The sequence below is a fragment of the Bufo gargarizans genome, chromosome 1, assembly GCF_014858855.1.
Source record: "Bufo gargarizans isolate SCDJY-AF-19 chromosome 1, ASM1485885v1, whole genome shotgun sequence".
NCBI classification, from domain to species: Eukaryota; Metazoa; Chordata; class Amphibia; order Anura; family Bufonidae; genus Bufo; species Bufo gargarizans.
In genome coordinates this window covers 388,505,491-388,627,386 of record NC_058080.1, presented here as the reverse complement: position 1 = coordinate 388,627,386, position 121,896 = coordinate 388,505,491, and the positions used below count along the sequence as shown (strand labels likewise).

Genomic DNA, 121,896 nt, shown 5'->3' with positions numbered 1-121,896 from the left:
TACACTGCAATACTTCTGTGGACCTGCAGTGTCATTCTATTACCATCTCCCTGTGCGTATTTTAACCTGCCCACTAAAATGGCAGGCCTGAGGCCTTCATAAGAATCCCAACGGCCATGACAACTGCTTGACATCCCACAATTAACTGGGTCAGATGAGTTAAAAGTCCAGGATCACAGTTATTTCTCATTCCTGACGCTGGCACTTGGTGTGCATGGAGTGTGTATGAAGCAGACGTGCCGTACACTCCCCGCATGAATATCTTTCTGATACAGTAGAGTTATCTCATGAAATGATACGTGTGTTCTTTTAGCGATTCACTGAAGAGTAAATGACAGACATACAATCATGACAGCATACATTTTTAGATAAAAAATAATTTTATTCTGACTTTATAAATCTAAAATACATCTATGTCATTGTACAATGTACATTTCCCAAGTGCATTATGGGATTAACATGAAACCATCCTTCCTCAAGAGAAGAAAAATTATAACTTTTCCAATAAAAAGTATATTATCTGTTCATTATTAATCTGCAAAATTATATTAACGGTCCATTACAAGGTAAAGCACTTAGGGCAGAAGTCACTAAACATTTGTATGCCAATAGACCCTTTTCCGGTGCTGGCAAACACACTGCAGTGGTCCCTCAAGATACAATGGGCTCCGGGTACAATACCTACAATGGTGTTTCCTGAACCATCATATGTTGAAACTAGTCAATATACATTGTCTCAGACTCAGTTCTAACCAATCAACATGGCCATTTCTCTGGTGAAACACCTGTACTATTTGTCCAGTAGCTCCTCTCTACATGTCCTGTACTGCCCTCTATCTGTACCAGGATGAGCTGCTCCTTTGGATGTCAGGTGAGGGCGGCTCAGGATCCTGAAAAAGCTCCTGTCCTCCTCATCAAAAGTAATTTACAGCTCCCAGCAACTATTCCGTACGTTCATATATACTTGCTTTATCTGTGTTAAATCTTTATTTTCTCTTATCTTGGTCTGACATTTTGGGGCTTTGGAACCAATTCCATTTTTTCCCTAGAGTTACAAACTCAAGTTACAATGGTTTTAACTTATAATGGTCATCCTGCAACCAATTAATATTGTAACTTGAGGGACCAGTGTATTGTCTATTTGCATGAATGCCCATTCAAGTATATTGGTGTTTTATTCTTTCAGATCCTCACTGTATTAGCATTTGCTGTAAATGGCAAATAAACAGTAATAGAACAGTGAAAACTGATTGAGCTGAAGAGCCACTGTTAACTGCCTGCATAAAAGAGTCATTCCCATATCTTCTGGGTTGTGGTTCCAGTGTTATATATCCATTAATAATTTGGATGTGTGGGGGAGGGTCAGTGACACTGTAATAAAACAAGAAAATATAGTCAATTATGGAAAGGAAGACAAAAACGTTGCGAATTTAAAGAACAATACCATCACTCCAGCTTCTACATTTCCACAAATGACCCAGCACCACCACTTTCTGCCAAATTGGTAATCACAGTTGTGACTATGAACTGCGGTCGTTGTCATTGCTTTTAACAATTATGACAACACAGACACTGGTAACTTTACAGTGTAGCCCCCTTGACTGAAATTACAGCTGGCATTGGAGGTACAAATATTGAGGTCCCCTGACGCCACTTCCTTGCCTCACTTGTACTTCTCCCTCAGACCTACCATACCCTGGTATCAAGTTAATAAACTATGGCCAATCATCATGGAAGACATTTCCACCTACAATTGAACCTTTCTGTATTGGTAGAGTGTAGGTTGGTTTGGCAGTGAGACATACTGTAGGTTAAATATCAGGCAAATAATAGTTGCAATTGTCATTGTTCACCATTATAGTTTGTCTCCTTCTGAAAACAATGGCCCAGATTTAGAGTTAAGGCCCCCATAAACATTAGTGTACCCAACAATTCTCCCAGGAGATAAGCTGCCACCAGAAGTATCTGACGGTGACTTTCTTCGCTGAGCAAACCATGTATTTGTATGAGGGAGTTGTGAGGGAGTCAGGAGACATAGCTCTTGGCAGAAGGAATGGTTTGGCCAACAGTTGTTGAATATGTGTGGGGATCTTTAGACAAAGTAGACACTTAGACGGGCAATCTATAAATGTGTCACCATTATCACAGTGGCCCAGGCTGTATGATAAATCTGGCACATCTATAGGCTGCTCCCCTTTTAGATGTCTTAGGGCAGTGTTCCTCAACTCCAGTCCTCAGGGCCCACCTATCGCTCATGATTTCAGAATATCCCACAGAATGAATACCTGTGGTAAGTTGATGCATTGACATTAATTATATCACCTGCTCAATGTTAAGGAAATCCTGAAAAGATGTCCAGCAGGTGGGCCGTGAGCACTGGAGTTGAGGAACACTGTCTTAGGGTGAATTCACGTGTGGCAGAAAAGTTTTTTTACACAAACTTCTGCAATCTGGAAAATCAGTTCCATTAAGGAGGCTTGCAGAAATCCATGTGCTTGCTGCCAAAACAACCCCATTTAAATGAATCAAAGTGATTTTCAGTCACAGAAATTTCCGGGGGAAAAAATCTGCTACGTGACCCCATAACCCTTCTCCTCCAAGCCACAAACCTGCTCAAATGTGGGGAAAAATACACAATTTGACTTTTTGCAACAAATATGCCACAATTTTAGACAAAATCAAGCACAGCGAAGTATCTACCATTGCAAGCATGGTTTCCAAGAGTATTTTTGTGTTAAATAGGACAGCTGCAATTAGAAGCAGGTTTATTACGTTCACAAACACGCACACCAGGCACACAGTAAGAGATTTAGGCCTCATGCACACGACCGTTGTGTGCATCCGTGGCCGTTGTGCCGTTTTCCGTTTTTTTTCACGGACCCATTGACTTTCAATGGGTCCGTGGAAAAATCGGAAAATGCACCGTTTGGCAGCCGCATCCGTGAGCCGTGTTTCCTGGCCGTGAAAAAAATATGACCTGTCCTATTTTTTTCACGGCCAACGGTTCACGGGCCCATTCAAGTCAATGGGTCCGTGAAAGAACACGGATGCACACAAGATTGGCATCCGTGTCCGTGATCCGTGGCCGTAGGTTTTAGTTTCATACAGACGGATCCGAAGATCCGTCTGCATAAAAGCTTGTTCTGATCTAAGTTTTCACTTCGTGAAAACTCATTTCCGACAGTATATTCTAACACAGAAGCGTTCCCATGGTGATGGGGACGCTTCTAGTTAGAATACACTGCAAACTTTGTACAAGACTGCCCCCTGCTGCCTGGCAGCACCCGATCTCTTACAGGGGGATATGATAGCACAATTAACCCCTTCATATCCCCCTGTAAGAGATCAGGGCTGCCAGGCAGCAGGGGGCAGACCCCCCCCCCCCTCCCCAGTTTGAATATCATTGTGCGGCCCCCCCCCTCCCCTGTTGTTAACTCGTTGGTGGCCAGTGTGCGCACCCCCCTCCCTCCCTCCCTCTATTGTTTTAATACATTGGGGCCAGTGTGCGCGCCCCCCCCCAACCCCCCCTCCCTCCCTCTATTGTTTTAATACATTGGGGCCAGTGTGCGCGCGCCCCCCCAACCCCCCCTCCCTCCCTCTATTGTTTTAATACATTGGGGCCAGTGTGCGCACCCCCCCAACCCCCCCCCCCCTCCCTCCCTCTATTGTAATCATCATCGGTGGCAGCGGAGTAGAAGATTTTCATACTTACCTGCTTCTTGCTGCTGCGATGTCTGCGTCCGGCCGGGAGCTCCTCCTACTGGTAAGTGACAGGTCTGTGCGGCGCATTGCTGTCACTTACCAGTAGGAGGAGCTCCCGGCCGGACGCAGACATCGCAGCAGCAAGAAGCAGGTAAGTATGAAAATCTTCTACTCCGCTGCCACCGATGATGATTACAATAGAGGGAGGGGGGGGGGGGGGGTTGGGGGGGTGCGCACACTGGCCCCAATGTATTAAAACAATAGAGAGAGGGAGGGAGGGGGGGTTGGGGGGGCGCGCGCACACTGGCCCCAATGTATTAAAACAATAGAGGGAGGGAGGGGGGGGGGGTTGTGGGGGCGCGCACACTGGCCCCAATGTATTAAAATAATAGAGGGGGGGTTGGGGGGCGCGCGCACACTGGCCCCAATGTATTAAAACAATAGAGGGAGGGAGGGGGGTGCGCACACTGGCCACCAACGAGTTAACAACAGGGGAGGGGGGGCCCACTGGCCACCAATGAGTTAAAAACAGGGGGGGGGGGTCTGCCCCCTGCTGCCTGGCAGCACCTGCCAGGCAGCAGGGGGCAGTCATGTACACAGTTTTTTTGTATATTCTAACCTGAAGCGTCTCCATCACCATGGGAACGCCTCTGTGTTAGAATATACTGTCGGAAATGAGTTTCACGATGTAGCTCATATCCGACAGTATATTCTAACATAGAGGCGTTCCCATGGTGATGGGGACGCTACAAGTTAAAATATACCATCGGATTGGAGAAAACTCCAATCCGATGGTATAACAGAACTCCAGACTTTACATTGAAAGTCAATGGGGACGGATCCGTTTGAAATGGCACCATATTGTGTCAACATCAAACGGATCCGTCCCCATTGACTTGCATTGTAATTCAGGACGGATCCGTTTGGCTCCGCACGGCCAGGCGGACACCAAAATGACTTTTTTTTCATGTCCGTGGATCCTCCAAAAATCAAGGAAGACCCACGGACGGAAAAACGGTCACGGATCACGGACCCACGGACCCCGTTTTTGCGGGCCGTGAAAAAAAACTGTCGTGTGCATGAGGCCTTAGCCTGTTAGTGGGTGAGGCATTTCACATCTCAGTGCTAAAGATCTTTTGTTTGCTTTGTGTTTCTCCACTGAAGTCAATATAAGGCCTCATGCACACGACCGTTGTGTGCATCCGTGGCCGTTGTGCCGTTTTCCGTTTTTTTTCACGGACCCATTGACTTTCAATGGGTCCGTGGAAAAATCGGAAAATGCACCGTTTGGCAGCCGCATCCGTGAGCCGTGTTTCCTGGCCGTGAAAAAAATATGACCTGTCCTATTTTTTTCACGGCCAACGGTTCACGGGCCCATTCAAGTCAATGGGTCCGTGAAAGAACACGGATGCACACAAGATTGGCATCCGTGTCCGTGATCCGTGGCCGTAGGTTTTAGTTTCATACAGACGGATCCGAAGATCCGTCTGCATAAAAGCTTTTTCTGATCTAAGTTTTCACTTCGTGAAAACTCATTTCCGACAGTATATTCTAACACAGAAGCGTTCCCATGGTGATGGGGACGCTTCTAGTTAGAATACACTGCAAACTTTGTACAAGACTCCCCCCTGCTGCCTGGCAGCACCCGATCTCTTACAGGGGGATATGATAGTACAATTAACCCCATCATATCCCCCTGTAAGAGATCAGGGCTGCCAGGCAGCAGGGGGCAGACCCCCCCCCCCCTCCCCAGTTTGAATATCATTGTGCGGCCCCCCCCCCCTCCCCTGTTGTTAACTCGTTGGTGGCCAGTGTGCGCACCCCCCTCCCTCCCTCCCTCTATTGTTTTAATACATTGGGGCCAGTGTGCGCGCCCCCCCCCCAACCCCCCCTCCCTCCCTCTATTGTTTTAATACATTGGGGCCAGTGTGCGCGCGCCCCCCCAACCCCCCCTCCCTCCCTCTATTGTTTTAATACATTGGGGCCAGTGTGCGCGCGCCCCCCCAACCCCCCCTCCCTCCCTCTATTGTTTTAATACATTGGGGCCAGTGTGCGCGCGCCCCCCCAACCCCCCCTCCCTCCCTCTATTGTTTTAATACATTGGGGCCAGTGTGCGCACCCCCCCAACCCCCCCCCCCCTCCCTCCCTCTATTGTAATCATCATCGGTGGCAGCGGAGTAGAAGATTTTCATACTTACCTGCTTCTTGCTGCTGCGATGTCTGCGTCCGGCCGGGAGCTCCTCCTACTGGTAAGTGACAGGTCTGTGCGGCGCATTGCTGTCACTTACCAGTAGGAGGAGCTCCCGGCCGGACGCAGACATCGCAGCAGCAAGAAGCAGGTAAGTATGAAAATCTTCTACTCCGCTGCCACCGATGATGATTACAATAGAGGGAGGGAGGGGGGGGGGGGGGTTGGGGGGGTGCGCACACTGGCCCCAATGTATTAAAACAATAGAGAGAGGGAGGGAGGGGGGGTTGGGGGGGCGCGCGCACACTGGCCCCAATGTATTAAAACAATAGAGGGAGGGAGGGGGGGGGGGTTGGGGGGGCGCGCGCACACTGGCCCCAATGTATTAAAATAATAGAGGGGGGGTTGGGGGGCGCGCGCACACTGGCCCCAATGTATTAAAATAATAGAGGGGGGGTTGGGGGGCGCGCGCACACTGGCCCCAATGTATTAAAACAATAGAGGGAGGGAGGGGGGTGCGCACACTGGCCACCAACGAGTTAACAACAGGGGGGGGGGTCTGCCCCCTGCTGCCTGGCAGCACCTGCCAGGCAGCAGGGGGCAGTCATGTACACAGTTTTTTTGTATATTCTAACCTGAAGCGTCTCCATCACCATGGGAACGCCTCTGTGTTAGAATATACTGTCGGAAATGAGTTTCACGATGTAGCTCATATCCGACAGTATATTCTAACATAGAGGCGTTCCCATGGTGATGGGGACGCTACAAGTTAAAATATACCATCGGATTGGAGAAAACTCCAATCCGATGGTATAACAGAACTCCAGACTTTACATTGAAAGTCAATGGGGACGGATCCGTTTGAAATGGCACCATATTGTGTCAACATCAAACGGATCCGTCCCCATTGACTTGCATTGTAATTCAGGACGGATCCGTTTGGCTCCGCACGGCCAGGCGGACACCAAAATGACTTTTTTTTCATGTCCGTGGATCCTCCAAAAATCAAGGAAGACCCACGGACGAAAAAACGGTCACGGATCACGGACCCACGGACCCCGTTTTTGCGGGCCGTGAAAAAAAACTGTCGTGTGCATGAGGCCTAATTCTCACATGAAGATGCCATGAAACTAGCAAACTGTGAGATGTCTGCCACAAAGGTCTGTCCCTCACATGGATATCCTGATGGTCAAGAGGAACTAGAGCAAGGGGGACTCCTGTCAAAATGTTCTTCTATGTCATAGATACATGTGGAAAGATGACACTTGATAGGGAAAGTTGTTTTTTTTTTTATCACACAATGGGGAAGATTTACCAAAACTGGTGTAAAGGAAAACTGTCTTAGGCTACTTTCCCACTAGTGTTTTAATTTTACGGTATTGAGATCCGTCATAGGGGCTCAATACCGGAAAAAACGCTTTAGTTTTGTCCCCATTCATTGTCAATGGGGACAAAACTGAACTGAATAAAACGGAATGCTCCAAAATGCATTCCGTTTAGTTGCGTTCCCATACCGGAGAGCAAACCGCAACATGTTGTAGTTTGCTTTCCGTCCTGGGATGTGGAGCAAGATGGGTCTTGCATGTCCCCCAATGCAAGTCAATGGGGACGGATCCGTTTTCTCTGCCACAATAGAAAACGGATCCGTCCTCCACTGACTTACAATGAGCTTGTGACACATCCGTCTTAGCAATGTTAAAGATAATACAACCGGATCCGTTCATAATGGATGCAGATGGTTGTGTTATCAGTAACAGAAGCGTTTTTGCTGAGCCCTCCCGGATCCAGTAAAAATGCTGGTGTGAAAGTAGCCTTAGTTGGCCATAGCAACCAATCAGATTCCACCTTTCATTTTCCAAAGGAGCTTCGAAAAATGAAAGGTGTAATCTGATTGGTTGCTATGGGTGACTATGCCAGTTCTACTTTACACCAGTTTTGATAAATCCCCCCCAGTATTTAAGGAGTTTGAGAGTTCCATATTATATATTATACAATTATATATCAGCTGTGGTCTGAGACGGGAAGCAACTAGTTGAGGATAGGTAGGGCACTCCCCAGCTGCAGGTAGGATTCAGCATAGGAGGGGGCACCTCTGTCAATGTAAGAAATACGGTAAAAAAAACATTGAAACAAAAAAACATGTAAAACACCATTAAAATGTAACACACTGGCATTTTTTCAAGCAAGGCAAAAAACATTACTAATGGATATCTATGGGACAAAAACCTGAGAAAATGCCAGACCCAGAGCATGCTGCAAATTAAAACGAAAACACCACTGACCCACAATATGTACGTCGAGTGTGATAAAACACCACTATATAAAAACACTTTTGTGTGCTGCATTTACTGTTTCTCATATACTGCCATGTAAATTCTGGAGCTGGCACGTACTGAAAAAAATATATAAACTAAAAGAACACCAGCAACAACACACCAAAACCTACAAAACCCCTCAAATTGCCAACACAAAAAAAACAACTATGTGTGTCCCCAGACTAAAGCTGACAGAGGTACTGTAAGAAATCAGCTGATGTGACTGCCGTCTACCACGCTTACTGATTCCTAAGGGTGTCTCCACACGCTGCAGAAAATTCCGCGAATGAAAATCAGTTCCATTCGCTTGAAGAAATCCATGTGCTTTCAGCCCTATTCAAATGAATGAACTTATATTCAGTCGCGGAATTTTCTGCAACAACATCCGCCGCATGTGAAGGCACCCTGAGAGTGCTGACACTAGTCAGACATTGTGCTCTAGGCCGGGTGGCTGCCATATCAACTCATTTATCGCATGGCAGAAGTGCTCTGTTAGTTTAGGCAGTGACATTATGACTGTACTGGTGTCTCTGCCGGTCTGTCTGATCGGAATCTATTATGTGTGAACCTCAATTTTGTATATTTGTATTAAAGAAAATGTTTGCTACTTATGTTTGCTACCTATGCGATGCTACCTTCTTTCCTAAGTAATGTCCAAATGACATCATGTCCTCTTGCAGAGGCCACAGAGAACTACCTACAGGGGAGCTCTACCCATAAAGCCAGAGTAGTTATGGTAGATGGTAACTACAGGATAAGGCTACTTTCACACTAGCGTTCGGGTTTCCGTTCGTGAGCTCCGTTTGAAGGAGCTCACGAGCGGACCCGAACGCAGCCGTCCAGCCCTGATGCAGTCTGAATGGAGGCGGATCCGCTCAGACTGCATCAGTCTGGCGGCGTTCAGCCTCCGCTCCGCTCGCCTCCGCACGGACAGGCGGACAGCTGAACGCTGCTTGCAGCGTTCGGGTGTCCGCCTGGCCGTTCGGAGGCGTGCGGATCCGTGCGGATCCGTCCAGACTTTCAATGTAAGTCAATGGGGACGGATCCGTTTGAAGATGCCACAATGTGGCTCAATCTTCAAGCGGATCCGTCCCCCATTGACTTTACATTGAAAGTCTGGACGGATCCGTCCCAGGCTATTTTCACACTTAGCTTTTTTTTGCTAATATAATGCAGACGGATCCGTTCTGAACGGAGCCTCCGTCTGCATTATTATGAGCGGATCCGTTCAGAACGGATCCGCCCGAACGCTAGTGTGAAAGTAGCCATAGTTGTGAGGACATGTGGAAGGAATATATAGGAGTTAAAAAATCTATTTGAGCTCACCTTCATAAATTTGTTAGAGAAACTGGCCTTCAAATGGACGACCAATAGGCAGTACTTCTGCCAAACAATAATACAAACCTTTATCACCTCCACAAACCAAAGGCAAAAATAAACCAGAAATGTACATTGTGGCAAAAATGTAAAGATCATCAATGTGTAGAAAGAGTACACAAAATGGCACAGGGCTGCTGTCTGCAGTCTTTATACGTGTCAGAGTCTTAGTAATATTAGGTTTGCCTTCTTCATTTGTCATTAACATCGAGCTCATACAGTTCAATAAAAAGTCATTTATTAAGCTGATAAATGGTCAGTCACGTTGGTTAGACTCTAGATTAATAAATAACCTACTCTGTAAGTATACCTGCCATTAGCATGATCCAATTGCTCAAGGCTATGTCTAACCTCAGAAATTCAACACAACTCATTTCAGTAGTCTGATAAATATCAAGAATGAGAGTGAGACTATGCTGTTCTCTTTGTACTAAATACTGGAGCTTTTATAAAAAAATGAATGGCTTTATAAAAAAAATGAATAAAAGAGTCATACTCATCTGACTGATTCCCTTGCCCTCCAGTTCCACCACTTTCCAAGTCTCTTCATGTCTCTACTTCCTGGTTCCTCTCAATAAGGAAATGTAACTGCTCAGCCTATCACAAGCAGCATCAGTGATCAACCTCAGTCAAAGGTTGGCTCACATTACCATGTCAAGAAGCACCAGAAAGTAGAGACAGGTGGGGAATCGGTGAGATAAATAAGGCATCCTGAATGACATGCCAAGAGGGTCCAATATTGCTTATTTTATTAATTTTTTTAAGCCATCCTGATTGACATGCCATAGAGGGTCCCACATCTGTACAAACGCTTCTGAAATCTTGCTCACACACTGTTGACTTCCACTTCCCAGGCATGTGAAGTGACCTACTAAGCCGTAGTGATGGAGCATCCCACCGAGCTGCCAGGCACAGGAATTAACACTGCAGGTGCAGGATTTTAGTAGCATTTCTGCTGACATGGGACCCTCTTTAGCATGTAACACACACTACATTAGGTGTACTTACAGCCCAGACAGCATGACTATTCAAAAGAATGGCTCATCCAGATGACTACTTGTGGCTAATTACTATAGTGCACACACCAGTTTAAAAGAGAGTTTTTTGCACTGTACTTTTTAAGTGATATAGAATCATTCATAGATTGAAAACTCTTGCAAGCAGGGCCCTCAGTCCTCTAGTTTTAATTGTTGACGTCTTCGTTGCTATGTTATTTATGACTGTTTGTAACTTGAACCCCCTGATGGTAAAGCACTGATTGACTATCAAAGCTTATTAGAGCACTAAACACAGAACCACAAAAAAAAAAACAACTAACATAATCTTGTTTTGCCTGATATCACAATTGCAGACTATAAAAAATAACAGGAGACATAGCATTCTAGAGAGTCAGTTTTGAGACTAGGCTAGGTAGGGCTAGGAGAAGGAAGCATATGTGTGTAGCTGACAGGGTAGCTCATCCTGGATCTGGTACCACTCGGGATGGATCCAGAACATCTCCAAAAAGTAGGCCAAATGCAAGAGAGATGTAGAGACCTAAGGGATAAATACGATAAAAAAGAGGTGAATAGGGTGGCTCACTTGTCCACTACCAGGATGCAGGTGCTCTAATCAATATGGTTCACCCACACATAAAAATAGAAATTATTCAGTAGATGATTGGCACTCTTTGTGGACTCACACTGAAACGTATATTCTCAAATAAAATAATCACTTTATTGGTGAAGCTATAATATTTAAAAATCTAATAAAAAGAGGTATTGATGAGGATATAAAAAATTGAGAACCACGATATAAATATCAGTAGATAACCCTATCAGTAGATAACAATATATGATAGTGAAAGAGCTATTAATATTGGACACTTGATAAAAATAAAAACCACAATTAGTAGATAGCAAAAATGTTAGTAGATAGTAATATTGTATATACATACACACAATTGTAAAAGTTTGCACTAAAAGAGTTTGCGCTAAAAAAAGAAGTATATAGCAGTGCATGTGTATCGGTATAAACAATTAATTGCAAGTATATAACTCACACTATATCAATTCATGCAACACTGCTACCACAATACCTGGTGGTCTATTTCTTTAACAGTGGCCATTTTTTGTGTCCTTTTGGTGGCGCTGATTTTTGAATATGTATAACAGTAAAGGTATCCAATGTGAATTATTCACAGTAGGTTGGTAAACATCCAAGATCCTTCTTACTTTCAGTTTGTTATCAGCCTAGGTACCTTTAAAAACACGCTGCATACGGCAGTCTCCCATTTATATTCACGTGGGATGCCACGTCCGGCATGCAACTGAGATCTCTCAGCAACTAACTGTGAGTCAGTACGAATATGGGGAGAATATAAAGGGGAGACTGCCGTATCATATGTATGAATGCAGCGTGTTTTTAACCACTTCAGCCCCGCTAGGTGAAACCCCCTTCATGACCAGAGCACTTTTTACACTTCGGCACTACACTACTTTCACCGTTTATCGCTCGGTCATGCAACTTACCATACAAATGAAATTTACCTCCTTTTCTTCTCACTAATAGAGCTTTCATTTGGTGGTATTTCATTGCTGCTGGCATTTTTACTTTTTTTGTTATTAATCAAAATGTAACGATTTTTTTGCAAAAAAATGACATTTTTCACTTTCAGCTGTAAAATTTTGCAAATAAAATGACATCCATATATAAATTTTTCGCCAAATTTATTGTTCTACATGTCTTTGATAAAAAAAAAATGTTTGGGCAAAAAAAAAAATGGTTTGGGTAAAAGTTATAGCATTTACAAACTATGGTACAAAAATGTGAATTTCCGCTTTTTGAAACAGCTCTGACTTTCTGAGCACCTGTCATGATTCCTGAGGTTCTACAATGCCCAGACAGTAGAAAACCCCCACAAATGACCCCATTTCGGAAAGCAGACACCCTAAGGTATTCACTGATGGGCATAGTGAGTTCATAGAACTTTTTATTTTTTTGTCACAAGTTAGCGGAAAATGATGATGATTTTTTATTTTTTATTTTTTCTTACAAAGTCTCATATTCCACTAACTTGCAACAAAAAATAAAAAATTCTAGGAACTCGCCATGCCCCTCACAGAATACCTTGGGGTGTCTTCTTTCCAAAATGGGGTCACTTGTGGGGTAGTTATACTGCCCTGGCAATTTAGGGGCCCAAATGTGTGAGAAGAACTTTGCAATCAAAATGTGTAAAAAATGACCGGTGAAATCCAAAAGGTGCACTTTGGAATATGTGCCCCTTTGCCCACCTTGGCTGCAAAAAAGTGTCACACATGTGGTATCGCCGTACTCAGGAGAAGTTGGGGAATGTGTTTTGGGGGGTCATTTTACATATACCCATGCTGGGTGAGAAAAATATCTTGGTCAAATGCCAACTTTGTATAAAAAAATGGGAAAAGTTGTCTTTTGCCAAGATATTTCTCTCACCCAGCATCGGTATATGTAAAATGACACCCCAAAACACATTCCCCAACTTCTCCTGAGTACGGCGATACCAGATGTGTCCACTTTTTTGCTGCCAAGGTGGGCAAAGGGGCACATATTCCAAAGTGCACCTTTCAGATTTTGCAGGCCATTTTTTACACATTTTGATTGCAAGGTACTTCTCACACATTTGGGCCCCTAAATTGCCAGGGCAGTATAACTACGCCACAAGTGACCCCATTTTGGAAAGAAGAGAATTTTTTATTTTTTGTCACAAGTTAGCGGAAAATGCTGATTTTTTTTTTTCTCTTTTTTCCTTACAAAGTCTCATATTCCACTAACTTGCGACAAAAAATAAAAAATTCTAGGAACTCGCCATGCCCCTCACGGAATACCTTGGGGTGTCTTCTTTCCAAAATGGGGTCACTTGTGGGGTAGTTATACTGCCCTGGCAATTTAGGGGCCCATATGTGTGAGAAGTACTTTGCAATCAAAATCTGTAAAAAATGACCGGTGAAATCCGAAAGGTGCACTTTGGAATGTGTGCCCCTTTGCCCACCTTGGCATCAAAAAAGTGTCACACATCTGGTATCGCCGTACTCAGGAGAAGTTGGGGAATGTGTTTTGGGGTGTCATTTTACATATACCCATGCTGGGTGAGAGAAATATCTTGGCAAAAGACAACTTTTCCCATTTTTTTATACAAAGTTGGCATTTGACCAAGATATTTTTCTCACCCAGCATGGGTATATGTAAAATGACACCCCAAAACACATTCCCCAACTTCTCCTGAGTACGGCGATACCACATGTGTGACACTTTTTTGCAGCCTAGATGCGCAAAGGGGCCCAAATTCCTTTTAGGAGGGCATTTTTAGACATTTGGATCCCAGACTTCTTCTCACACTTTCGGGCCCCTAAAAAGCCAGGGCAGTATAAATACCCCACATGTGACCCCACTTTGGAAAGAAGACACCCCAAGGTATTCAATGAGGGGCATGGCGAGTTCCTAGAATTTTTTTTTTTTTGCATAAGTTAGCGGATATTGATTTTTTTTGGTTTTTTTCTCACAAAGTCTCACTTTCCGCTAACTTAGGACAAAAATTTCAATCTTTCATGGACTCAATATGCCCCTCACGGAATACCTTGGGGTGTCTTCTTTCCGAAATGGGGTCACATGTGGGGTATTTATACTGCCCTGGCTTTTTAGGGGCCCTAAAGCGTGAGAAGAAGTCTGGAATATAAATGTCTAAAAATGTTTACGCATTTGGATTCCGTGAGGGGTATGGTGCGTCCATGTGAGATTTTATTTTTTGACACAAGTTAGTGGAATATGAGACTTAGTAAGAAAAAACAAAAACAAAAACAAACAAAAAATTTCCGCTAACTTGTGCCAAAAAAAATGTCTGAATGGAGCCTTACCAGGGGGGGGGGGGGGGTGATCAATGACAGGGGGGTGATCAATGACAGGGGGGTGGTCACCCATATAGACTCCCTGATCACCCCCCTGTCATTGATCACCCCCCTGTAAGGCTCCATTCAGACGTCCGTATAATTTTTACGGATCCATGGATCGGATCCGCAAAACACATGCGGACGTCTGAATGGAGCCTTACAGGGGGGTTATCAATGACAGGGGGTGATCAGGGTGATCACCCCCCTGTCACTGATCACCCCCCCTGTAAGGCTCCATTCAGACATCCGCATGATTTTTACGGATCCATGGATACATGGATCGGATCCACAAAACACATGCGGACGTCTGAATGGAGCCTTACAGGGGGGTTATCAATGACAGGGGGTGATCAGGGTGATCACCCCCCTGTCACTGATCACCCCCCCTGTAAGGCTCCATTCAGACATCCGCATTATTTTTTACGGATCCATGGATACATGGATCGGATCCACAAAACACATGCGGACGTCTGAATGGAGCCTTACAGGGGGGTTATCAATGACAGGGGGTGATCAGGGAGTGTATATGAGTGATCACCCGCCTGTCATTGATCACCCCCTGTAAGGCTCCATTCAGACGTCCGCATGTGTTTTGCGGATCCGATCCATGTATCCATGGATCCGTAAAAATCATGCGGACGTCTGAATGGAGCCTTACAGGGGGGTGATCAATGACAGGGGGGTGATCAATGACAGGGGGTGATCAGGGAGTGTATATGGGTGATCACCCGCCTGTCATTGATCACCCCCTTGTAAGGCTCCATTCAGACGTCCGCATGATTTTTACGGATCTATGGATACATGGATCGGATCCACAAAACACATGCGGACGTCTGAATGGAGCCTTACAGGGGGGTTATCAATGACAGGGGGGTGATCAGGGAGTGTATATGGGTGATCACCCGCCTGTCATTGATCATCCCCTGTAAGGCTCCATTCAGACGTCCGCATGTGTTTTGCGGATCCGATCCATGTATCCATGGATCCGTAAAAATCATGCGGACGTCTGAATGGAGCCTTACAGGGGGGTGATCAATGACAGGGGGGTGATCAATGACAGGGGGTGATCAGGGAGTGATCAGGGAGTGTATATGGGTGATCACCCGCCTGTCATTGATCACCCCCCTGTAAGGCTCCATTCAGACGTCCGTATGCTTTTTGCGGATCCGATCCATGTATCCGTGGATCCGTAAAAATCATACGGACGTCTGAACGGAGCCTGACAGGGGGGTGATCAATGACAGGGCGGTGATCAATGACAGGGGGGTGATCAGGGAGTTTATATGGGGTGATCATGGGTGATCAGGGGTTTATAAGGGGTTAATAAGTGACGGGGAGGGGGTGTAGTGTAGTGTGGTGTTTGGTGCGACTGTACTGACCTACCTGAGTCCTCTCGTGGTCGATCCTAACAAAAGGGACCACCAGAGGACCAGGTAGGAGGTATATTAGACGCTGTTATGAAAACAGCGTCTAATATACCTGTTAGGGGTTAAAAAATTCGGATCTCCAGCCTGCCAGCGAGCGATCGCCGCTGGCAGGCTGGAGATCCACTCGCTTACCTTCCGTTCCTGTGAGCGCGCGCGCCTGTGTGCGCGCGTTCACAGGAAATCTCGCGTCTCGCGAGATGACGCGTATATGCGTCCAGGAGGAGTAAAGCAACCACCTCCCGGACGCATATATGCGTACAGCGGTCGGGAGGTGGTTAAAAGGTACCTAGGCTAATAACAAAGTAAGAAGGATCTTGGATATTTGCCAACCTACTGTGAATAATTCACCTGGATTCCTTTACTGTTATACATATTCAAAAATAAGCGCCACCAAAAGGACACAAAAAAACTGCCACTGTTAAAGAAATAGACCACCATAGGTATTGTGGTAGCAGTGTTGCATGAATTGATATAGTGTGAGTTATATACTTGCAATTAATTGTTTATACCGATACACATGCACTGTTATCTACTCTTTTAGTGCAAACTTTTACAATTGTGTATACTGTATGTATATACAATTTTACTATCTTCTGACATTTTTGCTATCTACTTATTGTGGTTTTTATTGAGTGACCAATATTAATATCTCTTTCACTATCATATATTGTTATCTACTGATAGGGTTATCTACCGATATTTATATCGTGGTTCTCAATTTTTTATATCCTCTTTTTTATTATATTTTTATATATTATAGCTTCACCAATAAAGTGACTATTTTATTTGAGAATATATACGATTCAGAAAGAGTGCCAATCATCTACTGAATAATTTCTAAGGGATAAATAGCCTCAAAAAGGACTTTATTTATTCTACGGCACCCTTGTTCAAGAGAAGCCTCTGGTGCCTGAGCACACCAAAGCACAGTTTGGCCCACTGTGTAAAATCTCCACATCCCAAGGTGGAAGTGTGGATTAGCAGCCGGTTCAAAGAATGATAACAATAAAAAAGAAATTTGGATCAGCTCACCTCCATGCAGGTATGGTGCATACGATCTGGGCTGCCAACCCGGAACAATGCAGGAAAAATGTGGATAGATCCGGCACCCAAATAAAAACTAATTTCTTTATTAACTCAGAACATAGTAGAAACATATTAAAACCACTGTTGCTTACACGTTTCTGGCATTGAGAAAGGGGCTTGTATGCCCAAAATGCGTAAGCGACAGTGGTTTTAATATGTTTCTACTATGTTCTGAGTTAATAAAGGAATTGATTTTTATTTGGATGCCGGATCTATCCACGTTTTTCCTGAAAAGTTTGCAGAAATGTTTGCCGGCCATTGAGGAAAATGTTATTAGATCTTACCTAGTGAAGTATTAAACCCCACATCTGGATGCTAAAGCACAGGTCTGTTAGAAAAGTGCAGAGTAAGGCTACTTTCACACTAGCGTTCGATCGGATCCGTTCTGAACGGATCCGATCATAATAATGCAGACGGAGGCTCCGTTCAGAACGGATCCGTCTGCATTATTTTTAGCATATAACAGCTAAGTGTGAAAATAGCCTCGTACGGATCCGTCCAGACTTTCAATGTAAAGTCAATGGGGGACGGATCCGCTTGAAGATTGAGCCATATTGTGGCATCTTCAAACGGATCCGTCCCCATTGACTTACATTGTAAGTCTGGACGGATCCGCACGGATCCGCACGCCTCCGCACGGCCAGGCGGACACCCGAACGCTGCAAGCAGCGTTCAGCTGTCCGCCTGTCCGTGCGGAGGCGAGCGGAGCGGAGGCTGAACGCCGCCAGACTGATGCAGTCTGAGCGGATCCGCTCCATTCAGACTGCATCAGGGCTGGACGGCTGCGTTCGGGTCCGCTCGTGAGCCCCTTCAAACGGAGCTCACGAGCGGACCGACGAACGCTAGTGTGAAAGTAGCCTAAGGAAGATTGCTTCAACTATTTTAGAGACACCTTTTGCTCTGTGAGAATTGTAACATCTGTGGAGACTGCATTCTGTGTAACATCAGCCAGCCAATTGCATGTAAGAACTGATGTGTTTGCATTAGAATTCTTCAGTAAAAAACTGTTCAGCTGCACTATATTTACACCTCCAGGCGTTATGCATTACGATAACTGGGACCCTGAGTTGCGTCTTAAAACCTTCACCATTAAGGGCACCTCATCCATCATCACACAGAAGGACCCCAGAACAGAAGTGTGCCTTGAAGGGAATAACAGGTGTGCCCTTCCCATCACTGCACACCGACCCATGGAGCCTCAGAACTGGGAGTACAAACTACCACTACACGCATCTGGTCACCCTCATTCACACATGCCCTGTGACTGCGCCCCCACACCCGGTCACTGCACTAGTTACCAACAGTGTAAACTATATGTAGCAGTCATAATACCAGCTGTAATACATAGTACCAGTAGTAACAAGTAGTGTTAACACAGCTAATTTGGCCTCGTTTACAGCTCTACATAAAAAAAGTCATTCAACTTTTGCCCTTAGACTTCATGTAATGCCAGATCAGCATGTTTATACATTGGTAAATCCCCAGTATCCTAGAATTCCTAGTTGTATTTCCTAGACAGGAGCCTGGAGAAGCTGATGAAAAATCCTTGTGACAAATCTATACCGTATCATAGCTAGACAAATGTGTCATTCAGGGTCCCTGGAAAGCTGGGTAACACATTATGTGGAGCTGTAATAGGTCCCACGAAATACTAACTGTGCCCAAATAAATCCGTACCCTTACTCCCAAATAGTGCCATAGCTAAGCAGATTGATAACCATGTGGACCTGTAGTAGAGACTGAAGAATACTAAATCTACCAAGACAAATCCCCCTCCTAACTTCTAAATAGTGCCACAGCTAGGCAGATTTGGCTTCGAAGATCCTGAGAAAGCTGTGTGTTAACCATGTGGACCTGTAGTAGAGACTGAATACTAAATCTACCAAGATAAATCCCCCTCCTAACTCCTGAATAGTGCCACAGCTAGGCAGATCTGTCTTTCAGGCTCCTGGGAAAACTGGGTTACCACCATGTGGAACTTTAATAGAGACTACAGAATGCTAAATCTACCATGATGTAATGATAACATTATATGGACAGTGTGTACAACTCTACATGACTGGTAATCCAATGAATATCGAATGTGCATAAACAGACAGTGAGAAACCCCTAGGCAAATGGCATTTAGGTAGCATTTTCTGTAGTGTCAGTGCCCTGATACTGTATAGTATACCTGCACACATTCAGCGAGGGTTTCTAAGAAGCTGCTCAAGTTTAGCAGTTTCCTCCTTTTTCACAGTACTCTGGGTGTCTATTGAAGTGATTGGGCATTAATCTTTTCCCTGAACTTCCGGTTTTGACTGTGAAGTCATCCTATTCCTAGTGTACAAAGCCGGTCACCAGCTGAAGTTGGAGGGGCAGGGTTGAAGGAGGCATTCCTGCTTAAAATCTGCTAAAACTACTTTCTGTAGCAGTTTGCAGATGTCCAGTTACAAAGAGCTATAGACAAACTGTACTCCACATATTATGCTCCCCCCCCCCCCTTGTTTTTTTAGGGTTTAGTGGTCCTTTAAATATCTGTGGACTGATGGACAACTTAAAATGTCTGGTGGATCCACAGGTGACTCACAGGTGATTTCTGAATGTCCTTACTGAGTCTGCAGCTGCATAGAGAATGTGACTCTGCAGGAGCGGGGAGTCGGTTGTCAGTAGTGACAGCCGAATTCTCCACATAGAAGGCGGTGACAATTTAAGTTGCAAGTTCAGGTACAGGCCAGCAATAAGCGGTGACACACTGATACACCTAGAATCTTCCCCAGTGGTCTGTAAGAGGGTGGGTTCACATGTACATTTTGCTTGGCATTTTTCTGCACTTTTGCATTTTTAGTAGCATTTCTTTTCATTATGTGGTGTTTTTGCCATTGTTTCAGGAATTTACACATCACCTTTTCTATAAGGAAATACCATGAAGAAAATGCTAGTGGGCAAACACAGTTTTTGCAGAACGCTAAAACAGTGATGCCTTTAGATGTATGTCTACTCACTGTAGTAGCCATACAAGTATATGCCGCTGATTGTATTTCCCATCCATGTCAATTTGAAATTAAAAGGTGTTCTTATTTACCTATCTTGAATGCGAACCCAGAGGTCACTAAAGTGACGGTGTTTTTCCTTCTTTGGCTTCTTCTTTTTGTACTTCCTGTCATCCTTGGCCATTCCATCTACATTATCAGACATGAGCAGCTTGGGTATCATCTCTTTCTCTTTGAGTGGGTTCATTTTAGGCCTCATAGATGCGCATGGGGATGATAACATTGAAGCTGGAGAAGGTGACAACTTTGAGGTAGGAAACTTTTTACTTTTGCCACTTTCAGAAAGAAACAAAACCAGATGCAGTCATTAGAAACATTTTTATGTGAAAAATAGATTTACTAAAACCAAGTCTAAAATATTAAATAAATTAGGTTAGAATAGGCTAGCTCTTAAGGCGCATTTTCACGTGCTGAGGAGCAGCCAATTTTTGGGAAGGAATCATTCCTTCCTGACCGTTGGCTGCTCGTTAAGTGGAGGTGAAGCTCTGTATTTACATGCAGCGATCACCTCCACAGTATGAGGACAAGGCCTCGCTATTGCAATTGCTCATCTACCTACAGCTGCACTGTTTCTGAGCAGCAGATTGCTGTTTAGACCGCACAATCTGCTGCCCAGAAACAATAATTAAGGTGCCTGGATGAACTACAGAATCACCCGATGAACAAGCATTTCGCTGATCCGTTGGATGATCGATGTCAGCTTTAGACGGGCAGATTGTTGTGAACGAGCATTCACAGGAATGTTCATTCCCAATAATCTGCCCAATTATTGCTCCATCTAAATCCACCTTTTGACTCTGCTCACATCTGCACTATGGCGCCCATCGAACTGTACAAGTTCCATTGTATGAGGGATTTGAAGGGCGCCTGATATAGCTCACTGGAGCTATTAATGCTGTTATAGGTGCTGGAACCTGTTCTGGCATCCAACCAGAAAACCAAAATTGCTGGATCCGGCATATGCTATATACCACAAGTGCCCAATGGATCCAATTGTCTATAATAAGGTCCGTCAGGTTTTTGGCCTGGATATCTGCATTCTGCTAGACATGATGCAGCATGCTATGGTATTTTGTCCTTTTTATTTAAATTTTTTGCAAGAATCTGAGATGGATGCTCCTACCAGAACCTACACCTCGTGTAGGGCAAATGCCAATACATTTACTTACAGGGTCTGCTACACAAATGTGTCATATGATCACTGCAACCATGGCTATCTATGCCAATTGGTGATTTAGTTAATGTAGAGCATAAACACAATGTAGCCTCATGATTGACTTACCTCATGATTGACTTTCCAGCAGGGGTGTGATGCACATCATAGCCGTATCGTTTTAAGACATCAATGACAGTATTGTTACCCATGAAATGACCTGCACAGAGATTAGAAGAATAGTGTGAATGATTACCATTTGCCACCAATACCCTGCTTGACTACAATAGAAAAAAGTTGGTTGATAGTCATCCAGTGTGGACATTCCCAGCAGGCTCCCACGCCTGTTATTTCTATCAACCAATTCACTTCCATAGTAATGAAGGAGGTTGGTTAGTTTTCATGCCTAGTGGCTCACATTTTCATATATAAGCTTTTATGGCATAGTGTGCTGGAGGTTGGACTGGACAGTCACACGTTTCCAAAATGTCTACACATGTTTTGCTTTCCTTTTCTCCTGTGTTATCTTTACATGTAAAAAAAAAAAAAAAAAAACTCAAGACCCACAGCGGGCAGATGGATTAGCTCAAGCTACTATGGAATGGCCATAAATGGTTTTGTTCTTATATCTGATATGCCCAGTGCTTTACTAATCCGAGCTAGTCCTCCCCATAGTTCCTTCTGTTTTGCGTTCACCTTAAATACAGGGCCACTATTGTCACTTTGCAACTTCAGGTTCTCAGGAGAGTTTTGAATTGAGTGAAAATAAAGGCAGTGATGTAATTCGGGAGGTGATGTAATTTCCTTTGCTCTGTATACACAAAGTTGAGATTCAACTGAGGCTAATGTTTTTGAAGCTATGGTTTTTAATTGTGTGTTGTCCCTCAAATCTGTATGCTATACCTGAAACAAACCTCCAAACTGTGCCAGATCCATCGGACAGTCCCGGATTTTGGGGTTTGTCCTGTGGTTCCAGGACAGTTGTGGCATTTCCTGATTTCAACTGTATCTGTGACCTGAGGATCTTAGCTCCCTACTCTACAATGCCCTAGCCCAGGCATCCTCAAACTGCGGCCCTCCAGCTGTTGTAAAACTACAACTCCCACAATGCCCTGCTGTAGGCTGATACCTGTAGGCTGTTCGGGCATGCTGGAAGTTGTAGTTTTGCAACAGCTGGAGGGCCGAAGTTTGAGGATGCCTGCCCTAGCCTGTACACTCCTCAGCAGCAGACACAATGTAGTGACATCATCACGCCTGCTGAGCTGAGCAGGAGACCTGGGGATCATATTTGGTATTTCCGTGAGCCAGAAAATGAAATGTATGTCAGCAGGAAGCTGGCGTAGATTTTAGATGTAATGTATAGCAGTTTTCTAGCACACATAGGGTTGTGGGTACGCGTAACTACTATAGCGGCCATGCTAGTGCTATGGGGCCCAGGGCAAGAGGGGGCCCAGTCTTAGTTGGGATTATCTCCGCTTTCACTGGAGGTAAAAACTTGGTCAGGACTCTACCCTCCAAAGGAACAACTTTTAGTAAGTGAGGCAGTGGAAAAATGGGCCATTGGTCATTGAAAATGGTTTGGGCAGAAACCCTTCTGTCCTGTGTGGGGGACCTGGTTTGATCCTTGTTATGGGGCCCAAGGCCCACTTTTTCTTTTTTTTATAGTGGTGATGTTGCCAAAGAAGGGTAAAAGTCACAAATCTGTGAATCCAAAATTCACCAATGTATTATACTGTATAGACCACACTGCTAGAGACTTTACTATTATTGTACTTATTAGCTAGCGCTCCACGCTCCTTGATGAATAGTGTCTGGAAGTGCAGGACTTACTAAAGGTGCCCCAAAGGAGCATTGCAGGGGAGATTTATCAAAACTAATGCAAAGGATAACTCACTTAGTTTCCCATAGCAACCAATCAGATTGATCCTTTCATTTTCCAACAGCGCTCTGAAATATAAAAGGTGGAATACGATTGATCCCTACGGGCAACTAAGACAGTCTTCCTTTGCACCAGTTTTGATATACCTCTCCCTATGTTTCTTCACTCTCAAATTTAGTTTGGAGCTTACCTTTGTGACTCCTATTGTAATGAATTGACCAGATTTTTTTTTTTTGTAAAGATAAACTAGAACTCCTAGAAACTACTGTATACCCTGGTAGATTTCTGTGCTATATTCATCTAGTAATGTCAGGCTACTTTCACATATGCGTTTTTGCCTGATCCTGCAGGGATTAGCAAAAACGTTTCTGTTTTTAATAACACAACCCGCTGCATCCATTATGAATGGATCCGGTTGTATTATCTTTAAAACAGCAATGACAGATCCGGCATTGAAACCATTGTAAGTCAATAGGCGCCGGATCCTTTTTTTATTGTGTCCGAGAAAACGGATCTGGCATGACACACAATGCAAATCAATGGTGCTGGATCCAGTTTTGGGCTGGATCACAATATCGGGGAAAAAAAACGAAGATGAGAAAGTAGCCTAAGTATAGGTGCACTTCAAAGGGAATGTGTCATCATCAACCCGATTCCAGTCTGTATACAATATTACGGCATAAGAATGCCGTAGAGGTGTGTCATTAATACAGGTAACCCCTTTCTGACAATAACTGATTGCCAGGGGTGAGAATGTAGGAAAGTAGGGTAAAGGCTGGTCCAGCCAACAGTCTACTGTGTATGGGTAGCTATCGTTGCTATCCTGGGGATAAACCCCTAGAGGTGTCTGGCAGCAGCTTTCTCCTCTTCCCTCCATTGAAAGCACATTGTATCAATTTTTTACATTTTCCATTTTTTACCCATAGTATGACATTTTTTCAAACATGTTTCCCCATTCACTGCAATGAGAAAACCAGACTTTGAGAAAACTCCAGGAGCATTTCCTTAAAAATATATGAAGTAAGTTTTTTTCCTCCACCTGTCACTTTAATTATCGAGCAGCTGTTGGAAACCTACTTGGATGCTGTACGAAATATCTATCTACTATCTATCTATATCTATCTATCTATCTATCTATCTATCTATCTATCTGTCTGTCTGTCTCTATCTATCTAATCTGTCTTCTATCTATTTACAGTTAACATGTGGTGTAAGTAAACCCTAGAAATGTAAAAATGTAAAGTACGATATTTTATCAGTTATGGTACAATGAAAGCACTGCCTGAGATTCAAAGTTTTTTCATTCTGCAATAAAAACCCTTACATATGACGGTATTGTAAGACGGCAGAGGCTTTGGGTGTGTAAACTATTGGATAATAGGATTATCCTTTGCAGATGGTTTTACAAGAAATAGAGTGTAACCTGATACAAATTCCATGGCATTAGACTCACTTAGTCAAACTCTCAGGTATGTTTAGGTGTATGAATGTTTCAAGCTGAAATCTAAAAAGTGATCCATGAATAAAAGCACCGCAGCCTTCTCTCAGCTTTTCCTAGGTCAGTGACGACATGTTCATTGATCACGTGGCCTAGGAGCAGCTCCCTATAGAATTTAGTGGGGCTGAGCACGATACCAAGCACAACCGCTATACAATCTAAGCACGGACAAGGTAGCAGTGCTCACAGGAGCGCCAGTGCCTTCTCAAACAGCTGATTGGCAGGTTCCCGGGTGTCAGACACCCACTGAACAGATACCTATTCCAGAGGATAGGTCATTAGTATTAAAATCTTGGAAAACCCTTTAAAATTGTAATTTATTCTGCAGTAGGACGGCAACCCCAAACATACAGCCAATGTCATACAGAACTATTTTCTGTGTAAAGAAGAACAAAGAGTCCTGGACAAAGCCCTGATCTAAAAATCATCAAATATATTTGGGATTACATGAAGAGACAGAAGAATTTGAGCAAGCCTACATCCATAGAAGATCTGTGGTTAGTTCTTGGAGAACTAACCACAGATCTTCTGTGGATGTCGGCTTGCATCAACAACTTTTCTTCTGAAGTCCTCACATCTGATGTCACCCCATTGATTGAAAACACATGACTTTAATTTTACCATCAATTTATCTGCTAATCCTAAAGGTTCACATACACTATTTCCACTCATAAACATGTGATATTTGATCATAGTCTTAGGTCAGATTTATGCAGAAATATAGACAATTCATATATATATATACACACAATTCTCAAGGGCTCGCAAACTTTTAAGCACTACTGTGCCCATTAGATGCACCTAGGTTATCTCGAGGAGGCTCAGAGCCCCAATCAGATCCCCAATGTTAATAAGACCCCCAATCAGACCTCAGCTCAGACCCCCAATGTTAATAAGACCCCAATCAGACCTCAGATCAGACCCCCAACGTGAAAAAACACAATTAGACCTCAGATCAGAGCTACAATGTAAATAAGAGCCCCTATTCAGACCTCAGATCAGAGACCCAATGTGAATGACCTCCATGCCCCCATGCTGCGCACTATGCTGTGACCTGATGCGTACAGAGTGAGATCACAGAGCGCCGATGTCCTCATGCTGTGTGCAGTCACAGCACTGCAAGCGGCCGAGGAACACCAGGAAGTGTTAAGTACAGAGCCATGGGAGCGCTGCATTCACCGCTTCCTCCTGTACTAATGAGCGCTTACATAATGGAAGAGCTCATTAGTATTCGCTCCCCAAAATATGGGGTGTGTATATACTGTATACATATATATATATTTATACACACGCAATATATCATGTACACATATACCACAAAGAATAGTTTTTTTTTTTTTTTACCGGATGCATGGAATAGCATAGTCTACTCTACTATTCCAGTGTTAAACAAAAAAGGCATAACAATGTATATTAGATGCCAAAGGAACACTCTTGGCATCTATCGACTGACTAGTACCTTATGGACATGTTTAGATGTTTAGTCTAGGTGCTAGGAGCTTTCACAGCACATATGCAAAGCAAACACTTTCAACACAGTGTGAATACACCCTTAGTTGTATTATACTTGACTTTGTCCGATAAAAGTAGTTTTCTGCATGGATCGTTGGCCATGTCTCTATTACTTTTGTACTGCATGATGTTAGTTTTTGAGCCCACAGGCTCATGAGGTCTAAACTGGTGCTATCCTTACCTGCACCAAAAGCAAAGAAAAAGCTCTTTTGCGGAAACTCTTCTAATAGATCTTTCACTCTCTTCCCCATACGTTCGTTTCTTTTGTAGATTAGCTCTTGCCGAAAATAGCTATCGATCTCTTGTGCAGTTGTTTGTTCATGTGGTGGGAGTGTGGCATTTATAAAATTTGGCACCTGAAATAGCAGAATTGCAATTCCCTGTTATATCCATTGGACAACAGATAGAAACAGAAATGAATCTCTCTTCCTGCTTTGTCATTGGATAATTCAGTATTTAATGTATAGTAGAAGAAAATCCTATATTTATCACTGCCAGGCTCCATAATGTGCATACGTACTTGTGAAGAATCATGGTTAAATATTATGGCGTTCAGGTCTCCACAGTTGTAATGTTTGATGAGGTCCTCGGTGGTGTATGGAGCTTGTAGACCTCCAGCACGAAGGCTCTCCTGCTGCAAGAGAGTTTGGTTTAAGGCAAATATAACCTACAAAATAAATGAAATGGAAAGTTAATATAATGGAAGATATTATGATCTTTGAAGTCAAGATGTATATAGGTCTTTATTCTATTGAGAAGAAATGTATCCTTATAAAGGTAAAACTTTATTATCTTCCATTATCAAGGACACATCAGAAAGTCGAAACCATAGCCTTGTTGGGATGATGAAGGAACATATTTATACTGGCACAAACTCACATGAATCTGCATATATTTGCAACTCTAATATTGGAATACAGGGGTTGTCTCACTTGAGCAAAGGGAATTTATCATGTAGAGAAAGTGAATATAAGGCACTTACTAATGTATTGTGATTGTCCATATTGCATCCTTTGCTGGCTTTATTAATTTTTCAATCACATTATACACTGCTCATTTCCAGGGGTTACGACCACCCTGTAATCCAGCAGTGGTGGTTGTGCTTGCACACTATGGGAAAAGGGTCAAACTGTCTGGTGGCTGGGACTGTGTGAGAGTGCATGGGCACACATGTGCGGCAACTCCCATCCCAGCCTCCTCGTACCAGTGCTGCAGTGGTAACCTTAACCCCTGGAAATGAATAGTGGATAAAGTGATCACAAATTCAATACATTAGTAAATGCCTTGTCTACATGATAAATGCCATTTGCTGAAGTGAGACAATCCCCTTTTAGTTTTCTCTACATTATCATCATTGATGTGTCATATATTTACATCAAGATGTGTTGTGTTATAAGATATTCTTTCTTTGTGCCTTGATGATGTCTCCTCCCTACTTTTCTTGTTCTCCCCTCCTTTATGCCTTTTTTTTATCCTGCATCCTTCTCCTGTTTTTACTCTTTTCTGTTTACCTCCCTCTCTCTCCTTAACCTGTTAGTGACCATAAACAACTTAAAATATACTCATCAATTAAAAATGGATCACAATCTGATCTCATAAATACTCAACTGAGAGTACGATCAAAAAACAACTAAAGTAATTCATAATCAATATCACAATTTATTTTAAATATACAGTACCACAAAAATTCATAAAACAACATCCAAGGAGAGAAAAGAGCAGGCTAGATGGAAAATCTAAGTGAACAAGCAATTTTTTTTCGTTGTATTTCAATAGCTATAAAACTTGCACTAGCAATGCTAGTGAGATAAGAGGCAGTTAACGTTAAGAGTGTGTTAACCATACTTGTCGCTATGCAATATTATAAATAAAATGAAATGAGAGGTATACTTTAAATCCTACAATAAGTAATTAGATTTTTTTTTTATTTAATTCCAATCCTTTCTATGCAATGTAAAATATTTTTTCACATGACTGTATTACATAATACATTGTCCTGTTCTGGGCCTATAATGCACATCCATGTTAAAGAAACACGTATCTTTACTACATATGTTGCTTCTAGTGGAGAGATTACACTGCTCACAGAGGCACCACACAGTGCCACATGGAGTACCTAAGATTCCTTTTTACACAGGCTGTGAATCGGGCTAATTATTGAGGATGAACATTTATTTGGATGCTCGTTCCCGATAACTGACCCATTTAAAGATGCCGGCGATCACCCGATAAATAAGCAAACGTTTGTTCGTTAAGTGACTGCATTTTTTCATGTTGGACCAGCACATTACCCTGTTTAAATAGGGAACATGCTGCCGACAATATACAAAGTGAATGGGGGGCAAACAATCATAATCACGATTGTTCTTCCTCCTTTCACTTTGCATCAGGGTGTGTCTAAGGCCATTTAAATTAGCATGAATTGACTTTTTCGTCATTAGTATATCATCTGTTGGTGCTTGCTAATATAACCCTAAGTGTACTGTAATACAAGGTCCATATGCATGGTTTTGCCATATTCACAAGCCCTTGCCCTGGCTATAATACTTTATATACTGATTTGTGGTGGTTTATGATTTGTGGATTATGTTGGATTACTTACTGTTTTTCTGTAGACTTTTTGTTTTTATAAAAACAGTTTTCACAAAAAATAGGACAACATAAAAATTGTATAAAATTTAGATGTATACCATTAGGGGGTCATGATACGGAATTTTCTGTTCTTCAATAAAATCAATAAGAAGGCAGACAAGTCAAAGTTTAACCAATATGTTATCAAATTTCTTCTGGTTGCAGAACTAAGCTGGGAGTGTGGTTTTCAGAGGCATAATCCGATAAACTGATTTGATTTGACAAGCAAAGTTAAGAATGGCAAACAGAGAACATAGGGCAATTGATTGAACAGATGTGAGTGCTTTTTGTTGTGAAGGCCTCAAAGCTGGCGGGGTGGCGATTGGCTAATTTAAGTTGCATAATACTATAAGCCTTTCATATGCAGATTGTCTCTTTGATCCCATGTGGATAAAAGTGCAAGGCAGGGGGTCTTTTGTCTTAAAAAAGAATCCAGTGTCTGATGGAGCCTTCTTCTTCTCCCACCCTCTTGAGCTAACTGTCTTTGCTGAGGGAACATGACAGCTGGAGAAATATAACCAGAGTGCCCAATATTGTTTGTATTGAGGTTTATATCTGTATGTTTTTACAAAGGTCATACTTTACATTCCTGAAGCAATGATTTAGACCTTGCTTCCCTAACACACTACTAAATATGATCCGCAGCATATGTGTGAATGAAATCTTAATTAATATTTCTATTATTTAGACCAGGGCCGGTGCTACCATAAGGCAGACCAAGCGGCTGCCTTAGGGCGCACCCTGGGGGAGGGCGGAAAAATGTGACATGGAGGGGGAGAAATGTGACATGGAGGGCTGATGTCACATAGGGGGGTGATTTGACATGGAGGGGGAGAAATGTGATATGGAGGGCTGATGTCACATAGGGGGGTGATTTGACATGGAGGGGGAGAAATGTGATATGGAGGGCTGATGTCACATAGGGGGGTGATTTGACATGGAGGGGGAGAAATGTGACATGGGGGGCTGATGTCACATAGGGGGGTGATTTGGAGGGCTGATGTCACATAGGGGGGTGATTTGACATGGAGGGGGAGAAATGTGATATGGAGGGCTGATGTCACATAGAGGGGTGATTTGGAGGGCTGATGTCACATAGGGGGGTGATTTGACATGGAGGGGGAGAAATGTGATATGGAGGGCTGATGTCACATAGGGGGGTGATTTGACATGGAGGGGGAGAAATGTGACATGGGGGGCTGATGGATGGGGGCTGATGTCTGACATGGGGGTCTGATCTGAGGTCTGATTAACATTGGGGGTCTGATTGGGGCTGTGAGCTGAGGTCTGATTAACATTGGGGGTCTGATTACTGTTCTGACCTGAGGTGTAATGGAAAATATTTTTTCTTATTATCCTCCTCTAAAACCTAGATGCGTCTTAGAGGGCGAAAAATACGGTCCTCAAACCAGCGATTGTCTGAAGCAGAGAAAAGATACCAGGACCACACAGAGGAGAAGCCGCTGCTGCAGACGGGACCAGGGCCAGGTGAGCTGCGAGGGGCGCCAAAATGTAGCTTTGCTTGTGTTGGCAAAAATCCTTGCACCGGCCCTGATTTAGACTAATATCTATGTTTGGAAGTAGAGAAATAGGACAATTGCTTCTACTGAGAACTTTATGGGAAGGAGGTAAATGGTGTATGGGCACCTATGTCACCTCTTATCTCACAGATTGATGAATGCTACAAAGGGTTATAATCAAATCTACGCCAGACGTTCCTAAATTACACCACTGTTGGATCTGCCACAAGCTGGACATACATGTTCAGAGATCAGTTCCTCCTCATCTGGCTAGTATTTCAATATTTCCTCCTTGAAATCCAACATGCCTGAACCTTCTTTCCCCTGATGGAAGCATTCGGGCTGCCCCAATACACAATCCTTTGCCAGTCTTGCAGATATTTATTTACTGTAGAGTGAATAGCCACCTTAAACTCAACTCTCCCCTGGCAATATTCATCTCAAGTAGACTAGCCACCTTAAAGGAGTCTTTACTCCCCCCCTGGCAAAAGATGTTGGGTGATGCTTAAACCTTTCTTGCCAACATTATATAAACCTTTGTAACGGGTGCAGGTTTACTAACAGAAAATCCAGACAGATTTCATGGTTTCCCCCACAACATAAACTGCATATATTACTTACGGTTTTTACTGCGGATTTGATGTGGAGTTGCCACAGATCTCACCCTTGCATTGCAAAGGGTGAAATCTGCACAAAGATCGCACAAACAATTGACATGCTGCAGATTTCTAAATCCACATGGCAGGTTAATCTCCGCACACGGATTTAAAAGGCTAAGTGTACACGAGATTTGTCTAATCTCACATACTTTGGTGGAACTGTACTATGCCATGGTTTTTCCACATCAGTAATGTAATCCACATTGCATACAGGTAGCGTGAAGGTGGCCACACACATACAGTAAGGGGAACACTAACTATCTTATGTGTGAGGGGGATGGGCTGATTAGGTCAGGGGAGAGAAAATAGGACATGTTACATTTCATCATGTCCAATCTTTTATTCTGCCCCAGTGGCGGTTTCTTACTCTCCTCTCCCCATTGCGAACTCTGCCAGGCGTGCATGTGGGGTTATCTGGAGAAATCACTGTCCAGCTACCTTAAGCAGCTGCCAGATTTGGCAGAGGCGGTTATATAGGAACTAATAATGGTGGCACTATCGGCTGACACATTTGTATGGGCAGTGTAAGTGGCAGGAACCTTTGTAGATACAGCAGCTATTAAAAGTAATAGTCATTGGTTTATATACACATTCAGTCCATTTTCGTGCGGTTTTCGTCTTGTCAATCTCTGGACTGCCTACGCCCTTGAATTAAGACAATGATGAAACATAACAAAAGAACATAGACATTTTTGTCCATAATGAATTTGCCCGGTGTGCCTAAAGTACCCAGGGCCTATACCATGCAAAAGGCTTGTTATAGGTTTAGTGTATTGGCTAGAAAATCAGTACTAACTCGGTATATTGGTTTCCGAATGAAATTCTGCATTTTATTTGTAGAATTTACATTGTGCTGCATTAAATCACATACCGTACATTGGCGCTATAAAGTGTTGTATAATCTATTATTTATTCAAGCTCTAAACAACTTGTAAACTAGCCTCTTTTCTCTATGCTAAATATGGTAATATTCAAACAGAAAGAGAAGAGTTTCCCATTTTATGAAGCTGTTGTCCCTAAAACCTCACTCATAAAGCTCCCGCTTTAATTTGTTTAGCATAATTTTATTGCTTTAATTAGTTTGCCTCTTCCAAGAGAAAACAGTACCAGCTTATTGTGTTAATTGGGCTGACATTTACTTATAATTTCATTTGTTTGCCAAATAATTAATAGTCTTAGAACTGCAGAGATGTGTCCAAGGAAATTCTGCAGGAACACAAAAATATAATTCTTTATATGCAATGGCAAAAAGCCAATACTGTGCAAGCTTGGACCACAGTGTAATATCTAGTAAAATATAACCCACGCCTTGGAATTTTTTATTCCATGTTACTGGTAATAGTGAGCCTTTACCGTATTTTCAAGCCCTGACACTTATAGACGTATGACTATATTGAGAAGTGATAGGAGGTATAAAGGTCATTTACTATGCTGAAATATACTCACGCCAGGTCTAAAATTGTGGGCAAGGCGTGGGTAGGGAAGGGGACCTTCATAATTTTCTACACCTGTTTTAGGCATAGAAAAAGGTCTAAATGTAAGACAGCTAGGAAACGGTCTTACATTTAGACTGGCGCTGGATGCGCCGAAGTTATGGAAAGGCCTGCGCCTCTTCATAACTTTGGCAAAGCCACCGCCAGCTTAGGGCTTTATTAAGATCGGCGTCTAAAACGCTGGTCTTAATAAATGTGTCCCAAAGTTTTTAGTAACAACTGGTCCTTGAAGCCTGAGAGAGTCCAAAAGGTCCTATGGTTAAATATGAATAGTCCAATACTATGAATAGTTTGCGACTTGGAACTCATAGATTGTAAGCTCTTGTGATCATGGTCCTTACTCCTCTTATTTTAATTGTTGACTTGATTGACTGTAGTTATGTAATGTATGATTTTGTTTATACATGAACCTTCTGATTGTAAAGTGCTGTGGAATATGTTGGCCTCATATAAATAACATTTTTTTTTATTATCTTTCTGGTTGAAGGATATCTAGTAAGACAAATACCCCGTCGTGGTCTGAACTCTTGGCTCAGTCATTGCATGACAGTCCACTTCCATGTAACAATCTAGCCAAATAAACCTAAGCAACCATGACAGTCAATGCCTAGTGAAATTACAGTAAAAGCTGCATGATCATTTAAAGGTCCCCATACAAATTAGAGTATTGTTGGCTATCAGGGCTTGACTGGGACTAAAAAGCAGCCCTGGCACACAAGTCCCACCAGCCTACATACAAATTCATGGAAAAATAGTAACATGCAATGCATGCTGTAGTGAATTTTCTTTTGCTTGGTCACAACCCAAACAGCTACCATAAATATGTAAAGTAAACCTTCATCTCAAAAAAGAAAAGAAAAGTGGAGCAGAGGAATACCTAATCATATGGTGTACACTAAATACATAGGTTTACTACAGTGCTAGAAGGAAGCATTGCATAGACCTACTCTCTCCTTAGATATGGTAACAGAACCAAGCATAATATATAGATATGGTATCAGAACTAAGCTTATTGCCTAGATACAACAGAACCAAGCTTACTCTATAAATATAGTGACAGACCCAAGCTCACTGCCTAGATACAACAACAGAACCAAGCTTACTCTATAAATATAGTGATAGACCCAAGCTCACTGCCTAGATACAACAACAGAACCAAGCTTACTCTATAAATATAGTGACAGACCCAAGCTCACTGCCTAGATACAACAACAGAACCAAGCTTACTCTATAAATATAGTGACAGACCCAAGCTCACTGCCTAGATACAACAACAGAACCAAGCTTACTCTATAAATATAGTGACAGACCCAAGCTCACTGCCTAGATACAACAACAGAACCAAGCTTACTCTATAAATATAGTGAGAGACCCAAGCTCACTGCCTAGATACAACAACAGAACCAAGCTTACACTATAAATATAGTGACAGACCCAAGCTCACTGCCTAGATACAACAACAGAACCAAGCTTAATATATAGATATGGTAACAGAACTAAGCTTATTGCCTAGATACAACAGAACCAAGCTTACTCTATAAATATAGTGACAGACCCAAGCTCACTGCCTAGATACAACAACAGAACCAAGCTTACTCTATAAATATAGTGACAGATCCAAGCTCACTGCCTAGATACAACAGAACCAAGCTTACTCTATAAATATAGTGACAGACCCAAGCTTATTGCCTAGATACAACAACAGAACCAAGCTTACTCTATAAATATAGTGACAGACCCAAGCTCACTGCCTAGATACAACAACAGAACCAAGCTTACTCTATAAATATAGTGAAAAGACCCAAGCTCACTGCCTAGATACAACAACAGAACCAAGCTTAATATATAGATATGGTAACAGAACTAAGCTTATTGCCTAGATACAACAGAACCAAGCTTACTCTATAAATATAGTGACAGACCCAAGCTCACTGCCTAGATACAACAACAGAACCAAGCTTACTCTATAAATATAGTGACAGACCCAAGCTCACTGCCTAGATACAACAACAGAACCAAGCTTACTCTATAAATATAGTTACAGACCCAAGCTCACTGCCTAGATACAAAAACAGAACCAAGCTTAATATATAGATATGGTAACAGAACTAAGTTTATTGCCTAGATACAACAGAACCAAGCTTACTCTATAAATATAGTGACAGACCCAAGCTCACTGCCTAGATACAACAACAGAACCAAGCTTACTCTATAAATATAGTGACAGACCCAAGCTCACTGCCTAGATACAACAACAGAACCAAGCTTACTGTATAAATATAGTGACAGACCCAAGCTCACTGCCTAGATACAACAACAGAACCAAGCTTACTCTATAAATATAGTGACAGACCCAAGCTCACTGCCTAGATACAACAACAGAACCAAGCTTACTCTATAAATATAGTGACAGACCCAAGCTCACTGCCTAGATACAACAACAGAACCAAGCTTACTGTATAAATATAGTGACAGACCCAAGCTCACTGCCTAGATACAACAACAGAACCAAGCTTACTCTATAAATATAGTGACAGACCCAAGCTCACTGCCTAGATACAGCATCAGGACCAATTGTACTACATAGATACAATAACAGAACAAAGCTCACTGCATAGATATAGTATTGAAACCAATTTTACTGTATCTTTACAGTAATGGAACAACGTTTACTACATAGATATGGTAATAGAATCAGGATTGCTAAATAGATGTGTTAATAGTACTCAGCTTATTATATACCAGAACCATGCTTACTACATAGAGACAGTAACAAAATCAAGCTTAATATATCAATATGGTAACAGAACCAAACTTCCTGCATATATACAGTAACCATGCATAGAAATGATAGAAGTGTCATGCATATAGCTATTACCAGTGCCTGCAAACTTCAGTGGCTTGTATGAGCTTTATGGTCTAATACAGGGGTGGCCAACCCATGGCTCGCGAGCTGCATGCGGCTCCTTGCTCCTTCATTTGCGGCTCGCAGGGGAACGGCCCGGCCAGCTCTTACTATCTAGGCTGCGCAGCCTAGTATCTCCTCTTATAAGAGAACATGGTGAGTGCCGCGCTCGGGGCTCGCTATGTTCTCTCCGGCAAAACAGTAAAGGACGGAGGGAGGGAATCCCTCCCGTCCCATGATGCGGCCGCCGCTGAGCCCAATGAAAAGAGCAGGCTCTGAAACTTCCCGCACCACTGCCAGCAATGAATGGACGGCTAATTAAAGCAGGAGGAGGGACAGGGGAGGGAATAAACTGCTGCACCGTCTGAGCTAGTGAGCTTGGCGAACAGCAGCAGCCTCCTCCTCCTCCTGAGTGTCCTGTCCTCAGCCCTGGAGTCAGTGTGTATAAGTGCACTGAGCAGCCAGCATAGCAGGTACCCCATCCCCACACAGTGCAAGAGTAGCCTGCCTCAAAATAGAGGCAGGCAAAAAACATATGTATCAGGCAGCCAGTAAGATTGGGGTTAATGTGACTCATTAACCCCAATCTTGCCACTGCCATGTTTTAAACATGATGGGGGCCATTTATTTTTAATGTCAGGCTGGGGACATGCTTTTGGACTGGACCCCATGTGCCTCACGTTAATAGTAAGTGATCCCCAAAGTATCATCTCACATAATTTGTTTGAAACCCCCTCTGGTGACAGATACAGCAACAACTCACTTACTGATGATTCTTACTGACACACATGTTAGGCTACTTTCACGCTTCCATTACTGATAATACAACCATCTGCATGTGTTTGAACGGATCCGGTTGTATTATCTTTACCATTGCCAAGACGGATCCATCATGAACTCCATTGAAAGTCAATGGGGGACGGATCCATTTTCTATTGTGGCAGATTGTGCCAGAGAAAACGGATCAGTCCCCATTGACTTGCATTGGGGGTCATGACGGATCCATCTTGGTCCGCATCCCAGGACGAAAAGAAAACCGCATCATGTCTGGGAAACCCACTGAACGGAACGGAATATATTTTGGAGCATTCCGTCCTGTTTAGTTTTGTCCCCATTGATTATGAATGGGGACAAAACTGTTTTTTTAATGGTATTGAGCCCCTATGACAGAACGCAATACTGAAAAACTTTCACGCTAGTGCCTCGAGTAGCAATGACTGAATACAAGCCAGCTTTGAAACACATTGTGAAAAACAAAGATTGTCAGAAGTCTCACTAAAGCTGTCTACACTACAGGTAGGAAAGGTGGTTTAAATACTCTTTTGAATGCTTGAAAACTCAATTGCAGTAATACTGTGTGCACGCATATTTGTGTAAATGTATAGCTTGTGGCTCCTGGCAGTCATACGTTTTTTTTTTTCTGGCTCTTTGTGTCTGTAAGGTTGGCCACCCCTGGTCTAATATCTTGTGTAGGTGCATGCAACTACAGTAGAGGCTGATATAATCTCTGGAGGGGAATGATATTATGCCTTTACAGAAGTCATATAATTCCCTAGTACAAAATCAGCCCACTATCCCACCTCTGGAACCTCGAAAACAGGCCCCTATCTTGTGGCAGCTTTGAATGAAGAGGTGGCCACACATGCACAGCTTTCTCAATTTAGTTATATGCGACTTCCAAAAATAGCCAAGAGGGCCTGGTTCTGGAATAGAAGCCATGTAGAAAAGACTGCACGGAAGTCTACGGGTTGTCGGATCAGATGGATCTTTCAAAAGATGGAATGATGAGTGTGAGCAATAGTGAGGAGAAAACTAACAGAGAAGTAATATTTTGCAGTGTCCATGTCACCTACACAGAACATCCTGCCACTAGCCATGACCAGTGTCAGGACGTGGAAGGAGGAGTTTGTAATGACTTATGAGTTCCACCACAGCTGGTAACTGGCATTAGAAATAAAAAATTTATTCATACCATTTAAAGGGCTTGGAATGTGCAGCCCACTGTTAGACCAGGCAGTGCAGCCCACCAGGAATCTGCCCAGTAGGGCAGATTTTTAGCCAGGACCAGTGGGTCGACCATACTGTTTTCAATAATTGCCTGCTTGTCAGAGATGATGAAAGCTAAATTTACATGGAGATGAGCGCTTATCCCCATACAGTTTCATTGCTTCTGGGCAGCAGATCTCTGTTTATACAGAAAGATCTGCTGCCCAGAAATAATTCTAGTGTCCACATCAACAAGCATAGAAAAGGTGACCTTAAGGCCCTTTTACATGGGTTGACACATGGTCATGCTGATTAGCGAGAATGAACGTTCATGCAAATGCTTATTCCTGATAAATGACCTGTAAAAGAATACAGCTGGCACAATCTTAGGGCAAAATCATGAGGCCATTGCCACTGGTGGCTGTGACTTGGCTGCATGCTGCCGGGCACATCGTCGGCCTGACTTATAATCGTCCTGACAGTCGTCCCGTGTAAGGGTACTTTGACACTTGCGTTGTAAATAAAGATCCAGCAGGCAGTTCCGTCGCTGGAACTGCCTGCCGGATCCAGAAATCCATATGCAAATGGATATAATTTGTAGACGGATCTGGATGCAGATCCGTCTGACAAATGCATTGAAATTCCGGATCCGTTTCTCTAGTGTCATCCGGAAAAACGGTTCCGGTATTTATTTTTTTCACATTTTTAAAGGTCTGCGGATCTGGTTTTCTGGAACACTTGGTACCCGATCCGGCATTAATACATTTCAATGGGAATTAATCATGCGGCATTCCGGCAAGTGTTCCGGAATTTTGGCCAGAGAAAATACTGCAGCATGCTGCGGTATTTTCCCCGGCCAAATACCGTAAAGGGACCTTGATGATATTGTGACATTGTTGTAATTTTGTAAAACGAATGGCATATCCAAACTTACTACATCATTTTTGAATCAATGAGTTATTATTGCAACCTGCTAGTTACTTCAGCTTTGCTTTCTTTAATTTGAAGCAACTTTCTTTGATTAACCCATTAGTGACCACCTAGACGCCTTTTTAAGACGGTCACTTATGAGTCTTAGGATAGGCCGCTGCCTCTTTGCAGTGGAGAGCAAGGGCTCGGCTGTCATATGATGGCCAGACTCCTGCTCTAAGAAGCACCATTCCATCCTTTAACCCCTTAGATCATGCAATGTTTAATAGCAACAGCGGCATGTTAGAGGTTTAGAGGGAAGGATCTCCCACTGTCTCCTAATGAGATCCCAGGGTGCTGATGTCTTGGCAGTGCATCTGGCTGTGCCTCTCTGGCTCTCTGCTAGTGACTGTCAAAAGATCACAGATAGTATCATACTGTGTACTGCAGTACAAGGTATTGGAGAAGTGATCAAAAGATTGCCTGGTAAAGTCCCCTTGTGGTTAAATATTAAAATATAAAAAGTTAAATATTAAATAAAAAAAATACTTCTAAGTAAAAAAAAATAAAAATTCCCACTGGAAAAAAAAGCTTTAAAGAAAAAAATTGCTGAAATTAAATTCCCTCCACATATTTGGTATACCCGAATCTGTAATGATCTGCACTACATACTCATTACGCACCCACCGTATGTTGAACAACTTAAAAAGAACTGCCAGAATTGCTGTTTTTTGCTTATCTGCCACCAAAATAAGGAATAAAAAGCGATCAATAATACAAATAAAAACTACAAGTTGTCCCTCAAAAATGAAGCCCTCACACAGCTCTGTAGAACAAAAAAAATTAAAAAGTTATGAATCTTGGGATGTGCCGATGCAAAAATATTTTCTTTTTTCTTGTGCAAAAGTAGCAAAATTAAAAAAAAAAATTTTTTATATTATTTGATATTTTTGTAATCATAAATGACCCAGAGAATAAAGTTTTCATGTTATTTAAAAATGAATGCTGCAAAATTATAACATAAAAACTCAGTGGTTGTATTGCTGTTTTTTTTCCCACCTCTCCCACCAATAACAGTAGATAAAAGTTTTTTATTAGGTTATGTGTACCCCACAATGGTGCCATTAAAAGCCACAAAAAAAGCCCTCATACGGCTACATACATGGAAAAAAAAAAAATATGTCATACGTAGTTCTTGGAATGCGAAGAAGAAAAAAAATTTATGCTTGGTCACTAAGGCACAACACAGGCTGGGGTTAAACATGATATATCATTAGCTATTTAGCACAAAGTGAAATCTTGCTGACAGAATTACATTTATCGATCATGTGAGGTCTGCTGAGAGGACAGTGACAAAACACTTACAAAAAATGACACATAATTATAGTTGTGAAAGTTACCAGCATGGAAAATCAATACTTGTTCATGGCATTTTGCTATCTGGATTATTACTGCTAACATGATACCTGAGTGGTCCTACGGCAGGTTCAGAGGCAACCAGTCATCAGCATATTTTCCACTGGCCCATATATATGTATATATGTACAATTAGGTCCATATATACAGACGTGGACAAAATTGTTGGTACCCTTTGGTCAATGAAAGAAAAAGTCACAATGGTCACAGAAATAACTTTAATCTGACAAAAGTAATAATAAATTAAAATTCTATAAATGTTAACCAATGAAAGTCAGACATTGTTTTTCAACCATGCTTCAACAGAATTATGTAAAAAAATAAACTCATGAAACAGGCATGGACAAAAATGATGGTACCCCTAACTTAATATTTTGTTGCGCAACCTTTTGAGGCAATCACTGCAATCAAACGCTTCCTGTAACTGTCAATGAGACATCTGCACCTCTCAGCAGGTATTTTGGCCCACTCCTCATGAGCAAACTGCTCCAGTTGTGTCCGGTTTGAAGGGTGCCTTTTCCAGACTGCATGTTTCAGCTCCTTCCAAAGATGCTCAATAGGATTGAGGTCAGGGCTCATAGAAGGCCACTTTAGAATAGTCCAATTTTTTCCTCTTAGCCATTCTTGGGTGTTTTTAGCGGTGTGTTTTGGGTCATTGTCCTGTTGCAAGACCCATGACCTGCGACTGAGACCAAGCTTTCTGACACTGGCTAGTACATTTCTCTCTAGAATTCCTTGATAGTCTTGAGATTTCATTGTACCCTGCACAGATTCAAGACACCCTGTGCCAGACGCAGCAAAGCAGCCCCAGAACATAACAGAGCCTCCTCCATGTTTCACAGTAGGGACAGTGTTCTTTTCTTGATATGCTTCATTTTTTCGTCTGTGAACATACAGCTGATGTGCCTTGGCAAAAACTTCGATTTTTGTCTCATCTGTCCACAGGACATTCTCCCAGAAGCTTTGTGGCTTGTCAACATGTAGTTTGGCATATTCCAGTCTTGCTTTTTTATGATTCGTTTTCAACAATGGTGTCCTCCTTGGTCGTCTCCCATGTAGTCCACTTTGGCTCAAACAACGACGGATGGTGCGATCTGACACTGATGTTCCTTGAGCATGAAGTTCACCTTGAATCTCTTTAGAAGTCTTTCTAGGCTCTTTTGTTACCATTCGGATTATCCGTCTCTTAGATTTGTCATCAATTTTCCTCCTGCGGCCACGTCCAGGGAGGTTGGCTACAGTCCCATGGATCTTAAACTTATGAATAATATGTGCAACTGTACTCACAGGAACATCTAGTTGCTTGGAGATGGTCTTATAGCCTTTACCTTTAACATGCTTGTCTATAATTTTCTTTCTGATCTCTTGAGACAGCTCTTTCCTTTGCTTCCTCTGGTCCATGTCGAGTGTGGTACACACCATATCACCAAACAACACAGTGATTACCTGGAGCCATATATATAGGCCCAATGGCTGATTACAAGGTTGTAGACACCTGTGATGCTAATTAGTGGACACACCTTGAATTAACATGTCCCTTTGGTCACATTATGTTCTGTGTTTTCTAGGGGTACCATCATTTTTGTCCATGCCTGTTTCATGAGTTTATTTTTTTACATAATTCTGTTGAAGCATGGTTGAAAAACAATGTCTGACTTTCATTGGTTAACATTTATAGAATTTTAATTTATTATTACTTTTGTCAGATTAAAGTTATTTCTGTGACCATTGTGACTTTTTCTTTCATTGACCAAAGGGTACCAACAATTTTGTCCACGTCTGTATTTGGACACTATCAATGTCCTTCGGCATACTTTTTTCTTTCCATCATTCTGGTAGAGGTTGACCTTGGTTTTATCTGTTCAAAGAATGCTCTTCCAGAAGTGTGCTGTTTTTTTTAAGATTTTTTTTAGCAAAGTGAAATCTAGCCTTCCTATTCTTGAGTGGCTTGCACCGTGCAGTGAACCCTCTGTATTTACTTTCATGCAGTCCTTTCAATATCCAAATCTACCATAAAGAAAGGACTGCATGAAAGTAAATACAGAGGGTTCACTGCACGGTGCAAGCCACTCATAAGCCTCAAGAATAGGAAGGCTAGATTTCACTTTGCTAAAAAAAAATCTTAAAAAAAACAGCACACTTCTTGAAGAGCATTCTTTGAACAGATAAAACCAAGGTCAACCTCTACCAGAATGATGGAAAGAAAAAAGGTATGGCGAAGGCATGGTACTGCTCCTGATCCAAAGCATACCACATCATCTGTAAAACATGCCGGAGGCAGTGTGATGGCTTGGGCATGCATGGCTGCCAGTGGCACTGGGTCCCTAGTGTTTATTGATGACGTGACACAGGACTGAAGCAATCAGATGAATTCAGGGGTTTTCAGAGACATACTGTGTGCTCAAATCCAGCCAAATGCAGCCAAATTGATTGGTTGTCGTTTCATAATACAGATGGACAATGACCCAAAACATAAAGCCAAAGTAACCCAGGAGCTTATTAAAGCAAAGGAGTGGAATATTCTTGAATGGCCAAGTCAGTCACCTGATCTGAACCCAATAGAGCATTTCACTTGTTAAAGACTAAACTTCAGACAGTAAGGCCCACAAACAAATAGCAACTGAAAACCACTGCAGTAAAGGCCTGGCAGAGCATTAAGGAGGAAGAAACGCAGCGTCTGGTGATGTCCATGAGTTCAGGCCTTCAGCTAGTCATTGCCAACAAAGGGTCTTCAACCAAGTATTAGAAATTAACATTTTATTTACAATAATGTAATTTGTCCAATTATGTTTGAGCCCCTGAAATGAACGGATTGAGTTTAAAAAATGCTTTAGTTCCTCACATTTTTATGCAATCATTGTTGCATGATTGTTGCATGATTGCAGCTGAAAGTCTGAACTTCAACTGCATCTGAATTGTTTTGTTCAAAATCCACTGTGGTAATGTACAGAACGAAAATGAGAAAAATTTTGTATCTGTCCAAATATATATGGACCTAACTGTATATTCTTATATACACACATACAGGTCCTTCTAAAAAAATTAGCATATTGTGATAAAGTTCATTATTTTCTGTAATGTACTGATAAACATTAGACTTTCATATATTTTAGATTCATTACACACAACTGAAGTAGTTCAAGCCTTTTATGATTTTGGCATACAGCTCATGAAAACCCCAAATTCCTATCTAAAAAAATTTGCATATCATGAAAAGGTTCTCTAAACGAGCTATTAACCTAATCATCTGAATCAACTAATTAACTCTAAACACCTGCAAAAGATTCCTGAGGCTTTTAAAAACTCCCAGCCTGGTTCATTACTCAAAACCGCAATCATGGGTAAGACTGCCGACCTGACTGCTGTCCAGAAGGCCATCATTGACACCCTCAAGCAAGAGGGTAAGACACAGAAAGAAATTTCTGAACGAATAGGCTGTTCCCAGAGTGCTGTATCAAGGCACCTCAGTGGGAAGTCTGTGGGAAGGAAAAAGTGTGGCAGAAAACACTGCACAACGAGAGGAGGTGACCGGACCCTGAGGAAGATTGTGGAGAAGGACCGATTCCAGACCTTGGGGGACCTGCGGAAGCAGTGGACTGAGTCTGGAGTAGAAACATCCAGAGCCACCGTGTACAGGCGTGTGCAGGAAATGGGCTACAGGTGCCGCATTCCCCAGAAACAGCGGCAGAAGCGCCTGACCTGAGCTACAGAGAAGCAGCACTGGACTGTTGCTCAGTGGTCCAAAGTACTTTTTTCGGATGAAAGCAAATTTTGCATGTCATTCGGAAATCAAGGTGCCAGAGTCTGGAGGAAGACTGGGGAGAGGGAAATGCCAAAATGCCTGAAGTCCAGTGTCAAGTACCCACAGTCAGTGATGGTCTGGGGTGCCATGTGGAAAAGGAGAGAGGAGGAGCGTAAACGGGCGGGCAGAGGCACACGGAGGGCGGGGTTATGAGCCATTGGGGAGGTCCGGTCTTGGGCTCGGAAGATTGAGACGCTGCCCTGGGCACTTGAGAGGGCGCATTTACAGAATCTACAAAGTTCATTTTTGGCTGAAACAAGACTCCGGTATATGCAACAAAGGTACCGTTTTAAACTTCCGGGTGGCACATATAACGCTATTGTATCTGTCTAATAGGCTCAAATGTGGTGACAGACTCCCTTTAATTTCTGAATGTATAGTAATTCCTAATACCAGGCTGGTAGTGTTATTTCATCTAGTCGCCCCTAGGTGGTGCTGGCATCATCTATATAAGTAGTTGGGGTATGCTAATAAAGAGAGTTGGAGTTGAAGTAGAGTTGAGAGAGAGAAGACAGGAAGTAATTTTATGGAGGAGCAGAACAGGCCCAGTCCACAATGTAGCTGCCTTTTCACCTTCTGGGCCCTGATAAAGTCTAGAGAGGACAAAGTATTTACAGCAGCACAGCATGGACAAGTAAGTCTATGTCTGAATATAGAGAAAGTCTAGTGGAGATTAGCCAATGTACTTCACAAGCACCAGTGACCGGGAGAGACTTAAAAGTACCTGGACACAACCGGATGATTAAAGGCGCCTATTTGTCCTTTACCACATGCCTCTATGGACATAGTGGACCTGAAAATCTTCAGGAGAGCATCCTGCATAAATAATGTAGCAGAGAGTTTGCCTGCCATGAGGGAGAACGCCCTTATTGGATTGCTCATCATAAGTAAGAAAACATTACATTCAGTAGCTGAGTGCTAGCAAGTGGACCTAGTGTAAAACTATATCAGTAACAATCTATTTCTAGCCTGTTGGAGCAACTGCCTTACAAAAACTCATTAACTGTCAACTGCCCTGCCATATTTGATATTTGAACTATTACCTTCTTCTGTACTAATGGACTGTACTGACTACCTGAAGACAAGTAATTTAGTAAAAGTTCTGTTGTTTACTACAATTGACTCCTCATCCTTTCTACCAACTTAAATTGCACCTAACGGTGCTGGCGTCACGAACACGGGGGCCCAGCCACCAAAGCATCTTAAGTATACCCATTACCATCAAGTGCACCTCAACTTCCATATGTCTGGTGTTCCCTGCAATAGAGAGTGCCCCGAAGGATTTGGTACTGCCTTCCTATCACTGCACGCCGGCCCAGGGAGGCTCTGCTAACCGTGAGTACCAAAAACTACTACTACCCCCATCGCCCCACTGTAGCCTCACCAGTCGCCCCTGCGGACCTGGTCGCTGCACCTGCCTCTCCATCTTCGGTTGGAGACAGGCTGCTATCAGTTTACATGCACTACCCTGACCTCAAAGTCACACTTCAATGGACAAAACCTCCTCCTGTGTGTGTGTGTAGGGATACTAAACAGTACTAGTGCACTGACTGTACAGAAAGAGCGATCCATCTTTCCTGGGACCTTGAATGACAAATCTGTCTAGCTATGCTGCAGTATAAAGTATTTGTCACTGGCATTATCACTCAGCCTTTCGACACCCCTGACTTCAAATTCAGCTGGGTATTCTACAAATGCTCCCTTCCACACTTTGAGATGGTTTGGCCAGCCATATCTTAAATCTGCACCCCTCAGTCCAGTAATTTGCAGAAATATTTAACAAGAACCTCAATGCATGCCTAAGGTTCTGCAGAGAGACTTTAGAGGGAAGGAGTATTATAACCTTCATCATTGCCGTTGTCCATATGCTACTATTGGGGAAGGGTTGCACTCTGTTATCTGCTTTGGAACTGTTCTGCACTTTAGTAAAAAAAAGAGACTTATTTAACCGCCTGGTTACTGACTCCATCATTTGCCAGCCATTGCACCTTTCCTGCCTTGCATCCATACCTACACCTACCACCAGGCAGGAGCCTCAACTCCAAGGAGTGCCCCAAGGGAAGGAAAGGTGCACCTGTCACTGCGTGGCCCCAGGGAGCGCCAGTGTGACCTGCAAGTACCAAACCTTCCTCCGAGCCATAACTACCACTCCTATCCTCTGTGCACTCCTCCCGTGCCACTGCAGATCCAACTCGATGTTCCCATTTTGGGGTGTGTCCCTGCACAGTCAGATGCTATACAAACAGTGCTGCAGGTGTCAGACTAAAATAGACGCCCCCCCCCCCAACTAGTAACACCCATCTGGACCTTTATTCCAGACTGCTAATAATGAATTCATAACTTCTAGCAGGAAAACTAAAGGAATGGCACAACATAGGAGCCATGAGAATAGATAATCCAGAATTTCTATTACAAGGGGAATACAAGTAGGAGGGGAGACGTCAGGATAGGATTAGGTGGGATGGGGGGGCAGTCCCTATACCACTGACCCCATAGCAGCCTCGTGGTCTACCTCCACTGGAAATACGCCATTGTTTGGTTATTAGACATACAGTGGCTTATATACATTCCCTATAAATGTACAGTGCCTATGGTAATTATTTGTAGCTAGTACAGTGTCTATGATAACGTTTATTATGCCTTTTAATGTATCAGTCACATGAGTGGAGCGGATCTTCATTTACATGAATTCTGCAACTAATCTGCCTCATGTGAACATATCCTTATTGGGTGTTACTAAACTGCATACCAACATTTTCCTTCAAGGCCTGAATGCTAACGATGGTACTTAATATCAGGACTTAATCAAGTGTAGCAAAGTATTACAATAGCACTCAGCCGCTACGACATGAGCAGTTCTACTGTTACTTTTTTTTTTTTAGGGACAAACATACAGATGTGTAAAGCAGTAAAAACTTCAAAAAGCAGCATATCAAGTCATCTGTAGGAGAAGAATCCCTTGAAGTAAACACACAGCAGAGACAGTTCTTCCTAAAACTATTTGTCCTCCATCATTGTTCTTATATCTGCGCAGCCAAACATTCTAAAAAGATTTCTGAAAACTTTGCGAATAATGAAATTCATTTTGCCTGTCACAGATGTCTCTGACACGTTGTCTTTCTGCTGGGAAAATGTACATTATTCTGTGATTGCTGGCCATTTTACCAGTGGCGTCATTGTAGTATACTACAGCATGAGCGAAAGCAGATGTAAATGTCATTTTTGACAAGTGCAATTTGGCATAAAGAAAGTCTACATGAAAGTGAAGTAGGAGGTAGGCTGAGAATTATTTCACACAATCACCTACGGAAGAACTGAGAATATGGTGACATTTCATCTGCTTCATCAATTTCACAACAGTTCTGTCGAGATTCCAAGGACATTTGAGGCCTATATTCCACCGGAGATACCAGGGGCGTAGCTAAAGGCTCATGAGCCCGGGTGCAAGAGTTCAGCTTGGGCCCCCCTTCTCTCAGTGCTTTGTGGCCAGGGTCAGGGAAGCACATAGCCTTCGTGCTGCCTGAGGCAAAAATTGAAACGGCACCCCCCCCCCATGGCAAATTCTTGACCTAACCCCTTTCCTCCAGCCAGAGGTGTAACTTGACCAGCATGCACTTTCTATAATACCACTGTCTTCACATGCGGCACAAGGGTCTTTGGGCTCCCTCAGGCTCCTGGGCCCGGTAGCGACTGCTACCTCTGCACGCCCCTGGGAGATACCTATAACTACACTGACATGGCATCACTCTTCTGCCTTTTTTTTTTTAGTTATCCTGTCTTACTATATCTTTGAATTCCCTTCCTATACATAAGGCACCCATATACCTTGAATAGCTGTTGGCCAAACACACACGGAGCACCACCTCCTCTTCATGCAGATGATTGGCTGGGGTGTCGGGTGTCGAACTCCTAGCCGATCAGATATTGATGTCCTATTCTGAGGATAGGTCATCAATATAAAAACCCTGGACAACCCCTTTAACTACTTTGGGAAATCCAAATGGAAATCCAACCTGCACAAACCTTCTTTTGGCAATCTTGGGTACTCCAGCTGTTCTGAAACTACAACTGAAACAATTTGCTGTCTGGAAATGGTGGCTTCAGTTGAGTGTTGATTCTTTTCTAATGTGCATGGATATCTTCATATGTATTGTCAAGGTGCACCTGACCCTATACACTGTACACAAGCAGGAGACACAGACAATTTCTATTGTGCTCTGTTATTATGTCTGCAGGTAAAGACAGTTCTCCATTCCTAATATAAATACTAAGAATATTGGTTAAAAAGAAGCTACACATAGAAGGACAAGGTTCTCTACGATGATGGGACATAGTTAAAACATTTAGAATCATTTTGTCTCCAGTTTTAAGATAATCTGTCACCTTTCTTGACATGTCTGTTTTAGCAACTACTTGCATTCCCCATGAAATAATAGTTCTGGGGCATCTACTCTTATTATGTCCCATTCCTTTATTATTCCTTCTAGAAGTTATAATGGAATTGCCAGCAGTCTGCTGTAAAGGTACCAGCTAGGGTGGTGTGTCATGGTCTTACCTTCTCACTGTTCTCCTTCGTTTGACATGTGCTGGCGGCCATCTTGGTTTCTGGGTTTCTTGTAGCCTCCCACCCTGTGGCTCCTCCTTCCCACTGGGAGGAGCTGGATGCCTAGCTCATATATATAGAAGGTCTGTGGCTTCAGTTCCTTGCTTGGTCCTCCTGTGTGCACATGCTTCAAAGACTGCTGCTGCTTCTGGTTCCTGATCCTGGCCTCGTCTGACTACCCCGTTGGTTCCCGATCCTGGCTTCGTCTGACTACCCCGTTGGTTCCTGATCCTGGCTACGTCTGACTACCCTCCTGGTTCCTGACCTCCGTCTACGCAAGACCCTGCTTCAGTTTAGCCATCCGTTTGGACTTTAGCTACGGCTTGATTTTCAATAAAGCCTTCTTATTCCACCTATCTCTGTTGTACGTCTGGTTCATGGTTCCATGACATTAGGACCAAGCCATGAATTCTGACGGTACAGGGCCATCCTCGCTACCTACGCTGGTTGCCAGACTTGATCAGCAGGATCACCTGTTGGGTCGGTTCGCTGTGGCGTTACAAACCCTGCTTGAACGCACGGCTCATTTAGCTTCCGTTGCCGATGGGTCGGTTGTCGCTCCTGGGCCCGCTCCTACTGCCGCTCCGGTTGTTGCGCCAGAGTCTACCCCGACACCTGTTGCTGCACCTGCGGTGTTTCGGGGTATGACCGGTTCTGCCCCCCTTCCACAGCGCTTTGGGGGAGAGCCAACTCAGTGCCGAGGTTTCCTTAACCAGGTGGCCATTTATTTCGAGTTGCTGCCACATGCCTTTCCTACTGAGAGATCAAAGGTGGGCTTCTTGATCTCGCTGCTCTCGGACAAGGCCTTGGCCTGGGCCAGCCCTTTATGGGAGAACAACAATCCGGTGGTTGCCGAGTTTTCCGGTTTTGTTGCTTCTCTTCGGAAGGTATTCGATGTGCCGGCTCGTGCTGCCTCTGCTGCGAAGCTCCTTATGTCCATCAGACAGGGTTCACGATCCGTAGCTGAATACGCCATTGAGTTTCGTACCCTGGCAGCAGAGGTGGGCTGGAATAATGAGGCTCTGGTCGCTGCTTTCTCTCATGGTCTCTCGGATGCCTTGAAGGATGAGATTGCAGCCAAGGACCTACCAGTGGAGCTCGAGTCCCTTATTTCTTTCCTGATTTTGATTGACACCAGACTCAGGGAGAGACCTTCCTTTAAGGAGAGCCTGCGGAGGCCTTCTAACAGATTGGCGCCTACGTTTGCTGTCCCACCCGTGCCTCCCTCTCCTCCCACGCCTCCTGGGGATGACTGGTCTGGGGGTCAACCCATGCAGCTGGGGGTTGCTCGCCTGTCCGAGGGGGAGAGGGTACTCCGGAGACGCGAGGGCCGATGCATGTACTGTGGTCTCGGTGGGCATTTTCGGTTGGCATGCCCGAACCGTCCGGGAAACGCTCGCACCTGAGATCCTGTCGGGGGCAGATCTTGGGTGGAGTCTCCTCGTCCCCGGTTTCCCGTGTTGACAAACCACTGATTACTGTTGTCCTCTCCTGGGTCGGGGGCTCGGTGACGACCCAGGCGTTGGTGGACTCTGGTGCTGGTGGCTTGTTCATTGATAGTGTGTTCGCCGCCGCCAATTCCATTCCTCTGCAGCCTCGAGGTTCCCCACTGGCTCTTGAGGCGATAGACGGCAGACCCCTTCTGCCGCCACACGTGACTCAGGAGACCCTTCCAGTGGGGATGGCCATTGGTGCCGTTCACAGAGAGTCGGTCTGTCTCCAGGTTATTTCGTCTCCACACTACTCGGTGGTCTTGGGGTACCCCTGGCTCCAGAAGCATAATCCGACTTTCGATTGGAGATCGGCCGAGATCCTCTCGTGGTCACCGCAGTGTGGGGCTAGTTGCATCCATGGGCCTGTCAAGTTGCTGTGTACTTCCTCGGACTCTCTGTTGCCTCCTGAATACGAGGAGTACCGGGATGTATTCGATAAGGTGCGTGCGGTTGCCCTACCTCCGCACCGCCCATACGATTGTGCCATAGAGTTACAATCTGGTGCCGTTCCTCCTCGTGGCAAAGTCTATCCACTGTCGGTAGCGGAGAATGAGGCCATGGAGGAGTACGTGAGGGAGGCGCTTTCACGCGGACACATTCGCAAATCCTCGTCCCCGGCAGGGGCTGGATTTTTCTTTGTGAAAAAGAAGGGCGGTGAGTTGAGGCCTTGCATCGACTACAGGGGTCTCAATCGCATCACGATCAAGAACGCTTACCCGATACCCTTGATTTCCGAGCTGTTCGATCGCCTCAAAGGGGCCACGGTCTTTACCAAACTCGACCTGAGGGCGGCATATAACCTGGTAAGGATCAAGGCGGGCGATGAGTGGAAGACCGCGTTTAACACCAGGACCGGTCATTATGAATCCTTGGTTATGCCCTTTGGGTTGTGCAATGCGCCCGCAGTCTTCCAGGAATTCATCAACGATGTTTTCCGTGACCTGTTGCAGCAGTGTGTGGTGGTCTATTTGGATGACATCTTGGTATATTCTGCATCCATGGAGGCCCACATTCTGGATGTCAGACGAGTGTTGCAACGCTTACGAGAGAACAAGCTGTTCGGTAAGCTTGAGAAATGCGAATTTCACCGATCCCAGGTAACCTTCTTAGGTTACATCATTTCCGCTGAGGGGTTCTCCATGGATCCTGAGAAGGTTTCGGCTGTCTTACAGTGGCCCCAGCCCAGTGGGCTTCGTGCCCTGCAGCGCTTTTTGGGCTTCGCCAATTATTATCGGAAGTTCATCAGGGACTTTTCCATGCTAGCCAAGCCTCTCACGGATCTGACCAGGAAGGGCAGTAATCCTCAGGTCTGGCCGCTCGAGGCCATCCGAGCTTTTGAGGCTCTAAAGTCCGCCTTTGTGTCGGCTCCGATTCTGTCGCATCCCAACCCTGGGTTGCCTTTTGTCCTCGAGGTGGACGCGTCTGAGACGGGAGTAGGCGCCCTCCTGTCTCAGCGTAGAACACCAGAGGGTCCTCTGCTTCCTTGTGGGTTTTACTCCCGGAAACTGTCTTCCGCGGAGTGCAACTATCAGATTGGTGACAGGGAGTTATTGGCCATCGTGCAGGCCCTTAAAGAATGGAGGCACTTGCTCGAGGGCTCGGTGGTTCCGGTTCTCATCCTGACGGACCACAAGAATCTGACCTACCTCTCTGAGGCCAAGAGATTGACACCACGTCAGGCCAGATGGGCTCTGTTCTTGTCACGTTTTAATTACGTGGTCTCCTACCTACCCGGCTCCAAGAACATCAGAGCGGATGCCTTATCACGGCAGTACTCCGAGCTGTCCGGGGAGGAGTCGATTCCGACTACGGTCATACCCCCGAATCAGATCCTGGCTGCTATTCGCACCAGCCTGACCTCTCCTCTGGGTGAGCAGATTTTGGCGGCTCAATCTGGTGCTCCCTCTGGGAGACCCAACGGCAGATGTTTTGTGCCTGAGGAGTTGCGCACTCGGTTGTTGCGAACCTACCATAACTCCAAGGCCGCGGGGCACCCTGGAAAGAATCAGCTGTCCTGGGCGGTTTCACGTCTGTTCTGGTGGCCTTCTCTACGTTCCGACATCGCCGCATATGTAGCGGCATGCTCCGTTTGTGCCCAGAGTAAGTCCCCTCGGCACCTTCCGTTGGGCCTTTTGCAACCCATAGCCACCGGGGAGCGTCCATGGTCACACCTGGGGATGGATTTCATTGTGGACCTTCCTGCATCCCGAGGCCATACGGTCATTCTCATGATTGTGGATCGGTTTTCCAAAATGTGCCACTGTGTTCCTCTCAAGAAGTTACCCTCTGCACAAGAGTTGGCCTCGATTTTTGCCAGGGAGGTCTTCCGGTTGCACGGTTTGCCCAAGGAGATTGTGTCGGATCGGGGGAGTCAGTTTGTGTCCAGGTTCTGGCGCGCCTTTTGCTCCCAGTTGGGGATTCATCTCTCTTTCTCCTCGGCCTACCACCCTCAGTCCAATGGGGCCGCAGAACGATCCAATCAGGCCTTGGAGCAATTCCTTCGTTGCTATGTCTCCGATCACCAAGACAATTGGGTTGACCTCCTGCCTTGGGCTGAGTTTGCCAGGAACACGGCGGTGAACTCTTCCTCTGGGACGTCTCCCTTCATGGCCAATTATGGGTTCCAACCTGCCGTGTTACCGGAGGTATTCTCTCCCCAGGATACTCCGGCTGTGGAGGATCACCTTTCCGTCCTACGTACTTCTTGGGTACAGATCCAGAGGTCCCTTGAGGTCTCTGCGCAACGCCAGAGACTCCAGGCTAATCGCAGACGAGCGCCCGCTCCTTCCTACCAGGTCGGAGACCGTGTATGGTTGTCCACCCGCAACCTCAACCTTCGAGTGCCCACTCCCAAGCTGGCGCCTCGCTTTGTTGGTCCCTTCCGAGTGCTTCACAGGGTAAACCCGGTAGCCTATGCCCTTGCGCTTCCTCCTGGCATGCGGATCTCCAACGTGTTTCATGTCTCCCTGTTGAAGCCATTGGTGTGTAATCGTTTCACTTCCTCGGTTCCTCGGCCCCGTCCGGTCCAAGTGGGCAATCGTGAGGAATATGAGGTGAGCAATATCCTGGACTCACGCCTGGTCCGCGGTCGGTTGCAGTTTTTGGTCCATTGGCGTGGTTATGGTCCAGAGGAGCGTTCCTGGGTTCCCTCCACAGATGTCCATGCTCCTGCGTTGCTCCGAGCCTTCCACGCACGCTTCCCTCTGAAACCGTTCCTTACTCCGCGGAGGAGGGGCCCTTGAGGGGGAGGTACTGTCATGGTCTTACCTTCTCACTGTTCTCCTTCGTTTGACATGTGCTGGCGGCCATCTTGGTTTCTGGGTTTCTTGTAGCCTTCCACCCTGCTGGCTCCTCCTTCCCACTGGGAGGAGCTGGATGCCTAGCTCATATATATAGAAGGTCTGTGGCTTCAGTTCCTTGCTTGGTCCTCCTGTGTGCACATGCTTCAAAGACTGCTGCTGCTTCTGGTTCCTGATCCTGGCCTCGTCTGACTACCCCGTTGGTTCCCGATCCTGGCTTCGTCTGACTACCCCGTTGGTTCCTGATCCTGGCTACGTCTGACTACCCTCCTGGTTCCTGACCTCCGTCTACGCAAGACCCTGCTTCAGTTTAGCCATCCGTTTGGACTTTAGCTACGGCTTGATTTTCAATAAAGCCTTCTTATTCCACCTATCTCTGTTGTACGTCTGGTTCATGGTTCCATGACATGGTGTCCATGAACAACCCCAACTAGTAATACCCAGTTTGACCTTTATTAACCACTTACATACAGTCATACGACTATATACGTTGGCAGTAGGGTCTTTAATGATGCTCATACCTGCTGGGTTTCTGCTGTTTTTAACAGCAGACACCCAAAGGCAATGTTTGTGATCGATGATAACGCAGACATTTAACCCCTCAGATATTGGGACCACAGTATCTGAGGCGGCTTTCCCTAGGAGAGCTGCACTCCCAGGGCCTGAACGGCTTCCTCGCACAGAGATCGGGGAAACCGCTCCTCCTCTGTTAAAGTCTCAGTCTGTTTGAAAACTATTACAACTGTAGTTCTTATGGAGGCAAAAAACAAGCCCTTATACGGCTCTGTGAATAGAAAAATAAAAAGGTTATGGCTCCAGAAAGGCAGGAAGTGAGAAATGAAAAAAAAGTGGTAACAAAATAGTTAAATGGATCCCAAGTATTCCTGGTATTTTAAGCCTAATAGACAACAAATTGACAAGATCATACAAAAATGCATGAAAATTGGGACACTTTTTAACTACAAGAAATTTGTTAGTAAACCAGAAAAATCACTCTTAATTTGTAAGAATATTAAAATCATGTTGCAATTAGTGATGAGCGGCAGGGGTCATATTCGAATTTGTGATATTTCGCCAATATTTTCTAGAATATTTATTGAATATTCACAAATTCGAATATTCGTTATATATTATACATTCTTCAATTTTTTTACTCGAAAATCGTCAAGTTAATGATCGCGCAATATGCGAATATTACGCAATTAATACAGGTGTGTTAAAAACGAATATAAAGCACAATAGAATATAGTGCTATAAATTCGTTTTTACAAATATTGGTCATTTTTTTCCATCTGAAGTCATGATTCATGGCTTCAGATGGAAAAAAATGACGACTATTCTAAAAAACTAATATATAGCACTATATTCAATATAGTGCTATATATTAGTTTTTTAGAATATTCGTCATTTTTTCCATCTGAAGTCATGATTCCTCTCTGCTTAAGTTGCTTGTTGGCCAATGACTCATTGGCCCACAAGCAAGAAGCAGGGAGGAATCATGTGTTCAGATGGAAAAAATGACGAATATTTGGTATAATTAATATATAGCACACTATATTCGAAATATTCGCAAATTCTCAAAGTGGCGATATTCGAGATAAAAATGAGCTTTTCTAATATTCGTGCTCAACACTAGTTGCAATATGGTCCACTTGATTTGAAATGCGTATGAGTGAGGATTATGCTCAGACTGGACCTTATTGTAACGTGATTTTAATATTCTTGCAAATTACTGATTTTTTGTGCTGAATTACTGAAAAATGCTAAATCTCCCATACAACTGACAGGTTCTGGGCACTTGTAAAGACGTACTTGGTGTGTACCAGAATCCGTACTTAGCATACGGTGAACTGTGCTATTCTTTCATACTGTCTTTACTGTTTTTTTAAGCAAGTTGAAAAAATGTAATCCAGTTACATATTCACCTCAGGACCAGGAGCAGTGTTTACCTGGCACGCCAGAATACCACATGATCTTCCAGTGGGGACAGGCTCTGATGCAATAGTGGGCCCCAAAGCTCCAGGTTGCCACCTTTGGAGATAATACCTTGCCACCAGGGTCTATTTATTTGATTCATATTTACTTTACTGATGAAATAAGGGTTGGGCTACACGCAGGGACAGACTGGGAACTTAACGTTGCCCTGAAAAAAACTAAACTAGAAGTGTCCCCATGTTGTAGGTGAATTCTAAGTGACATAAGGCAGGGCAACACAAGTAGACTGGGCCAGCAATACATTAGTCCAGCACAAAATACCACTCCAGCAGAACTAAATACCACAGTGCAGCACAAAATACTGCCACCTCCACCACAGTATTTAACTCGATAACCTTCCTGAGGAAAACTATACAGTTGCCGACTAGGTACATTTGTACCTGTTGCACCTAGATTTAATTTATACTGAGAGCTTCACATTGTTATGTACTCAGCTGGTAGCCATGAGGAGGGTGCAGGTGGACCCATGGGGCATCGACCCACCGGGAAATTTCCCTGTAGGGTTTATGGCCAGTCCGACCCTGCCCCCAAGAATAATTTCCTCTGATGGTCCCGAGGAACCCCAGAAACTGACCAGCGGTAAAATTGTCTGTCACAGGAAGTTTTGCCTATAAATTCTGTATGCACTACTTTTGTTTTTTATTTGTTGTGCGTTTCAATGTGCTTTAATGGTCAATGTGATCATTATATATATATGCATGAATACTAATAATAATACATTATATTCAAAAAATATATATCTTCAGTCAAGCATTGTAAATCTATTAATGGGGTTGTCCACTTTTTGGTTACTGTGGACCAATGTGTTTGTAAGATGTCTATATGGTACTTATATAACCTTTGTTAAAATTGTGTGCCATTTTCTATATTTCTTAAGGTATGCCCTCTTGTATGCCAAGTCTTTTGTGTTGTTTATACAGAGGTTTTGTCCATAAAATGGCTACTGATGGAGGGTCGTGTGACAAGGCAAATCACTTCCACTGCCAGCTGCTGGGAGTTTAGTGCAGGTGCAGTGTGTTTGAATAGCAGAGGAGGGATGCGTTCACTCTGAAGGAGGGATGCGTCCACTCTTTCAGCGGCCATCTTATGGACAGGACCTCTATGTAGACAGGACAGAAGATTTGCCTAATAAGAGAGCATGGCTTTTGAAATATAGCAAACAGCACATAATATCAGCAAAGACTATATTAGTAAGTGCCATATAGTCATCTTACATACACATTGGTCACAAGTAGCCAAAAAGTGGCCAACTCTAACAGTTTTAAAGTCCTCCAATACGTCGAACGCATATTTGCCTTTTACATTTTTGCTGCTGGTCCCTTTTCCTTGTACTCATTGTTGGATGCTCAGTCTGAAGGGGGCTGGGAGAGAGTTCAGAGTACAGCAGATGCCTTTTTTTGTTAAAGACAAAAGACCCACTGCCACCATCTCTACTTTTCAGAACTTTCATCCAACTTGGATCAAAGCCGCACTTTACATATGAAAGGGTTATAGTATTATGCAACTCAAATTAGCCAAACGCCACCCCTCATTGAAGTATACACAACTAAACTCTCACATCTGCTCACACTCTTGTCCCATATTCTGTTCCTTTGCTCTCACTCCCGAAAGGGTTGAAAGCCATTTAACAGCTTTAATTATAGTTTTGGAAACATGGTGAACCTCATGTAAATGGCTTAGAGCAGTCCTTTAGAGCTCCTGCATATTTATTCTGACAGTCTGGATGTCATAGTGGTGGTCATCTAATAGTAACATGTTTGATTTTCAGTTGCTACCTGAAACATCTACACCAATGTTGAACTTTTGCTAAAACAGCTATAAAAGTCAATAATCTGACATGCTAATACATTCAAGTCTCGCAAAAACACTTTCAAACTGAGGAATAACATGCACTTCCCTTGATTTAGGTCCTGTGATACTATTGAAACTGACAGCTGGACAAGCCCTCCTAGACCTGAGACCACCTAAAATGTTTCCCCTTTAATAAAGTGCAAAGCCAGCAATTATGAAGGCCTGCCATGGTTAAGGAATGGCTTTGTATGGAAATATTTCATGGTGGAGAAAGGAAGAAAATATTATTTTTTAAAAGCTAAGCATAGCTCATTTTGGCTGCAGAGACTGGCTCATAAATAACTGCAGAAAAAGGGAAAATAATAACATATCAATAAGGAGTATAGAAGTATAAGATTTACAGCTATGGTATCTTACAATGGGCAAACCTGCCTTTCTAATAACCATCATGCAAGAAATTGTGATATTACTTAAAATAATATGGACCATATTCTACTGGATTTCCATCTCCCATTTGTGGCGAGAAATACAGGCTCTAGTCATTGGAACTATCAGTGGGATAGATATCTGCAGCTCCGAGGAGCGACAGCTTATCTTCTGTACTTCATATTATACACTTATATTGCCATCACTGAACTAATAAAGGGAGCAGTATTATAGCAAAGGAAAAGTTATTACTGATGTTATTAATGTATAGGACACAGACATGCAGTGATGGTCAGTTCGCAGTGTTCGCCAGTGAACACATGCGGGCTGCTATCTTGACTCACCCATCCGGCGATACACAGGTAAGCCCTTACCTGAGTGTGCCGGGAGCCGGTCTGAAATCAAATGCGGTCACTGGGAGCAAGCAGTTCCGAGAACAGCCGCCGGGGCCTTCATTGGGCTGGTCTCGGAACTGCCTGCTCCTGGTGACCGCATTTGATTTCAGACCAGCTCCCGACACAGGCACAGGTAAGGGCTTACCTGTGCATCGCCGGACGCGTAAGTCAAGATGGCAGCCGGCATGTGTTCTCTGGCGAAAACTGCGAACTGACCATCACTGCAGACATGTACAATAAATTTTCTGCCAGGTTTCCGCAGAAGGTGTTAGAACTCACAATATGTAATGATCTCCATCTATAAGCAGACTTTTTCTTTGGTACCTTAAAGGGTTTTATTGGGATTATTATGGTTTCATGCTCATGTACTTACTTACTTCATGTATATCTTCCCCCTGTTTTTTTAAATTTTGACTCTCCTGACCCGTTTTTACCATGTAAACAAATCCCTCTGGTTTGTCTCCATCCTGTATATAGCACTTTCTGTTTCTCTATCCAACCACACCCATAGTGCAATTCTCCCTTCTCTGCAACACAGCTCCAGCACTGCCCCTAACAACTCCCAGCTAGTTTATAGCTCCTCCCACCCAGCTAGTTATATAGACACTCCCCTATCACTACTCCTAACACCCAGCTAGTTTATAGCTCCTCCCACCCAGCTACTTATATAGACACTTCCCTATCACTGCCCCTAACAATGCCTAGCTAGTTTATAGCTCCTCCCACTCAGCTAATTACATAAAAACTTCCCCATCACTGCCCCTAACAACACCCAACTAGTTTATAGCTCCTCCCACCCAGCTAGTTACATAGACACTCCCCTATCACTGCCCCTAACAGCACCAAGCTAGTTTATAGCTCCTCCCACCCAGCTAGTTACATAAACACGTCCCTATCACTGCCCCTAACAACAGCCAGCTATTTTATAGCTCCTTTCACCCAACTATTTACATAGCCACTCCCCTATCACTTCAATGAAAAAAGAGCAATACATGAGGATTCTCAATGACAACATCAGGCAGTCTGCAGAGAAACTTGGCCTTGGGCACCAGTGGATATTTCAGCATGACAATGACCCAAAACACACAGCAAAAGTGGTGAAGAAATGGTTAGCAGACAACAATCTGTGGAGGGAGCTAAAGATCAGGGTGATGGCAAGAAGACCCTCCAACCTGAAAGATTTGGAGCTCATTGCTGTAATAGCCAATAAAGGCTTTTCTATTGATTATTGAGAAGGGTATGAATAATTTTGGACTGGACACTTTTTGCTCAAATGTAAATAAAAGCTGAGAAAAGTTTTTTTCCACAATAATGTCTCTTGTACATCGTCTTATTATCTTTTGAGATACACCTATGTAATTTCCCGTCAAAAAATGACTTGCTGGTTAAATAAAAGTAACTTTAAGTCTAAATTTGCCAGGGGTATGAATAATTATGGGCAGCACTATATATATATATATATATATATATTTATAATTTCCAAAAAAATAAGGCAGCACTCCAAATCAAGGTGAAAGGTGATGACCCAAATGTATTCCCAGACAATGTTTCAGCCCACTCAATGAGGCCTTTGTCAAGCAAAGCAATAGTGTCACACATGAGTATATATACCCAAAATTGGTCACATGATACATAAGTGAATATTTGAGCACATGGTACATCCAAACAATTAGTCACATGATTACTACACAATCTAAAATTCCAAAAAGTGCTAAATAAATACATGATTGTCCATAAATACTAAAAAGGACCAATGAGATTTTGAACAATATTTAAAAAGGACACATCCTCAAAACATTGGGCTGTGTAAAGCTATAAAATAATGAAGTGCAAGTGCTTAGTGCTAGTGAAGGGTTAAAAAGATTAAGTCTAGTTAGTTAACACACAGATGACCTATATTTCCTAATTACATATCATAAAACCAGCATACTATTGGACCATGTGACCCCACCTCAGCCAATCCGCACAAGGGGCGCGTGTATATATATATATATATATATACAGACGTGGACAAAATTGTTGGTACCCTTTGGTCAATGAAAGAAAAAGTCACAATGGTCACAGAAATAACTTTAATCTGACAAAAGTAATAATAAATTAAAATTCTATAAATGTTAACCAATGAAAGTCAGACATTGTTTTTCAACCATGCTTCAACAGAATTATGTAAAAAAATAAACTCATGAAACAGGCATGGACAAAAATGATGGTACCCCTAACTTAATATTTTGTTGCGCAACCTTTTGAGGCAATCACTGCAATCAAACGCTTCCTGTAACTGTCAATGAGACATCTGCACCTCTCAGCAGGTATTTTGGCCCACTCCTCATGAGCAAACTGCTCCAGTTGTGTCCGGTTTGAAGGGTGCCTTTTCCAGACTGCATGTTTCAGCTCCTTCCAAAGATGCTCAATAGGATTGAGGTCAGGGCTCATAGAAGGCCACTTTAGAATAGTCCAATTTTTTCCTCTTAGCCATTCTTGGGTGTTTTTAGCGGTGTGTTTTGGGTCATTGTCCTGTTGCAAGACCCATGACCTGCGACTGAGACCAAGCTTTCTGACACTGGCTAGTACATTTCTCTCTAGAATTCCTTGATAGTCTTGAGATTTCATTGTACCCTGCACAGATTCAAGACACCCTGTGCCAGACGCAGCAAAGCAGCCCCAGAACATAACAGAGCCTCCTCCATGTTTCACAGTAGGGACAGTGTTCTTTTCTTGATATGCTTCATTTTTTCGTCTGTGAACATACAGCTGATGTGCCTTGGCAAAAACTTCGATTTTTGTCTCATCTGTCCACAGGACATTCTCCCAGAAGCTTTGTGGCTTGTCAACATGTAGTTTGGCATATTCCAGTCTTGCTTTTTTATGATTCGTTTTCAACAATGGTGTCCTCCTTGGTCGTCTCCCATGTAGTCCACTTTGGCTCAAACAACGACGGATGGTGCGATCTGACACTGATGTTCCTTGAGCATGAAGTTCACCTTGAATCTCTTTAGAAGTCTTTCTAGGCTCTTTTGTTACCATTCGGATTATCCGTCTCTTAGATTTGTCATCAATTTTCCTCCTGCGGCCACGTCCAGGGAGGTTGGCTACAGTCCCATGGATCTTAAACTTATGAATAATATGTGCAACTGTACTCACAGGAACATCTAGTTGCTTGGAGATGGTCTTATAGCCTTTACCTTTAACATGCTTGTCTATAATTTTCTTTCTGATCTCTTGAGACAGCTCTTTCCTTTGCTTCCTCTGGTCCATGTCGAGTGTGGTACACACCATATCACCAAACAACACAGTGATTACCTGGAGCCATATATATAGGCCCAATGGCTGATTACAAGGTTGTAGACACCTGTGATGCTAATTAGTGGACACACCTTGAATTAACATGTCCCTTTGGTCACATTATGTTCTGTGTTTTCTAGGGGTACCATCATTTTTGTCCATGCCTGTTTCATGAGTTTATTTTTTTACATAATTCTGTTGAAGCATGGTTGAAAAACAATGTCTGACTTTCATTGGTTAACATTTATAGAATTTTAATTTATTATTACTTTTGTCAGATTAAAGTTATTTCTGTGACCATTGTGACTTTTTCTTTCATTGACCAAAGGGTACCAACAATTTTGTCCACGTCTGTATATATATATATATAGTCAAGTCAATAAATTTTGGGACATCCACACAATTCTAACATTTTTGGCTCTATACACCATCATAATGGATTTGAAATGAAACAAACAAGATGTGCTTTAACTGCAGACTGTCAGCTTTAATTTGATGGTATTTACATCCAAATCAGGTGAACGGTGTAGGATTTACAACAGTTTGCATATGTGCCTCCCACTTGTTAAGGGTCCAAAAGTAATGGGGCAGAATAATAATCATAAATCAAACTTTCACTTTTTAATACTTGGTTGCAAATCCTTTGCAGTCAAATACAGCCTGATGTCTGGAAAGCATAGACATCACCAGATGCTGGGTTTCATCCCTGGTGATGCTCTGCCAGGCATCTACTGCAACTGTCTTCAGTTCCTGCTTGTTCTTGGGGCATTTTCCTTTCAGTTTTGTCTTCAGCAAGTGAAATACATGCTCAATCGGATTCAGGTCCGGTGATTGACTTGGCTATTGCATAACATTCCACTTCTTTCCCTTAAAAAACTCTTTGGCTGCTTTTTGCAGTATGCTTTGGGTCATTATCCATCTGCACTGTGAAGCGCCGTCCAATGAGTTTTGAAGCATTTGGCTGAATATGAGCAGATAATATTGCCCGAAACACTTCTGAATTCATCCTGCTGTTTTTGTCAGCAGTCACATCATCAATAAATACAAGAGAACCAGTTCCATTGGCAGCCATACATGCCCACGCCATGAGACTACCACCACCATGCTTCACTGATGAGGTGGTATGCTTAGTATCATGAGCAGTTCATGTCCTTCTCCATACTCTTCTCTTCCCATCACTCTTGTACAAGTTGATCTTGGTCTCATCTGTCCATAGGATGTTGTTCCAGAACTGTGAAGGCTATTTTAGATGTCGTTTGGCAAACTCTAATCTGGCCTTCCTGTTTTTGAGGCTCACCAATGGTTTACATCTTGTGGTGAAGCCTCTGTATTCACTCTGGTGAAATCTTCTTTTGATTGTTGACTTTGACACACATACACCTACGTCCTGGAGAGTGTTCTTGATCTGGCCAACTGTTGTGAAGGGTGTTTTCTTCACCAGGGAAAGAATTCTTCGGTCATCCACCACAGTGGTTTTCTGTGGTCTTCCGGGTCTGTTGGTGTTGCTAAGCTCACTGGTGCGTTCCTTCTTTTTAAGAATGTTCCAAACAGTTGTTTTGGCCAGGCCTAATGTTTTTGCTATCTCTGATGGGTTTGTTTTGCTTTTTTAAGCCTAATGATGGCTTGCTTCACTGATAGTGACAGCTCTTTGGATCTCATCTTGAGAGTTGACAGCAACAGATTCCAAATTCAAATAGCACACTTGAAATTAACTCTGGACCTTTTATCTGCTCATTGTAATTGGGATAATGAGGGAATAACACACACCTGGCCATAGAACAGCTCAGAAGCCAATTGTCCCATTACTTTTAGACCCTTAACAAGTGGGAGGCACATATGCAAACTGTTGTAATTCCTACACCGTTCACCTGATTTGGATGTAAATACCCTCAAATTAAAGCTCACAGTCTGCAGTTAAAGCACATCTTGTTTGTTTCATGTCAAATCCATTGTGGTGATGTATAGAGCCACAAATGTTAGAATAGCTATTTGTTTGTGGCGAAACAAATGCCAGAGCAAAATTTGTGGTGGAGTCCTTAGGGTGAATTCATGCTGCACTATTCAAAAGGAATAGGAAATATAAAGGAAGAACTTATACTTCTGCTGCCTGCTGGATCTAATTCTCGCTTTGGCTTAAAAAACTGCCTCAATCATTGTTTAGCTCAGCTTTTGTAAACTTAATAATAAAATAGAATAATAAAAAAAAAAACGCATCAAAAATTGCAGTGGCTTTTTTCCATTAAACATTGGATCTGACTCTGATTTACTAATCCTATCAAAAATGTAGCTAGTGTAAACCAGACAGTCTAAAGTTACACCAGATTTATCACAGGGGCTGGATGATAAATGTGGTGCAGGGATAGACACTTTTTCTAACTTTATTTAATGTGTTGGTTGGCTTAGGCCTTGTTCACATTTTAGTTTTTCATGGACATGTGCTGTCTGCATTTTTGGCTTATTCACTTCAAAATTTTACAAATTTTTTGCCAGAATCCAGGCATAGCCACAATAGTATATGTGGGCCACTGTGTGCTAAATCATCTTAAGGGTTCTTACACACAAGAATTTGGCACTGGCACTAAAACAACGGCAAAAAAACTGAAGGTGTTTTTTTTTTTTGGTCCACCTGCGTTTTTTTGTGTGTTTTTTTCTGTAATCTTTTGCATCTTACCACTAGCGTTTTCTTCATTAGGTTTTTTCCCTATAGCAAAAAATGCTAGGAAGCTGAATGTAAAATGTAGCATTTTTTTTTAAAGGAGCAAGAAAAATAAACTATCTAATGAACAAAAACATCAGAAGCAAAAAACACTTGTGTGGCCTGGCTTTCCCATTTCCCATAGACAGTTAGCTAACATCTGGAGCTAATGTTTTTACCACGAAAAAATGATGCAAAAAACGCTGGTGAAAAAAAAGTCCAAAGCACAAAAGTGCAGAAAAAAACTGATAACAAAACACAAACAAAAAAATCTACATGTGTATGCACTATAAAGCTCTGTTCACAAGGCAAAGACAAAAGCCGTCATGTATTTCATGGCAGAAACCAGGGGCGTAGCTATAGGGGGTGCAGAGGTAGCAGTCGCTACCGGGCCCAGGAGCCTAAGGGGGCCCAAAGACCCTTGTGGTGCATAAGAAGACACCGGTATTATATAGAGAAAATGCATGCTGGTCAAGTTACACTTCTGGCTGGAGGGAAGGGGTTAGGGCAAGAATTTGGCATGGGGGGGAGGTGCTGTTTCAATTTTTGCCTTAGGCAGCACGAAGGCTATGTGGTTCCCTTCCCCTGGCCACAAAGCACTGAGGGAAGGGGGGCCAAGCTGAAATCTTGCACCAGGGCTCATGAGCCTTTAGCTATGTCCCTGGGGGAAACCCATCCTGTTTCTACTATGGCTGTGTGGCCCCATTGAATAGAGTGACACCCGCCACAATTGCCAGCAGAATCCAACAGGATACTGCGCCATGAAAAGACATTTCCTTCCTTGGTGCAACTGCAGTGTGGCCTCCTATTGAGAAGAAAGGGAGGAGGGTTCTCTTTTCTCTTGGAGTCTGCGCCAAACTCTGCTGACAAAAGACTCTATATTAACAGGGCCTTATCTACAGCTTGGTAATCAGTATGAAGGCAAGTAGATAGCTAATACGCTGGTAAGTGAAATTAAAAGAATTCTGTCTTCCATACTTATTTGAATGGCATTATTCACTCAGCAGTTTTTTTGATGGCCAGTGGATGACGGACATGAAAAAATATTTTGTCAGTTTTCACTGACCGACTGTCCCTTTTTCTAACGTTAAAAACAAACCTTTTTGCCAGTTTTAATGTTAGTTTTTTTCACTTTAGGGTGAATGTAGCTTATTGGGTTACCTCCCAAAGCTACCAGGAATCATAGCAGCACCAGACAACAGCAGTTTAAGTAAATAAATGACAAATGCCTTTAGAAAATTGTTAGGATCTTTTTTCCTGGAGTCTAATGTTATCATATATCAGACAAGAAAAAATGAGTGTAACCTCTAAGGCGCACATTACCAACAAGCACAAGCAGGCTCGAGACAACATTCCTCGGGAGCAGTGAACATGAAGAGATATTGGTCACAATCTTTGAAAAAGCCAATAATGCATAAACAATGAAAGCAAATAAAAGCTGAACATATCTATGTATGATATTGGGGCCCATTCATCACCATGTCATATTCATCCTGGGTGAGATAAAAATCACTTGTTGTGTTCTAGTTTATTGTACTCGGATTAACCAGCCACAGTGGATGGCGTAACAGGAAGCCAAGTTCTTCTCCAGTAAAAAAACTTCAATCAGGAGAGATATATATACAAGGGAGAGCGCGGTGCACAAATACTGCTTTATATATCAGTAGCTGTTGGACAATTATCACCACTAGAACATAGGCCCTATGCATGTTCACCTGTGAAAGTTACATTCAAGCCTTTTACTATATTGCACTTACGGCATAGGGCATATTACTCCCCCACAGAAGTGCTTCACCCCTCTGATCCCTCCCATTTCTCAGCCCATAGACTGTTCAAGGAGCCATCACCATCTCCTTCCCTACCAGCGGTGTTGGCTCCCCATGCTAGATGAAGAATAATAGGTGTATTAGTATCTGCTTCCTGTCAAATAGTGGGCGCCATCATCTATTTTGATAACTGAGCAGCAAAAGAAATGTGGCCTCTTTGAAACAACCAGAGGTGAAATCTAAATAGTCTCTGGACATGCATCACAGCAAAGTCTACATTTGCTAAAATATAACATTATTTTATATAGCATATTTGAAACTGTTAATTTGAGACAATGAAGCATTCCACTGACCAGCAAGATCCCATCTTAGCAGATTTTCAACACTATTGATATACAATATTTTGTGCAGCTTCTATTTTAGATGTAGCTCAAATATCAAGCATCAGATACATATGCGGTGGCCGAGTTTGAGATAGCCTTAACGCTACGCTGGGTCCCCAGGACACTGTCAAAGTGTCACCACGTGTCGCTGCTCTCTGGAAGGGATGGTAAGACGTAGTGCACCCCAATGGAAAATAAGTCCATCTAGTCAGGGTTTGCAGGAAACCAGTGAGGTTCTTTACTGGAGGGTTAATCAAGTGGAAAACAATACAGGCAATGCACTGAGCTGGCTTTTCCATGTCTCCTCCCTGGCAGAAGGAGGTTTTTTGCTGAGGAAAGGCCTGAACTAGCTGTCCCTCTCTCAGAAGGCTGGCTTCCTGTCCAAAAGCTGGTGGCCCAGGGTCTGTGGCTCAGTTGTCCGGCTGACTCTTGGTCACAGGGCTAGTAACCCAGAATATGTGCCAGAGTATTTCCATCTCAGAGTTTTCTTCTGGTCACTTGTGCAGTCTCTTCTGCTTAGCACTGTTCTCTATCTGCAGACAACTAGGGTCTCTGACTTTGTTAAGTATATACAGTTTCTAGCTGAACGAGAACCTTCTAGTGAAAAAAGTGGCATGGAGAAGCACAGCCTAAACAGAAACATTGTTACAATTTCTGTCTATCATAGACTTATATATAGCTTCCATGCAAGTCTATGTGAATGAATAATCAGTTTTCCACAAATAAACAAGTCTCCAGACATAAAGAATAGAGTTAAACCAGACAGTGAAAAGATCAGTGAGTCTGGTTTTCCCCTGCAAAACTTTTTATAGGTATAAAATTACAAAGTCTCTTAGTATTAACTGGCTGTGCATTAACCGGTTCCACAGTACAGTGCAAGTACAGTGCGAATGAAGCGGATATATTACAATAAACATATAAATGCAGATAAACAATATAAAACAGTATAAGTGCACACAACAGCATAGATCACAGTGCAAGTTAACCCTTCAAAGTGCAATAAAGTAGGGGCTTTTCAGAGTGGCAATAAGGGCAAATGTCTACAAATGTCCATCGTCCAAAGTATGCTTGCTCCAGGGCACTAGAACCTGGCCATCTAATATGCAGGGGTTGTTCCGACTCTCCCATGTCGGCAGATGTTGAAGGAAAGAAGTGTTGGGCATGTTGGATTGCAACTTGCCCAATCACTTGTTCTCATGGGAGACAAGCCAAAAGAGGTGTCCGGTAGAAGTTCCTCTCTTTCCATTGAGAAAGCATACATGCTTAGTCAAGTAAAGCGTACATGTGTATTGGCGAGTCAGGAATAGCCGTCATTCAGCTCTGGCCGTGTCCTGGAAAACCACACACACTCCACACTCTTGCTTGTAAAAGTGATTCTGCTTTTAAGGGATATTTTATCTTTTATTTTCTGCTTTTATTGATTTAAACCAACTAGTAAAAATATTTAGAAAACAAGATGAAAGAAATTATAGATCTCTCAGCTGAATCTTCCACTGTGGTGCTGAAGGAGTTTTTTTGTCAATATACTGTGCACTCTATGTAAAACATGGTTAATGAGATTATACGGTTAACACAAGGTTATCTTATCTAAGTAATCTTGACAATAACAGAAACTTATTTTGCCATAATTGCTTGTTTTTATCTACAGACAAGATTAGCTGTGAAAACATTTATATGCAAGATAATATTTTTTTTTTTTACAGTAGATAATTCAGGAGTCATTTGAGTATCTGAAATGCAGAGTTGCTTTTAGACGCTTAGGCTAGTGTTGCACCAGACCAATCAGGCAGACGATTTTTGGGAGGGAAGCGCCCCATCCCGGCAATTGTCTGCTCGTTAGTGTAGGAGAGTGCTGCTATTACAATGCAGCAATCTGTGGAGGAGTGATCACTGATGCCATTGCTCGTCCCCATATTGACTTATTGTTTGCTGCCAGAAGATTAGAGAACATGATCTGCCAGCAAGTGATTATTTTTAAGTATTAAAAATCTGGATTGCCCAATGAACGAGCAAGTTCATCGGATAATAAGCGGCAGTATTACACTGCCAAATCATAGCTAAGGCTACTTTCACACTAGCGTTCGGGGCTCCGCTTGTGAGTTCCGTTTGAAGGCTCTCACAAGCGGCCCCGAACGGATCCGTACTGCCCCAATGCATTCTGAGTGGATGCGGATCCGCTCAGAATGCATCAGTTTGGCACCGTTTGGCCTCCGCTCCGCTCAGCAGGCGGACACCTGAACGCTGCTTGCAGCGTTTTCGTGTCCGCCTGGCCGTGCGGAGCCAAACGGATCCGTCCAGACTTACAATGCAAGTCAATGGGGACGGATCCGTTTGACGTTGACACAATATGGTGCAATTTCAAACGGATCCGTCCCCCATTGACTTTCAATGCAAAGTCAGGAGTCCCCATCAGATCGGAGTTTTCTCCGATCCGATGGTATATTTTAACTTGAAGCGTCCCCATCACCATGGGAACGCCTCTATGTTAGAATATACCATCGGATTTGAGTTACATCGTAAACCTCAGATCCGACAGTATATTCTAACACAGAGGCGTTCCCATGGTGATGGGGACGCTTCATGTTAGAATATACTGAGAACTGTGTACAGACCCCCCCCTCCTCCTGTAATTAACTTATTGGTGGCCAGTGCGGGCCCCCCTCCCTCCCCAGTATTAAATATTACCAGTGCGGCGGCCTCCCCCTCCCTCCCTCCCCAGTATTAAATATGACCAGTGCGGCCTCCCCCTCCCTCCCTCCCCAGTATTAAATATGACCAGTGCGGCCTCCCCCTCCCTCCCTCCCCAGTATTAAATATGACCAGTGCGGCCTCCCCCTCCCTCCCCAGTATTAAATATTACCAGTGCGGCGGCCTCCCCCTCCCTCCCTCCCCAGTATTAAATATGACCAGTGCGGCCTCCCCCTCCCTCCCCAGTATTAAATATTACCAGTGCGGCCCCCTCCCTCTATATTTATTGGTGGCCGGGCCAGTGCGGATTCCAAGTATTGTGAGCAGTGCGGCCTCCCCTCTTCCCCCCTAATTAAAATCACCCCCCCCCCATCATTGGTGGCAGCGGAGAGTACCGATCGGAGTCCCAGTTTAAATCGCTGGGGCTCCGATCGGTTACCATGGCAACCAAGACGCTATTGCAGTCTTGGCTGCCATGGTTACTTGGCAATAAATACAAGCATTATACTTACCTGAAGAGCTGCGATGTCTGACCGGCCGGGCGCTCCTCCTACTGGTAAGTGACAGGTCTGTGCTATAGGCAATGCGCCGCACAGACCTTTCACTTACCAGTAGGAGGAGCTCCCGGCCGGTCAGACATCGCAGCTCTTCAGGTAAGTATAATGCTTGTATTTATTGCCAAGTAACCATGGCAGCCAAGACTGCAATAGCGTCTTGGTTGCCATGGTAACCGATCGGAGCCCCAGCGATTTAAACTGGGACTCCGATCGGTACTCTCCGCTGCCACCAATGATGGGGGGGGGGGGGGGTGATTTTAATTAGGGGGGGGGAGAGGGGAGGCCGCACTGCTCACAATACTTGGAATCCGCACTGGCCCGGCCACCAATAAATATAGAGGGAGGGGGCCGCACTGGTCATATTTAATACTGGGGAGGGAGGGAGGGGGAGGCCGCACTGGTCATATTTAATACTGGGGAGGGAGGGGGGGCCGCACTGGCCACCAATAAGTTAAATCAGGAGGGGGGGGGGTCTGCCCCCTGCTGCCTGGCAGCATCTGCCAGGCAGCAGGGGGCAGTCGTGTACACAGTTCTCAGTATATTCTAACATGAAGCGTCCCCATCACCATGGGAACGCTTCTGTGTTTAGAATATACTGTCGGATCTGAGTTTTCCGAAGTGAAAAATCAGATCTGAAATAAACAGTTATGCAAACGGATCCGTTCTGAACGGATGCAAGCGTTTGCATTATAGGAGCGGATCCGTCTGTGCAGACACCAGACGGATCCGCTCCTAACGCAAGTGTGAAAGTAGCCTAACGAGCATTCCTACGAACGCTAGTTAGCAAAGATCTAGCCAACTATCGGCCAGTGTAATACAGGCCTAACTCAACCAGTGCCATCATCAGATCATGACTTGGATCATCTCTGCACTGCACATTTGACCTTGTTACAAAGGAATTATCCTTAGGGCTGTATTACACCTGCAGATGAGCATTTTGATGGTCAGGAATGAAGCGTTCCTTCCCGACAATCGCCTACTTGTCAGTGAAGGAGACCGCTGCTATTACATGCAGAATCTCCTCCACAGTATGTGGAGTGATCGCGAAGGCCATCCTTTTTCCCCATAGAAAATCATTATTTGCTGGCAGTAGAGAGTGATTAGATGGCATGATCTGCTGCCAGCAAACTATGATGTTTTTGCCTGCGTAAAAGATGCGTTTGCTCTTTTATCTGGAAATTGGTGACAATTCTACACAGGCAGATTATTGCTAATGAGTGTTCCTACAAACACTTGTTAGCGTTGATCTGGCCAACCATCTGCAGGTCTAATGCAGCCCTTAGTCATTTGTGGATGAATTGGTCTATCATTTGTACAGTAACTGCAAAGGAGTAGCTGGGGAGTAACCAGAGGAACCTGAGTTTAGATACTACTACTACTAGTACATAATGCTATTGAAAGCTTCTTGTAGACAATTCCTATAATTCAGTGTTAAGACCCCCATACACATTATTTTATTGTCGGACAAACCCCAAGAATGGCACCTTCGGCTGAGTGTGTGTGGGCAGCTTCCGACTCTCTACTGACAAATGATGCCAATGGAGAGAGAGAATGATTGGGTGAAGCCTGATGCTTTTGTTTTCCGAGGAGATAGGCCAGTGCCAGAAGTATCTGGCAATGGCTTTCTTTCCTCTCCCCATTAAATAGACACACACTTTTGGCCGGGGTAGAGCTGAGACAGATAGCTGTCAGATGAACGATGGCCACCCATCGTCTTACATATGCCTACTATATTACCTTTCAACTCAAGTAATATTAATAGCCAACTGAGCTTAAATATTACCGTATGTCACAAAGTTATGTGTCTGGGTTTTGTTGAAAATATAGAAGATACATTATATACTGTATCTATAGGGTTACTTTTAGGCAGTCTTAATGCAGCTCCCTATAACGGCCTCATTGTCAAGACCTTGCCCAGACCTTCCAAGGTTCTACTAAAGCCATATGCTGATCCAGTACAGCTGCAGGAGGTCTGAATGTTGTGGCTATGTTACAGCCATATGAAACTGGTCTTTATATGAACACCAATGTTGTCTCTTATGTTAATGAAAATCTATTTCATATTCAGGACCTGTAAATACATGCTATTAATACTGGTAATCATTCTTTGGACCTCATGCACATGACTGTATTCTGCATCTATGTCTGATCTGCATTTTTTGCAGATTGCACTCAGAACTACAGACGTGGACAAAATTGTTGGTACCCTTTGGTCAATGAAAGAAAAAGTCACAATGGTCACAGAAATAACTTTAATCTGACAAAAGTAATAATAAATTAAAATTCTATAAATGTTAACCAATGAAAGTCAGACATTGTTTTTCAACCATGCTTCAACAGAATTATGTAAAAAAATAAACTCATGAAACAGGCATGGACAAAAATGATGGTACCCCTAACTTAATATTTTGTTGCGCAACCTTTTGAGGCAATCACTGCAATCAAACGCTTCCTGTAACTGTCAATGAGACATCTGCACCTCTCAGCAGGTATTTTGGCCCACTCCTCATGAGCAAACTGCTCCAGTTGTGTCCGGTTTGAAGGGTGCCTTTTCCAGACTGCATGTTTCAGCTCCTTCCAAAGATGCTCAATAGGATTGAGGTCAGGGCTCATAGAAGGCCACTTTAGAATAGTCCAATTTTTTCCTCTTAGCCATTCTTGGGTGTTTTTAGCGGTGTGTTTTGGGTCATTGTCCTGTTGCAAGACCCATGACCTGCGACTGAGACCAAGCTTTCTGACACTGGCTAGTACATTTCTCTCTAGAATTCCTTGATAGTCTTGAGATTTCATTGTACCCTGCACAGATTCAAGACACCCTGTGCCAGACGCAGCAAAGCAGCCCCAGAACATAACAGAGCCTCCTCCATGTTTCACAGTAGGGACAGTGTTCTTTTCTTGATATGCTTCATTTTTTCGTCTGTGAACATACAGCTGATGTGCCTTGGCAAAAACTTCGATTTTTGTCTCATCTGTCCACAGGACATTCTCCCAGAAGCTTTGTGGCTTGTCAACATGTAGTTTGGCATATTCCAGTCTTGCTTTTTTATGATTCGTTTTCAACAATGGTGTCCTCCTTGGTCGTCTCCCATGTAGTCCACTTTGGCTCAAACAACGACGGATGGTGCGATCTGACACTGATGTTCCTTGAGCATGAAGTTCACCTTGAATCTCTTTAGAAGTCTTTCTAGGCTCTTTTGTTACCATTCGGATTATCCGTCTCTTAGATTTGTCATCAATTTTCCTCCTGCGGCCACGTCCAGGGAGGTTGGCTACAGTCCCATGGATCTTAAACTTATGAATAATATGTGCAACTGTACTCACAGGAACATCTAGTTGCTTGGAGATGGTCTTATAGCCTTTACCTTTAACATGCTTGTCTATAATTTTCTTTCTGATCTCTTGAGACAGCTCTTTCCTTTGCTTCCTCTGGTCCATGTCGAGTGTGGTACACACCATATCACCAAACAACACAGTGATTACCTGGAGCCATATATATAGGCCCAATGGCTGATTACAAGGTTGTAGACACCTGTGATGCTAATTAGTGGACACACCTTGAATTAACATGTCCCTTTGGTCACATTATGTTCTGTGTTTTCTAGGGGTACCATCATTTTTGTCCATGCCTGTTTCATGAGTTTATTTTTTTACATAATTCTGTTGAAGCATGGTTGAAAAACAATGTCTGACTTTCATTGGTTAACATTTATAGAATTTTAATTTATTATTACTTTTGTCAGATTAAAGTTATTTCTGTGACCATTGTGACTTTTTCTTTCATTGACCAAAGGGTACCAACAATTTTGTCCACGTCTGTATTCATTTCTATGGGTCCTCAAAAAAAACGAGATAGCACACTGATGTCTGTGTGATGTCCGCATCTTCATTCCACAGATTATAGAACATGTCCTATTTTTGTCTGTATTGCGGACAAGAATAGTCATTTCTATTGATGGAAGTGAGAAAATGCGAAGTGCACATGGAACTAAAAGAAATGGTCATTGTCACACTTTTTATTTTCCCCAAAACTAAGATCGGCAAACAAAACACAACTGCTGTAGACTAATGCCTTACACCAAATCATCCACGTATTTCAAGTTTTTTGTGCAAGCAAATGTTTCCACTCAACAATCTTATAATTGTTAATGCATTTTCACATCAAAACTAATAAGCTTTTTTGAACCAATTCAGATTAATCATGAATGGCCTTCTTTAGTTAACAAAGAAACTTATGACCATTTTATTCCACAAAAAAATAATAATGAATTTCTCCTAAGGTTGTGAATGTAATCTGTAATCATGGGTAGGGTGCACATATGCCCAGTGATATGGCATGCTTTATCAATACCAAAAGTGCACCACAAAATTAAAGTAACCGATATAGCCAAAACTAGCCATTGGATACCCTACAGAATAGTCTAAAAAGAGAATTTGGTAGACGATAGGCTAAAACGAAATATGCGCTAAACCACTTGCGCACAACTCAAAACGCTGAAGATCTATTGTAACATCTCCTCAACATTGATGGAGCTGTAAATGAAACCTTTTTCGTAGATAGCATGTAACCATTGTCTTCTCAATCATCCACCTTCTGTTCTATGTTATTGTTACCTCTTCAACCCCTCTCCTCCTCTCGGTAGACACCTATCTGTTTCATTGATGGCTCTTTAGAGTCAAATATTTTTACAGCTGTCACCTTTCACAAGATACCTTCTGCTGATTTCACGTCATTGATAACTTTCAGGGGTAGAAGGTGAGAAGGCAGTGATTACTAGCTGCTCTTTTGTAGATATCATTTTCCAATACTCGGAGATGTTCAGTCTTCTGCACAAATTGACAGATTATTTTGTTATGTCTATAAGTAATGGGTATGTTTAATTAGCCACTGATGGGTACAAAACCATATGGTCTGAGCAAGTTTAAATGGATTATCCAGCTTGTGAGAAAAAAATAATAGCTGCAAATGTTAGCAAACACCTCTACTTTCCCCCTGCAACCCAGTGGAGAAGCTCCCCCAGTTATTGCTATTAATAAGAGGCCAGCATGTGGCTGCAGTGTCTTGGTAGGCTGACCATTGGACTTCTGAAGTCCAAATCGACATGTGCCCGTCAGTATACAAGTGTTGGTATGTATTACTTTGTGGGGGTAGGGGAACTTAACTAACTTTTTGCCCTGGGTGAAAAAAGCCGAACTTTGTTCCTGGTTTGACCTATAAGCATTGTGTTATATTGTGCATAGAAATAATTTTTGATCTTATACACTGTACAGCCCTTACACATTGTTAATGGGATTTATTAACTTTTACTCAAAATATAAAGGATTATAATTTTATGAGTTATGCGATAAGGCTACATTAGGTTACTACTGATGTGCCAACACATGCTCATTATAGATCACCCTATTACTGATACTTAAACACATTAAGAGCATACCTCAGGCTGTCAAAAATTTCACAAAATGTCTTCTTGTCTATCCATATACTGTCTATATATGACTGCTTGCAAATATCTACTGCTTGTCCTTGGAAATGGACTTATGGTGTTCAAACATCTGACTCTTTTTGACCTGTTTCCAATAGTTTCCTTCTTTTCTTGGCAGATAGAATACTGTGATAAACTATGTTATTCTATAAGGGAGAAAATATGAAATATGACACAGTTATGTGTCTGGATTTTGTTGAAAATATAGAAGATTCATTATATACTGTATATATAGGCTTACTTTTAGTCAGTCTTAATGCAGCTCCCTATAACGGCCTCATTGTCAATACCTTGCCCAGACCTTCCATGGTTCTACTAAAGCCATATGCTGATCCAGTAAAGCTGCAGGAGGTCTGAATATTGTGGCTATATTAAAGCCATATGAAACTGGTCTTTATATGAACACCAATGTTGTCTCTTATGTTAATGAAAATCTATTTCATATTCAGGACCTGTAAATACATGCTATTAAGACTGGTAATCATTCTTTAGGCCTCATGCACATGACTGTATTCTGCATCCATGTCTGATCTGAATTTTTTGAAGATTGCACTCGGAACCATTCATTTCTATGGGTCCTCAAAAAAAAACGAGATAGCACACTGATGTCTTCTGTGTGATGTCCGCATCTTCATTCCACAGATTATAGAACATGTCCTATTTTTGTCTGTATTGTGAACAAAAATAGTCATTTCTGTTGATGGAAGTGAGAAAATGTGAAGTGCACATGGAACTAAAAGAAATAGTCATTGTCACACTTGCTATTTTCCCAAAACTAAGATCGGCAAACAAAACACAACTGCTGTAGACTAATGCCATACACCAAATCATCCACGTATTTCACGTTTTTTGTACAAGCAAATGTTTCCACTCAACAATCTTAGAATTGTTAATGCATTTTCACATCAAAACTAATAAGCTTTATTGAACCAATTCAGGTTAATAGTTTATCAGACTATTCTATCTGCCAAGAAAAGAAGGAGACTATTGGAAACAGGTCAAAAAGAGTCAGATGTTTGAACACCATAAGTCAATTTCCAAGGAGAACCAGTAGATATTTGCAAGCAGTCATATATGGACAGTATATAGATAGACAAGAAGAAATTTTGTGAATTTTTGAAAGACTGAGGTGGCGAACCTATGGCACGGGTGCCAGAGGCGGCACTCCGAGCCCTCTCTGTGGGCGCCTGCCCCTGGAAAAAGTCTATGGTGTACCAATATGCCTTAGACTTTTCTTGGCATTCATCAGCGCAGGGCGCACTATGAACAGCACAGGCAGGGCACTGAATGTACCAAGGCTATTATAGCTAAATGATAAACTACATGGAAGATATACTATATTGGACTGTAGTATTCAGGGTAAATTGCCGTGTTGGCACTTTGCAATAAATAAGTGGGTTTTGGATTGCAGTTTGGGCACTCGGTCTCTAAACGGTTTGCCCTCGCTGTAATAGAGTGTAGAGTGCAAAGATTTTTCCTAAGGACTCCGTTTGCCTCATGAAAGTGAATGGAACAATTTGGACACCATTTTCAGGTATTCAGACATTCAAGCATATACCCCTGCCTGATGGAAAACCCAGCGGAGAGCTAAAATATGGTGTGAACCCACCACAATGCCATGCACAAGGCACAAGTCGAATTCCAGTTACCCAAAACATGTCAATTTATACAGACAAATGATAGTAAGAGTTGAGGTATGCTTTGAAGGGTAATTATGACTTGTTATATGGGCTTTTAGAATGAGCCAACAGCGGCATTACAGGGAAGGACACATTTTGCAGCCCTTGCCAATAACAGCTGATCATGAGGTCTCCCAGAGGTGAGACCACCTATCATTAGGCTGAGCTCACAGCATAAGCTCTAGGTTTTCCAGCCCGGTCAACAACCATTTTGAGCCATGGCTGTGGAAAAAATAAAGAATATGCAGTGTATATTAATTGTCAGAGAAAAGTTCATGTCTCTCAGTTTTAATGTCAAGGAGACTTCCAGGATGTAGCTAACATTTTATATCTATTAAATATTTGACAAGTCTTACCTGTGACAAACTCAACCCATTAAGCGGGTGACATTGTTCTTCTACTTTCTCGACTGCGCCAGTTATTTTTTTAAGACGCTCTGCTTCCTGAGCAAGATACAGATCCAGTACTGGGACTCCCCTTGATTTAATGTCAACCTCTGTCAGGGAATTCACCATGAGCATTACCCATACTGGTCTCTTTCGTTCCCAGTTTCCAGCAATGGCATTGAATAAATAATCAGCATAAAGACCTTTCCCTCTTTGATCTGGAGTCATCCATGAGGGCATCATGAGTTTAACATATTCCAAATGGCGTTTGAGTCTGCGATAAATATCCCTAGGAAGAACACTTTGTAGATTCTCACCCTGAGGCAGCATCTGGCAACTGGTCAGCGCAGAGATTGTGTAGGGATCTGTCAAATCCAACTCAAAGTATACAATATTGCTCTGCTGGAAAGCTTTCTTAGAGTTTTCTGGGATAAAATCCCACACCCTTGTGTATGGAACATGAATGGTGCCAAATAAGTATGCTGGAGGGTCTCGTTTGATGGTCCAGAGAAAGGAGTTCAACTGACTTTGCTGAAAAATAAAAAAACAACATTACAAAACCTTAGTTATAGCCTTTGCTTTCCCCTTCAAATCATCATATTCACAGCAAGAAAGCAGCCATATTTTTTTTTGTTATCATGGACCATACTCAAAATTGCATATCACACATCATACAAAAGCATTATTTAAAAAATTTTTTTTATCATTAAAGGGGTTGGTTGGGATTTGTATACTGATGGCCTAACCTCAGGATAGGCCATCAATATCGGATCACAAATATACCCCTATCGATCAGCTGTTTGAAGAGGCAGAGGCGCTCCTGTGCATGCTGCGACCTCTTCCTAGCCAGAGATGTCATGTCCATCAATCTCATGGGCTAGGCACAGCTCTTTCCCATTCAAGTGAATGGACTTGGGCTGCAACATCAAGTTGCTATACAATGTATGGTGCTGTGCTCGGTAAGCTGTGAGGAGGCTGCAGTGCACACTGGTGAGTTGCGGCCTCTTCAAACACCTTGGGGTGCCAGGAGTCAAACCCCCCCCCGATCACATATTGATGATCTATCCTGAAGTGAACACTTAAGTGAACAGAATAACAAAATTAGAAAAAAAGGGTAGGGTAGGGCAGATGAAGGAAAGAATTAAGGGAGAAGGAAGAGAGAAAATGTTATAAGTAGGTTTGAACGAATTGAACTACAGATCATAGATCCAAAGTTAAAAACTTTGCTGTTAATGCTGTTTCCATCCAGCATTAAAATGTATGGGCTCCGTTTAGCCAAACTTCATCTTGGCCGAAGGTGCACAATGACTACAGTATTCCTATCTTCATATTTAAAAACATTTAAAAATAGGATTCCGAAGTGGGCTTTGGTACCGAGGTACCAGCCAATACCAAAGCCCTCTTGGGATTCCTGTTTTAAAATTTTCTTAAAATACACAGACACTGTAGTCACTCATCGATCTCGGCCGAGACGAAGTTTGGCTACACGGAGCCCATACGTTTTAATGCTCTACAAAACAGCATTAACAGCTAATTTTTTTTTTAACAAATTGATTTCGGATCTATGATCTGAGGCTCGATTCGCTCAAGCCTACTAACAAATTCCATAGAGATAGATATAAAGCAGTGATATACAGGTCCTTCTAAAAAAATTAGCATATTGTGATAAAGTTCATTATTTTCTGTAATGTACTGATAAACATTAGACTTTCATATATTTTAGATTCATTACACACTAACTGAAGTAGTTCAAGCCTTTTATTGTTTTAATATTGATGATTTTGGCATACAGCTCATGAAAACCCCAAATTCCTATCTCAAAAAATTAGCATATCATGAAAATGTTCTCTAAACAAGCTATTAACCTAATCATCTGAATCAACTAATTAACTCTAAACACCTGCAAAAAATTCCTGAGGCTTTTAAAAACTCCCAGCCTGGTTCATTACTCAAAACCGCAATCATGGGTAAGACTGCCGACCTGACTGCTGTCCAGAAGGCCATCATTGACACCCTCAAGCAAGAGGGTAAGACACAGAAAGAAATTTCTGAACGAATAGGCTGTTCCCAGAGTGCTGTATCAAGGCACCTCAGTGGGAAGTCTGTGGGAAGGAAAAAGTGTGGCAGAAAACGCTGCACAACGAGAAGAGGTGACCGGACCCTGAGGAAGATTGTGGAGAAGGACCGATTCCAGACCTTGGGGGACCTGCGGAAGCAGTGGACTGAGTCTGGAGTAGAAACATCCAGAGCCACCGTGTACAGGCGTGTGCAGGAAATGGGCTACAGGTGCCGCATTCCCCAGGTCAAGCCACTTTTGAACCAGAAACAGCGGCAGAAGCGCCTGACCTGGGCTACAGAGAAGCAGCACTGGACTGTTGCTCAGTGGTCCAAAGTACTTTTTTCGGATGAAAGCAAATTTTGCATGTCATTCGGAAATCAAGGTGCCAGAGTCTGGAGGAAGACTGGGGAGAGGGAAATGCCAAAATACCTGAAGTCCAGTGTCAAGTACCCACAGTCAGTGATGGTCTGGGGTGCCATGTCAGCTGCTGGTGTTGGTCCACTGTGTTTTATCAAGGGCAGGGTCAATGCAGCTAGCTATCAGGAGATTTTGGAGCACTTCATGCTTCCATCTGCTGAAAAGCTTTATGGAGATGAAGATTTCATTTTTCAGCACAACCTGGCACCTGCTCACAGTGCCAAAACCACTGGTAAATGGTTTACTGACCATGGTATTACTGTGCTCAATTGGCCTGCCAACTCTCCTGACCTGAACCCCATAGAGAATCTGTGGGATATTGGGAAGAGAAAGTTGAGAGACGCAAGACCCAACACTCTGGATGAGCTTAAGGCCGCTATCGAAGCATCCTGGGCCTCCATAACACCTCAGCAGTGCCACAGGCTGATTGCCTCCATGCCACGCTGCATTGAAGCAGTCATTTCTGCAAAAGGATTCCCGACCAAGTATTGAGTGCATAACTGAACGTAATTATTTGAAGGTTGACTTTTTTTGTATTAAAAACACTTTTCTTTTATTGGTTGGATGAAATATGCAAATTTTTTTAGATAGGAAATTTGGGTTTTTATGAGCTGTATGCCAAAATCATCAATATTAAAACAATAAAAGGCTTGAACTACTTCAGTTGGTGTGTAATGAATCTAAAATATATGAAAGTCTAATGTTTATCAGTACATTACAGAAAATAATGAACTTTATCACAATATGCTAATTTTTTTAGAAGGACCTGTACATGGTTTATCAAAAAGTCCGTCCAGACAGATTATCCTTATCACACTTATTATAAAGGCCAACCAGACCGATATAAACCAATGCCAAATGTAAAAGTGAAAATGCACTGAACTACCAAACAGGGAGCAACAATACAGGAAGAAAAAACGGTTTGGAAAAAGCCACAAGAAGATGCAGCAAACAGTAAATCCTATATCTCAAAACTCTTGTAGACAAAGGGCAGAGAAAGTACTACCAGTCACTACAATTCCCAGCATGAGCTAAAATTGCATGTGCAAATCTGCAACACTTACCTCCTTCCAAAGTGCATAGTCTTCAGCAGTTCCAAGTCTCCAGAGATTTAGGCTGGGGTAACATGGCGACATGTGTCATGAAAACGGTGTGACGTTTGCAGAAAATACAACACTGCTTTTTCATTACATGGTACAAGTTACACTAGACTTTGCTATTATAGACCACATGTAAGTCACGTGCGACTTACCTGTGACTTTTCTGAAATTTGGTTGTTATTTTACAGTCAAATCACAGCTCTAAAATAGTCGTTTCACAGGAAGTTGCACAAATCTTTTTTGTTGCACAACTTTTCTCCATTTTGCAAAGCATTTTACCGTACAGCCGTTAACGCTGTGTCAAAGTGCTTGATTTTATACTTATTGTGTGATTTCGACCTCTAGTTTGATCAAGGATCATTGCAGAGGAAGCCGAGGATACAGTGTGAGTGGAAGCTGCTCTGTGATTCTCCTAATGATGACTACTTGTGTCCGACGTTGTGGAGCTTCTAAATCAATGGAGACTTGGGACTGATGAACTGATGAAGCCGATGCATATAGGAAGGAGCTAAGTATTTCAGATTTACACATACCATTTTCCCACATGTTGTGAATTGTGATGACAATTTGCCCTTTGTCTACAAGGCTGTGGAGATACAGGATTCATTGTAGATAAAAAGCAATTTTATACACGATATATATGAAAGAGTTCATCCAGACGGATGAAGAGAGAAAGTGGTTTCTCAGAGTGAACTCATCCCAAAAGGGTTTCCTGTGATGAACAGTGGAAGAGGAGAATGGAGCAGGTTGGATGCTTGTCCTACCCAGTCTACAAAGATATCCATATAAAAGAAATTAGAATAAAAAGGAAGCTCACTAAGGGGTCAATGCTGAACCAAGGATCTGCTGCTCCAGATACCAGCCAGTGAGACTAAAGTAGGATTAGAGTTTTTGTTTTATACATTTCTCTTTACAAAGTCTCTTTACAAAGAAACCGGTGTTTCTTGAACCCTGTCGAACTGAGACTACTCCAAAAGGTAGACGCATGGTAGTACCCCTGTAGCGGAGTCCAGATCCCTGTACAGGGGTTAAAAGGTGAAGACCTGGGGGGCCACTTAGATAACACCTTTAGGGCTCATGCACCCCAAAAAAAAAAAAAATCAGCGTCCGTTCCGTTTTTTTTTTCCGGACCGTATGCAGAACCATTCATCTCAATGGGTCCGCAAAAAAACACGGAAGGTTCTCCGTGTGCATTCCGTTTCCGTATGTCCGTATTTCTGTTAAAAATAGAACATGTCCTATTATTGTCCGCATTACAGACAAGGATAGTACTGTTCTATTAAGGGCCAGCTGTTCGATTGCGCAAAATACGGAATGCACACGGACGTCATCTGTATTTTTTGCGGATCCGTTTTTTGCGGACTGCAAAATACATGCGGTTGTGTGCATGAGCCCTTAGGAGTAGCCCCAATCAAATCTGTTCAAGTGACACAGCAGATCCACATCCGCTCCATTATGATGTACAAGGGATACCACCAGTGTTTACAGTGAAGTCTGTCCTGGTTCCATTTGGTTTCTATTGCTTTCATGGAAAAAAATAGTCAATGCAAATGACAGCCTAATAACAGTACAATAATCCCTAGCTTGTACACAACAACCACTGAGAGAGAACGACTTGCAGCATCCCGGGTTGTTCAACTTTGGGATTGGGGGTGGGTGGGTGTTACGCTCTACAGAACTGCAAAGGGAAGCATACTTTGGCAAGCCCCCCCTCCCATCCAGAGTTGCATAACCCCTTTAACCTGTATCCATCCTGGATGGCGGAAGTCATTCCTTCTAAGTGATTTTTGTGTACAAGCTAGAGATTATTGTATTGTTAGGCACTCGCTGTATTAGGCTGTGTTCACATTCGCTTTGGAGGCTATTTTTTCCGTCAAAACTTTAGAAACCCGAATGAAACTCTGCTAGACTCCACTTTAAGCACTGGTGGTGTCCCTTGTACATTACAACGGAGCGGATGTGGATCTGCTGTGTCACTTGCACAGATTTGACTTCGGATTTCTACTAAGCTCGTTATTATCTAAGTGCACAACCCCTTTAAGATTCAACCAGAAAAGTAAGCAAAAACAGGTTTTAAAGCTGAAGCGGAAAGTAATTTTAGGAAAATATGCAATCTCTACAACAATAGCTGCTGGGATTAGCTGTGAACACTCATGGATAATTGCATCCAAATGTTGTAACCTAGCAGATGTTTATCCACATGTACAGGTAATTCAGGTAGCAAGCAATGAAAAAGATTTAAAAATGACATATGAAATCCAGAGGGTTTTGATAGTTATACATCACCATGGATGCACATCAACAAAGACACATTGTTTTATATCAACAGCATCTCATGAGCACATCAAGGCATATAAACTAGAAAAGGCTCAGGCTATGCTTGCTGAAATAAAAGGATAAAAAATAAAAATTAAAGTTTGTGTTTGAGGCACACTTATTTAAAAAAAGGTTGGATGTGGGCCCTGGTGCCTGAGGGGGCTCAAATGCTCCTCCGACATCCCATTATTATAAATGGCAGGTGGGAGCCCTGGTATAGATTTTACATTGGGACCCAGCACCTAGTATCTGTGTTAGGGCTTATGCACACAAATCTATTTTTCGTCTGTGTCTGTTCCGTTTTTTATGCAGTCCGTATGCAGAACCATTTATTTCAATGGGGGCCTTAAAAAAATTGAAATTACTCTGTGTGCAATCTGTATCCGTATGTCTGCAAGTCCGTTCCGCCAAAAAATAGAAAATGTCCTATTCTTCTCCGTTTTGTGGACAAGGACAGGCTTTGTTACAATGGATCCACACAAAAAACGGATGTAACACGGACGTCACATGGATGCCATCAGTTTTTTTGCAGATCCGTGTTTTGCAGACTGCAAAGTACATACGGTCGTGTGCATGAGCCCTTAAACTGACAAGTCTGTATGAAAGACCCTGAAGTGTTTTGGTCTATAACAGGCAGGAATATTCTCGGAGGCCTGCAAAATCAGGGATGCAGTTTTTTTCTAAGATTTAAGCCTCATTCACACGTCAGTGTTTTGATCAGTGATTTCCATCAGTTACTGTGAGACAAAACCAGGATTAGAGCCTCCACAGACATAAGGTATAATGGAAAGGTCTGCACCTGTCCTGAGTTTAGAGCCGCACCTGGTTTTGACTCACAATCACTGACTGAAATCACTGACCAAACACTGATGTGTGAATGAGGCCTTATGCCACTATTCATCTGACGTTTAGGCCGAATGCACACGTCTGTGGAACACGGTCGTGTGATACCGGCCTGGATTTCTTCTGAGTGAAGGAGCGCACGGCGTCATTGGTTGCTATGACGCCGTACACTTCCTGCTGCCGCCGCAGTACGGTGGTGTACTGGTATATATCATACCAGTGTATCACTGTACTGCGGCTGCCTGGATTTCTTCTGAGTGCAGGAGCGCACGGCGTCATTGGTTGCTATGACGCCGTGCGCTTCCTGCTGCCGCCGCAGTACAGTGATACAACCAATGACGCCGTGCGCTCCTGCACTCAGAAGAAATCCAGGCCGGTATCACACGGACCGTGTTCCATGGACGTGTGAATCCAGCCTTAGTAGCGTGAACCATAGCCACCTATCCTGGAGTGAAAGGTCACTTCTAACAAATCTCCCCAACGAATTTAAAGGCACATTTACATTTGCTGACCGAGCAGGCAATGATCGGGAATGGGGCCGTTTATTCCCAATAAATAACTGCTCATCAGTGACGGTGAAGAGATACATTTACATGCAGCAATCTTCTCCACTGAATGGAGATGAGTGATGAATACTGCCATTGCTCGGCCTCAAAAAGATGAATTGTTTCTAGGCAGTAGATCACTGTTTACACCGAAAAACCTGCTGTCTAGAAACGATGATTTAGGTGTCCACAAAAAACGATCATTTCACCCCAATGAACGAGCATTTCGTTTGTTCGTCAGGTGATCAGTGGCGATTATTGGGAACAAGCGTTCGTACTAATGTTCATTCCCAATAATTGCCCCATGCAAATTTGCCTTGACAGGGCTACAAGGCTTAATGTATAAAAATAATACAGAAAATAGTGAGGTGTCGGAAAACGCAACCGATCATTGCTTCTATAGTCTAACCTGCACTGGGCCAATGAAAACTGGTTTCTGAATGATTGCTAACCTGTTTTTGTCTGCACTTAGTATTATATAAAACATATCTGCCTAAGAAAATTTTGTCCAGAATCATTTCACTTTCCAAGGATCAGTATAAAGCCTCATTCTCACGTCAGTGTTTTTGGTCAGTGATTTTCATCAGTGATTCGTGAGCCAAAACCAGGTCCGGCTCTAAACACTGAACAGGCAGAACAGGAGCAGATCTTTCCCTTATACGTTATGTCTGTGGAGGCTTCTCTTCTGGTTTTGGCTCACAAATCACTGATGGAAATCACTGACCAAACACTGAAGTGTGAACGAGGCCTAATATCAGACTAATTCTATACTCTAAGCAGGCAATGCAGCACTGCAAAAGCAATTTTCTGAAACCAGTTGTGTACGAGAAACCTGGATTCTGATTTAGTAAAGGAAATTTAGTAGACATTTTGGATTAAGCACAGTTCCTAAGCACAGCAGTGGGCCATTGGCATGCAAACAAACCAATTAAGCAATACAGAATAAGAAGCTAGCACTTCCTTCACACGCTTTACAGAGCTATAGTACACATGCAAGGAGTGGACCTAATACCATTCATATGAAAAGTCAGCTGCAACGCTACTGTAACAGGGATTCTTCTTTATTTCTTTCTAAATTCAATGTCTCAGTTATAGAACTACATTGCTACAAGGTATATATGACATTGTTCCCATCTGTTCTCCGCTGAGGATAGTAGTAATGGTGTTTGAATAAGGTACAAGGAGCATATAAAGTAGAAAATAAGTACAAATGCACTAGCATTTACTACATCAATACATTACTATAATATACTAAGGGGACATTTACATTCCACCCATCACACAGGAGTATTTAAATGTCTCCTTTTCATGTCCTCCATCACTAGATACTTTGTGGGAAATGGAGGTCTAGGTTACATTTGTATAGCTGAAAATACAACTACTATGTGAATGTGCCCTAACAACTGTTTTCTAGAAGGTACTTATTCTTAGAAGACATGTGATGGTTGGCTGTAAGCATGCATGAAGAACTCACTAAAAAAGGTCTTAAGGGCCCTTTACATGGGTTGAGAATCCGCCAGATAATCACTAATGAGCGTTCAGCCAAACACTCTTTCATCGGGTAACCGAGTCTGTATGGGGAAGAGCAATGGTATTAGCGATTGCTCCTCCCCATACTATGGAGAAGATTGCTGCATGTAAATGCAGAGGTCTCCTCCACCGACAAATAACCGATTGCTGGGAAGGAACGCTTCCTTCTTGACAATCGTCTGCTGCATCGTCCAGTTTAGAGGGACCTTTATCTACATCTGCAAATCCAACCTTTGCCAGATCTGAATTTTCCATCTTATATTGTATTTTCATTATTTATTTCAAATTGTTTATATTGCGCCAAAATATATCAGTCATAACATTAAAACCACGTGCCACAAATTGTGTACTAGGCGGCCATACAGTCCAATACATAACAAGCTTGTGATGCACTGTGAGTCCTGACATGTTTCACAGCCAAAGTTAACTTCTTCAGCAATTTGTGCCACATTAGTTCTTCTGTGGGACGGGCTAGCATTTGCTCCCCACACACATCAGTGTGTTTTGGGAGCCCTTGGCACAGTCTCTGGGTCACCGTTTGTACTTCCTTGGACCACATTTAGTGGATATAAACACTATATACTGGTAACAACTTACAAAACCTGAAAACTGAAGTCATATTGGAGATGCTACGAACCAGTCATCAAGCCATTACTACTTAGACCTGATCATAGTTCCTCAGATTTTGCTTCTAGATCAACACCAATATTCCACCCCTTGGCTGTTGTAATTGTAAGGACATTTTCAATGTCATGCCCTTCCCCTGTAAGTGGTTTTATTGTTATGGATGATCGGTGTACAGAGATTGTCCCCTTTCATATCAGTCTCTTGCCTCTTCCCCCCAGTTTCTAGGGACAGTGCCAAATACTGAGCCATTATTTCTTTCTTTTCAGTTCTTGCCATCCATGTTTTTAATTTCAAACACTTTTTAGCCATTTAAGCCTGACCATTTAGCCACATCCTCTGAACTGTTCACATAATATTCCATTACATTGTTTCAGAGTTATCTTAGTGTCCTATAAAGGTAAAAGATAATAATGAGAGACAACGCCTATAGGCAGCCATCACAACGCCCGATGGGATTAACACCTAGCTTTCCGCATTACTGCCTCTCTGGCTGCATTCTGTAAATGTTTGGTGTCAAACACCTCATTAGACAGGAGTATCTTGTTTTCTAATCTCACACAATATATCTCCAAATTTATCTTAAAGTGATACAATGAAGGAACTTTTCAAGGCTGCCAATTCATACATCAGTGATCTACCTGGCACTGGAATGAGATGAACCAAAATGATTAAAATTAACAATATTGATGACCTAATTTTAGGATAGGGCATCAGGGTTAACAATATTGATGACCTATTTTAGGATAGAGCATCAGTTTTCAGATTGTTGGAGTCCGCCACTCATCATCTCCACCAAGCAGCTGGTTGCGGCAGCTGCTGGTGGTGGAGGCCCAGCTCCGTTCTCAGTGTAGTGACCTTTCCAGGTTACTGCAACCTTTCAACTATTGACTGGAGTTGCGCCTCAGTAACTTGGCATGGCCACTGAGAACAGAGCTCTGCTTCTGGCTCTGTTCTCAGGCTGAAGGTAATTCTGATTAGTTGGGTGCCGGGTGTTAGGCCTCCAAAATATGATATTGATGCCACAAAGACACAGGACATATCTCTGGCTCCAGAAAATCTAATTATAGTTGGCACAGCCTTGAGCTATAATGTTTCTGGCACAAATTCTAATTAATTTGCTGGGCCATGGGAGACCATGACTCTCCAGCTTGGCCTCTACTGCGCCATACCAAGTTTTAAGAAAAGTAGCGAGCATTGTGTAAAGAAAGCTAATATTTGTTTCTTTCTTTACACTACAAAAACTGGTGTAGCCTCTTTAAAAATTCCCACCAAAATTATTACAGACACGTAATGGTTAGAAAACAATTACTTGCAGTTTGCTAGTTTTCACATATCAACACTGATTTATTTAAAAAAACATTTGTGTTTCATGTAATGGTGTCTTAGTCTATGAAGTATACCTGGGGTGAGACCAGATGGTTTGGCTGGCTACCCATGGTAAGCCACGGCACCTGCATGATTTTGCCGTAAAACTGTGTGGTCATTTGGTGACCGTGGCACAGTCTAATCTCACCCTTACCCACTTACACCGGATGTAAATAATATGTAAGTGCTACACCACGCTAAGCAGAGTGTCTCAAAGGTGGCGGCGGGTGGGGAGAAATGTGGTAAGTTCTCCAGGATGAAACACAATTGATCTAAAATTCTACCTGATATCTTATTACAATCTTGGAGCTTAGACCAGCTGCTGCTAGGAAGATATATAATGTGTTCCTTTCTGTATGATTTTTGCAATGCAATATTTTTCACTTGTTTATATGCTGATAAAGATTCCACCCTTTTTTATGGCCTTTTTACAATGGCAGATAGAGTTTCAGAGATCGGAAATTAGGAGGTTAATTCCCAATCAATGCACATGCAGCAATCATCACTACTGTGTGGGAATGAATGATCGTTACTGTGATCATTCATCCCCGTGCAGTTGCATTCTTTGTTATCAGCAGATCATCCAGTGTAAACAGGCATTTGCTGCTGAGAAACCATGATTTTATGTGCTACATGAAAAATGCAACGTGATTACCCAACTAATGAGCGTTCACTTATTGGGTGATAGGCTGCACCTTTACACAGGCCAATTATTGAGGACGATAATTGCCTCAATCCTCAACCCATGTAAAAGGGCCCTAAGGACTATGTATAAGTGGTAACTTGTCATTCTAGGTCAGCCCTGCGGGTTGTGCAGTGAGGGTATCTGCAGTGGCTATGCTTCTCAGGAGTTCAAGAGGATGAGCATCAGGATCCACTGTCAGATTGTTGGTGGGTTGAATATCTCGTTGATACGGCTAGATTGAAGTATGGTGAATCATAACGGAATTTTTTTTCTGCACATTTATATTTTTAACCTTTTTAATCCTGATTGGAAAAACTAATGCATAAACTATTGTCAGCCTGTATCACTTTGGAATGTTTTTTCTTACACAGATATTTTTGTTTCCGCTTTTTTGACCGCCCTCCCCCCCCAAACTGATTCAACTCCATAAAAAAAAAAGGAAACAAAAACACCAGGATGGTTAGTGCCCATGCATTTTTTAGATCCTGAAAAATTATAATCCCAACTCAGGTGATCGAAATAAGTATACATAGGATAGAAATAAATATGATTGTCAAATGATTTTTCTGCCATAAAAGGTATCAGAAATGGCTATTAACATTACTGTGAAGCTAGTCTAACTGTAGTAATTAGTAACACAAGTAATGAGAGTGAAGTTATTCCGAATTTGCATGCAACGTAAAAGGTGTTGCATATTAAAGTATAATCCAACCTAACTGTGCAATTTGTATAAGAAAGGTAGAGCAAACAGTGTAATTCTCAGTTCATTAAAATGCAAATGGAAACTGCCATAAAGGGAACAGGAGATGGAATAAAAGGAGCTAATGAAGCAGTAATGGCTATGTCGAGGCTCCTCTGATCATTGGCTGCAGAGGAAGAGAGTCAGGTTCCAGTGAATGAAGTGCTTGGCAGGGAGATGGGAACTGGGGAAAACAAATAGTCCCTAGTAAAAAGGAAGACACAAGGCAAACAAAACCCTTGCACAAGCCACATAACTATATCACCCACTGGATCTCATTAGAGCCTCTTTCACATAGTCAGTGTTTTGTCAGTGTTTGATCAGTGATTTGCATCAGGGATTGTGAACCAAAACCAGATGAAGGTCAAAAACAGAACAGGAGCAAATCTCTCCATTATACATTATCTCTGTGTAGGATCTACTAATGGCTTTGGCTCAAAATCACTGACCATGTGAAAGCGGCCTAACAGCGCTCTACCCACAGATCACACATAACAAGATGTCAATTAGACTCGTGTCCATGCCAATCACTTGGCTGAATAAATACGATTTCTGTGCAGTTATCTTTCTATATGAAGAACATCCCCCTCCACCCAAAATTTAAATAATTCAGTAAAAGATTGTTCTCTTATGTCAGTTTGTTAAAAATTCCATTCAGCCATTTGCTAGGTGAACCCATTTAAAGGGAGTCTGTCACCAGTGACCTCCCTATCAAACTGTTTGCACAGACACTTAGCTGTGGCTCACCGGATTAAAACCCTGATTTTCCTTTGTTGATCTGAGGCTCCGTTCCCGAGTTATGATACATTATCTTAATATGCAAAGTGGGCCTTTGGTTCAATGAGGGCATCACAATTGCTCTTGTTGCACCCAAGCTCCACTCCTTTCTGTGGCCAGACCCTCTCTCGCTGCTTTGCCACTGCCTGGTCCTGTCATTGAAAGCTGTCAATCCACACCTGGTTTTGGCTTAAAAAAACTGCATCAAAAACCTGAATGTGTGGCTCTATTGTTCTCTCTTAAAGAGATTGCGTCACTTCAGCAAATGGCATTTATCATGTAGATAAAGTTAATATAAAGCACTTTCTAATGTATCGTTATTATCCATATTGCCTCCTTTGCTGGCTGGGTTCATTTTTCCATCACATTATATACTGCTCGTTTCCATGGTTACAACCACCCTAAAATCCAGCAGCGGTGGCCATGCTTGCACACTATAGGAAAAAACGCAAGTCTAAGTGGGCTCACACAGGGGACGTAGCTAGAAATGACTAGGCCCCATAGCAAAAAAAAATTATGGGCCCCCCTCCCGGATCTCCCACCCCCACATACCTCTTGAACCTCCCACCCCTTCCAGAGCTCCCCCCCAAACACCCCTCCAGAACCTCCCACCCCAACATCCCCACACTGCTCCAGGACTAAATAAAATGGCGGCATGCACGCGACCAGGGTCCGTGTTCCATGGATATCTCCAAGCGCCATTCCTGATTTACAGTCGCAGAAAAATCTGCCACATATGAAGGCGTCCGAACATTACTACTAAGATATACATCATGCATGTTATCTGATCTGCAGGCCCTGCAATAGGATTGCGGGTGAGGGGCTCTTCTGGCCATGGGCCCTTCAGTACAGGCCTAATACTTGGGATTTATGCTAAAAAGACAATATCATCCAAATATCCGTGTATAATACCATGACATATAATAGCATCATATACTATATAACCCCCTGATGTCACAGATATCCCCTCTTCCCCAGATATAATGGTCCAGGCCTCCAGGGTCCTGCTCCCCCCTTCTTAAATATAATAGTCAAGACCTCCAGGGTCCTGCTCTCCCCTCCTACCCAGATATAATGGTCCAGACCTTCAGGGTCCTGCCCTCCCCCCTCCTCCCCAGTCCCAGATATAATGGTCCAGGTCGGACTCCAGTCCAGAGTAAGTTTTACCAGTCCCCTCCTCACTCCCCAGCCAGAGTCAGACAGCCCTCACCTCAGCCACTTGAACATCTGCTCTGCACTCTGTGCGCCCAGCTGCCCACACTCCAGCAGCGCTGCCAGCCAGGCCGAGCAGCACGCACTGCTTCACTGTACACTCCAAGACTCCGACTCCTCCACTTCCGGCCAGTAGGAGTCAGGACTTCTGCCCAGACTGGGTGCGGGACCACTCCTTCTCCTGACTGGAGGTACGCCTCTCTGCCTCCGGCCGCCCCGTATCACACCGCCCACGGCCCTGGCCTGCAGAGATAGCGCTTTCTCGGTCTGTCCTGCTGGAGGGGCCTGCGACGATACGCCTGTACGCCACCACTCGCCACATGAATAAAAAATAAAAAAATCCTTAGCCGGCAGCCCGGGCCCCCAGTGGCATAGGGCCCCATAGCCATTGCTATGGCGATCCCTACGCCAGTGAGCTCACATTGTCCCGGCCACCAGATTGGCTAAGGCCTCGTTCACACTTCAGTGTTTGGTCAGTGATTTCCATCAGTGATTTGTGAGCCAAAACCAGGTGCAACTCTAAACACAGAACAGGAGCAGATCTTTCCCTTCTACCTCATGTCTGCGGAGGCTCCACTTCTGGTTTTGGCTCACAAATCACTGATGGAAATCACTGACCAAACACTGAAGTGTGAACGAGGCCTAACACTTTTTCCCATAGTGTGCAAGCACAACCACCGCTGCTGGATTGCAGGGTGGCCGTAACCATGGAAACGAGCAGTGTATAATGTGATGGAAAAATGAATCCAGACAGCAAAGGAAGCAATATGGATAATAACAATACATTAGTAAGTGACTTGTATTAACGTTCTCTACATAATAAATGCCATTTGCTGAAGTGACACAACCCCTTTAATGATCCTTTTATGATCCACAGACGGTTTTGCTTCAAAACCTGCATCAGAAAACCTGATCAAAACCCAAAAGTGTGCTGGAAGTTGTCACTAGCTACGTATGGATGTAGCAGAGTTAACAGTTACACTTCTAGTTAACGCGTTATGACTGTGACTGTTAACTCTGCTGCATCTGTGTATGGGATAAAGTTTAATGAGCTTTAGTTTGGAGCCACATGAAGTCCATAATGCTGCCTTACAGGTTTTGTTTGGTATAAATGTAAAAAAAAAGCTATCCCTCCCTGGAAGATATACTTGTAGGGGAGTAAAGCTCTGCACATAACAGAAAAACCGTCAGATACCGTACCTCCCTATGAAATGTATGGGATATGGAGGTAGGCTTTAGAGTGGGAGACCATGCAGAGCAAAGCCCCGTACATGAGGCCTTACTTAAATAACATATGAGGTTTGCCCAGTTGGAGCTGTAAGGGTGGGTATACTGTTTTTGGCTGGAGGCAGTAGTAAAGCCACGGGGAATATGAAGGTTATTAAAGGAATACTCTTATGGCTAGATGGTTCAATTTTGATAATAACATTGGAAAATGCTATTTTTATTAGTAGTTGCTGGCAGGGTCAGACCTATAGATATTTTTTGTTCATTCTATTGACTTTGTATTTTCCTTTTTTTTCAGCTATTACTAGTTAATGGTCAAATGTGTTTTCTTTACACCAAGGTCTGAATGATGGGCACTGCCGAGTCTCACAGTTGTTTAGGTTCTGAGAACCACTGAACCATAGACCAGGTCCACACAGTGTCTAGCCTTCCACAGGGCTTTCTGTCAGGGACTTACATTTGAATATCCGACAACAGTATTTAAACGTATACCATGAAAATCCATTATACCGCAACAAATCCGACTTCAATGAGACAAAAAGTCAAAAGATGGAAACGGAAAGCAGGTGAAATGGACTTCAATGATGAATCCTTAGGACTCAGGACTTAGGACGTTGAAGTTAGTGGTTGCGATATATGTTTGAATATTATTATTATTTTTTTCGGTAATCAAATCCCTGATGAAAAACCTAGTGGAGGGTTAAGCACAGAGTGAACCAAGTTTTATGTATCGGTACTATTTGAAGTGAGATCCGTCCCTTTACAAGAGAAATTTCCCTCCTGATGAATCTCACTGTCGGCATTTTTGTGGCCCCACAGAAATGAATGGGTCCACATTTGATGCATATGGATCGGATACAGACTGAAAATACGATCGTGTGCAGGAGCCCTAATTCTGAGGACCCGTAACCATCTTCTTCACTAACGGACTGACATTTATAATCCTATGCCAACCAGTAACCCTTCTTGCAGCGTTTTACATTAATATAATAAAGTAATCCTGATTACCATTCACTAAGACCGATTGATTTTGATGACGGTTATTTAAAAAACTAGAAAAATATATAGGGGGTCATTTACTAATCTGAAATTTGCCTAAATTATGTGCATTTCAGGCACAGATGGCTGCACAACGGTTAGTTGCAACGCTACTGTGACTTTTCCCCGCTCATGCCAGATCTAAAATTGTGGGCGTCTCATCTACCATTGTTCTATGCCAGTTTTAGGCCTCTTTCACACTTGCGTTGTCCGGATCCGGCGTGTACTCCACTTGCCGGAATTACACGCCGGATCCGGAAAAACGCAAGTGTACTGAAAGCATTTGAAGACGGATCCGTCTTCAAAATGCTTTCAGTGTTACTATGGCACCCAGGACGCTATTAAAGTCCTGGTTGCCATAGTAGGAGCGGGGAGCGGGGGAGCGGTATACTTACCATCCGTGCGGCTCCCGGGGCGCTCCAGAATGACGTCAGAGCGCCCCATGCGCATGGATAACGTGTCCATGCGATCACGTGATCCATGCGCTTGGGGCGCCCTGACGTCACTCTGGAGCGCCCCGGGAGCCGCACGGATGGTAAGTATGCTGCTCCCCGCTCCCCACTGCACTTTACCATGGCTGCCAGGACTTTAGCGTCCCGGCAGCCATGGTAACTATTGAGAAAAAGCTAAACGTCGCATCCGGCAATGCGCCGAAACGACGTTTAGCTTAAGGCCGGATCCGGATCAATGCCTTTCAATGGGCATTCATTCCGGATCCGGGCTTGCGGCAAGTGTTCCGGATTTTTGGCCGGAGCAAAAAGCGCAGCATGCTGCGCTATTTGCTGCGGCCAAAAAACGTTCCGGAACGGAACGGAAGACATCCTGATGCATCCTGAAGGACGGACTGTCCATTCAGAATGCATTAGGAAAATCCTGATCAGTATTCTTTCGGCATAGAGCCCCGACGACGGAACTCTATGCCGGAAGACTATAACGCAGATGTGAAAGAGCCCTTAGGCGTAGAAAAAGATCTAAATGTAAGACAGCTCAGAAGCCGTCTTACTTTAGAATTAGCACTGTATGCGCCGAAGTTATGAAGAGTCCAGCACCTCTTCATAACTTCAGCGGATCGTCCGCCAGCGATGGAGCTTTATTAAGACCAGCGTCTAAAACGCCGGTCTTAATAACGGCGTCCCGTATTTTGTAATGTTTTTTTTTCATATATAAATACTACAATTGATCAGAACTGGTACTAAGCCTAATTTTTTGTTTTTGGGTGGCATGGTGGCATGTGTGGCCAATTGTTTCAAGTTTAGTGTTTAATCTAAAAAGTGGATTACAATCCTTTGGTGTATATTGAAATTTTAATGAAACCTTACTTCAAAAAAGTCTGGTGCTGGTTATCCAAATAAAGACACATGATGATCTAAACCATATCAAATACCTTTCTTCTAGTTTCAAAGAACTTTCTTCTCTTTGTTTCCTATTCAACAACCTTCAGCAAACTTTGTAGTTTCATTTTGCTTTAAGATGCAAATGAGCGCTAGTTAGCACTTTTGGCCTGAATTTCCAGACAGAACTTTCATAAGGAACATAAAAAAAAGTGCAAATACAAGACCATCAAGAAGCTCTGTGAATAGTATATAAACACTGCCTAACAAGAAAGCCTACCTTCTCAGAGTCAGCCTGGAAGATGAGCTTCACAATTATGTGTACTCCTTCCTGTCTTCCAGAGAAACTACATTTCCATATTATGCAATCGGTATTGGAAGTGACAGTTTCATTAGGCTGAGTTCACACTTGCAGGTTTGTCCATGTTGATGACTTGTGCAGGAAAACAGCAGCAGAACAGTTCTCTTCTGTACTGAGAGCCTCTTTCTAGTGCTGCACCTGCACAGGATACTGAAGCGCATGGCGCAGTGCAAGACATTAGAAGGTCAGGGCCAGGCATGATTATGTTTACACTGCCTGGTCATGTCAATCAAAATCGGGAGGGCAGGGTAGTTGCAAAGATAGCAGAGCCTCTAGGTGTAAGAGCAATGCCCCCATTGCTCCTAGAGGCTCATTTGCATATAATAAGACTTAATTTTTATCAGTAATGCTGGCACATGTGAACATGGGACCAACACAGATGTCTTCACATGTAATAGGTCAGCCAGTGTCATAGGTACAAATCTGCTGACAGATGCCCTTTAAAAAGTGTATAGTTAAAACACATTTCGGGGACAAGTCAGTTACACAGGACAATGTACCAGTTTATAATTATACACTACGTTTATAGTTGTTAAGGAAAATATTCAGAATAACTTGTAACTAAATGATCTAAACATCGGGTGGTCTTACTCAGCGATTGACAGTCTTCTCTATATGGGTTTACTTGCAGAGACACCTGTCAGTCACTGGGTAGGTCTGCCTATTGGACTCTGAAGCTCAGAATGAGCAGAGATGTAAAGATACAAATGAGAAAGTTAGACTGTAGTGTATATATTGCAGTTAGTACAAATCCTGTTTCTCCGTAATGTAATTAATGCCAGGTTTACATGGGGTAATCACTGGGCCGATTGTCAGGAACTAACGTTATCAGCCTTTGTAAAGGTGCCGAAGATTACCTGATGAATGAGCAAAACACAAATTCTTCAGGTTAAATTGTTGTTTATGCAGATACCTCAATCATTTCTGGGAAGCAGATTGTACTGTGTATACTGCGATCTGCTGCCGAAAAAAACTATCTAAATACATTGGAAGTGATTGTTACATGCAGTTCTTTCCTCCGCTGATGAGCAATTATCAGGAATTAACAGTTCCTTCCCATTAATTGCCTGCTCTAGCCTTTATTTTGTATGCACCATCTTTTAAAAAAACTTGTGCAGATTTAATAGGATTTGACTGAGTAGCAAATAGCTATAAGCCATAGCAACCAATTAAGATTTAAGCTGTCAAGAAAACATTTTACTGATCCCTATAGGTTACATATGAATCCAAAGCTTCTGGCAAACGCTTGTATTTAGTATACTAAGCCAACAAGTGCATGTAACCAAACAGCATGTCTTCACACCCAGGGGATACAATATTAGAGGTTTTGTCTTCCTTGGGGTACCACTGCTTTTTGACAAGTCCTTCCAATATGGGTCAATAGTGGAAGTTCTACTATTGAGACCATGACTGTATCACTGCAGGAAAAATGATCAAACACTAAAATTATCTGACGGGATTTGCACTCTGATTAGCATTTGCAGAGTTTTCTAATGCAAAGTACATCACCTCTGTCTGACATGCTTATCACAGACCTACTGATTTTAATTAGGACAATCAGTAGAATAGATTACCATTCCAGCTCGACCATCGCTAATGGTATCTTCTTACATGTTAGAACCTACAAACATTTCTAAAATCATGCATAAAAATACTTCAAAAAGTTTTCACTTCTATGATGCAAATTGCACACATTGTAAATGTGACTTTGGAAAGTAACAGGGGCTGCCCAGAGGACTTTATTTACCACATAGGTAAACTAGGTCCATTTTAGGTCCAGTTTTATTATTCAAGTATTCTTTTTAAGTGCTTAGTTTTGGGTAATGGGGAATAAGCATGTTGTCACGACAATTGCTAATTGTGGGTGTTTTCCCATACAGTGCCTTGGACTGCACCAACTGGAAATACTGCCTTGGTCACCCAGCAAAGTTGCTACCTCACGATCAGTGTGAGATACAGCTGCACCACTTTACACTTTTTTTGGTTATCCTTTCTTATGGGTTTGTGTAACTTATGACTTTGCATTATCAGGTTTAAAGTTGTCAGCAGCAGTGATGAGCGGCAGGGGCAATATTTAAATTCACGATATTTGGCGAATATTTGGGTGAATATTCGTCATATATTCGCAAACTCGAGAATTCGTGATCTCTAGTCATTATTTTCTTGATTGTGAAAATCGGCAATCGGAAAATCAGCGATAAAAATTTGCAATACGAAAATTCGCGATCAACACTACTCCTAAAGTCAAAGATATTGCAGCCTTCTCATTGGCCCACAAGCAAAAATCAGTGAGGGATCATGGGTACTGATGAAAAAAGATCTAGAATGTTCGCAATTCTGAAGACATAGCACTATATTCTAGATATTCGTGAATTCTCGAAGTGCCACTATTCACGATAAAAATTTGCGATTAGAATATTCATGATCAACACTAGTCAGCAGGGAGTTTTGTGTCTTGGTTGCTGAAGGGATAAAGTATCACACTGTGCAGAAAGCTCCCTCAACAGTGCATTACCATGCGTGGTCAGTTGTCATAAAACTGCCATCAAAATATTTTTCACCATTTTGTTTGCTACAATAAACACTGCCAAACAGATTATTGAAAACACCACCAGAAAAAAAACTACTACTGTATGTATAGTGATGTAATAGAGGTGTAGAAAGTGACTCCTACATCAGTAACCAAGCCACATGTCTTCTCCATCTTATCCTTCTAGTCTGCAAGCTTATCTACGTAACACTAGTAACGCTCTGACTATCAATAATAATCAGAATCATTAGGTCTATAATGCTACATAGACATTTCTGGATGGATTTGTTGTATTTGACACAAATGATCGCTTTATAATCATAGACATTATTATGTTAAGAATTTTACTTAGGTGGGCCAACTCTTTTCGGGTAGCAAGTTGTCAAAATCTGAGGCTATAAATTACCAGAAATCTCACTGCTGCAGAGAACAGTCCTGCTTGTATCCATTCTGCTACTAAGCCTATACTTGGGCACTGGTGTAAATACATTTCTCCCGATTTTTATATATTTCACCTATACTTCAAGAGCATTTCTCTGGTCTCTGGTGAAGAAATCGTTCACAGATATGAAAACCTATGGAGCTTGCAGCTGCTCCTGGACACAACTATGAGCAGTCTTCAATTTTACAGAGGTCATCACAGTCTAGGGAGACATTGTCAATAATATATAAATATAAATTTTAACTCAGACACAACTGTGTCCCTATTTCAGTCCACAAATCACAAATCTGCAAAATACAGATATCTTCCATGTGTAGTCTATATTTTTCTCAGTCCCACCAAAAGAAAGGACTCATCCGCAATGCTGACCAGAATAGGACATGTTCTATAATTTGCAGAACTAATATATGGAAGCGGACAGCACACGGATGATATTGATCAACAAAAATAGATATGAGATAGATATGCGATAGATAGATAGATATGCGATAGATAGGTAGATAGATATGCGATAGATAGATAGATAGATAGATATGAGATAAGTAGATAGATAGGTAGGAGATAGATAGATGTGAGATAGATAGATACAGAAACAGATATAACAAAATAGATAGATACAAACATTTTATGATGGTTTCCAGCATACTAACATAATAAAAGGGATCATATATACAATACTTGCAATTAAGTAGCCTCCAAGCCCAGTAGTACAATGACTATGCTTTCTGCCTCCCCCTTCCCAGAGTACTAAGTACTTTCCACTTACTTTCTTGTTGAGTTTGCAGTTGGCAGGGTCCCTGGAGCTCCTCTGGTTTGCTTTGACCAGTGCCAGCAAAAATGCTTGTAAAAGTACATTCCAAATGATTATCATCATATCATCAGTGCTCCAAAATACCAGAGGATAAACGCAGCCTTGCTAGAAGTGACGTCCAATAGTGAATGAGAAAGTATGCAGTAAATGCATAGGTGAGGTGAGGGCAGAAAAAGTAACATCATCCAGTCTTCAAACTAGACATGAGCTGAAGTAGCTGTGCCTGATGCCTCCTGTGAATGAGACAGTCAGAGCAGTCCCTGCCACTTGTGCCATTGTGGCCTTTTTATCGCCTCTAGACAAGTTTGTTTATTCTGCAATGATTATAATAATCTGATCAAACATCACTCACAGCCATCCTGCTCTGAAATTTGGAGAAGTGTGAGGAAGGACATTCACAAGCCCAGTGTGAAATAGAAAGTTGTGGGAGGTGCACAGCACTCCTAGTCCTCCCTTCTGTTGCATTTGCTTCCATACAATTGTCTCCTCCTCAGGACTTCTCCTCCCCCCTTAAGTCTCTAACCCCATGCCTGTGATCTACTGAGACTTTCTTGTATGCTTGCATAAGGGACACCTTGGAATCTGGTCGCTATCCTGCATTATATACATTGGTGTCCTACTTGTAGTCGACCACTAGCCTTAGGTAAAATATAACACTCCATACTGTTATCTACAATGAAATAGCTGTGCAGGTCCAGGACCTTCTACTGCTACCAAATATTCCAGTCCTGTAAGAATATTATGTGTTGCTGCCTATTCAACAGACCTCTTACTGTTCTCTTATATTGTAATATTATGATTCAATTCATTTATTAAAATTCCAGTTATGAAAAATACATGTATTCTACTAATACGTAAGATTATCATCAATGATCACCTGATAGAAATGTATGTAATAGAATATCATACATATTCTCTATTGATGTATTCATATATTCCTTTAAAACTGGTTATGCTTGATGGACCAACAATAAATCCAGAGTTAAAAGGGCCTAAAATAAAAAGATCACACCTTTCTTTATTTATGCTTTGTTTTGGGTTCTTTAATCCATTTTACAGTTAATTTTCACCAAACAAATAAGTGCAGAAAACTAATGATGGTCAAAGATGAGATTACTAGGGCCTTCAGGACTGGTAGTTGAGTGCATCATTCAAGTAGTTTTCACACCTTATGAGCTGGTCTAGAAGATTAAGAAATAATTAATTCAGGGAACCAGTTTCATTATCATCATGACTGACATCACAGTTAGTTTGTTATGAAGTGGACGTGGATCCGTTGTGTCACTTGAACAATGGCAGCACTACTCCGGCTATAATGGCCTGTTGTGTAGGAGGATGGAAACACTGGCAGGTCCAAGCGGCCGGTACACAGGAGCGCCGAAGCAAGGTATGAGATATGACAGCCGTGTCCAGTACTTTTCACACCTTATGAACTTGTCTAGAAGGTTGAGAAATAATGAATTCAGGGAACCAGTTTCATCATCATCATGACTGACATCACAGTTACTTTGTTATGAAGTGGATGTGGATCCGTTGTGTTACTTGAATAGCATGGGGATAGTCCAAAGGTAAACACTGTTGTGGAGTACCTAGGGACAAGCCTAGGTCAGAGCAGGCAGAGTTGGGGCAATCTGATACACGGTCGGAGTTGAGGCAGGCAGCTGAGCAGCTGAGGGTCAGAACAGTGATCAGGCAGAGGTCAGGACAGGCAGCAAAGGGACATATCCAGGAAACAGACAGAAATCAGTAAATGGGCAGGCGAGCGTAGAAACAGCACACCTTTGTAGGACACTATCAAACTAAAACCTATTGCTCAGACACCTTTCCACAGGGGAAATTGCCTTGAAAAGGTTATGCCACGATTGATGTAAAAAACAAAAATCAGACATCATATAGTACCACAATACCTTTCTAACAAAACTAGAACCAGCCTTGTACCTCACATTTGTCCAGATATCTCCGCATTCAATGCTCCAATTGCTCTGCTAGATTATTTTCAGCCTGGCAGCTCAGGGGACATATGGCTGGTGGTAGTTAAAGATTTAACCTAAGCATGTTCAACCAGCTCAGTGAGACGGACAAAAAAATGAGGAAAAGAACAAACAGCAGGTGGTGCTATACACATACATTTTATTGAATAGCTTGCTGGCTATGCAAAATTTTTTATTACATGCAGTTACAAAAGTATTCACATCCAGTTGCTGGTTTGAAAAATGTATAAAATGTTTTGTGACACAAGCCCTTTAGGTACCCTAAGGTGGCCAGCTATTGGCTGAGGAAGATTAGAGTCGCCCTTTAAGACCTGGAGTTAGTGTGTGCATTTGACCTACAGTCACAGCAGAAGCAGGTCTTAGTCTGCAGAGAGGAACAATGGCAGTGCTACTCCAGCTCTAGGCCTGCCATGTAGGAGGATGGAAACACCGGCAGGAACACAGGAGCGCCGAAGCAAGGTATAAGATATGTCAGCCATGCCAACCAGGAGGAGAGGAGCAGCAGGAGACATGGACCACCAACATAACATATATATTTTCATTTTCAAAAGCTGATAGTTCATAAAACATTTTGGGTCTACAATGTGTGTAATGATGCACTCTAAATGTCCTCAACATTCAAACAGCAGTAATTGCATTTCACAATTTAAGTAAAAAATGGACATAAAAAGTTAAATATCTAAGGTACTTACTGCATGTATGTGTAGGGTGGGGAGGGGCTTTATATCAATAAACTGTACAGACCATAACACAATAGTTAAAGGTGAGACAACCCCTTTTGAGCTTGAAGTTGGCCCAAAGATCAGCAGATTAAGGTGGGTCCTGTTTCTGTAGCCTCAGGGATTTTGGACATTTTAGTGCTCACTTAAAATGTCATATTACATGCCAATTATTCAAATAATTGATGGTAATACATGTATAGGCCGAGACAGCCAGTGTCACTCTTGGTTACTAGCTCTCCACTCTGGCTCATAATGGGCCATTTGAAAACAGGAGGTCTTCTTAAGGCAACACAATAAAACATTTTACTTCAGCCCTGACATTAGTTTTTTTTAAATATTGGTGACCAGTGATGGAATAACTTCAGACTACCACTTTCTTCCTTGGGACAAAGGGAATAGCCATAAGTACACATACTGGTCTTGCCTGCCCATGAACACAACCCATGTCTGGGGGAGCCTTTGCTTTTGAAGGTAAGTTTGTTTTCTTTACAGTTTTTTCACCACTTTGCACACCTTGATAACTGTATGTCTGTGTCCATTCCATACACAGCAGTTGCTGGCTATATAATACAGCAGATACCCATTCCCCCCTTCCCCCCAGCAGTCACTGGTATCAGATATAACTATTAAAATATAAAAGTATTTATCCTTAACAGTGAATGCAATAACTGAAAAAAATGAAAATGGTTGAAATGACATTTGATAGTCACCTCATTCCCTGAAAAAATATGTACCACAAAATAGTACCAATAAAAACTACCGGCCTTTACATAGTTCTGTAGACAGAAATATAAAATAAATGTTATAAGTGTCAGAATATGATAATGCAACAAGAATTTAGATTAAGTAATAAAACATGATAAAACAATATAAATTTGGTATTGCCATAATCACACTAGCGGAATATGGCCATCGTGTCATTTTTAGTGCACAGTGAATAACGTAAAAACAAAACTCAAAAACTAATGTCAAAACATTGTTTTTTTTTCAATTTCACCCCACACATTTTTTTTGTTTTTCAATATAACATATGGTAAATTAAATGGTACCATTGAAAAGCACAACTTGCAACTGCAAAATTTCAAAAACTCCAAAAACAAGCCCTAATGTGGCTATAAAAATGTAAAAAGTTATGGCTCTTGGAAGGCGGAGAAAAAAAACAAACAAAAATTAGCCTGGTCCCTCCTCCACTTTCCAAATGGCCTCTCAGATGCTTTGGAGGCAGTTGACCACGGCATCTGAGGAGTTAAATGTCTGTGATCAGAGTTGGCTCTGATCACAGACACTGCCAGTGGATGTCTGATGTATAAAACAGCAGGCACCCACCAGCTCTTGAGCCGATGCCATGTTTAATGCACCAATATCTTCTCCATATTAAAATGTCTACAGATCTGGTTTAATAATTGTGAAAGTACCGTAGTAGTGACTGATGAGTGAATCAAGACGTATGAATCAATTTGTCCATCTGAATGAATTCTACATCTGTGAGATACCGTCCCTCTACAGACGAGTAACATGGCTGCTCATCTTGTGTAATGAATCAGCGATTGTGCATGCGCCGTTAAAATCAAGCTGTGCATGAAAACTCATTGATGCAGATTCGTAGGCATATCATCCCCGTATGCACTGATACCCGCAGTAATTGCTCATGTACAGGATTATGAAGGCCGTGCGAGAGGTGTAGCCATGTTAATCTGTCAGCAGAGGGAGCATCTACAGCTGTGTGGGTGTTCCCTCAACAGGGGACATTTGTGCAGATGAAAAAATTGGTTTGTACAAATCGATTCATTCTCCCTCTGTGAGTGACTGTCCTTCTGAAGCGGATTCCCCACTGTGCCAGACGATTAATTTCACGCAGATGCCATTACAGCGAGTATCGGCGCATGCACAAATGATGTGCCTACAGAAACGAATCAGTGATTGTGCATGCACCCCTAAAATTTGTTTTGTCATGCATGCAAATTCGTAGATGGAGATTCGTAGGCATACTATATGCACATCTATCAATACTTGTAGAAAAGGCGCATGTGCAGGATTATCAAGGCTGCAGAGGGAGCGTCTAAAGCTGTGGGTATGCCCTCTGACAAGTGTAAATTCATTTAGAAAAATGAATCGATTTGTACGAATCGATTTGGTCATCTCTACACCATAAGTAAAATTACAGAAAATAATTATTCCACATTGTAAATTTTTTTACATAGAAACTAGTGTTGAGCGAACCCAAACTGCAAAGTTCAGGTCCGTACCGAACTTTGCGAGTTCGGGTACACGGACCCGAACTTTGCAGCAAAAGTTCATGTTTGAGTTCGGTGTCTGGGCATTTAATAAAGCTCGTTGAAAGGCTGCAGGGCAGCCAATCAACAAGTTTTTAAAAGCCATCACAGCCATGCCTAAATTATTATAGTTAATCCATCTGTTAGTTCAGTGGGTGACATATACACATTTTTGGTGTGAGGTACACCTGCACTGCATCCGTGACAGGAAAATTAATATAGTTAATCCATCTGTTAGTTCGGTGGGTGACATATACACATTTTTGGTGTGAGGTACACCTACACTGCATCCGTGACAGGGAAATTAATATAGTTAATCTGTCTGTTAGTTCAGTGCGTGACATATACCCATTTTTGGTGTGAGGTACACCTGCACTGCATACGTGACAGGGAAATTAATATAGTTAATCTGTCTGTTAGTTCAGTGCGTGACATATACCCATTTTTGGTGTGAGGTACACCTGCACTGCATACGTGACAGGGAAATTAATATAGTTAATCTGTCTGTTAGTTCGGTGGGTGACATATACATATTTTTAGTGTGAGGTACACCTACACTGCATAAGTGACAGGGAAATTAATATAGTTAATCTGTCTGTTAGTTCAGTGGGTGACATATTCCCATTTTTGGTGTGAGGTACACCTGCACTGCATACGTGACAGGGAAATTAATATAGTTAATCTGTCTGTTAGTTCAGTGGGTGACATATTCCCATTTTTGGTGTGAGGTACACCTGCACTGCATACGTGACAGGGAAATTAATATAGTTAATCTGTCTGTTAGTTCGGTGGGTGACATATACATATTTTTAGTGTGAGGTACACCTACACTGCATAAGTGACAGGGAAATTAATATAGTTAATCTGTCTGTCTGTCTGTTAGTTCGGTGCATGACATATACCCATTTTTGGTGTGAGATACACGTGCACTGCATCCGTGACAGGGAAATTAATATAGTTAATCCATCTGTTAGATCGGTGGGTGACTTATACCCATTTTTAGTGTGAGGTACACCTGCACTGCATCCGTGACAGGGAAATTAATATAGTTAATCAGTTGTGGGGATTCGCTCTGGTAGGCAGGGTAAGCGGATGCAGAACAAAGGCAAAAGAAACAGTTTCTAAAACAAAACTTCAGTGTTTGTTCACACAAAGGAAAGTCCAAAGCACAAAACAGTTTTTCAGCAGTCCACAACAGGCTTTAGGGGGCCTGTTTCCCTGCATGTGGCTCTCAGCCCTCTAGCACAGCACTCTGCCTCAGATCCCAAAACAGAGACCTTGATTCAGAGCCCAGCTGCCTATTTAAAGGACAGCCAGGTGCTGCCAAAACCCGGACCGGCACTTAAACTCCAGTCCGGTATTTGATCTCACCTGGCTGCAAATCAGCCCAGCCGCCCATGTTGGGAGGAAAATACCTGCCTTCCCAAACAAAACCCCTTGCTATGTCACACCGTCTGTTAGTTCGGTGGGAGACATATACCAATTTTTGGTGTGAGGTACACCTGCACTGCATCTGTGACAGGGAAATTAATATAGGTAATCTGCCTGTTAGTTCAGTGTGTGACATATACCCATTTTTGGTGTGAGGTATACCTGCACTGCATACGTGACAGGAAAATTAATATAGTTAATCTGTTAGTTTAGTGGGTGACCTCAAAGAATGAGGAGAGCATCAAATAAGGGACATGACCCTGGTCGTGGTGCTGCTGGTGTTGGTTGAGATCCTGTTGCAGGGAGAGGATGTGGTTGATCTGTGCCAGCTACACACCCAAATGAAACACCTTCCTCAGGTGTATGTAGGCGACAGAATGTTCAGCGTTATTTTGTAGGCCCGAATACTAGTGTACGAATGGTGAGGCCAGAACGAGTAGAGGTGGTAGTAGATTGTGTGGCTGACAGTGCCTCCAGTTGCTTCACATTGTCTCCCACCCAGGATTACAGGACGTTTCTTGTTGGCTCCTCCTCCACTTCCTGCTCTACCGCCTCGTCATCCTGTCAGCGTAACAACTGCACCACCAACTTCAGCACAGCCTAGGGAAAACGACAGCAGGCAGTTTTGAAACTCATCTGTTTGGGGGAAAAAACCCACACTGCGCAGGAACTGTGGACGGGCATGGAACAACGGACCGATGAGTGGTTAGTGCCACTGAGCCTCAAGCCCGACCTGGTGGTGTGCGATAATGGGCGAAATCTCGTAGCAGCTCTGGGCCTAGCCGGTTTGACGCACATCCCTTGCCTGGCCCATGTGCATAATTTGGTGGTGCAGAGGTTCCTGAAAAATTACCCTGATATGTCAGAGCTGCTGCAGAAAGTGTGGGTCGCCTGTGCACGCTTTCGGCGTTCTCACCCTGCTGCTGCTCCCCTGTCTGCGGTGCAGCGTAACTTCGGTCTTCCCGCTCACCGCCTCATATGCAACGTACCCACAAGGAGGAGCTCCACCTTGCACATGCTGGAGAGACTGTGCGAGCAGCAGCAGGCGATAAAGGAGTTACAGCTGCAGCACACACGGGTGAGTCGCTCTGCGGAACAGCACCACTTTACCACCGACGAGTGGGCCTCCATGCGGGACGTGTGTGCCGTGTTGCGCTGTTTCAAGTGCTCCACTAACATGGCCAGTGCCAATGACACCGTCCTCAGCGTTACTATCCCACTTCTATGTCTCCTTGAAAAGATGCTTCGGGCGATGATGGAACAGGCCAGTCATTCACAAGTGGCTCGGAGGGTGGGTTCCTGCACCAAAAGAGGCAAGGTACACAACTGTCCACCCAGGACACAGTTCTGGAGGCTAAGGAGGAGGAGGAGGAACCGAAGAGTGGCACCCAAAGCAGCTCATGGGCATCACTGGAGCGTGGCTGAGGGGATACAGAGGACACAGACGATACACCTCCCACAGAGAACAGCTTGTCGTTGCCTCTGGGCAGCCTGGCATACATGAGAGACTACTTGCTGCAGTTCCTGCACAACAACCGCCGATTTTTATTCTAACCAGTGCTGATTACTGGGTGGCCACCCTGCTGGATCCCTGCTACAAGGACAACGTGCCATCTTTAATTCCATCACTGGAGCGTGGAACACCAGCACACGCTGGTAGATGCGCTGCTGATGGCATTCCCACCTGACAGCGGGGGCTCAGTGGAAGCACAAGGTGAAGGCAGAGGAGAAGTCGCCAACACAGCTGGGTCACCGCCACCACCTCAGAAGGGTTAGCATGGCCGAAATGTGGAAAAGCTTTGTTAGCACGCCACAACAACCACCACCTGATATGGAACGTCTTAGCAGGAGGCAGCATTTCAGCAACATGGTGGAACAGTATGTGTGTACACGCCTACACGTACTGACTGATGGGTCTGCCCCATTCAACTTCTCGGTCTCCAATTTGGTCACATGGCCTGAGCTTGCCCTTTACACCTTGGAGGTGCTGGGCTGCCCTGCGGCCAGTGTATTATCCGAACGTGTGTTTAGCACGGCAGGGGGCGTTATCACAGACAAGGGCAGCCGCCTGTCCACAGCCAATGTGGACAAGCTCACGTTCATTAAAATGAACTAGGCATGGATCCCACAAGACATGTCCGTACCTTTTGCTGATTAGACAAGTATACCGGCCGCAACCAGCCATTGTTGTACTCCAGTGCACTTTCTCTTTGCGTTCTCTTTTCTATTTCCCAATTTTTGGGGGCCTTCCCAAATTTATAAAAATAAACAAATAAAGGAAAAAAACACAAAAACAGGCTCTCTCTCCTCCTCCACCAACGCTTCCACCTACACCGCCACGTCCACCGCCTCCTTAACCCCCTACTCCACTTTGACCTCCTCCTCCTAGTTCAAGATTATTATTTTAAAAAAAAAATTATATTCTATGTTATTTTAAGTCATTTCCCTATCCTTATTTGTTTACAGGGCAATTGTCCGGCTCTTACCCCCATTTTCCTCCTTTTGCAGCCCACTATACCTTACCAGAACTTTGACCCGAAGTTCGGCCGAACCACGGGTCCGCTAATCCCTAATAGAAACCTAATACCATTTATTTGACCATGAATGTTTTTTATCATACTGTGTATTCGTATTTTCCCAAAACTTACCTTGTGGCAGTTGATTTCAATAATACCCAAACAAGAATAGGCCACTTTGCTAGTTCAGACAGATTAAACTTCAGAACCATGCCTGAAAGCATCACAGATCAGATTGGTGCCCCAGGTGCTGTGACCTTTGATGGCCTCCTAGCAGATTTAATCTCCTGTAAATACACATTTACACCACTAGGGACAGACAGGTCAATGCTAGCCCCCAGGCTCCCTTAGTCTGTCTCTGGTGATGGGATTGGGTTATTTATTATTTAGTGCTTTATTTTGCTTTAGGCATAATATACAGACGTGGACAAAATTGTTGGTACCCTTTGGTCAATGAAAGAAAAAGTCACAATGGTCACAGAAATAACTTTAATCTGACAAAAGTAATAATAAATTAAAATTCTATAAATGTTAACCAATGAAAGTCAGACATTGTTTTTCAACCATGCTTCAACAGAATTATGTAAAAAAATAAACTCATGAAACAGGCATGGACAAAAATGATGGTACCCCTAACTTAATATTTTGTTGCGCAACCTTTTGAGGCAATCACTGCAATCAAACGCTTCCTGTAACTGTCAATGAGACATCTGCACCTCTCAGCAGGTATTTTGGCCCACTCCTCATGAGCAAACTGCTCCAGTTGTGTCCGGTTTGAAGGGTGCCTTTTCCAGACTGCATGTTTCAGCTCCTTCCAAAGATGCTCAATAGGATTGAGGTCAGGGCTCATAGAAGGCCACTTTAGAATAGTCCAATTTTTTCCTCTTAGCCATTCTTGGGTGTTTTTAGCGGTGTGTTTTGGGTCATTGTCCTGTTGCAAGACCCATGACCTGCGACTGAGACCAAGCTTTCTGACACTGGCTAGTACATTTCTCTCTAGAATTCCTTGATAGTCTTGAGATTTCATTGTACCCTGCACAGATTCAAGACACCCTGTGCCAGACGCAGCAAAGCAGCCCCAGAACATAACAGAGCCTCCTCCATGTTTCACAGTAGGGACAGTGTTCTTTTCTTGATATGCTTCATTTTTTCGTCTGTGAACATACAGCTGATGTGCCTTGGCAAAAACTTCGATTTTTGTCTCATCTGTCCACAGGACATTCTCCCAGAAGCTTTGTGGCTTGTCAACATGTAGTTTGGCATATTCCAGTCTTGCTTTTTTATGATTCGTTTTCAACAATGGTGTCCTCCTTGGTCGTCTCCCATGTAGTCCACTTTGGCTCAAACAACGACGGATGGTGCGATCTGACACTGATGTTCCTTGAGCATGAAGTTCACCTTGAATCTCTTTAGAAGTCTTTCTAGGCTCTTTTGTTACCATTCGGATTATCCGTCTCTTAGATTTGTCATCAATTTTCCTCCTGCGGCCACGTCCAGGGAGGTTGGCTACAGTCCCATGGATCTTAAACTTATGAATAATATGTGCAACTGTACTCACAGGAACATCTAGTTGCTTGGAGATGGTCTTATAGCCTTTACCTTTAACATGCTTGTCTATAATTTTCTTTCTGATCTCTTGAGACAGCTCTTTCCTTTGCTTCCTCTGGTCCATGTCGAGTGTGGTACACACCATATCACCAAACAACACAGTGATTACCTGGAGCCATATATATAGGCCCAATGGCTGATTACAAGGTTGTAGACACCTGTGATGCTAATTAGTGGACACACCTTGAATTAACATGTCCCTTTGGTCACATTATGTTCTGTGTTTTCTAGGGGTACCATCATTTTTGTCCATGCCTGTTTCATGAGTTTATTTTTTTACATAATTCTGTTGAAGCATGGTTGAAAAACAATGTCTGACTTTCATTGGTTAACATTTATAGAATTTTAATTTATTATTACTTTTGTCAGATTAAAGTTATTTCTGTGACCATTGTGACTTTTTCTTTCATTGACCAAAGGGTACCAACAATTTTGTCCACGTCTGTATATAGGAGTTTAACTTGTGGTGGTTGTTTCCAGATGGACTGCAAATAGACAATTGCAATGTATTCAGAAAGTCTTCAGACCCTTTGACATTTTTTCACATTTTGTGATATCGAGGACAAAAAATGCTGAAATAAAATAAAATTCAAGTTGTGCCACATCAATCTGCATTTAATACTCCATAATAAGAAAATGAAACTAGAATTTTATATAATTTTGCAATTTTATTTAAAATGAAAAAGTAAAATTTTGCATTGACAGAAGTATTTCAGAGCCTTTTCTAAGTATTAGGTGAAGCACCTGTAGTAGCGATTACAGCCTCCAGTCTTCTTGTATTTGATTTCATAAGGTTGCACACCTGGATTTGGGGATTTCTGCCATTCTTCTCTGAAGGTCATCAATATCTTTGACTATACAACCTCTTTAAGTGAAAAAAGGACACCATGCCAGAGACATAATGAATACATCATTACACTTACATCATACACTTATAAACAATACATCATTTAATTTTTTTTTTTTTTGAGTCCAAGTACTATAACCAGCTCAAGAACACCCTAATGGAGAGAGCCCCTGAGCCCCTCTTTTATAGTGAAATGGATTTGAACCCCCCCTCTCCCCAGTATTGTTTTTGGGCCATTTCCATTTTATGATGTTTTAGTGCTGTGGAATAGCTTGGTGGACGCTTTAGAAGAACTCGTTTTGGCCTTTTTATTAAAAATGTATTACATTAAAAAGCCAGCACCCATTTAACCTTTAAAGGCCAGGTCAATTTCCCTTTTTCCGTTTTCAATTTTTACGCCCAGCCCTCCCAAAGCCATAACTTTTTTATTTTCTCATTCACATATTGTGGCCTGTTTTTTTGCGGGACGGAATTATAATAATTTGGGGTGGGGTTATAAAAAAAAAACACCATTCCACACAGTTTTAGTTTTTTTTTTACATTGTTTTCTATGTGGTAAAACTGACCTGTTACTTTTTTTCTCCAGGTCAGTATGATTACGGCAATACCACGTATGTATAGTTTTTCTTGCATTTTAATACTGAATTTTTTTTTACCTCTAGAACTTTTTCTAGTATACAGAGCTGTGTGAGGGCTTATTTTTCTATTATATCATTTTGGGGTATGTATGACTTTTTGATCACTTTTTATTAAATTATTTGGGGGGAAAAATTTAGACTTTTTTTCCATGTCGCTGTTTGCTTTATGGGAAAAGTATTTTAATATTTTAATAGTATCGGCGTTTTTGCACGCGGTGATGCCCATGATGTGTATTTTTTTATTGTTTACATACTTTTATTTACATTTTGGGGAAAGGGGGCGATTTGAATTTTTATATATTTTTTAAAATATTTATTTTTACACTTCTTTATAGTCCCCAAAGGGAACTATAACAAGCAATCATTAGATTGCTTCTCTAATAGACTCAAATGTATTAGCAAATGCAAATGCACTAAGGGGGTAATTTATTAGGACCGGTCTTTTAGACGTCGGTCCTAATAGGCCTCTGCACTGGCAGTGGATCCGCCGAAGTTATGTAGAGACGCCGGTCTCTACATAACTTTGGCACATCCACCGCCGTTCTAAATGTAAGAAAGCTTCCTTGCCGGCTTAAATTTAGAACATTTTCTACGTCTTCCCAGTCATGCCCCCACAGGCAGAGGCTCCATAGAAATAAATGTACAGCAGCTTCTGTTCATTCAGTGGGACAGAAGCAGCTGCACAATGCATCTGGCTCCCCCAATCCTCGCCGGGGGTAGCATGTGCTTCCAGGTTCTGATATAGACGTTCTCTTTCCTCACTATCTCCATTAGGACCAGACTGTCTTGGCGACTTATTTAAGGCACGTCTCATGTCTACAGAGTTTGTTACACAGACATCCTAGATTCCTCACTTATCCATCATTGTCACCAGCCTGAAGACTCAACAGTGTCATACTGTGGCCACTGCATTTCTCAACGTCCCAAAATACTCTATTGCAAAAATATATGTGCCCCTAGTAATAATAATGGCCCTTATTGTGCCTTTATTAATAATTATGCCCTCACAGTGCCCTCAGTAATAATAATGCCCCCCACAGTGCCACCAAGAATAATAATGCCCCTTATAGTGCCCCCATTAATACCAGTGACAATAATAACCCATATTGTGTCTCCAGTAATAACAATGCCATGCCCCCACAGTAGCTCCAGTAAAATCCCTATAGTGCCCCCACAGTGCCCCCAGGAATATCACTATGGTGCACCCAGTAATGTCCCTACAGTGTTCCACTAGTGTCCATATAGTTCCCCCAGTAATGTCCCTATAGTGCCCTCAATAATGTCTCCTGAATAATGTCCCCAAGTTATGTAGGAAAAAATAAAAAACTAACACTCTGAGATGCAGACTGCAGGCCTCTTCTGGCCTATAGTCTGAGATGCCTGCATCCTGGCGCAGGCGGACAGTCACAATGAAGTCTTCCTGCTTGTCATTGCAACTCCTGGGACTTGGCGTAGGTGGTCATGATGACATCATTGCTTTGTAACCACCTGCTAGATCTGAGGACTATAAGGGTTAATGGCAGGGCAAAGAACCATTGGCTGTGTCCTTGTGACCTGTGCCCCGACACAGTATTCCTGTGCATCATCATCCTAAGAATGGCGGTAGAGTTGAATTCAGGAGGGCAGGGGAGGCACTGGACTTAGTAATATTGTATGACTGGTATACATATTTTGAGGCTTTATTTTAAATAAAATAAAAAAATGATACTACTTAGACACACATAGTGAGACTGTAATTAAATTAAACCTGTCAGCATGGAAATGAAGAGCAATCTGCAGGCAGCTTCTTATAGAGCAGAGCAGATTGATATATAGCTATGTGGATAAGTATTCAGTATAATGTATAAGTTATAGATTAGAGCAGGAGGAGCTGAGCAGATTGATATATAGTTATGTGGAAAAGTATTCAGTATAATGTGTTAGTTGTATATTGCAATACATGTTCTTTGTATGGTTAGGAGTCCAATGGGAGGTTCTGTTCAGTGATTGACAGCTTTGTAAGAAAGGTTTCAATCATTGATTAGGACTGCCCACAGAACTCCTAAGTATAGAAAGAGAAGGGATTGCAATAAACAAATTACATGTTATACTTAATCTTTTCTCATAAAACTATATATCAATCTGCTAAGCTCCTCCTGCTCTATAACATGCCGATTGCACTGCATTTTTATGGTCCTGCTTTCCTTGCCTACTCCACACAGATGGTTTTCTTGTGTGTTCTGAAAACCGGGCGCTGTTTTGCAGTTTTGTACACATGCACAATTAAATGGTTGTAACTTATTATTTGGGATAGTAAGGGCTTTGTTTTTGTATTATTTTATTTTACATGCATAATTATTTTACCGTTTTGGATGTTTAATATACATTGTATTGCAATTACATTTATAAAAGAAACCAGGCCTAAAAAGTGACGTCTGTCTTGCTCATTGGAGTGTTGTGTCCGGTTTTACCCAAGAGCTCTATCGTATAGCAATCGCATGATTGTCTGGACCAATAAATAAGGCAGCACTGCCAATCCTTTCTAGTACATTTTGTAGACCTTCAGTATATGAAATGACCACAAAATCAGACATGGTTAAAAAAGAACCCTGTTTTTAGGGTGGCGATACACAGATTTTTGTAGCAGTTTTTAAGCCAAAGCCACAAGTGGATCCTACAGGATGGAGAAGTATACACACTACCTTTATATTCCTCGTCCTATTCCAACCCACTTTGGGATATCACAGGGGAGCTGTTCTTCAGTTGATAAGGAAGCAGTGATTTATAATAAAGCATAAAGACATTAAAAAAATGTATGATGCATATCGAAGGGTGTTTGCCTTCTTCATCAGACACATGAAGTTAATACAAGATGACAGCTAGCCTGGACTGAACTTGATACTGCTGCCATACTTGATGCTGCCCATTGACAAGAGCTGTGCTGTTTTTGGAAGGAAGCAGCCATATTTTACTAATTTCATACAACTCTTTTAAAAGCAGTGCGTGCTCCAGTGTTATGACCACGAAGGATCTGATTTATCATATTGTTCAGTAGCCAGTTAATATCGTTACTATGTGTTTTTATAGGGGACACTATGCTGGAGAGTACAAGAATCGTACGTATGCACATCTTTACACAAGTGTTACAAATGATATCATATGGACAGCCCTAAAGAACTAGCAGTGCTCACCACTCTTTAGGTTGAGCCCTTACACTTGTAAAGCTAGGAAAACATGAATTCCAAGAGGAAGGAAATAAGGTGAGGTGCGTAAATCCATGTAAGTAGATGATTTAATTACCTTATTTCCTCTTTCCAGTGGCTCCTCCATTTAACTTTACAAAAGATAATGATTGCCTTATAATGAACCTGTTAAAGATGTGTTAATAGGCCATCTACTCAGCCTAAAGTAAATTGATCATCCATTAGCACATACATTTCTTGCCACTCATCCTACTTGAGATATTTGCACAGTAATTGAACAGATCATGGGGTGTTCTATTGACTATCGTAGTTCATGCTGTGTAATATTATGCTAGTGTTGTATCCTACTATTCTATCATACAGCATAAATTTAGTTTATGGAAGGTAGAAATGTGAAATCACACAGGAAGACTCACCAACGCATTCTTGTACACGTCCTGAAATATGTTACAAGTATGACTTAGAGGCATCACTAGCTTAATATCATAATTACTAAGTACATCTCTTACCTAATGACTTAATGATTGTAATTTACAATGTTGAATTATTCATGTATTTTTATTATTATTATGGCCATTGGCTTTGTTCAAATATATGGCATGACTTCCATTTATAATTGATGCAATAACACTACATCAGATCCCTCATATATCGGTAATTAATCCAATTACTTATGGCAGACAGTTTTCTTATCATTAGGTCCATCAGTGTTCTGCAGAGGTTTCCGTCTGTTTGATGGCACGAACGGTCCTGCATGCTATCCTATACTTGCAGTAAAACGTAAGGAAAACCTCAACCAAACTCTGAAACTTATCCTTACACATGGGTATATGCACATCTGTAAAGTGAACCTTACTTTGCCAGACATTAACCTCTTAAAGGGGTTGTCTGCTACTCTGCAAGCGATGGCCTATCACTATTTGATCACTTGGGTCCTGTACCCCTAACACCTGCTGATCAGCTGTTCTGTGCTTGTTTCAACTCTTAAAATAGGCAAAGGAACTATACAGCTCCACCCATTATGCAGTGGATGGAGATGGTTACTGCTTCCAACATTTATGGTTAAGTGCATGCAGTCTCCACCGCTGCTCTATTGGAGCCTCTTTGGGACAAACTTTCGAACACAGCACAGCAGTAATCTCTTTAAAACAGGGAGAATTGTCTCCTCAGGAGAAATAGGTCAAAATAACATAAACGTTGGTTGGAATGAGCAATTGAAGGTGCTCATCTCATATGTCTAGGATCACACTCATGGGTTTAACACTCCTACCTACAGTGGGCCAATAGGGCACCAGATGAGATAGCGCTCCTCTGCAAAATACTTTACACAATGTGTCTGGTTCTTAATGGCCACCACTACAAAGGCTTGTTTGGACCTTCTTTCATCTTAGCTGGTTACTCGATACCTTCCCTCAGACTTAAGCAGACGTCACTTCTCTGCAGGTACTTGCTTGGTTGTAAAGGCCCTGCATCACTCTGGGGACCTAACCTCTTAGCAGCTTGGGCCCACTTTCCCTCAGTGCTTTGTGGTCAGGGGCAGGGAAGCACATAGCCTCTGTTCTGCCTGAGGCAAAAATTTAAAGTGCACCCTCTCACCCATGCCAAATTCTTGACCTAACCCATTCCCTCCAGCCAGAGGTGTAACTTGACCAGCATGCACTTTCTATAATACTGGTGTCTTCTTATGCACTACAAGGGTCTTTGGCCCCCTCAGGCTCCTGGGCCCAGTAGCGACTGCTACCTCTGCACCCCTATAGCTACGCCGCTGGATGCACACTCAATTCAGGCCTACACCCAACAACCTTGTGGTGTAAACCCAGCCCTACTTATCAGGGCTTTGGTCCGACTCAACAAACATTATCGGGCATGCCTTACTACTTCTTTGGTCATACCTACAAATATGATCAGGACACAGTGCCCTGAATTAACTGGCCAAGTTGACCATTTCATGAGACAAGCGTCACTACTGCCAACACTTTCACAATACAATAAAATAAAGTGCACAACACAATTCAACTACAATGCAGTATGGTTAAGTGTAGCCGAATACATATTGAAGAAAAGATAAACAGGCTATCCACCTGGGGCACACTCTTAAGCCACGTCACTTCTCAGTCTTTAAGATTTTGAGAATTCATAACTTTCACAGCAAAAACAATTATTCTAAGTTGCTGCTTTAACAGATACAATTTGCATTGAGGGAAAGAGAGCAGGGGAAGAAACATCCAGAGACAGGGGTTGGAAAGGGGGAGACATTAGGTGGAAGTTGAGGAGATGAAAGAGAGGGACAACAATATGTCAGGGCTCTGTGGATGAAAGGGAAAGAAAAAAAAATAGTAGGTTGGACAGGAGGAGAAAGAGTCGGACAAGGAGGGAGAGATATTAAGTTTGTAGGGGATCTGCGTGACAAGACACTATGTGACAGGACTGTATGGTAGAGGGAGAGGAGGGAAGGAGGTATTGGAACATGGTAGGGTTGAGAGGAGGTCAATGGAGAGGAGCATAAAGAGACAGTAATTGGACAGGGGCTCTGTCGGAATCAAAAGGGAGACACTAGGTGGCAGAGCTGTGTGGAGATGTGAGACTGGGAAAATTAAAAGTGCCACTGATGGGAAGGGGGTCACTGAGGAGACACAGCTTAGCTGGAGCTCTGTGTAGGGTAAAGGGGAGACAGTGGGTGGCAGGGGTGTAGAAATAGTGGAAGAACTACTACAATGCCCAAACTCAGAAGGGGCCCATCCAAGAGGAGGACTAAATTTTTTTTATCATCAGGGCCCCCTCAAGAGTATTATACAAAGACATTATATACAGTGATATATATAGTGACATAACATACAGTATAGTATACAGTGTAGGAAATGGACAGAGCGGCTGCTGGGCCTGGTCTGAAAGAGTGATCTTGACTATCCACAGAAGTAGGGGTTGCATGGGAGGAGGGGATTGCAAAGAAGATGCTGGGGTAGAGGCATGTTGAAAAAATTGCTGTGGGGCCCAGTCAATTCTAGTTACACCACTGGTGGGGGGGCAGGAGTTTGTGAAGGGGCAGGAGGGTACACAAGGAATGCAGTGGTATGTTGGGTCACATAAAAAGCACTGCACAGAAGCTGCATAGAAAGTCAGATTTCTGAGTGTAGTGCTCTCTGCTCTGAATCATAAAATTAGAGAAAGTATTAACCCTTCCCAACATCTGCCATACATGTTTGTTGAATGTCGGGTCTTTAAAGATGGCACCGGCTCAGAAGCTGAGCAGACACATAGCCATTGAGTGCTTACTGTTTTACAGAACTCCAGCCTTATCTTGTTTGCCCCCTGGAGCACCCCAGGCCGCGGTCCACTGGTTGGAGAGGATCCATAGGAACGGATAAGTACTTTACTATTATCAGTAGTACCCGCATTGATCTGTATAGCTGTATGCTTTTTCTCTAGCAGTGTAGTGCCGCCTGGAGGTGCTCCAGCAACTTTGTTTTTTTCATTTTACTTTTTGGACTGTTATCACGGGTCCATTTAAACCATTGTTATGTAGTCGCTGGATTGTGGCAGTGACATATTCGTCTATATACTTTTTCAGTCTCCTGATGAACCGTATCATTAAGGGGAAACGCGTCGAGACTCAGAGCATTAATTTATAACTATCTATGTAAATTGTGGTTTTCTTATTGTTTGATCCAGGGATCCTCCTGGACCTTCAATTAGGATGAAATATTTTGTTACAGTATCGTTGCAGGACCCAGACATCCATATGGGTCGCTATGTCATAAGGGCAATTTAAGGACAGGTAGGTTAGGTACGGGGACGGAGTGCTCCCACCATTAGGGTGCATCTCTGGGCTGAGACAAGCACAGGGACACCATAGGGACACATTAGGGACCCATATGGTTCTGGCCCTGGTGTACCACCATATACAGCCTCCTCCACCTAGTCCTTGAATTGGCTCTTTCTGTCTGTATGTTTTTTGTATGTCTATCTGTCCCCACGTGAGGGACCCATTTGTGTATTTTTTAAGATATTTAGATTAAAAGTTATATTTTAGGTAGTTGGCCCCAGTGATATTGTTCATGGACTTGTAGTGGTCAATTGTAACCATGGCATCTGAGCGGTCTCAATGATCAAACGGTTCTCTCACAATGAGATTGTGGAAGCTGTTCGGTTGCTAGGGAGGGCTGGGGCCTTCTGAAGTTCCTAACAAGCTCTGGAAGGTGCTGATTCTCCCATACACTGCAATGGTAGATCAATGCAGTCTATGGTAGAAGCGATCAGAAGATGGCATATTAAAAATTTAACAAAATATAAAAAAAACAAGAATTCAAATTCAAATGACCACCCCTTATCATTTAGCAAATAAAACTAAATAAACAATTAAAAATATACATAATTGATATCGCCACATCCGAAAATGTGTGAACTTTTAAAATATAAAAGTATTTATCCTGTATGGTGAATGGTGCAACGGAAAAAAATCAAAATGGGCGTTTCGGCCTTATCTGGTCCCTTTAGATCACAAAAAAATATGGAATGAAAAGTGATAAAAAATGTCACTCCAAAATATCAATTAAGAATACAGATCACCTCCCCCCCCCCCCCCCCAAAAAAAAAAGCCCTTACACAGCTCTGAAGACATAAATATCAAAAACAAATCCCCTAGAAAAGTCTTTCACTTGCATAACCTCTGTCTTCACTTCCCTTCCTAATGGGACGCCTTCTTTTTATCTAAGAAGAGGCAACAATATCCCATATGCTATAGAAGATACTCAAAGTAGTCTTCCTGTTGATGATGTGTGAAAACAGTCATCGTTTGGCTTACCATGAGTTGTAGGTGCAGGTGGAGACGGGGGACCCTATGCAAGCCATGGTGGCGGTGGAATGGATGAGATCATTTGTATTCATGGTGGTGGTCCTAGTTCTGATGCTCCTCTGGGCACATTCTGGTTCCGGGGCCCACTGCGGGTGATAGTGGAGGTGCCCTTGGTGTTAGGGATTTTGTGGGTGCAAGCCAGGGGTCCTGCAGACAGGTTGGTATCGCAGTGTGATACAGGCGTCAGTGTGGTACAATAAGGAGGCAGAATTTTAGTGCAAACAGTTTGCTGTAGGTTACTGGGGCAGTTTTGCAGATGGCTCACTTGACATAGGCGCTGTATATGTCAAGCACAATCTTTACTATCATCATGTATAGTTTCCCAAGAATATGTATAAGGCAGACAGAGGCTTAGAGTGTTTGCAGGGTGGTCTGTAACCATGGAAACGGGCAGTGTATAATGTGATGGAAAAATGAATCCAGCCAGCAAAGGAAGCAATATGGATAATAACAATACATTAGTAAGTGCCTTGTATTAACTTTCTCTACATGATAAATACAACTTACTGAAGTGAGACAACTCCTTTAAAGGAAACCTGTCACCAGGATTTTGCGCATAGAGCTGGGGACATAGGCTGCTAGATGGCTGCTAGCACATCTGCAGTACCCAGGTCCCATAGCTCTCTGAGCTTTTATTGTGTTAAAAAACAGTTTTGATTGATATGCAAATGACCTGATATGAGTCCTGCAGCCGGAGATGAGTCAAGCGGAAAGGAGCCCAGCACCGCCCCGCGTCCTCCGAATCTCCTCCTTGCTGGCTGACGTCACAGAGCTGGAGCGCCGAAATCTCGCAATGCGCGAGCTAGCGCATGCGCAGTGTTGGAATCATGTTCATTTCCTGTACTGGCATCAGCACAGGGAAGGAACTACGCATGCGCTAGCTCGCGCATCGCGAGATTTCAGCGCTCCAGCTCTGTGACGATATCGTTATCTCCTAAATATAGCACATTCTCTAAACAGGTGATAAGTCTGCCCTTTTAGCATGATGGGTAACTCAAAGCTTATTAGATCCCATCACATGAAGGGAAGTCTGTAGCCAAGGTGCAGTTCTGATGGAATGCTTTGCACTCCTACTTGAAGAACTATTAAACTGTCTGTAGAATCTAATAACTCTTTTCCTGCACAGCTTTGCTTTTTTACAGATCCACAGCTCACACTTGTCTGACTCATTTTTTCCTAGCGGTAAAGGAGTGGTGCCAGCCCTGCCTAGCAACAGTAGCTAGGGACCCACTGCTCTCTAGATATACAGTCTATTAGACATACAGTGCATAAAATACAATCACATTAATATTTGCTGCGGTGGCACTTCTAGCCATGGTGGTGGTAGGGACAGTGGCACTTATGGCAAATACAGAGAAGGGAATCGGGGGGGGGGGGGGGCATGTTGACATATGATATTATGATAAAAGTGGTGGGAAGGGTGAGGAATATAATGATGAATGAGTGTTTGACAGGACCTGGGAGCCGGATTGGGGTGCTGAGAAAGATGTGGCATCAGAGGAGGCTGGTGGCCGCAGCAGCAATAAAAAGCAGAGGCAACGTATGGCCAAAACCTCTAAAAAAAAAACTGCCAGGGACAGATCTGCTTCTATGGTGGTCACCTCAGGAACTGGTGATGACGGTCATACTGTGGGCACCAGCTAAAAACGTACCAGACCTAGTCTAAGCTCGGCCTCTAGATCTGTGCAAGTATGTTCCGTATGGTGATTTTTCTCCACAAGGCTGACACAAAAACCCCCTGCCATGTGCAAGGTCTGTGTGATGAAAATAAGCCATGGACATTTAAACACAAACATATGTAACACCCCAGAGTTGTGTTACTAAACGCCTCTACCCCGTTATTATCTGTTAAGAGCCTGTACATTGTCATCAGATATAAGTTATATTATGTCTCCACAAATGTGCATAAAAAAACGATGTTAAATACAATTGTTTCCTTGTAATTTACAGGTCCGCCAGCAGGTGGCAGCATCATTAGTAGAGATAGTCTTAATGTTATGGCCATTCAGAGTGGAACAATCCTGTTCTATTCTGCCCACCCAATGGAGAGAAGTGGAGGTTTACGGCTTATTGCAGGAAGGGAGGAAAAAAAACAGTTAGAACCAGTTCTAGTTGGTTCCTGCATACGGAAGACAGCAAGTACCAAGTCTTGGTCTGAGACTTGACCAAATTCCCAGCCTGAGCCATGCAGCTCAACTGGATGAAAAGAAGCAGAAAGCTGCAAACAACCTCCAGAGTTCCAGGAAGAAAGCATCCCCTGAGAAATCCTCTGTGAGTTAAGTCCTGTGACCTAGGAGGAGCCATTCCTCCTCAGCTAGTCTGTGTCACAACCAGACAGCTGAGAAGCTCTGACAGAAACCTTTCAGAACCTCCTCCTTGAGTTTTATTTGTTTTGAATTTCAGTTCCTCATCTCGTTAGCCTATCTCAGCTGTCATGTAGTTGGACTGATTGCATCCCTTTAAATTCCTCCCCATAATGCATTTGTGTGCGGCTTATACAACTTCCTGGAGTGTGTGTGCATGCTGATCCTATTTTCCAGCCTTCTACAAGATAAGTGCTGTACATTTATTTGTGATTTTCTGTTTGCTGGATCCCAGGTGACCCTGACTCCCTCCGTGTCTAGTGTAGGGAGCCGGTGGTCGTGTCCCCTCACTATTGTAGGGTGTTCAGGTGGTATATAGTCGAGGTACGTGGATATGCGATCATCCACCATTGGGATTTTCGCATAGGCTGAGCAGACAGGGAGAGTGCCAGGTCTTATGCAGGGGTCTCCTCTTTGTTCCTTAGTTTTGGATCCAGTGAGTCATATATTCATTTTGCATTGTCTTGTTTCCTGTACACCTTCCGTGACATTCTGTCCCAACAAACCAGAAGGTACAGTTCAAAGCAGAAGCCTCTATTCCTGCCAATGATTGCCAAAACCTGCTGGGACCAAAGACCAAAGCTGCATACTGTTTGGATACAAGTTATCTTCAGTAAACAAAAGTTTGAACTTCATCTAAAGGTCTGGACTTCATTTCTGCTGCAAAATTCCTCTATTACTCCTACCTATTACTGCACTCAAATTTATTGCAAGTGAGCCAGGAGTCCAGCCGTACCCAGGTAGGAGACACCGTTGACACAATTATCACCACCCTATAGAGACATTATCGCCCATTACACCACTCTGGCATTCCTAATCTGGGACGTGCGTTATAACACCTTGGAAGGGCCCTGGGGTAGTACCCTGCACACGCTGCAAATGGCGTCACAACAAATACAGAACTTTAAATACCTGTATCCTAGCCCACTGCACATAGGTACCAGGGCTCTATTGCAACACATGAAGTGGCTTTATCGGATCCAGTGGCAAAATAAAACTTTTAAACATTCCAAATCAGAACAAGTCTGTCCTTCTCCCAGTCTTCTTTGTGGCAGCCAGTCTTTATCCCCAAACAGTACAGTGTCCTTATCATCATCAGCTGTTTCTTCTCTTGCTCAGACAACTCTTCCTTGTTGTACTCCATCCCATTATGAGACATCCATAATGTTTGGTCATGAGAAAATGATTTGTGAACAGCAATTAGCTTGT

The 121,896-nt window shown here is 42.8% G+C and overlaps 1 protein-coding gene across 1 annotated transcript; it reads right to left on the bottom strand.

Moving 5' to 3' along the window:
* Positions 1-461: 461 nt before the first annotated feature.
* On the bottom strand, positions 462-98,623 carry TRABD2A (TraB domain containing 2A). Its single transcript, XM_044285649.1, has 7 exons — positions 98,220-98,623; positions 76,280-76,840; positions 26,591-26,737; positions 26,252-26,426; positions 21,311-21,401; positions 20,061-20,303; positions 462-1,371 (listed from the first exon to the last, which is right to left on the bottom strand). The coding sequence occupies exons 1-7, from the start codon at positions 98,325-98,327 to the stop codon at positions 1,191-1,193; spliced, it is 1,506 nt and encodes a 501-aa protein (XP_044141584.1). The 5' UTR covers positions 98,328-98,623; the 3' UTR covers positions 462-1,190.
* Positions 98,624-121,896: the final 23,273 nt, after the last annotated feature.

Coding starts and splice junctions, on each gene's coding strand:
- TRABD2A (XM_044285649.1), bottom strand. CDS start 98,327: ATGATGATAATCATTTGGAATGTACTTTTACAAGCATTTTTGCTGGCA. Junction 26,427..26,590: donor TTAACCATGATTCTTCACAA/GTACGTATGCAC, acceptor CTGCTATTTCAG/GTGCCAAATTTTATAAATGC. Junction 1,372..20,060: donor TGGGTTCGCATTCAAGATAG/GTAAATAAGAAC, acceptor GTTTTATTACAG/TGTCACTGACCCTCCCCCAC.